At 40.1% G+C, this 144,179-nt stretch overlaps 2 protein-coding genes across 2 annotated transcripts in view; one reads left to right on the top strand and one right to left on the bottom strand.

Annotated features, from left to right (window-relative positions):
• The first annotated feature begins 50,026 nt into the window (after positions 1 to 50,026).
• runx3 (RUNX family transcription factor 3) lies at positions 50,027 to 116,023 on the top strand. The gene is made up of 8 exons (XM_087779300.1): positions 50,027 to 50,288; positions 50,377 to 50,599; positions 83,767 to 84,008; positions 84,302 to 84,458; positions 85,473 to 85,577; positions 100,026 to 100,166; positions 107,375 to 107,452; positions 112,907 to 116,023. The coding sequence occupies exons 2-8, from the start codon at positions 50,542 to 50,544 to the stop codon at positions 113,386 to 113,388; spliced, it is 1,263 nt and encodes a 420-aa protein (XP_087635426.1). The 5' UTR covers positions 50,027 to 50,288; positions 50,377 to 50,541; the 3' UTR covers positions 113,389 to 116,023.
• Positions 116,024 to 141,722: 25,699 nt separating this feature from the next.
• The window catches only part of clic4 (CLIC family member 4), a 25,273-nt gene continuing 22,816 nt past the window's right edge, over positions 141,723 to 144,179 (bottom strand). The window contains exons 5-6 of the mRNA XM_087779745.1: positions 142,770 to 142,951; positions 141,723 to 142,694 (exon numbers count right to left, since the gene is read on the bottom strand). Of these exons, the coding sequence (XP_087635871.1) occupies positions 142,530 to 142,694; positions 142,770 to 142,951 (347 nt within the window). The 3' untranslated portion in view covers positions 141,723 to 142,529. The remainder of the gene's footprint in view (positions 142,695 to 142,769; positions 142,952 to 144,179) is intronic.

Genomic DNA, 144,179 nt, shown 5'->3' with positions numbered 1-144,179 from the left:
GGGTGAGGGGCTCGCCCCGCGAGACAGAAGCAGGAAGCCGAAGCGGACCGGGTCAGCGAGTCTATATAACGGTTTCCTAGAGTGAGTGAAGTTTAACTGAAACCGTGAGCCCCCCGCTTGTAATCCTCCTGCGGTTTCCTTCCTCAGTCTCTGCCCTCCAAACCGTCATCTCACCCCCCCACCCCCCACAACCACTCCCACCCCTCACCCCTTCAATTTCTTTTTCTTTTGTGGTCAAAAATAGACGATGCTTATTCAGGTCTGACTGCGGCTCTGGCTCTGCTTCATGGGAGGAGATGTGGTTTTTTCCAGCTGCTGTGAACGCAGCAACGGAGGTCAGTAAACGCTGGAAGAGCTAGAATTTGCGTGGTTGAGGGTAAGAAACACTCCTATCAAAGTCTCACTCCGTCTTCCCTCCACGTCCACCTCCTCCACAAACTAAATATTAATGCTCATGCACCGGCTCCAGGCGAACCCCTTGAAAGTGCCTGAGGATGAAACAATACTCCACACGCTGAGGCTACCTCCTCTCATGTGGGGAACACCAGGACACAGACCTCAAAAACCAAAGCGTCCGACACTTGGTGTGATGGTACTTAACCTTCCAAAAGTTGGTCTGCCACGTTTTCCCGTATAAATAACCGTGCGCGACTAAACCAGGAACTCAACTCTAGCCACGGATCACAATTTAAAACACTCTGGGATCCAAATCATACTTATGACACCATTTGGACCTAAGGATGTCACATGTTCTGAAGTTGTTCATAAAAGTCCGGTCAGTCTTTGCACAGACTCGAGGGTTACCTCTCCAGTCTCCTAGTCTGGTCTCCTGGTGAAATCTTAAAAACCAAAAACATGACAATATTTGCATTTGTATCACCATCCTACCTCTGACACCAGTTGTCTACATATTGAAGAGGTTCTAGGTTCTCTCACGGGTGCTACATGGGTCCTACAGAGATCTTCTTCGGCTCAAAATGACCTTCATGAACTGCTCTGTTTCTGGATTAAGATCGATTTTTCAGGCCGAAAATAGTCGGGTGCTAACTTCTCATTATTATTAGAGCTATACTAGTGTGAATAGGCAAGAGTTCTGTAGCTCAAATATATACAACGTTGCAAATAAAGTTACATTTAGGTTTTTTGGCCTTCATTTAGCACCTTCATTTTTTTTCGGAATCATGTCCCGATCGGCTGAAAAATTACGCCAACAACCTTTTAAGTCCATGCAAGCATTTTAAAGGGACAATAAAACATTTAAAACCATTTTTTTCATTTTAAATATTTTTGACGGTTTTATATCTTGTTAAAATACCTGTGTAACAGCTAGTTAAAGTTATAGGTATCATCTACAAAACAAGACGCAATAAATCATAAATTATTAGTTAAGTAAGTTATCTCTTTTTTATATGCACTATTTCAAAGGGCAACTAATGTGAAAACCCAACTCTTCTGACTGACATGTTTCAAATGTTGAATCTTCCTCTCCAAGATGCAGTAAGTCCCTCATCATGACCACGTTTTGAACTTATTACTTTATAAAGTTCTCCCCCGCCTAAAATATGGGCGAACAAAAGGTTACGAGAGCAGAGTCCATTATGACGTAATAATTGTCTTCGCTCCTCTTCCAGCCAGCTTTGTTTATACAACGAGTCGCTTGTAGCAAGAGACATCCAGGATTGATGACATGCGGTGACAAACCTCGATGATTGACCAATCACAGCAGAGTGGGTGTGGTTATGATAAATCAAATTTCCTCTCCGGAGAAACATAGTATTTTCAGTGGGCGGAGTTTAAACACATTTTCTAAAGTCAATGAAAAGAGAGTTTTGTACAAACAGACACTGACGATACAATAGAAGTCGAAGATCTTTAAGACTCACTTAAATCAACACATTAGTTGAACTTTTCAAACATCCAGGTAAATATTGACACACACATGTGGTTCTTAACCTCACCTGAGAGTCACTGCCGTGCACTCCTTGCATGTTCCTCCATAAACAATGAAAAAGCAGCTTGAAAGCCTCGGCTAAATATTATGAGGGACTTTTCTTATTAGCATTTAGATGTAACAAGCCTTGTTTTTCTTCTCCCGACTCTTGGCTCCGGCCTCCTGAGAGGTTTTTTTTCCCTGAGAGCTCTGCACACCAAAGCTTTAATTTAGCGATCCGCTCCAGTAAATCACTCAAACAGATCAAGCGCGGCCCGATTAGCGGGGAATAAAAAACGGCAGACAAATGGCGCTCTTTCATTGGAGCTGCCACGTCCAGATATAAGTCTAATTTACATCCACCCCCCCCCCCCCCCTCTCGCTAAACACTGCCTACTGTGCTGATCAAAACATTGCATAAGACGAGAGCGGCGGTGGAAAGGAAGTCTGGCCGCGGTCCAGTGGCTTTCTGCGGTTCTGGCTTCTCTCTGTACATTAGCCAGGATATTAAAGGAAATGCAGGCCCGCCACAGGCTCCGCTGCTGCGGTTTTGCCATCAAGCCGGAGCAAATCTGTGTGTTCCAGTGGCAACACTCCCCGCCCGGGTCCGCCACGGAACCGAGGGGGGCTGGCGTAAGGGGGGGGGGCGGCGACTGCGTGACCACCGTATTCCCCTCTACGTGTGGGCTGTCAGCAGCCGGTCACTATAGTAATACTCGCTCATTACCCATAATAGTCTGGTTGACGAAGCGGCGGGCGAAGGGTAAACACACACACGAGCGCCCGTTTTCACGGACAATTAGCTCGGCGGGCGTTTGCGCTAATAGGCTGTGGCGGCGTGTTACGAGGGCGGGGGGGGCGGGGGGGCAGGTAATATTTAATCACGCCGTTGCCGAGAGCGTCTGGTTACCAAGCAAAACACGGAACAGTGGGAGGATTGGAAGTGGAAGACGACGGAGGAATATTTTCCTGTGGAGTCTGAACATCCAGACCACATCCTGACACTGGTGTCTGTCAGTCCAGGAACTGGCTTCTATAAAGAGGCTGTTTTTTTGGGTTTAAAGCGTTTGGACTCGTCATCCCCAGTGCCACGAACATCTATTGAACCAGGTGTCCCGGGTGTGAGTTTCAATATTCATGTGGAGATTCTCTAATGCTGACTCAAGACCAGAAGAAGAACCAGCAGCAAAGTTACATCAGATGGTTTGCGGTAGAGGAGAGACGAATGGAGGGAGCAGGTCAAAAGGAGGAACCAATGAGGTTCATGGATGGCGTTCAAGAGGAGGACAGGTGCGACCAGAGGGAGGATGGGAGCTAGAAGAAGAACAAAAAAAGTAGAAGAAGAGGTGGATGAGATATGATGAGGAGATGGAGGAGAAGTAGATAGATATATAGGAAGTGATGAGGGGAGGAAGAGAAGTAGATAAGGAGGTGCGAAGAAGAACATGTGGTGGAGGTTGATGATGGGAGGAAGCAAAAGGGAAGTTGAGAAGAATGGGGGGAAAGGAGGTGGGAGGAGGAGAAGAATAAGAGGAGGAGAAGAAGAAAAATAAGAAAAGGGGGAGGAGCAGGAGGAGAAGAAGAATAAGAGTATGAGGGAAATAAAATTAAGAAGAGGGGGAGTAGGAGATAAGAATGAAAGAGGAAAAGAAAGTTATGAAAGGGGGGAAGGAGGAGGAGGAAAAGAAATGAAGACACGGTGTAATAAGTGGGAGAAGAATAAGAGGAGAAGGAAAGAGAAAGGAAGAAGAGGAGGAGTGGGAGAAGAAGTAGAAGAATGAGATGAGGAAATAAAATTAAGAAGAGGGGGAGTAGGAGATGTACAAGATGAATAAGAGGAAGAGGAAAATAAAATTAAGAAAGGAGGAGGAGGAGAATAGGAGGAGGGGGAAAGAAAATGAAGACACGTGGAAGAAGGGAAATGGGAGAAGAATAAGAGGAGAAGGAAAGAAAAAATGAAGAAGAGGAGGAGTGGGATAAGAAGTAGAAGAATGAGATGAGGAAAAAATAATGAGGATGGGGGAATGAAGGAGAAGAAAATATAAAAGAGAGGGAGGAGAAGAAAATGGGGCGCAAGGTGAGGTGAAGCAAAAGAAGTCAAGGCAGGGTGTGGAGGAGGTAGAGGTGAAGTTAAGAGAAAGATGAGGCACAGGTAGAGGATAGAGGGATGAAGAGGAAGGAGTAGAAGAGAGGAGAGGATAAACGTAGAGAACAGATGATGATGACGTGACCCTGTGACACGTTCATCAGAGCCAGAGATGAAGGACCAGAGGGACTTTATCTTCTCCACTGCTTTCATCTTCTCCATTAGTCGCTCACAAGAACATCCTGACCTCGCGACGCTCAGAAGGATCGATAACATGCCCACAAATGTTTGACCGTCCACTGCTGCGCTCAGAGGTCAAGGTCAACCTCCTAGAGTGACTCAACCACCAGAGTTTCAACGTTGACCTCCTTCGCTGACCGTTCAGTAAAGTTCAGTTTTATTTTAAATAAAAGCTTTCGAAGAGACGTTTGTGGCGTGTGATGTCATCAAGTAGGAAGGCCGGACCGAAATGGTACTTAGATCGCGGTTGATTTTAGTGATTGCGTGATCTTGTGCTACCTCTCGAAGGACTGGATCGTCTCCAGGATTCCCCAAAAAAACATAATCCATAATCTTGAATGGCAAGGGTTCAGTCCTCCGATAATGGAAAAGTACCTTCTGCGAGAGATAAGTCTACGATCCTCTCTTCACTTCCTTTTTTAAGAAAAGTCAGGCCTGTATGTATGGAGCAATAATCCACGCATGAATCTTGTTTTTTACTCCCCGGATTAGCAGGTGTTGTTACAAAATGTTCTTCGTTTTGTGGCTTTACCGCACGATAATGCGTGAATCCGACATAGTTATACAACAAACGATGGGCATTGACGGGCCGCGGCACCAAACTGAAAGGGCACCAGATCAGACAGCCACAGCAAAAGAATAAAAACAACATCGATTATAGAATTTTAACAGGTATCGAATATAAAAGTTTGACTATACGTCGGAGCTGTAACTATCTATACATTGGGTTTCTCGTCTCTGCTCGTGAACTCCACAATCTTTGATCGCGAGCGGCGGCTTCAATCCGGCTTCTCTTCTACTCGTGCCAAGTATTTCCTCCTATAGTTCCTTCAACCTCAGGAGCCACTGAGGCAGATGATGGGATGAGCACTTGTCCCGGGGCCGCCAGCGCGCTGTCTGCCTGTTTGAGCGGCGGCTGACGGTGCGGCAGCTGGTTCCTCTTTGGTCCTAATCACTCCCAGAGAGCTGACAGTGGCTTGATTTGGTATTTTACAGCCCGGCCTTATTTTTCACATCAGTAATCCGAATGCCTTCATGTTTGATCAAATTCGCACCATATGCCTTCAGGAAGGGGGCCCGGGGGGGTTGCGAAGCGACTGGCAGGCGTGCTTCTCCTTCGACTCCCCGGTGCTGCTGGTTTGATCCGACCCCAGCCGTGATGGGAGCACAAATCCTAGGACAGTATTAAGTTCCCAAAATTGCCGGAGTGAAGATAATGAAAGCCTACGATTCTTTTTTTTTTTTTACTCCAGCATCCAGAGAGAAGGAGGAGACGGACTTCGCGCTCACTAGACCGTTTCTACCAAAATCAAGTTCCACGGGTAGACGTGGACAGATAGCAGCATCAAAAGGCAAAGGTAATGAGTCCAATCACCTCCGCTTACCCCGATTCTCGCTCACATCCGCAGCCAATACGGTTTAAGGAGTTTTATTTCACCTTGAATTACCACTGTATGCAACAAACAGTGTAATCCATATTGAAAGACTTCTGGGAAGAGTTTGTCCAAATGAGGAAAGGAAGCCGGGAGGATGGGGCTGATTGCTGAAATGAATGCCAACTTGCCCCCGTATCTGTGTCCCAATGAAATCCTTCCCCTCGTGGAGAAGGAAAAGCCAATCAATGCCCTTATCAACTGTCTCATCAGGGCCAAATTAGTCTCTGGCAAATGGCGGAGTGACGCATCGTTTGTGTAATCAAGGGGGAAATCAACATCTAAGAGGCAAGAATATCCAGTGGAAACACAGCGGAGTCCAGCGGTTCGGGGATGAATGACCAGCGACAGACGGAGATCAATATCAGAAGAAAAAAAAACGAGGCTGGAGATCAAAGTGTTGCGTGAACACAGGTTACACGAACAAGCATCTTTGAAGAGGATACTGATATTAAAATGATGAATCCGGAAACTCTTCTTGGAAATGTTTTAGGTTTGAACGACTTGAACTGCTAATCTATTCCTGATAGAATTATTGAAAATGTCAAAATCCAAATTTATCAGGCTAAAGGTTATTCTGGTTTAAGTGAAACTAGTGTAAAAAAAGACTATCTCCGTTTTTTTGTTGTTTTTTTTGCCAGTGATCCGGTATTGTTAGCATCTCCCAGCTACGATTTTAAGGCATCACTAGTCAAATATGAGTTTGAGAATTGGATTGGAGCTCTGAATTTATGCTGGCTGGAAAAAGTATGTTTGGCCCAGTGCCGCCTTGGCAAAAACTCCGACCTGTCCTACCAGAATCTTATCTGGGACATGGCACTGTACTTAAAAAAAAAAAACGGTTCTGGGACTGAACAGGCCCAATTATAGCAGCGTTCAGTTTTAAAGAACTAACAATAGTAATTTTGTTTTTTGGGTTTTTATTTGTAGGCATTTACTATAATCCCTTTTTATGTCACTTATAAGGAAACCCAAGAATGCCAGATTAAGGTATTAAGCGGAACTGGACGAACCTGTGGTAAAAATGAGTTAATTCTTATGTTCAATAGTTGTGCTGATGAAGATTCATTCATTCATTCATTTTCTACCGCTTTATCCCTTACCGGGGCCGTAGAGCCTATCCCAGTATCATAGGGCAAGAGGAAGGGGACACACTGGACAGGACACGCCAGTCTGTCGCAGTTCACACGAAGACAGTATGGCAGAGGTAGGCAATTATAATTCTTCAAGGGCCACATTAAATTATGTGAATGTTGTTCGGGGCCGTCAAGCAAAAAGAAAGACGATCCTTAAAAAAAAAAGGACATTTGTCATTAAGCCGTGACTTTTATTAAGCTAAATAAGATGCTATATTTTCTTGTATATATCAGTTTTTTTTTAAAAACATTTCTTCAACTCACTTATAAAAAAATGTTTTGATGGATTAACATATAGTCGAAAATTATATAATACATTTGTTAATGCATTAGAACCATTTATACATGATCATATCCCTTACCAGGGTCGCGGAGCCTATCCCAGTATCATAGGGCGAGAGGAAGGGGACACCCTGGACAGGACACGCCAGTCTGTCGCAGGGCACACAAAGACAGACAACCATTCACACACACTCTCATACCTAAGGACAATTTCCCAAAGTTCTCAATCAACCTATTTATTGTTTTTGGACTGTGGGAGGAAACCGGAGTACCCGGAGTAAACCCTATCTAAACAAATGCTTCTTAACAGCAACTCAGTTTTCCTCCACCGACACAAGAGTACGACTACTAAGTTAAGAGTGAGTGTCCTTAAGGGACAATCAAGTAGTGAAACTATTCAACGGTGAATTATGCTAGCTATCAATAGTTGGCATAATGAGTCTATTAGGAAGCAGTCAAAGTGCAGGTGAGCCTCACTACGGTGAAGCTGGGACTCATTAGCCGGCGGTAATGAACGCTGAAGCGAAAACAAAAGCAACCGTGTGTTTGTGTGTGTTTGTGTGTGTTTGTGTGTGTTTGTGCAGAGAGAAGCATCTCCCACGTGCAGCACGGCCGACAAGCCAGGCCATCTCTATTGATTTATTAATGCTAGAGAATGCTGCTGCGCTAATTGAATTGAGATCCAGGAAGTCAGTTAATGTAGCTGACAGCGATACAGGAATTTAATCTCCCCAGTGCACAGAATTATGACTCTTCCCTATCTGTGCTGTCAGAGGGATAAATAGTAAATCAATCTCCTCCACGACGGGCTCCACTCAAGAGCTCAGGCCGGGGCTGGATCGTCGCATCAACTCTTTGACAAAATATATCAATGATTCCTGGTGACTTATGAGTGGAAACATGGGTGGAACTGCACTTGAAACCTCATGATACAAACCCAAACTCCCTGAGAAGTTACTGGATAACAAGTGTCCAATAAAAGATTCACTGTAAGCCTCCGGACTTTTATTCGAAAAGGGCCTATTGGATGACGTGAAAAGCGAGAGGGGGATTTGGAAGAGACGTCTTCTAAAGAAATAAAACAGCCAAAGGTAATTTGGTCGGAAATTTTTGATTCTGTTTTATGTCGAGTGAGGGGTAGTAAAAAAAAAGGAGGATTCATCCGATAGCCTGAAACTTGGATTCAAGAGCGGCAGTTTGGGTTTTGTCTTGGTCCTGAAAGAGTCGGCCAACTCTCCTCAAATTGCAAGACTTTTGAAGGTTCAAAGAAGTTTGATCAACCAATTGACTTGGTCCTGGAGGCGGAATTCGACCCTGTAAACCTTATACTTTGGAGTATGGCAGAGGTGGGCACTAATAATTCTTCAAGGGCCACATTAAATTATGTGAATGTTGTTAGTGGCCGTCAAGAAAAATGAAAGACGAAAAATAATCCTTAAAAATAAAGGAGGTTCGTCAATAGGCTGTGACTTCTATTAAGCTAAATAAGCTGCAATTTGTTCTTGTATATATGAGTTTTTTTCAAAACATTTCTTCAACTCATTTAGAAAAAATGTTTTGATGGATTAATATATAGTCGAAAATTATATAATACATTTGCTAATGCATAAGAACCAGGTCTGGAGTATGGGGTATTACTCCCGATAACACGAACCATTTGGCCCCTGTATTGGCCCTTTTCCACCAGCTGGTCCTAGCCCTACTACACCCGACTCAACCGGGTTGCGTTTGCACCAGTACGGTACATCGATGCTAATTTAAGCACCTGCTTCGCTCAGGTAACAAGTCTGCCAAGTCGACACTAAAAAGGTTGACGTTGACTTACTGCCGGCCACTTATTGTACAGAGAAGAAGAAACAAACCCACCATTTTCAAAAAGAAAACACTAAAAAAAAAGGAGTATTTAGTTGGTCGGAAAAGTACATCTATGGACGAGGTCCAGACCTTTCTCTGTCTGGTGGCCAATGAACACATCAAGAAGGAGTTGGACAGATTTGTTTCGTGGCACATTTGTGATCATGGCCCTGCCCACTGGAGTCCAGTAGGACCGGAAATGCATCGTGAAAAAAGCATCACATGAACGGGATCAGAGTCAGGTACACATTAGGGATCGGACTCCACTGGTTCGGCCCTTTCATCACCGGTTCTATTCACAGTTTTTATGGACAAAATCTGTCAGTGTAAACAGGGCGGTAAGTGGCGGCGAAAGAATGTCATCAGTTGTTTGTCGATGGTGTGGTTCTGCTTTGTCCCACAAGACGGGAACTAACAGTCCTCCCTGGGTAGATGTGAAAAGACTGGGATGAGAACAGCGGCTCTAAATATATAATAATGGCCCTTTGTATAAAAAAGGGTGTAATGTCCAGAAAGAGATCCTCCTTGGTCTGCAACTGCCGCAATTTGTAGGGTAAAGTGTAGTTGGGTTCGTTTTTTTGCTCTTTCCGAGCAGGACAATTCAAGGGATGACCTGAATTCAAGGAATTCCGAGTAAACCACAGATGACAAAACTGTCGACAAGTCGGCGAAACCCTAGACGCACCATCACTTCTGAACCTCTTACTTGATGTCGTGGTCTTCTCTCAAAAAAGGGCAGAAATTCCCCCAAATCAAGAACCTGTTCCCTAATCTTTTTCGAATCACCTTCTTGAAAAGTCATCAGCCACGTCTGTTTTCCCGCCTTTAAGAACTCATCAGCGCCATACGTCTTAAGAGCAGACCCACCACCGCTACAACGACCACTACAACCTTTTAGGATATCTCAGCCGCCACCGCAGAGAGGCTCCAACATAAAGTCGCTAATACGAGCCGGGGTTTAATGTATATGTGTTTTTACAGCTGCTCGCTCGCTTCCGTCCGAGACTACAGAATCGCTGCATCGCCAGATCTCTGACAGCACCGCGAGACCAGTCGTCCAGAGGACAGCGCAAAGTCAGGCAGGCGAGCCAGACGGGGGCCCGGGGCCAAACCACTACAGTGTGCTCACCGGCATCACCACCCACCCGGCCAAGGTGTGTGGGCCCTCTGGTCGGGATCGGATGACTCCCTACGTGTGGACTCGCATTAACCAAACGTAGACCTGAGTGCGTCTGCGTACATGCCTCACTAAAATTCATAACTCAGAAAGGACGCATATAGCGTCCCCGAGAGACGGAAGGCGGAAAAGCATAAACAGAAGAGAGATGTGAAAGAATACATTAAACATGTACCACTGGTCAGGCGGGGGCTGAAAAAGAAAACAACCTTTTTTTCTGTTTCTCTTCTTAGCGGTTAATGGACACATGAGTTATACACAGTTCTTATTTTGGGCTCTTTAATCATGAGCTTTTATCGCATGTTCTGCCAAACCCTTCCACCAGCGACTGCCGCCGTCTGCCAAGAGAAATGAATGAAAATGTGGGGGGAACCAAATACTGTGGCGCTCCGGCTCAGAAGTCCAAACCCATCTCTCGTTTGAAGAGCCGAGCTGTAAAAGAAACACCTCATCGTCAGCGAGCAGGTATTGTATTCGAGGCGGTTCGGGCCCAGAGGCGTTGTTGAGGTTGTGCGTGGCTAAGTCAGACAGAAAAGCAGAAAAAAAAGAAAGATTTAAATGATGTGGCCGAGAGGCAGAGAAAATATCATTAATCATCTGGCGACGTTCTTGATAGACGCGAAGTGTGTTAGTCACTTTGAATGAGGAAGAAGCCAGTGAGGGTAGTGCAGAATAAGCACAAGGATGAGGAGGCAGTGCACGTGAGATGGATTTAAGGTGGAAACTGCTCGTTTGCTGTAGCAACAGACAAGGTTAAGTTAAAGTACGTCCAAGGATGATATTGTATGCAGATGATATAGTGTTTTTTATAGGTTTTTTTTATGTAATTTAAGTACCTACTTCGCTTGGCACTTAAAAAGGTGACGTTGACTGAATGTCGACCACTTATTCAACAGAGTAAGTCATCAGCGCGACTTAAAACACAAGAAACAAACTCACCATTTTTGAAGAAACACTGAAAAAAGTATAACTTTGAGGGTGCCCATGAGGCAGAGTAGTTTCCCAATTCTCCGTTGGACGAAGGGGGAGGGGTAAAACGAAGGGCCAAAGTAGCCCTTGCAACGAAGTGAAGTCGGAGGCACACTTTATTCGGAGGGAATAATGGATTTCCCAAGCAGCAATGCGTCATTGCGAAGAAAATGGCAAGCAGAGGCAACATCGCAGGACACAAGTATGAGTATTTACCGACTTTAAAATTGTTTGTAATATAGCAAAACACTGAATGCTAATCGTTAGCTTCAACACTAGTGTCTGTTCATAAAACTCAGGCGAAAGCATTTGTTTTTGCTGATATTCCATGCTTAAAAAATATATAAACACACGGTGAAGATGCTAAGTGTTAGCCTTTAAAGCTAGTTACGGTTTGTAAACTTGTGTGAAAGCATTATTTTTTCCAATATGCCATGCTGATAAAATATATAAACACACGGTAAAGATGCTAAGTGTTAGCCTTTAAAGCTAGTTACAGTTCGTAAACTTGTGTGAAAGCATTATTTTTGCCGATATTCCATGCTGATAAAATATATAAACATACGGTAAAGATGCTAAGTGCTAGCCTTTAAGGCTTGTGACTGTCCGTAAACTTGTGTGAAAGCATTATTTTTGCCCATATTCCATGCTGATAAAATATATAAACACACGGTGGAGATGCTAACCGTTGAAAGAGGAAGAAGCCAGTGAGGGTAGTGCAGAAAAGCACAAGGACGGGGGGCGGTGTGCGGCAAGATGGATGTAGGAGTACCTCAAAGGATGATGTTGTATGTGGATGATATAGTGTTTTTTTGGGGAGAAAAAAGTGAGTAGAAGTAGGAGAGTCATGGATCAGAGAAGGTAAAAAAAAAAGAGTGTGGTTCAGGGTGGAAGAGGTGTAGATAGAGCGTGAAATATATCAGTTATTGTTATCGTATTAATAATGGTTGACTGTCCAGCTCGTGCTGTGTATCTCAAATGGATGCTGAGGTTGGCCCGGCAGATGCATTATGGGTCGAGCCGGCCGAGGCTGCAGGAGCTCTCAGGCCCCGGAAAGCAACACTTAATGCCTGGGCGGGGGAGTGGAAGACCTTCCTGCCCACAACGTCCTACCTCGTGCCCCCTGCGAAACCACAGCCGACCAAAAGGGCACTGGGAAATGAAACCGAGGAAACCACCGTCCAGCCGAGAGCAGCACTACAGTCGGAAAAAAAAACAAAACAAAGAGTCCAGTCTTGTGGTGGTCAGCGCTGATGGAGGTATTAAGATATTAATTGCTTTTTGACATGATTTTGTTAAGCGTGGAGGGCAGGCCTGCGGGTTCTCGCGCGATGGTCGGCGATGCCGGGGAAAGCCTGATGAGGCCGACGGAGCAAAGAAGAAGATAAAGTATATTTATTTTTATCTTTGTTGAAAAATCGTTAAATAAAGGATTAATACCAACTCGAAAACAAACCATATTAATGCATATTTAAGTGTCCATTGATCTGAAATACATAGATATTTAAAATCTTTTCTATCCATCGGTTTAAAGTATTAAACAAAAACTATTTTCAAATTCAGGTCAAATTTATTTTCAAAAATAAATGTAAGTCTTCCAAAAAATATTTAAATTAAGAAAACATTTATTAAAAATGATGATTATTAAAATATGTATTGATTCCCTTCAAGAAAAAAAGAGAGAATCCCTTAGAAAAAATGGGGAAAATGAGATGAAATAAAGTGAAAGAAAATATTTTTATGAAACTTTATTTCCATGTGGAAAAAAAGAACAAACAAAAATGAAATAAAAGCTTTTATTTTATAGAATATAACATAATATAAAATAATATTATAGAATATATGTATCGTTTCCAGCAAAAAAAATAGAGAGAATCACTGAGAAAAATCGGTAAATAATGTTTTTTTATTTTTATTTTTACTTTATGGAACTAGGAAGGCACTCTGAGAAAGCATACATCTGCCAAGGTGCTGCAACTTAACTATGCATTTTCATTTAACATTATATTGTTTTTCTTTAAGCTTTATACATTAAATAAGTGTTGAAGCGAAATTATTCGGACTAAATTGCTTGGATCTGTTTTTCCTTAATCAACTATAGTCTTACTTCAACTGTATAGTGTCTTGAGATAACGTTGTTATGATAAGACACTTTAAATAAAATTGAATTAGAGAAGAGACACGTAATCATCCTACTCAACATAGCAGCTTTTTCCCTTTTATTTTCATTCTACAAAACATTTTTAAATCATTAGATAAATAAATAAATAAATAAGAAAACGCGGTACTTTTTTTTAAAAACAAATACATTCTGGCAAATATGCTAAAAAGGTCCAACCGCACGTCTGCAAAAATTCCAAGAAGCTGCTGATACTCGGGGTTAGTGCTCGTGCGTCAGCCTAGCGTACACGACAGCAGAAATACCACCAGAACAAATGCCCTGACGTGAGTCTCTCTCAAACACGCGGCACAAGTGAATCACCAAACCCCAGTGATTCAGGACACAAACATATACTTATGTCCGCCCGTGAAACTCAACGCCGGCGTGCGTGTCTGCGCTCAGGGAAGCGTACGAGCGCCGGCAGCCGAGCATTAGCATCAGCATCTCTGCGGATCAGGGGGAAGTCGAGCGGTAATCCAGGCCTCTCTTCGGGCTCCAACCAGCTGCAATTAACAATAATCCCTTCGCTCCGCCCTCGCATCAGATGCTTCTGTGGGGCTTTGGCGTCAATTAGCCTTTGACATCACTCGCTCGCTCTCTCGCCGATGAAAGATGCAACAGGATGTGGACGTATGACCTTCATTAGTGACCCTTAAAAGCCGAGATGAACTTCAGGTCAGACACCCATGAGAGACTAGGGGTAGAACTGCTATGTTGTCACGGTTTGGGTTTCAGTTACATTTGGAGCAATAAAAACTTGCTTGAATATTGAAAGAATACAAATTAAAATTAAAGATACATCACAATTACACATCAACACTGGCTCTCTCTTCTGCTGCAACATGAGATGCTTCAGGTTTTGATTAACCTTCTGAAAACTGGTTTCAATCACACTTGAAATTTTACTCTGATGAAAACCGAGCTGTTTGAAAGTCCCGGAAAAATGAAGCGATCCAGACCAAAGTGGAAGGACAAGACTTCTCTAGGAAAATATGAGGTGTAGCACGGGTGGGATATTTTGCCCGAGGCAACAACGTAACCAATGACATCATCGGCGAGACTCAATATCGTAAAAAACACATTTCCATGATTTGTCTAATTGACATTTTCTTCTTTTTTTTTAAATACTAAGGTTGTGCATTGTTTAGGTTTCATAACAATACCAAATCGATACATACGAAAAACTAAACATTGTCTAAAAACGTAAAAATGTATTAAATTTCAGTAAAACACAATTAAACGTTTTTCAAATGTATCCAAACTCAAACCAAGTGTATGCGTTTGGTTTCTTCAGAATTATTTTGGAGCGTAATTTTGTGTAGTGTAGTACGTTACCCGCTACTTTTCCCATGTAGGCCCGGATGGTTCTGGTAAAAATCTATTTTTACATATTTAGAAAAAATACTAAAACCAAAACAAAGCAAATTACCGACCGTTTGTATCAAAACTTATGTTAGTGATCCCTAAAATACTTACAAAATATACATCATAAGTATGATATTTTCATTGATTGACGCTGAAAATTCTGCACATACTGCCCCCATCGGGAGGGAGGGCGTATTACAGAAATGACAGTGAACGATAAAAACTGATTTCTTGACCTGAACTACGTCTTTCACTCGACCTTGGATTTCAGGGAAGTTCTGAAGAGAAGGATCGAGTAAGAAAAGGATTGTTTGTTTTTCCAACATGAGGTCACCTCTTGATCTCTCTCTGTACAGTTTACAACGAAAGCTAATTCGGGTCAACACAGAAAAGATAGCTTTCGTCACAAACCCGTCTTTGTGTCCGAAGGTTGCATAAGTCTCTTCGCCACCTTCACAGAATCCTTCGTTTCCAGCCTCTGCAGGCCCAGCCAAAGTGAATTTGGCCGGTGAAAGTGAATTAGCGTCTGATAAATGATACTTAAACTGCTGAGACCAGCTGAACGACTAATGCGATTTGTCAAAGAGTTTATAAGCTGTAAGTGCTGCGATGAAATGAGCGGCATCTCTGGAAGACGTAAACACGGAGCAGCGACGCTGACCTGCAGCTTCATCCACAGCCGAGGAAAAACTATTACTTTCTAATATCATCAAATATATGAATCAACATTCATTTATCACAAGAAATATATTATTAAAAATTAATAATCAAGAGAAGATTGCTATACGTTTTTATTGAAAATATAGATACACATTTCCTGCTAATTTTATATTATATATATTCAAATGAATCAACTTAATTATGGGAGGAAAATACTTAATATAATTTTTTTAAATTAAGAAAATGACGAGGTATATTTTATCAACCCGAGGTAAAATCATCTTTGACTCTTTGGTATCAAAGACCTTTTCAAAACAAAAACAACAATATTTAAATGTTGTTAATAATAAGAAATGTCAAAATAAAATGAACGTTATAGACATTTTTAATATAGAATTTTAAATAAATATAAATAATTAAATTACATTTTATTTATCTGTGTGTATTAAAAAAATAATACAGAAAATAATTTATTATCAAAATAATAATAAGATATACAAACTGTAGTTTCTGTTTAAAACTAAAAATATATACATTATTTCTTAAAAGAACAATCGTATTTACATGAATACACATATTAAAGTGAAGAAAAGTATCGTGGTGATTCAAAAATAAAGTTTTTATAACATAAAAGTGAAAGAATTACACTACAAAGTATATATAAAATAAAATGCTAATTTATATTGAAGTATAAGTAACAATAATGAAAAAAAAGAAAAAAAGAAAATATATTAAAATGGTTATTTTTGACATATAACCGAGAAATATTGATAGAAAATATGATCAAAATACAAACAAACTTTAAAATAAACAATAAATTAATAAAATATATCCAACAATATACGTATATATGTTTATACAAATGGAGTTAGAACACAAAAATGAAATGTTTTATAGTATAAAATGTGAACTGTATAAATAGAAAAGGAGAATGATAGATATTTAATATATATAGTAAAGATAAGTGAGTATTCTAGTGTAAGAGGAAGCACGAATGAATACACAAACTCACTAAGAAAAGCACTTTCTTAATAAAATATCTTCACTCCCTGACGTCCTCTTTGGCTACTTTTGCGGAGCAGGAACATCCGAAGATCAACACCGCGGATGTATGGACTTATTATTAATGCATATTTTCTGCTTCTGCCTCTTCGTTTCCATACGGGAGGTCTGAGGGAAATCAGGTCTAAAAATATCTGGACCGGCAGACCTACATGGTGGGACACTCGCTCCCTGCTATCACTGTGGCTGGGCCGGTCCTGCTGTGGGAGGCTGAAGTGGCCTTTGTGGGCAGAGGCGCATATCTGCGTCCACTCTGGCACATCCTCAGAGCGCCTGTTGCTGCTGCCGTCGCCCCGGGCATAAGCTGCCAGTCAGCCTGCAGACCAACCTCCCTGAACCCCTGCCAAGCTCCTGACGCCACCCTGGGTGGTCCCCACGCCCCCCCACGCCCCCGGTTCATGCAGCTCTGGCAGGGCACCGTTGAAAATGCACCCCCACCCTCTCTCTGGAGCCCCCTCACCGCCACCAGCCACAAACAACCTCAGCGTGTTTTCAAGGAAGAGCTCCAGTGAGATTCGCAGTTTTTATTTTTATCAGAAGGGCGGATGTGGATGTTCTTTATTTTGGAGGTTTCTTGAGTGTTGAGTGGGAAAGAATTTGGGCGCATAGGGGGTGTTTATACGAGGGCCCTGAATGAAAACCGGCGCCACGTAGTGCAGAAATATACAATGAAAAACGTTGTATGTGCATTTCGGATGCCAAGTCCAGATAGCATCGGCTAACGTTTAGAATGAAAGATCCAAGCTGAAAATTTCCTACAAAACCTGTGATCTTTCACTGACCCTTTACAATCTGTAGTTACAGCAGAACTTCTTCATCTACACGTCTTACCCTTAGGATGTCTTTCATCTGATCCCAGGCAACTGACCTCGTCTTCCAGGGGTCTATGTGGACGAATTGTGGCGCACATTTTGCAACTTTGTCTATTTCATCTGATCTGGGACACAGTACAGGGACAATTATACGATATATCGTGATACTGTAGTAACAAGTATATAGTTGTAGTATTGTCAAGTACTTGACTCTGGTGTTGCAGAATTTACAGACTACATGACTCTTGACGAAGTCGTAACTGATTTCATTTGTTTTTAAACCAAAATATGTCCAAACATCAGCTTTGAAAGCTGCTGGAGTCTATTGTATCCTCTCGTCCTCAGCCATCACTGGGATTTCATGGTTACTCTAGCTGCAAAGGGCGTAATGACGATGCCATATAGCGGCCAGAAGTATAATTGCAGTTTTTGGCTATAAATTTAGCATTAAAGATCCAAGGTAAACAACAATATTTTACAGATCGATTCCAATCCGCAGTATCAACAGAACTTCTTCATCTGCCCACAGTTTTCGTCAACATCTTCGTCCATTTCCCCTGATCTGGTTGTTGTTTTGAAACCAAAATATGTCGAAACATCATCTTTAAAAGCTGCTGGAGGCCAGTGTATCCTCTTGTCCTCAGTCAATGCAGGGTGTCGCATGCTTTCATAACTCCTTTAGAAGTTAAGGAGGGGAAGTTTTATTGCAACAGAAAAATGAACCTGGTGAATTTTTGTTTTTGGCTATAACTTTTGCACCTTAAGGTCCAAGCTCAAGGTATTTTTCCGACAACAATACTTTACCGATCAATTCAAATCACCACAATCACCCAAACTCTTTCCTCTGCACGCAGGATGTCTTTCATCGGATCCCTGGCGACCGACCTCGTCTTCCTTGTCTATTTGTCCGAATTGTGGCGCAATTTCGGACAGCTTCTCCGTCTTTTTTCTCCCGATCCGCTCGCTAGAAAAGGGAGGTTCAAAGGCCCTAAGATTTTAAGTACTTTTATTCCAGGTTCTACCGACGGGTACTTTCCTGCCTACGGTAACCGTGACATCTCACGCAACCAGCTTTTGAGCCGGCGTCTACTTTGGTAGACACTAAAAGTGGTTCCTGCATTAGATCCGTGCGCAACATTTATGAAATCTTAGCTCACCTCAGATTTAAGTCGACCAGGAGCGACTGGGAATAATCGCGGCGAAGGTTGACGGACTGTTAAGTAAGTCTTTCTGTCAGAACAGATTACCCCGACAGACCTTCGATAGGTCGAGGGTCTCCGAGCCAAAACGAATTTTGCGTCCTATTCGCCCCCGTACGTCGAAAGTGTGGGGGTCCTGTTCTCAAGGGGGCTTCGGGGGGTGTAATTTTCGCCCAACACAGCCCGGCTGCAGCTCCGCTCGGCTGCCAAAGAAAACACTCTGTCTTGTCCCTGTCGTTCCTCCAGAGATTCACGACTCCCGGCCCTGATTGCCGGCGATTAAAATAGTTAGAGGTCGTTAGCAGGAGCCACTTACCGCTGAGCTCACTGCTACAGTTGGCGTCGGGATGAAAAAGGGCATTATAGGCGATAGAGTGTGAATGCGGGATGAAAAAAAAAAAAAAAGAAACCTCTCTTGACGATGAAAAGAAGCTTTTTAAACTATTGCTACTTACGAATTGGACCCAAATGACCGTCTATGGAGTCGGCGTCAGGAAAATCTGGAAAACATTCACATCAAATGAACATAAAAAATAGATTTTTTAAATTTTACTTTACAGATTGTCCTTTCGAAAGATTTTTCATTTACTATTTTATCCAGGCCTGCATGCCAAGAAATTGAAATTACATAAAAATAGAATTAAGAAAATTGACATCATTATTTATTTGTTGTCTTAACGGTTTTCAACCCAATATTTTTTCTTTGAATTAATTGACTGAAAATTGATTTAATTTACATTTCCGACATCTTTTCCACTGATGGGGATAGACTTCCATAGTTCTGCTGAGAAATTCAACTTGGGGTTGTTCAACTTTGAGACAGCATCAAATGTTACAGAACGGAGGGGAGCCCTGAACAGGACTGACATGTGATACAAGAAAAAAAAGGTTGTGCAAAACATATTTTTTAAATTAAAAAGGTATTTTTTAACAATAGTTTTCATTTTATAAGCAACATTATTTTTATTTTTATTGGGATTCGTTAGTTCTGCCATTCAACCCAGGAGTTCTTCGACTTTAAGACAGCAGAATATATTGGGGAACAAATATATACTGTTTTCTGCAGGTAAGAGTAAAATAAGTTTATATATTTTTTCATAATCGTTTGACTTTTAATTTTTATTTTATGAGCAACATTAGATTTCGTGTTTTTGGAGGAGGATTAAGCTTTCATAGTTTAACTTGTTCGATATAGTACTTCCTCACCTTCAAGACAGCAGAAAACGTTCGATTAAAAAAAATCCAACATTTCCAAAGATTGATATATTGTCTCCAATTTCTAAGTAAAATCAGCCGGTTAACTGTAGCAACAAAAAAAAGTTTTTTTAATTCAAATTTAATACAAACACTAAGGGTACGATACCCAACAACACAATATATTGCCATACTGTAGTAACAAGAATATATTTGTAGTATTGTCGAGTACTTGACTCTGGTGTTGCAGAATTTACAGACCACATGACTCTTGACGAAGTCGTAACTTCTTTCATTTGTTTTGAAACCAAAGTATGTAAGAAAAAAATCACATTTAAAAGCTGCTGAAGTCCACTGTAGCCTCTCGTCCTCAGCCATTGCCGGGATTTCATGGTTACTTAAGCTGCAAAGGACGTAATGACTACATATTTCGCCTGTTTCTCCCGATCTGGTATTTGCTTTGACACCAAAAAGATGTCCAAACAACAGCTTTGAAAACTGCTTGAGTCGACTGTATCCTCTCGTCCTCAGCCATCGCCGGGATTTCATGGTTACATTAGCTGCAAAGGTTGTAATTAATACATCTTCGCCCGTTTCTCCTGATCCGGTAGTTGTTTTGACACAAAAAACATGTCCAAACATCGGCTTTAAAAGCTGCTGAGAGTTGACTGTAGCCTCTCGTCCTGAGCCATCACCGGGATTTCATAGTTACTTACAGTAAGCTGCAAAGGACGTAATGACTACATATTTCGCCCGTTTCTCCTGGTAGTTGTTTTGACAACAAAAATATGTCAAAACATCATCTTTAAAAGCTGCTGGAATCGACTGTATCCTCTCGTCCTCAGTCAATGCCGGGATGTCGCACGATTTCATAACCCCTTTAGCTGTTAAGGAGGTGAAATATAATCGCAACAAGAAAATGAAGGTGCTGAATATTTTCCTGTTAATTGTAATAAATAAATAAATACCATTATATTAAATTGACATAAATTACTGTTGAATATACATATTTAATAGTCGATATTTCCTCACAAACATGTATTTCATTGACTCCATCTTCAGCTCCAGGAGTCTCGGCAGAACCAGCCGCTCCGATACCATCAGTGGAACCCTCGATGTGAGTATTAGCCGGTGTGCGATCGGAGGGGCCTGAGGGGGGGACCCTAATGGATTAGTACACTAACACACTGTCAACTCTGGGCCAAGCTGGCCCGCCGCCCTCACTCCGAAGCGCCGACATTGTCAGAGGACACAATCACGGCGCTATCAAAGCCCTAATTGTCTCTGCTGGATGTCAACACACTTGACTTCACAGCAGCCAAATGATTCATTGTCGTGCCAAATGTTTTGAGCCACTTGATTAGAGAAGGCAACAATATAAACAGCATATTTACATCAAATGATCTCGTCAGAAACTGTGTGCAAGCCTCTTATTTTGACGGCAGATTCGACACAGATGTGTTTATCCCAGTCAGATAAGTGGAGCCGGTTACCGACGACGACCGTGCTTTTTTTTTTTTTTTTATCGGAGACAACGTTGGACCGCGATTCCGTCTATCCGTCTGTCGACGTCTGCAGCGACCGGACAATCGCTCTCGCCCCGTGAGTGGCTGTAAAGCATGAATAATAGATGCTGTTTATGAGTATATGTTTTCCATCTGACCCCTGGGTCCCGCAGCACAACCGGAGGAACGGCCTCTTAAGGGGTTCCAGGGAGAAGCGGGGAAGCTGGAAAGAGGCGCGGTGACAGATGAAGCCCTCGCCGGGAGGTGATGGTTCAGGCGGCGTCCGGGGACCATCAGTGACATGAGCGATCATGACTTATACATGTCACATACGGAGTGAAGAGGCTCTTTTAATGAGAGGGCAGCAGGGACGCCACGTTTAAGTGAAAATGAATGCGACTGTGACAGTTTTTTGTCATTTAAAAATGTACAAATAAAGTTTCATCGTCTTTGTAGATTCTCTAAGATTCATTTTCAAATTACTTTTTGTGTATTTCTGTTGAAGTTATGTCGTGCTTTAAATCGCAGTAGAACATGTGGTTGCAGTATTATTACAGTTTGAATTTGCAACAAGTGAAGTTGCAACAATATTGTCATCATATTTCTATGCAGGGTTGTTATTGAATTGCATTTTTATTGCAGTTGCACTTGTGTTGTGCAGTTGTGTTGCCGTTATTGCAATTCAACTAAATGCATTAGCATAGCCGTTGAAGTTACCTTTAGAAGTTGCGTTGCTTTTGTGTTGCAACAGTATTGTTGAAGCTGCCTTGAAGGGTAGTAATCGTTTGGGTTGACTTTAATTGCAGCTGCACTTGTGTTGCCGTATAAGTTATGTTGCAGGGTTTAGCATTTTTGGATGCGTTCAGTTAAAGTTTCACCGCATTTAGCAAGGTTATCAATTGCATTGCTTTTGGGTTGCATTTAATTGCAGTTGCACTTGTGTTGCCGTATAAGTTATGTTGCAGGGTTGAATTGCAGTAGCATTTTTGGATGCATTTGGTTAAAGTTGCATTGAGTTTTGCAATAGTAATTTTGGTTGACGATGCCTTGTGAAGTTGCGCAGCGGTTGTGTTGCGGATGAAGTTGCTTTAAGGGTAAGTGATTGCATTTCTTTTGGGTTGCATTTAATCGTAGTTGCACTTGTGTTGCTGTATAAGTCTCGGTGCATGGTTGCCGTTAAATTGCAATAGCATTTTTGGATGCATTTGGTTATAGTTGCATCGCGTTTTGCAATAGTAATTCTGGTTGACGATGCCTTGTGAAGTAACGCAGCGGTTTTGTTGCGGATGAAGTTGCTTTAAGGGTTAGTAATTGCATTGCATGGGTTGCATTTCATTGCAGTTGCACTTGTGTTGCTGTACAAGTCATGGTGCATGGTTGCCTTTAAATTGCAGCAGCATTTTTGGATGCATTTGGTTAAAGTTGCATCGCTTTTTGCAATAATAATTTTGGTTGCCTGGTGAAATTGCGCAGCAGTTATGTTGCGGATGAAGTTGCTTTAAGGGTTATCAATTGCATTGCTTTTGGGTTGCATTTAATTACAGTTGCTCTTGTGTTGCTGTATAAGTTATGTTGCAGGTTCGCGGTTAAATTGCAGTAGCATGGATGCATTTGGAAAGTTGCATCGCGTTTTGCAATAATAATTTTGGTTGCCTGGTGAAATTGCGCAGCAGTTATGTTGCGGATGAAGTTGCTTTAAGGGTTAGCAATTGCATTGCTTTTGGGTTGCATTTAATTACAGTTGCTCTTGTGTTGCTGTATAAGTTATGTTGCAGGTTCGCGGTTAAATTGCAGTAGCATGGATGCATTTGGAAAGTTGCATCGCGTTTTGCAATAATTATTTTGGTTGAAGATGCGCAGCGGTTGTGTTGCGGATGAAGTTGCTTTAAGGGTAAGTAATAGAATTGCATTGCATGGGTTGCATTTCATTGCAACTGCACTTGCGTTGCCTTGCATTCCTGTGTGTTTCATTGCTGCTGTGGAGCTGACATGTTGCGGTTTAATTGATGTTGCACAGTTGCAGTAGTACATGTGGTTGCATTGCTCTGTGTTGCGAAAGAATAAGGTTGAAGTTGCGTTGTGATTGTATTGTGGCCTTGCATGGTTGTGATTGCATTGCAGTCACGTTGCGTTTTATTGCAGTTGCACATGTGTTGGATTGCTGTTATGTAGCTTTTTTGTAGTTATGTTGATAAGTTGTAGTTAAATTGCAGAAGCTTATAAGGCTGTGTTGCATTTTAAGTTGCATTGCACAGTTTTTCGATACTAAATGTGGTCATGTTCTGTTGCGACCCTATTGCCGTTAAAGTTGCGATGATCGGTAGTGATTGCATTGCACGGTTGTGTTTTTAATACGTTGCTGTTTAAGTTACATTGCATGGTTGTGGTTAAATTGCAGTAGCATATATGGCCGTGTTGCATTTGAAGTAAGCATCGCATAGTAAATGTGGTTATGAAGTTGCTTCGTGGAGTTGTGCTGCGTTTGTGTTGCGACCGTATCGCGGCTAAAGTTGCCTTTGTGGCTCGTGATTGCATCGCATTTGCTTTCGAATTGCGGTTCATTGCGGCCGGCGATTCTTATGTGTTGCTGTTAAAGTTGTGTTGCGTTTAAATCACAGTAGCATGTGTTGGTTGAAGTTGCGTAAGTTGCTTCGCCGTTGAAGTTACCTCGCGGCGTATTTATACTGTTACACTTTCGTTGTAGTTCAGTCGGGGGTTGCATTGCTTTTGTGAAGTAATTGCATTGCTTTTAAAGTAGCGTCGTGAAATTGCAGTTGCATTTTCTACGGCCCGTGATCAAGTAAATCCACAGAAAAATAACAAAAGTCAATAGTTCCTACTAAGACAAGTTGATGAACAAAGTACGACAACAGACAGTTGGCTCGTCCAGTTCCCTGGTCTACAGATATCCGAGTGTATATAAGGAACTAGACCTTTGACATAAACGGTGTACGATGAGCCGCGGAATCCGAGAGGATAAAACCCGCGCTCGTAATTCATCATTAAATCACCCTCTGTTACGTCGCAGGTCGTAAAGCACCAGATTACACATCGTAACCCTGCAATTACGCGCCGCCGTCGCCGCCGCCTTGCTCACTAACGAGGCGGGCGAATGCATCGAGAGAAGATCCGACCACTAGGGGGCGCGTGTGGTATTCGTCATCGGGTACAAAAAAGGCGACGAGACGCCGCATGTGTCCGACGATTTTTGCAAACTACGACTCGTCAACCTGCCGAGTCAGCGGAGTTTTTCCCAGGTCGAGGCGGGAGAAAAACCAGATGGCGACGTATGAAATCACTAAGAGGAGCGAGAGGTCAGCGATCATGTACAGCATGTGTGTGTGTGTGATATCTGTGTGTGTGTGTGTGATCACAGTTTCAACCCGCTGAATAATTCAGTGTCCCCTCAGCGCTAACATTAACAGAGGGGAGCCATTAAAGATCCATGAGGAGGTCATTACAGAACTCCCCCCCACCCCCGCCGCCCCCAAACCCGGGGGTCCCCGGGGCGACTCCCTCTCTAAACAGTGGGGCCTAACCCCTCCACATGAGCTCACTCTCTTGTACGCAGCTGTAAGAGGGGCTCGGGGTCAGAGGTTAGCCAAGCAAAGGCGTGACCCGCGCCGCTAATGCACTTGTAACACTTTAAAACACTTTGGAGAAAGTTAAACAGAACACGAGGGGAGGCAGGACCACACAGTCGGCCCCGTCGGCTACTACTGCTGCTTCTCTTCCCACCGCGGTTTTGGCTTCCTACCCCCCTTTTTTCTTTCTTTTTCTTCTTCTTCTTTTCTCCCTGAATGATTTGTTTTGTTTCCGGGGTGGAATAAAAAGACTTCTGTCTTCCTTCAGATCGATTATGGATCTCTAATCTGATGCGTCAAGGGTTCCCAATAACAGCATCAATTCGCTGCATTTCAACTTTTGCCTTTTTAAAAAAAAACAAAAAAACATTTTTCTGACTCTGTAAAGCAGGGGTCGGGAACCTATGGCTCGCGAGCCAGGTGTGGCTCTTTTGATGATTGCATCTGGCTCGCAGATTTCGGCTTTTCAGATAAAACATAAAATATTATCACTTGTTTCAGGGGTGGACAATACGTCGATCGCGATCGAAGCTGTTGCGAGTAGATCGCGTGATTTAATAAAATATGATATAAGAAAATAGTAAAGAGAGCTCTGATTGTCTGCTGTGCATATTAATCAAATGGTTATTGCGCCGATTGGTTGAAAATTTGATTGACATGCACAGCAGCCAATCAGAGCTCCCGCCTCTTCCACTGAACGCACGGAAAAGATCATATGAATCGAGAATAAAAAGAGCAAAACGTGCGACAGTCGCAATTCAGAAAAACGATATAGAATTATAAGCTTGTTTTTTTTAAATAATATATCGAACAAAATAATGCGCGTTTGATCGCTTCAGGTTCTTCTCTACGAGAGTCACAGAAACATGACGTCACTTCAATCAAAGTTAAGCTGCAGGTTTCAATGAAAGCGCAACAAATTCTTGTTTTCCTTTTATGATCGCGGTCCTTAAAACACACTTGCATTAATACACCATCACATGATGACTATTCGTAAATTACCTTTATCTCACGAATATAATAAGAATACGCAGAAACACAAACACGTTAAACAGGTGCAGGTGAGACACACATTCTAATGACGTCAGAGACGATCAGACAAAGCGATGATGATGTGAAGTTACTGATGAACAGTTTTATTCTCGTTAAACTTCATCTGAAATTTAATTAATCCACTTGTGTGGTTCATATCAGACATGTTTAAAATTAACAAATATAAACTGTTAGTTTGAATTCATGTTTTCATTTGTTTTTGTTTTTTCATGATCACAGAAATGGAGAAATTTTAGTCTTGTGCTTCATTTAAATATGATGGACATATTGAAATGGAGGCATGGAAAGGGATGAACCCGTCTGAATTTTTTGTTGATTTTGATGAACAAAGGAAAAGGGCTTGAATTCGTGTCAAGCACAGATTCTTACATCTGAATATTATTTATATGGCTCTCACTGAAATAAATTTCCAAATATTTTGCTTTCATGGCTCTCTGAGTCAAAAAGGTTCCCGACCCCTGCTGTAAAGGGTGGCCCGTGGGACACATGCGGCCCTTTGACTGTACTTATGCGGCCCGAGCTAAACGATAAAAAAATGTTCATTATCATTAAGTTTTAACATAAATATTTTTGAAGAAATGTCATTTAAACTTTAATATTTTATTGTTCCTTTAACATGCTTGAGTGGTCATTCTAGGCCGATCGCGAGACACAAATACTAGGGCCAAATACTTATATACTTATACAACACTTTAACTTGTTTAATATTTACGCTATAGAACTCTTATATAGTGTAAAACCTTCATTGGAATGAGACAAAGAATACGTATAAAGTATACTGTATATAGATAAATATATATATATAGATACATATCTATATAAAGTATACTGTATATATATATATATATATATATATATATATATATATATATATATACATTATACTTTGTCTCATTCCAATGAAGGTTTTACACTATATAAGAGTTATATATATATATATATATATATATATACATATATAAAAGACTATTACTTTAATTATATAAATAACTTTATAACGTTTATTTAAGTCTTTTAATTGTTTATCTCAAAATAAATTGATTAGAAAAATAAGTGCTTTTATTTGTGTTCCATATGTATATGTTTCGCGCATATAATTATTAATATTCAAATATAATGCATATCCAAATTAAAAAATATATACATTTTGAAAAGCACTATTACGTATTTAAATATTCTTTCTGAAGGAATAAAAAAGTTATTTTCTTGCGCTAATATTTCATCATATTAGGGTATTTTTCCCTTCTTTATTCTGGCTTGTGAGTTGATTTTATGATATTATAAGTAAACATTTCTCTACAAACCCAACAACATAAATAAACATATTTTCTGACACACGATAAAACAACACACAATATTAAAGACTTTTTATATTAAATAAATAAAATGAATTTGATTATGTTACTATAAAGATTAAGGCTGCAGAGTTTGGATAGTCATTTTGATAATATATAAAATACAAATTATAAAGAACTAATTAGACTAATTAGTTTTATAATTAATTATAAAAAAATATATATATATAAATGGAGAAACTTTAGGAGAAGAAGAACAATATATATTCATTTGTTTAAAAAATATATATAATTATATATTTTTTAAAGTGTATTTTTTCAAAGAGTGGTTTGTGTAGCTAAAATAATAAACTTAATTTGTGTTTTAATTACAAATATGATGCATAAAAACCCCTACATTTGCTTAGTGACAATTAAAATGACTATATTTTTTATCAAAATCCAGTAGAAAATGTTATTTAAACTTGAAAATCATCCAGTCTTTCCATTTAAAGTCAATATATTGTAGCATATGTGTTACTTTTTTTGTTTATTTTCCTCAGTAGTTTCCTGGATTCTATCTTCATTCTTTATATAATAAAACACTTTTATTTTGTCTATATTTAAAGAACGTATTGACCAACAAAAACCTTTTGTATTTCTCTTAGTTTTTGCACTTTTCCTAAAAGATCATGTGACCCTGATGTCAAAGTAATATCTGCTCAAACATCATGAAAACAAGAGATTCCCTAAAAAAAAAAAAAGAAACACAAGATGTTTACGACACGTTTGACGTCGAGGAAACTTCCAGGATGACCTCATTAGTCCGAGTCCGTTACCCCCTCCCTGACCCCCTGCACTAAATTCCACCATCGTAAAAGTGACCTTTTAAGCGGGTCGTTGTCCGAGGTCAAAGGTTCATCCCCGGCACCAGAGAGGCCGTTGACCATCACCTGACGACCGTTCGTGGTTATATACCGGCGGGCTCCGGGAGAGTGGTCCGGACCCCGAGTCACCACAGAGCTCTCAGGGCGGGCTCATAGTGGGCACCCTCGTTTGTTAAGTGCCCCCTTTTGCCTCTGGTCAGGAACACTTAACACGGCCTGTGGTCGGCAAATGCTGCCGGACAGCGTTAGTAAAGGTAAAATATTCATCGTCGTGAAGTGGTGGTTTTTTCTGTGGCAACAGCCCTAAAAGCCTCGGTTTTTCCTTAACCAGGGGCCCTAAAAACAAGCCTGTGCCCAGACCTTTTTAAAGGACTTAATGTAAATCAGGGGGGGTCGGTGGTGGTGACCCTAACTCGGTGGAAGCGTGGATTCTGAGTCACCTGTTGCTGCCGGTGCAGCAGGGGGGGGGGGATTTCCCAGAAGCCCCTCACGTGACATTTTTAAAGTGTGTCGAAACGTTTTGTGTCGTCTTCAGCCGCCGTCGTCGCACAGTAGTGGAGCAGGAAGTGCGTTTAATGGGGTCACAGAGAGCAGCTCCCACCTGTGGCGAGGCTGACATTTAGCAGCCCATAAACTTCTTCTTTTTTTTTTTTTCTTTCGTTCTCTCCCTCAGACTCATTCACTTCTAAATCAGGGGCTTGTTAGCCTCCAGTTTCTGGGTTCTGGTCTCGCGGGCCATTTCATTTGTGTCTTTCGGTCTCGGCACCACAGAACCCGAGTTAGAGGCCGGGGTGGTTTTTTTTTTCTCTCCTCCACGTTCAAAAACCTCAGGACCTCAAGGTTCTCCTCCGTGGAGGTTCTGGCGGCGTACAGTGGGGAGACCTCTCCCCCATACTCGGTCAACCCAGAAGAGACTTGAGGCGGAGCAGAAGCCTCAGCTGTGGCAGGTGTGGCTGTGGGATCGCAGAGGAAGCCGCCGCCAGCGCCGCGACTGAGAAGATGCTTCTCTGAGAACCAGAGTCGCAGCAGAACAACAACAACAACATCCACCGACTTCTACTGAATACTGTCTTTTCATAGAGTCGATGATTTCATCTTCACCGCAACAGACGATAGTAAAAAATAAAAAAGTTATGGCAGTATATTAACCTTAGAGTTGTTGATGCTAGCACTGCTATCAACAAGCTAACACGCTAGCAAGGCTAACATCGAGTTCTAATCTTTCTAAAAAAATAAAGAAAAGAAAAAAAAAGGTTTTATTCTTCTGTGTTATAGTAAAGTCAAGCTTCATCAGATCCTATTAAAATACCAAATACTTCTTATCAAATTGTGTGTTAGGTTTAAGACCTTGGCTCCTGCAAGGGGTTTAAGTGATTGTTATATACTGTGATGTCACTAATAATGGCCATATTACATACACGTAAGAAATGGTAATATATATATATATATATTTTTTGATTTAAATTATAGTTTTGAATGAATATTAAAATATTCTTGGTAAAGATAAAAACAATTATATTTACTTGGAACATGTGAGTGAGTGCGAAGGTATAAGTTAAACAAAAATATTGAATTACTTATTTTATGCAAGATATTAACTTTTTATTTTGCACCAATAATATCTTTTGAAATATGGCTTACGATTAAAAAATATGGTTCTAAAATTGTAGCTTTGAATAGATATGATCAATTTTCTTGTTTAATTATGACCAAAATAAATTGACACTTGTGGGACTAATAAAGGAAAATCTACACAAAAACTCATAGCATGTGTTTTAGGGTGGTATGTAAAACTTAGGGCAAGAATATAAACATATTTTTATGCAAGATAATGTACTAATTTGTTTATAAATGCTAATGTAATGACATAATAATAAATAATAAAATGTATATGTCAATCTATTGGTTAAAATTGAGCAAAGAAATGTAACAAAGGGGTGGTAGGTAAAGCTACCATAAGCATAGAAAAAATTAAATTGGTCAGAATTTAGATTTAGAATAATAGTTTTAAATTTTAAATATTTTTCAATATACTTTGACTTGGTACAAGAATATTAAATTATTTCACGCAAGATATTTTACTTTTATTTTATTTTTAATAAAAACAACTAAAACTATTTACTGGAGCATCAACTGTAATTTTTTTCAAGGAAATAATATGATACAAAAGTTGGTTCTAAAACTATAGTTTTGAATAAATATGTCAATGTTCTTGGTAAAAAATCCAAAAGAAATAATAATAATAAAAAAAAATAATCCTAGAAATATATTTAATTGTTTTAGGGTGTTATGTAAAATTATAATATTTTGCAAGATATTTTACTTTCAATTTGAATTTGAAAAAAAACAATACGTATAAATTAATCCATCTTGTATGTGATAGAATAAAATGCAAATTTGGTTTAAAAATTACAGTTTGCAGTCAAACTTTTTGCCAAAACTAAAATTTAAAAAATATATGCGACACAATAGTTTTTCTGGGTGGTATGTGAATTTTTTATTTCTTGAAAATGTATATTTTTTCATTTAAAATATACATTTTTAATAATTATATTTCTCTTTCCAGGAAAAAGAAAGATATTTTGACAAATTTCGAAGTTTAATGTTAACATCTTATAAAAGTTGGAGCAATAATATGTCAAAAACAACACGTAGAAAAGGTATTTAAAGTGTAAAAAAGTGGTTTAACAACAGGTCGAGAAATCAGACCCTGATAAAAATAAAGCGACAAGAGCAGCAGGAAAAAAAAACACGTTTCCTGTTCAGAGAAGCTTCTTGATTTTAACGACAGGAAATGTCGAGCAGCTCGAAGTCTTCAGAGAAAAATGTCTGCTCAGGTTTTTAATGACGCTCTGAGATGGATCTGATGATTCTGGCGCGACGCTTGATTGAGCTCAAGGACTCGACTTCACTATCACAATAAAGCTGCAACATTCGAAACCTCGCGACGCTCCTTCTGGACGCTCGGACGGCGTGTAAATCACCGACAGAAGGAGTCGGCGAAGGAACGGGTGCTGGATTTACGTTCAATAAGTCGACAGAAATGGATATAAAACTCTTTTATATCCGAGTCAAAAGATGAAACTTCATCCGTGCAGCGAGACACTCTGTCCTGGAGACGCTCGAGGCCAGACGACCACGAGTACAACAACGACGGCCGCAGAATGACTTTGCAGTTACGCCGAGCTCGAGCGGTAATTGGCGCCGATCGCTCATGAAGAAGAAGAAGAAGAAGAAGACAGAAGTCGTTAAACTGAGACAGAATCAATGCGACTCCACTCAACCGCCTCACAAGTTAGCAGACGATACCGTGAAAAATCCCCCCCTTTGGTTTCCACCCACGAATACAAAGCGCTAGCGTGAGATGACGCCACGGTTTCAGATCAGGTGCGGTCGCCGTGGTTGTCCAGGTGAGAGACACTGTTTCCATGACGACGTACACGGACGCCGTGACAAAGAAGAGCCTGTGGTCGTGACAGAGAATTACAAAGGAAGTTTCTAGAGAATCACACAATACCGACCAGTTTAGAAAAAAGTAGCAAAGTTGATGCTTTAAAGCGTAAAAAAAACCAAAGTCATTTTTTTTTAAAGCGGCCTTCGCGGAATCAAACTTTATCAACGTTTATGTTGGTGAACTATGAAGATGGTGGTGTTAAAATAGAGATCGTCCATGTCTAAGTTATACAGAGGCGTCCAGTAAAACTGACGGACTCACACTTCCTGTTACAGTTTAGTAAACGTCCATTTTGTTTGGATCTTTCAATGTTAAAAGATTTCATGTGATGCCAAACCTAGCATGATATGGATTTGACTTGAAAAAAGACTGTAAGGACTGTTGTGTACATTTTTTGGCTACACTTGTCTCAGCTTCCGATTTTTCTAAATTGTCACACAAGATGGTTCTTGTTCACACAAGTGTAGATTTACACAAGTGTAGTGTTCATTCCGAAGACAAAAAACTGTTGGAGAACTTCGAAAAAGGCAGTAAAAATGTTGACAGAATACCAAAAAAGAGTAGATAGATAGTCTTTATAATTGCAATTTGTTCTTTTGTTTTCACTTAATTATTTTATTTGCACTTTGTTCTTTTATTTGCATTGTTCTTGCATATTTTTTTTTTTAATCCATCCCTCCATCTATTTATCTACCCGGAAGAACTTTCACACTTTTTTCCCAGGTCTTAGGCTTCAGACTAAAAGTGATTAAAATTACAGTTTTCACCTATTTTTTTTTAAACTCACCATATCAATGAAGGGTTGGGATTATTTCCAGAGTAATCCATGTATTTTTGGAGTTACAGGTATAAATGTCGTCCTCGAGAGAGTGTTTCCAGTGTGTGTAGCATGTTAGCATCTTAGCTTTGGCTACAAAATATCTCAAAATTTTAAAAACTGGTTTAGTTTGGGAATCAATATAAGACGGGATTTACAGACGAGCAGCACGGAGGAATTTGGATGTATTTAACTGTCTATTTTTTACATATACTCAACTAAAAACACATCTGTTAAAAACTGCTTATTCCATTTGATGCTATTCCTCTACCCTTGTCTGCTACTTTTTATTTATATATATTTTATTGTTGTGTTTTAAAATGTTTTATGTATGTAACCTACGTATGGTGTCCTTGAGTGTCAAGAAAGGAGCCTTTAAATAAAATGTATTATTATTATTATTATATATTTTTGCCTATAACTCTAAAAAGAACTGACTACTCTAAAAAATAATCCCAACCCTTAGTAGACATGAGGGTGAGTAGAAAATGTGTGAAATTAATTTTTCTTGTCAGTCTCGAGAGGTGGATTTTGTCCTAGACTTGCTTGGCAGAAGCTGGGGTGTGATATTTTGCCCTGGGGGAAACGACTGAGGAGCAGGAGCAGGACGACCAGACCGAGATGGAAAACCGAGACTCATCGTGATGAAGTCTGTGCAGTTTTTTTGTTGTTTTTTTATTCACATCACACGAGGGGACAGTGAAGTTAAATTACTTCGAGTCGACACATCAACTACTGTGTACGAATCAATCATAATCTCCGAGAGACGTTATTTCACAACGCTGTTGCAGCAGACCTTGTGTTTTGCAAAGACAGACGTCGCGACCGCAGACTTCGTCTGTAACGCTCGATTCCCACGAAGCCCTGACCGTCTGCAGCGTCACGTTCCGTCTCATGAAACCTTCCGCAGTGGCTATCGACAAAACCCAATAACTTCCTCAGTGTCAGCTCGCTTCCGCCTTCTGTGTGTGTGGGACCTGCCGTCGCCATGGTTACCCGGCGGGTGTTTGCGTGCGAAGCGGTCCTCGGCAGCCGTCTGGGTTTTCGAGCGTTCAACATAACAGGAAGATGCTCGACGTGCTTCTCAACCGTCTCTCACTTCTGCCTTCTAGATATGGGAGCCGAGTACGTCGGTCGTGACCCCCCCCACACACACACACACACACACACACACACACACACACACACCGTCTCTGACAATGTCTGTACACGACTCGTACGTATTGCTGATACAGAGCGTTGTGTAACTGATGATTCATTCAATAGAAAGTTAAAAAAAAAAGAAAAACCCTGTAGATGCAACAAAAAGCCAGACTTTGCTCACAAGAAAACACTTTTTCAAAAACGTGATTTCCAAACCGTTGTTATGGATTCACTCACCGACACATTTTGAAACATCAATGGAACTTTGATGATTCATACGGGGGGACTGGGGGGGGGTTGTTTCTAAATCACTTTTGAAAACCAGGTGGAAAGATTTAATAAAGTCCACCAAAACTTTTCTGCAACTTCTTCGGTCATTTTTTACCTCAAACTTTGGCCCCTGGTGGCTTTTGAAATTAAAGTAATATTGAAAGAATGACTGTGTTGTTTAATAGCTTTGTGGTGTGACGGCGCGATGTGGGCGTAGCTGATCTTTTACATGTATAAATATATACATATTTCCTGCTCAATGAAGGCAACAAACTCAGTTCTGTGGAGTATTACTGCCTGAAAGGTGTTAACCACCAGATTTCTTTCTTAAATAACAAAAGAAAGTGACTCTTGACTCGTCAAAACGAGTAAAACACAAACTCTTAAGATACAAAACTTCAGATTCAGACTCTTGATTCCACATCGTTAATGCTTAAACACAAACGTGTAAGAAAATGTCGATATAACGATATATCGTGATATTTTTATTCCTTATACTGTATCGAATTTTTTTTAAATTAATTTATCTTTTACTTTTGATTTTAATTTTTTTGATTTTATTTTATGGTTTATATTCTAATACTGTGTGTATAAAAGACAATCATTCCATGTTCTATTTTACAACTAACACTCAAATATTCATGGCGTTTATTCATTTGTGTGCTCCAATTAAACCTCCGACCACCAGTTGGCGACATTCTGCATTATCTCCGTGCCAGAGGAACAGAGTCCAGAAGATTAGGTTCAAAGATTAAAAACACTGACAGATACTGGATATTGATTGTTGCTCCAGGTTGTTTGCTCATTGTTAATATAAGTTTACATTTGTTTCACATTTGACTAGAGAAAGTATTTGCTCATTTCTTTGTTGTAAAAGCCAGTAAAAGTGTTTTTTCTTTAAAAAAAACAATATATTGTTGTTACTACAGTATCGCAATATATCGCAATATATCATATCGTCACACATGTATCGTGATACGTATCGTATCGCTAGATTATTGCCAAAACACAAACCTTATGCACACATTGTCACAAAGTCTCTAAAAGCTAAGAAACAGATACAGAACACCATCGTCAACATACAATCAAATATACACAATATACATGCACATTGCAAAGGAGGGATTATAAACTATATTTTACCAAAGGATTTAAAATACACAACATTTTAATTGTTAAAAAACTTTTTATGACTAGAAAACAAAGACAACAATATGAAGTATTTATGTTATTTCTACAAACTGAAAACGTTTTCCTTGTCAATCCACGACAAAAATCTTTTCTTTTTTAATGTTTAACTGCATGAAGATGTAGACGCTTCATATGTTTGAACTTCTGAAAGAGATAACTCTTGGAAAAATGTCAAGATTTTTGTTTTCACTGCATCACGACATTTGGCCTTCTCTTAAGAAGGTTATGGGTTCAGACCCTATCAGCTTATCAACTTCTTCGTCTTCTATAGGGAAAAGTTTCAAGGTCCAGGTCTCTCAATGGGAATTCTTCTCAAAACTAGGCACATTTTCATCAAGATACGATGGACCACCAGACCTTCAGTCTAAGTGATGCCAAAGTTTACTTTATGATCATATGATTATATTGCCTATAGTTCAGGAAATGCCTTTTGATGTCAAAGTTCCCAACATTGGTTCAAAAGGCCTTATGACCGAGTGAGTCAACGAGTAAGTGAACTCAACGTTGACTCACTGAATGAGTCATACATTCAGAGGCAACTGTTGCTGCCCGACCGGGTTCTGGGTCCCCCCCCCCCTCCTGGGTCACGGGATGTGAACCCTGAACTTTTCAAATCTGAGCAGAAGAGAGGCAGAGAAAAGATGCTAAGCTAAAGCTGCTGGAGTGGCCTGTGGGAAAGTGAACAGCGAGTGCGTCACATGCCGAAGTATATCTCGGCGTCGTCGGCCACAGAGTCACAAAACGACACCGTAAAATCAAACCGGAACCCGTCTGCGGCCTGAGCGAAGCCAAAGGCGCTCAGTTCTCTGCCAACCTGTTCGACTTCACTCAAGCGTACGGCTTCCTGAACCCGAAAACAAAAGGGACTGCAGAGATAAAAAAAAAAAGTGTGGTTACATCGCAAACAAAACTGTTTATGCAGACATAAAGCAGGAGCATTCTGCACGTAAACTGCACAATTATTTGAGTTAAAAACTCAAAATAACATGATTAGCATTTTTTAGATACATTAGCACAAGCTAGCTAGGTTGATCTTTCTTTTTTAGGAATCTAGTCGTACAAATCCAGTAGGTCCTCAAAATTTGTTAGGGATTCGTTCAGAGGTTCCGACATTGGAAGTGGGAAAGATTTCAACGCAATATCGTATAGGTTTCATGCTAAACCCAGTGTCAAACCGGTACTTCGGTAGCGGTGCTAATGCTTCAACGTTGCTAATAGTGGTGCTTGAGAATAGAAAAAATTTCAAAATGATTATCAAAGTTTCTAAAACATTGATTTTTTTTTCGACTATTCTATCACTCGGTAAAGTTTAAGTAAAAAAAAAAGCACAATTATTTTATTTAAAAACTCAAAATAACATGATTAGCATTTTTTAGATACATTAGCATAAGCTAGCTAGGTTGATCTTTCTTTTTTAGGAATCTAGTCATACAAATCCAGTAGGTCCTCAAAGTTTGTTAGGGATTCGTTCAGAGGTTCCGACATTGGAAGTGGGAAAGATTTCAACGCAATATCGTATAGGTTTCATACTAAACTCCAGTGTCAAACCGGTACTTCGGTAGCGGTGCTAATGCTTCAACGTTGCTAATAGTGGTACTTGAGAATAGAAAAACTTTCAAAATTATTGTCAAAGTTTCTAAAACATTGATTTTTTTTTCGACTATTCTATCAGTCGGTAAAGTTTAAGTAAAAAAAACTGCACAATTATTTATTTAAAAACTCAAAATAACATGATTAGCATTTTTTAGATACATTATCACAAGCTAGCTAGGTTGATCTTTCTTTTTTAGGAATCTAGTCATACAAATCCAGTAGGTCCTCAAAGTTTGTTAGGGATTCGTTCAGAGGTTCCGACATTAGAAGTGGGAAAGATTTCAACGTAATATCGTATAGGTTTCATGCTAAACCCAGTGTCAAACCGGTACTTCAGTAGCGGTGCTAATGCTTCAACGTTGCTAATAGTGGTGCTAGAGAATAGAAAAACTTTCAAAATTATTATCAAAGTTTCTAAAACATTGATTTTTTTTTCGACTATTCTATCACTCGGTAAAGTTTAAGTAAAAAAAAAGCACAATTATTTTATTTTAAAACTCAAAATAACATGATTAGCATTTTTTAGATACATTATCACAAGCTAGCTAGGTTGATCTTTCTTTTTTAGGAATCTAGTCATACAAATCCAGTAGGTCTTCAATGTTTGTTAGGTATTCGTTCAGAGGTTCCGACATTGGAAGTGGGAAAGATTTCAACGCAATATCGTATAGGTTTCATACTAAACTCCAGTGTCAAACCGGTACTTCAGTAGCGGTGCTAATGCTTCAACGTTGCTAATAGTGGTGCTAGAGAATAGAAAAACTTTTAAAATGATCATCAAAGTTTCTAAAACGTTGATTTTTTTCCGACTATTCTCTCAGTCCGTAAAGTTTTAGTAAAAAAAACCTTACATATAAATATAAATATGTATTTCTAAGCAAAAAAAAAGAACATAACAAACATTTTAAATCCAAAAGAAAAGAAAATTTCAATATAATAATTAATTCCTATGTTAAATGACATTGAATAACTGATTCAAAAATAAAACAAAACTGTTTTTCTAAAGCATAAATCATCCAGTGCACCCAGTGTTTGGGTGTTTAGAATTACTGTGTTTGTCTTATGTGTCTTAGCCTTTTAAAGTATATATTTTAACCGTGTATTGTGTTCGATTGTTAAAGCGCTTTGTGACCCTTATCTAGAAAGGCCCTTTACAAATGACTATTACTTACTGATATGACAATATAATCATCTATATAAAGAAAGTATTTAAACTTGTGTTCCTCTCTCTAGCGGCGACTGCTTGTGTCTGAGCTAGCGCCATTATGCTAGCAGGTATCGAAGCTATCTTTAGATTCGTTTCGTCGTCGGCTAACCACGTCTTTCTTGGAATACACAGGAAGAAGCGTACTTCAAGTAGGACGAGTATCCGACCCGTCCTTTTTTTCTCACAGCTATACCTGCTGCGTGGATTCTTGTGAAGCTGCTCAGAGAACGAAGCGGTTTGTGAGTGGGTGAAGAGGAAGCTTTAGAGAAAAGCCTTGAAATGACTCAAACTTAGCAGAAGCTAGCCAAGAATTCTGGGTAGGGAGGTTTGGCTAACCAACACCGTGTTCTTGTGGCCTGCGCATGTCCTGTTCTGCGGCAGCGACGCTCTTGCTAAGAGTGTGGAAAAAAAGAGTGAGACAGATGTATTTTTAATATAATAATATCATGTTTGTCAGAGCTGTCTGGAATTAACTTTGTCATTTAATTACATAATTTTTATTCCAACATGGTCCCAGAATATTTTAAGGTCTCCTAAAAATATTTTTTGGAGTCCACGATACGATATGTATCGCAGGCCACAACACGATATATTGCGATACTTTAGGACAAAATATATTCTTGTAGTATTGTCGAGTACTTGCAGAAATTACAGACCACATGACTCTTGACGTAGTCGTAACTGCTTTCATTTGTTTTGAAACAAAAATATGTCCAAACATCAACTTTAAAAGCAGCTGGTGTTGAATGTATCCTCTCGTCCTCAGTCATCGCCAAGGTTTTATTGTTCCTTGAGGTGCGGAGGGTGTAATGACTGCTGCCATCTAGTGGCCAGAGGTTTTATTAAAACACAAGAATGAACAATTGCTGTGAATATTTTCACGTTAATTTTTAAATAAATAAAAAATATATACATTTATTTTATACACACTTTATGGCAAATATAAACAACTAACGAACTATGATAAAAAATGTTAACATTTTTTTGTTTGTTTTAAAAGCCAAAAATAAACAAATATATTTTAAAAAGGAAACAAATAATATTTCAAATCGATATTTTGAATGTATTATTATAGAATTTGAAAAAGAAATACGGCATTTTTTAAGTGTGTTGATCTTTCGTAAGACCCCTAATTAGCACTTTGTTACGCTAAACCGTTTTAGCTCGGAGAAAAGCTTCTACATAACGTTTTGGAACAAGAATAGAAATGGAGAAGACATGGAGACGGTTCCTGCTCGGTCGACTGCATCGACCACAACCACATCGTCTCAGTATGTCAGCAAACACCTGGGCGGACGCGAGTGTACGCCCAGGTGTTTGCTTGGGAAGACGACAGCTACACAATACAACAAATCTCTTTCCTGGGACCAAAGTGTTCCAAAACAACCAAGAAAACTGGTTAACCTTTGAAAAAACATATGTTGTAACCCTTGAGTTGTCTCTGTGTCAAAGTGAACGACTTCCTTGATTTCTATAAATACATATGCAGTGGTGGAGGTCGTTCACCTTGACCCAGAGGCAACACAAGGGATAACCCATTTGTTTTCAGGCCTTTGGGTCACCTTGACCCAGAGACTTCACAAGGGATAACCCATTTGTTTTTAGGCCTTCGGGTCACCTTGACCCAGAGACTTCACAAGGGATAACCCATTTGTTTTCGGGCCTTTGGGTCACCTTGACCCAAAGATAACACAAAGGATACCACATTTGTTTTCAGGCCTTTGGGTCACCTTGGCAAAGATACTTTACAAGGGATAACACATTTGTTTTTAGGCCTTCGGTTCACCTTGACCCAGAGACTTGACAAGGGATAACCCATTTGTTTTCGGGCCTTTGGGTCACCTTGACCCAAAGATAACACAAAGGATACCACATTTGTTTTCAGGCCTTTGGGTCACCTTGGCAAAGATACTTTACAAGGGATAACACATTTGTTTTTAGGCCTTCGGTTCACCTTGACCCAGAGACTTCACAAGGGATAACCCATTTGTTTTCGGGTCTTCGGGTCACCTTGACCCAGAGACTTCACAAGGGATACCACAAAACCCATTTGTTTTTGGGGCTTTGGGTCACCTTGGCAAAGATACTTTACAAGGGATAACACATTTGTTTTCAGGCCTTTGGGTCACCTTGACCCAGAGACTACACAAGACTAACACGTTTATTTCCAGGCAAGGGATACAACAAAAAGCATTTGTTTCCAGGCTTTCGGGCCAACTTGAGCCAGAGACTACACAAGAAATAAGACGTTTGTTTCCAGGCGTTCGGGTCACCCTGACCCTGAGATAACACAAGGTTTTTGAATGAAGGGGGTCGTTCCAGTTTAGCTAACCGACCAGAAACAGTCTTTGGATAGCATTAGCTTCATGGTAGGGCGACCTTTGGTCCTCTTTTGAGGGGGTGTCCTGAACAATTTTGTGAGTACTTTTCAGCATCTCCATGAACTCCTGGATAAGCATCTTGTTGGGGATTAAAAAAAATGTGTTTATCTAAGTAGAATACCTCGACCCGACCCCCCCAAAAAACACTTTCAAATGTTGAGACAACTTGTGGTGAGTGGTGTCCTTAAGGATTCAGGGTACGATCACCCTACTTTGTGGTATGATATCCCAGAGTTAACTACCCAGTAATACCCCGTTAGCTCACTTTTCTACTCCAGTCACCCGCTAGCCGGGGTAGCTCGGGGGGGTCCTGGGATGCATTAGAGGCCGAGGGGAGCGCCGGCCCTCGGTGGCCTTCATCAGGGGCAGCGCTGGACCTCCAACCTTCCCACCCAGGGACGCACACACTCCGCTCTCCCACAAAGGAAACACTGTACGTCAGGATAAAAGCCAGCCGTGGATCATAGATCAGACATGTGTAGCGGCTCTCGTCTGGTCCTCCAGTGATGAGGGCTTAGAGGATTAAGCCACACACGGGAAAACCAGACCCGAGCAAACGGGCCCTCAATGACAAAGACCAATGAGGTCTGATATTAAAGAGGATGAGACTTCACTTGTGTGTTTGTGATGGTGGGGTCGGGTTGGGGGGCTGGGGGGGGGGGCGGGGTCAGAAGTGCCCCCTTGTCACCGCCACCTCATCAAGCATCCTAATGGACGGCGGTCCGATTTGTCGGGGCGAGTGACGAACGAGGGACAGGGGAGGAGGGCGAGAACAGAATGGTGTGTGCGATTGTGTTACCTGCTCTTAGAAGACCATGAAAGGCTCACGCACATGTGTGGACAGTTATGGCCGTCGTGGACACACACACACACACACACACACACACACAAACAGGCGCAGTGTCTTTTTGTGCGTCGCTCGATCGCCTCGAACCCACACAAACAAGATCATGGCTACACAACAGACAAAGTCTTGTATAATGAGTTTTAATGATGGTTTGCTGGTTTATGATGAGGCCTGACAGCGAGAAGGTTGGGGGTTCAAATCCAGTTTGGGGGAAACTAGATTTGAGTGGGGAACTCTAGTTTCCTCCCAACACTACATTTTTTTTTTAAATGAATTTAAAATGTTTTTTTTTTAATCATCAAGTGTTGCTGCCTCACAACAAGAAGGTTGTGGGTTCAAATCTTGATTTGTGTGGGTTTTTTTCTGGGAACTCCAGTTTCCTCCCAAAAGTTCAAAAACAGTTAGTAGATAAATTGTCAATAAATGTCTCTGAAACAAATACATATATATATACTGTATATATATATATATATATATATATATATATATATATATATATATATATATATACTGTATATATATATATGTATATTTGTGTGTTTACTGGTGACATGTGAACTGTAAACATGTTGACAAATTAAAATGGAATTATTCATATATTTAAAATTAATATTTTAATTTCATTTTAAGCCTCACTTTATTCATTTTTTTTTTTTCAATGATATTTTTTTAAATCAACAAAGGAGAAGTGACAGCAAGACGGTTGGTGGTTTCAATTATTTTTCTGAAACAAATAAAAGTTGTATATTGGTAAAAGAAATACAAAAATAAATCTATATACTGAATATTTATATTGTTCTTTTATGTAAACTGCAAACATGTTAACAAATTAAAATGCAATTATTAATATATGTAAAATGAATTATTCTTTTTTCATTTTCTTACATTCAAGCCTCAATTGAAATACATTTTTTTAATGTTATTTTTAAGCCCCACAGCAAGAAGGTCGTTGGTTTAAATCCTTTTTATGAAACAAATAAAAGTTATAAATTGATTAAAAAAGATTAAGATTCTATATACTGTATATATATTTAATTTTTATTTTTCGTTTACTAGTGACATGTTCACTGCAAACATGTTAATGAGTTAAAACATAAATATTAATATATAAAAAAAATATTGTTAATTAAATTTTCTCATATTTAGAATCTTGAAAAGATTTTTTAATTTTTAAATGTTTGCTTGAAAAATATAAAATATGACTTGATGACCCAATTACAATAAATCAAGCTAAAATGATATTTTTATATCATGAAAATAAATGAGGAAGTAGAATTTAAAGTAATACAAACTGATTCAAAATGCAAAATTATATTCGTTTATACATATAATTATATATATTTTAATATTTTCAATGTGTCGAATATATATTCCAGATCATGTTGGAGAAACCGATAAATTATGAAATAAATGGAGAAATAAAACAAAATGTTCCCAATTGAGCAACACTTCAAAAACCTGAAATATTATGTTTACGACACAACTTCCCGTCAGCAGCATGTACTCGACCAGAAGGGTTTATTTTGGAAATGTTTGTTTTTTGTTGTCCAACGAATGAACAAAACGACACACAAAGTATTGCAGCGAGAAAAATCATGTTCAGTGTGAGTCTGTCACATGGAAAACCATGTCTGCACCACAGGAAACGCACAACCTCGTATACGTGAAGCAAGCGTGCAAACTGCAGCGCTGCAGTCTCACGCGCTGCAGTCCTGCAGCAGGAAGACAGAGTTTTTAAAGATGAAAAACCTGATCAGGAGGTTCCTGGTCTCACCGGTGTGTGTGTGTGTGTGTGTGTGTGTGTGTGTGTGTGTGTGTGTGTGTGTGTGTGTGTGTGTGTGTGTGTGTGTGTGTGTGTGTGTGTGTGTGTGTGTGTGTGTGTGTGTGTGTCGATAGTGGGGCATTCGGGGTAACTGGGGTTTACGTTGGGCTTTTATTTTAATGTGAGGCTGCACCGCCGTGATGTGGTGCCTTGTGTTCCACCTCAGAGTCAACTCTGGTGAACACGCTCGCACAACACGCTCGCACAACACACGTCACGATCCGACGGATTCAAGGATTATAGGAACTTCCCGCTCAGTTTCTGTCGCAATTTCTTTTCTGTATATTTTTAACGATGGCAAAAAGCAACGTCTGTGTGTGTATGTGTCTTTGTGTGTGTGTGTCTTTGTGTAGGTGTGTCTTTGTGTATGTGTGTCTTTGTGTGTGTTGTTTGCATGTGTGTCTCTGTGTGTGTGTGTCTTTGTGTGTGTTGTTTGCATGTGTGTCTCTGTGTGTGTGTGTCTTTGTGTGTGTGTGTCTTTGTGTGTGTCTTTGTGTATGTGTGCCTTTGTGTGTGTTGTTTGCATGTGTGTCTCTGTGTGTGTGTGTGTGTGTCTTTGTGTGTGTTGTTTGCATTTGTGTCTCTGTGTGTGTGTGTCTTTGTGTGTGTTGTTTGCATGTGTGTCTTTGTGTGTGTTGTTTGCATGTGTGTCTTTGTGTGTGTTGTTCGCATGTGTGTCTTTGTGTGTTTTGTTTGCATGTGTGTCTTTGTGTGTGTGTGTCTTTGTGTGTGTTGTTTGCATGTGTGTGTCTTTGTGTGTGTTGTTTGCATGTGTGTCTTTGTGTGTGTTGTTTGCATGTATGTCTTTGTGTGTGTCCTTGTGTGTGTTGTTTGCATGTGTGTCTTTGTGTGTGTTGTTTGCGTGTGTGTCTTTGTGTGTGTGTGTGTCTTTGTGTGTGTTGTTTGCATGTGTGTGTGTCTGGACACCCCCTCCTCTCCTCTCTATGTGTGTTTGTGTCTTTGTTTGTGTTGTTTGCATGTATGTGTTTCTCTGTGTGTGTGTGTCTGTGTGTGTGTGTGTCTTTGTGTTTGTTGTTTGCATGTGTGTCTTTGTGTGTGTTGTTTGCATGTGTGTCTTTGTGTGTGTGTGTGTGTCTTTGTGTGTGTTGTTTGCATGTGTGTTTTCGTGTGTGTGTCTCTTTGTGTGTGTGTGTGTGTCTGGACACCCCCTCCTCTCCTCTCTGTGTGTTTGTGTCTTTGTGTGTGTTGTTTGCATGTGTGTCTCTGTGTGTGTGTCTTTGAGTGTGTTGTTTGCATGTGTGTCTTCGTGTGTTTTGTTTGCATGTGTGTCTTTGTGTGTGTTATTTGCATGTGTGTCTTTGTGTGTGTGTGTGTCTTTGTGTGTGTTGTTTGCATGTGTGTCTTTGTGTGTGTTGTTTGCATGTATGTCTTTATGTGTGTGTGTTGTTTGCATGTTTGTCTTTGTGTGTGTTATTTGCGTGTGTGTCTTTGTGTGTGTGTGTATTTGTGTGTGTTGTTTGCATGTGTGTGTGTCTGGACACCCCCTCCTCTCCTCTCTGTGTGTGTTTGTGTCTGTTGTTTGCATGTGTGTCTGTGTGTGTGTGTGTGTGTGTCTTTGTGTTTGTTGTTTGCATGTGTGTCTTTGTGTGTGTGTGTGTGTCTTTGTGTGTGTTGTTTGCATGTGTGTTTTCGCGTGTGTGTCTCTGTGTGTGTGTGTCTGTCTGGACACCCCCTCCTCTCCTCTCTGTGTGTTTGTGTCTTTGTGTGTGTTGTTTGCATGTGTGTGTGTGTGTGTGTGTGTGTGTGTGTGTGTGTGTGTGTGTGTGTGTGTGTGTGTGTGTGTGTGTGTGTGTGTGTGTGTGTGTGTGTGTGTGTGTGCGTGTGTGTGTGTCTGGACACCCCCTCCTCTCCTCTCTGTGTGGTGACCACAGTCTCCACGACGGCTGAAGCCAATAAATAAATAATAGGCGCAGTGATGACTTCCAAGTGTGATGCTGCATGTTGGAAACACAACATTTTGATGTGCGGGAGACACACACACACACACACACACACACACACACACACACACACACGCATGGAAGTTTTGAAAGACCAATCCTGAGATGTACCGCTTTAAAACGAGACCCCCAAGATACTCCTCCATGAGCTAAAGGTCACTAAAGAGGGAGGTTTTGAATCCGGTTTTAGACGACTATTTTTTCGGTCTTTTTGTGTGTTTGTTCTTCCTCAGCCAAAATATTATTTTTAGGTCGGGGTGTTTGCATTCTCCTTTAAAGTAATGGATCCATGAGAGACTCAAAATGCAGCAAGGTGGAGGCCCCCGGGGTTCAAAAACGTGTAGGTACGAGTCAAAGTCTGGCCGTCTTTGCATCGACCGCTGCCCCTGCGACCCGATATCGTAACAAAAAAATCTGTTTTTTTTTATTATTTTGAAATAAGAGATGAAATGATGATGAATATATGTTTTATTTTGGTGTTTATTATTGTTAAAAATATCAGCATTAAGTCCTTTTTGTATGTATTTTGAAACTATTTATTTTAGTTTGTATGGAGGTAGTACCATTGGAATATTCAGTGGTTGAATTGGATTTTTTTCAAATAGTGAGACTTTGATTTATTTATTTTTTAATATTGTTATTTTTCATTATTGAATGGTTATTTGTAAATAATAAAATGGAATACTTTATATATAGAAATGTTGTTTTAAAAACATTTTTTTCAATCATTTAAGGTTAAAAATCAAATTTTTTCAATTTTTTCTTTTTTTTTACACAGAAAGTATATATATATATATATATATATATATATATTTAATTCTGATTATTTAAAAATAATTCTAGAGCCTTTTAATCGAACTTTCAGCCAATTATGGTGGCAGTTTATTATACCAACAATTTCATATTGAATTTAAAAGGATACCAATTAAAAATATTGGGTTATCCCTTGTGTTATCTCTGGGTCAAGGTGACCCAAAGGCCTGAAAACAAATGGATTATCCCATGTGTTGTCTCTGGGTCAAGGTGACCCAAAGGCCCAAAAAAAAAGGGTTATCCCTTGTGTTATCTCTGGGTCAAGGTGACCCAAAGGCCTGAAAACAAATGTGGTATCCCTTGTGTTATCTCTGGGTCAAGGTGACCCAAAGGCCCAAAAAAACAAATGGGTTATCCCTTGTGTTATCTCTGGGTCAAGATGACCCAAAGGCCTGAAAACAAATGTGGTATCCCTTGTGCTGCCTCTGGGTCAAGGTGACCCAAAGGCCCAAAAAAACAAATGGGTTATCCCTTGTGTTATCTCTGGGTCAAGGTGACCCAAAGGCCCAAAAAACAAATGGGTAATCCCTTGTGTTATCTCTGCGTCAAGGTGACCCAAAGGCCCAAAAAAACAAATGGGTTATCCCTTGTGTTATATCTGGGTCAAGGTGACCCAAAGGCCCAAAAAAACAAATGGGTTATCCCTTGTGTTATCTCTGGGTCAAGGTGACCCAAAGGCCTGAAAACAAATGTGGTATCCCTTGTATTATCTCTGGGTCAAGGTGACCCGAAGGCCGGAAAACAAATGTGGTATCCCTTGTGTTGCCTCTGGGTCAAGGTGAACGACCTCCACCACTGCATATGTATTTATAGAAATCAAGGAAGTCGTTCACTTTCACCCAGAGACGACACAAGGGATACAAAATATAAATTTCAATTAAAACAATAAAATAAAAGTTGTAATATTCTGTTGCCACTGATAAGCTTCCATAGTTTGTAAACAGGAATAAAAGGTTTGCAAGGTTCGTCGTAAAAGGTTTGCGACGTAACAGTCGGTGTTTATCGAACCACAAGCTCTCGAGCGCATCAGACGAGCAGCATAAAGTCAACACGTCGTGAACTCTTCCCGAAGGCGCAGAATTAGACCTTTAACGACGCTCGGTGCTGCCACATCGATTCAGGGGCCAGGAACCAGGAGACCAGTATGAGGTGTGAATAAGCAGTTGGGGCGCCCGGGGCCCCCGGTGTTTGCAGCCTAAAAATGGTGCTCTGGCGGCGGATCCTCCGGGTTGCAGGAAAGGACCGCTTGGTGTTTGATGCAACGACGGCCACTTCATTATAAAAGCCTCCTCAAGTCCCACGCCGCATTCCACGTTTATGGGGAACATATGGGGAAGCCTGCAATTTTTCAGACCACAAAATAAGCCCCTTTGCAGCTGGACGCACGACCGCACCGGGTCCTTTTTGCCTCCCGAGCCACACCCGAGAGGCGTAGGACCACTGACAGTGATTAAACCGCCAGAGTTTTCTCAGCAAAACAGGAGTTATATTAAGCTTAAATACAGGGGCTTGATAAACAAGGGGGGGGAAGAAAAAAAAAAAAGGGATTTGACGGCCGCAACCACCTTCAGACTGTTTTCCCCTCACGGTCATGGACAGTGCAGAGCAATGAGATACATTTCAAAACATGAAGCAGATGTTTACCTAGACTGGAGAGGGGAAAAAACAGTGGACTGTGAAGGCCTCGACTCCAGACTTGTGCCTGGATGTTGTTGAAGCAGCGGAGGAAGCGATGGACACGGTGCAGGGATTGAAATAATAATCATGAAACACATAAAAGATGCAGTCGTAAGTAAGTCCTCCCCTGTGGCACAAAGTGATCGCCTTTTAAGTAAATTAATTTCAGGAAATATCGCTTTTAAACTCAGGTTTGAATTGATGGAGAAGCATTTTCAATGATGAAATGAGATTTAGTTTGACCTTCAAGGCCACCGTACTTCGGATTCGTCAGATGTTCTCCAGTATTTACGATATATTTGAAAAGAAGAAGAAGAAACTACCCCCAAAAACAAAAATAAACAAACAAAAGTAACTAATAATATATTTTAATATACATGTTAATAATAGTTTTTGCTCTTTTAATTAAACTTGGGGGTTCAAATAGTGGATAACTACATTTGTGTGGGAACTCCGGTTTCCTCTCAAACAGCGAAAGCGTCAATAAAGGAAGAAATAAAAAGATATATATATGTTAAAACACGTTGTTTACTAGCGACATGTGAACTGCAAATATGTTAAAGCACTATTAATAAGTTTATATATGCATTAAAAAGCAATGATTAATTTTATTTTATCTTTAATTTGTCCAATTAAGTGTGTGTTGACTAATAAATAAAATTTAAATATGATTTTAAAACTCTCTCTTATGCATGTTGCTTAAGATTTACCTCAAAATTTCGGAGTCATCTTAAAAAACTTGTGGTAAATTGGAAAAAATATTAAAAATTATGGTTGAATTCTTTTTGAATTTAAGTTTCAAAGTTTGGCTTTTAAACCTTTTTTGGTTTTGAGGTACCACTTCATCATTCATTTGATTTATACTATAGTATATTTTGGTACAAATAACAGTATATAGTACAGATAATCCGTCCTTCCCAGTCTGAGGTCAAAACTTCCAGTCGTATCGGAGATATTAAGATGTATAATCGTTGCTTACATTCGTAAAGAATAAACACACGACCTGGGGAAGAAATCTGTGTCACAGATGTCAGAGCGTGTTTCCTGGACGAGTGGCACCGGTGGGATCAACGCTTTATAAAAGCTCCCGTTATTTTTTTCTCTCTTTTCCTACCACAAAACAATAAGCCAACGAGGTGGAACGGTCTCTCTTCCGAGCGGACGAGTAGAAAACAACTCCAGTTGAATTAGGTCCAGCGGCATGACCGGGGCTCCTCACTTGCACACGTGCATGATGAATGATTATAAACTCAGGCGACCACAAGCCCCCCCCCCCCCGCCGCCCTGTAAAACCCACGTTCCAGCCGACGCACTCCGAAGCTTCCCCCTCATAAACAAGCCCAGATGAAACCTACGGAATCCTTAACTTCGCTAATCCTAGAGGGAAGCAGTATCAGATGTTTCTTGGGAGTCTCGCAAGTGTTTTCTCTCTCTCTGTGGCACGACTTGCCCGGAGGTTTCTTGACCCTAAACTCGCCCGACCGGGACCAAAGGTGTCAGAAGAGGAAAAGCGTGAGGTTAGGTCGGAGGCCCCGGCCGTGGCCCTGTGGACGGACTGATAAAAGCCTCTGGGGCCGCAGGCTGTGGCCTGAGCGTTCGGCCACACTTTGCCGGCGCTGTGTCATTTAGCCTCGCGCTGCCGCCGAACTCGATGGCAACTGCTCATTTACAGGGCAGTGCGGCCTACCAGGAGGACACACACACCGAAACACACACACACACACACACACACACACACACTGAACATGGTACTGTACGACAGGACTCTATGGTCAATTAGCGTAGCGAGGCGTCGGTTAGCACCTTAGCACGGCGGGAAAACCAGGTCACATGTAGGGGCTTGTATTGGCAGGAATCTGACGATACGTATCACGATACGGGGTCAACGATACGATATATCGTGATACTGTAGTAACCAGGATTTATACGTGTAGTATTGTCGAGTACTTGACTCTTGTGTTGCGGAATTTACAGACCACATGACTTTTGAGGAAGTCGTAACTGCTTTCATTTAAAAAAAAATATGTCCAAAAAGCAGCTTTAATGTATCCTCTCATCCTCAGTTATCTCGCAGGGATTTGACAGCTGCGGAGGTCGTAATGACGGCGGCCCGTCTAGCGACCGGACGTTTAATCGCAACACAAAAATGTGCAAACGTTGTAAATATTTGAATGTTATTCCTAAAAAAAATGGTTTAATTGAAACGTAAACCATAAAATATTTATCAAAAACTGGATTTGAAAGCCATTCAATATATCGATACGGTGCCGTCGATTATAAAACACATAATCGTGGAGAAATATTCTAAGTGGCATTTATTGTTTTCACAACCCAAGTCACAAGAGTGACCAGACAGTGGTTTTGGTCGACCCATCGCCACACATGCGTCATGACACATCGACAGAAAGATGAGAGGAAGTGTCGATACCGCATGGCGGGCGGAAGTTACAAACATTATGCTTCTTTTTTTTCTTCCATGTAAAAAAAACGCGCAAAAACAAAAATGGCCGAAAAATGTCAGCGAAAGACTCCCACAGCGGCTCACGATTGACAAATTGAAAAACAAAAGCGATAACATCATCAAAACTCAGATAAAAGAGACCAGTCATTGTATTTACGGTGTCGATACTATCAAGTGGTGAGCGGGGGCGGAGGTTGTTTTTATTTTTCAACCGGCAAAGCCGCCGATGGTTTTTTCTTACAGCGATGGAATAGGACCGAGGACGTCACGTGTGAATTTTTGTTTTTTGCCTTCACGTTTTGCGATGAATCGTTAAAAAAAAAAACCCTCAGCGAGTCACCGTGGTTTGTGGAGGTTTTTAAGAGAGAAAATATTGTGGGTTTTTTTTAAAAGATAGTCGGAGAAAACATGGACGGGTTACAAAATAAAGAGGAATCGCAAAGAGGAGGCAAGAAAGGGAGGGAAGAGGCCCGGTGACCTCACGTGACATGTGACGTGGTTCCACCACTCAGTGAGGGGAGTGAGTGTGTGTGGTGGATGGCGAGGAGGATGCAGATACACTGTGGCTTTTAGCTTTTTACTAGCACTAGCGCTGCCGTCCGACTGACACCATTGTGGAAGAGAAAGAGTCTTAAAGAACTTTTGCTATCTCGCCAGTTTTCAAAAACCTCAGACCTCGAACCCGCCGTGTGACAGCAGGACCACAAACCCAGAACTTCACGCCGAATCCAGGTCCTCCCTGCCTAGCCCGCCCCCCCAACCAACCCCCGACTCTAACACCAACTCTGGTAAGTGTTTTCCAAAACTTCTTTCTCTCCACTTAAAAAAAAAACTCTTCTTCACTGCTTCATGATCCCGCGCTCTCTCTTTTCGCAGACTTGTGGCTTGGGATTCCTGCGGTAGGTGAAAAACCTCTGGATTCTTTGTTGCAAAACAAAGTTCCACGAGTCTCTTCTGAACCCACCCCGGTTTGCATATCGTCTGCCGCCGATCGCAAGGTGGACCCGAAGGCTTCCCTCACCTGGTCAGCATCTCATCGTCATGGCTTCCAACAGCATCTTTGACGCCTTCTCCAGCTACAGCAGCAGTCTGCTCAGAGGTCAGTGCTTCTTCTTTTGGTCTCCCGTCCATCCTTTCTATACAACCTCTCTTTTTATTTAAAACAATATAAAACAATCAACTCGTTCTCGATATTGACTGAATCCTTTAAGGATCTTGGAAACTGGACTTATTTTCTTCCCTCAAACACGCTTGATAGCAACTTAACAGCAACAAACCGAAATAAAAGAGCCACATTTAATTGTTAAAATCTATTTAATTCTACTTTTTATTTATTTAGTTTCTATTTTAATTCATTATATTGTGCCGGCACATCACGATCTTGTCATGTACCACTATTCAGAGCTAAGATACTGTATATATAGATATATAAATCCATATTATTCTTTTACATTTCATGTATATATGGCGATTCCTAAATAGAAAATCTGTGTCGTGCTTCATCTGATTATGAACTTTTCTATATATAGAAACAAAAGTTTATTTGTTAGTACTGCAAAAGTTATCACAGGAGGAAGGCTTGTTTTGCCTTTTTATAAATATAACTAAATCATTTTGGACTCCAAATGACTGCTATAATGCTAGCAAAAAAAAAAAGTTTGTTTTTCAATGTATTTATTGCTATGAATTCACTGCTTGTCATCTTGTGTGTGGTATAAATGTCAAAACCTTCACTTAAGTATTTAAATACGCCGTTTTAGGGTTGCTAATACAGTTAGCATATATTGTTAGCTTAAAACGGTAATTGTTGGCTTCGATAAGTGAGACGCACTTTTAACATATTATGGTTTTCTTAGCATCATGAGTCATTCCCATTCCGGATTACACTCATTTTCATCACAACCATTCTCGATACCAGCTGTATATACTGTATATAGGATAGTTGGGTCACGATCTTTCAAGAACCACCTCATTCCACTTATTCGTGCTCCGCCCCGAGTCTCCGACGGTCGCCGGAGCTTCCTCTCGCTTAATCAACAGTTTGTGTTGGTATTTAATAAGACGGATTAATCGTTCTGTCGACCCGATGCTTCTCGTTTCACGCCACCGTGGGGACGACAAAATCCCAAAAAAACCCAAATTGCTCCAGATCACTTTGCTTCAGGTGTTTTTGGACGGCGTGTCTCTCTCTAAAGGGCCGCCTCGCTCCGGGCTCCTGTGTTCTCCGTTGATGGAGTCGCACCATAATGGGATTCTCACCACAGACATTCATTATCAAGCAAAAAACTCTCAGCCAGAGTACGACTGAGCTCTTTACTGGAACACAGCGATACAATAAAAGAGCGACGAGAGAAAGAGTGAGAGAGAGAGAGAGAGGGAAATAACAACAACAACGTGAACATATTAAACTCACTCGGCTTTACTTCCAAGAGGTACTTTTGGTCTGTGTGGTGAGATGAGTGCAGCGCACATTCTACCCAGGAGCCATTTGTTTCCATGGCGATTCCAATCAGAACTTTTTCGAAAAGCAAAAAGCTCTTGACTGAAGTCCAGGACTGTTGTTTTGAAGATGCAAAAACACTAAATATTTGATGAATACTTCAGGCTTCGGTGAAACATATTGTTTGAAATCATCGGATAAGTCGAGATGGTTCGAAGGCAGGGGTTTAACGTGATTGTTTCGAATGTAGCCATTAGCGCAATCTTACTTAATGAAGCTGCTACCTGGTATTTCGTGGGCCTGCATGGATTCACACACCAATTCAATAATAGTTAAAGGTTTAACCAAAAACTAGAACCCCTACACCCCTTTTTCAAAAAGCTACAAGATTCATAAAGTCATCCACTCATCAGGAAACTGCAATAAGAAGGGAATGGAAGTTTGAAGAAGTGTCTCGAGGTACAATTTTCGGTAACTTGTTTTTATGTTTTAAGCCTCAGGAAGTACAATTTTTTAATCAATTAGTGGCTTTATTAGCATCTAATATGTCCTTTAAGTTTTGGCCATTTCGATGATTACGTTTTACAACCTTAAATAAAGTGCAATCTTACGATAGATTCTGCTTTTTCTTAATCATTTTTGTTTCTTGTCAAGTTTGTTTTTATTAGTTTGCCCTGTTTTCCAAACTCCTTATAGACACAAACTAAAATATGTAATGGTAACAAAAACATCGGACATAAGTGTTCATTCATTAATTTTCTTAACCGCATAATACCTTATGGGGGTCACAAGGGGGGGAGGCGGGGGACACCCTGGACAGGACGCCACAAAGACATAAAATCATTCAAACACACACTCATACCTACGGACAATATCCCCAAGTTCTTAATCAACCTCTGTATGTTTTTGGACTTTGGAAGTAAACCGGAGTACCCGGAGCTAACCCACGCCACACGGGGAGAACATACAAACTCCACACGGAAAGGTCACACCGTACCAAGTATCTTGTTCACTTGTTTGGGGACAACACAATCATAGAGTTGAACAATGGCTTTTTCGTAATTAAACAAGATTCCTTGATACATACATCTGTGGTCCTGTGGTCCATGCTATCAATGCTAATTTCCGGTCCTGTACAATCAATAAAGTTTGGCTTTTTTTCAAATAAAAATGAGCCTTGATAGCAATTTTCTGGCTTTTTTAACCAATTAAAGAACGACACATTTCTTATACAGACAGAAGCTGACATTATATAATATAACAAGTATTTTCAATTGATAACCAGAGATAGTAATGAATAAACTAATTTAGCTACTTGCTAATTGCTTTACACTCATGAAATTTAACTATAACGTACATTTATAATTTATAAAGATGGACATTTAAATGGAAAGATGAATTCAAATCTAACAGAAGTTTAGTATAATCAATGCTAATGCTATCAATGCTAATTTGGTCCCTGTACAAGAGTTGAACAATGGCTTTTTTCGTAATCAAACGAGATTCCTTGATACATAAATCTGTGGTCCTGTGTACTAGGGAAAGACATCTCTACTGATCTGCCTTTTTCAACAAGGCCCAAAGATCTTGACACTGCCTGAACCTATGCCACGCCGCCAACTCCAAGGTAGCCATCCCACTTCTGACGCCATTTGTAGCACAGAGTGACGTCGGACCCTTTATAGAACATTGTCTGACAGCTGTCTGTCTCACCTTAAAGTCTCTGATAGATACCGGAAGCCCCAAAATAAGAACAGCAGCTAAAGTGGTCGAGGCAGAAGTGCGACGTTCCGAAAATGATGGGGAAAAAAAAAGCTGTTTACAAACGTCAGGAATGGAAACTGAGAATTTTTTATGTTCCTCTTCTAACGACGACGGCCCGACTCGAAAAACCGAGATTTATTTCCCAATTAAGGGCTTGTTGCCGCGTTAATTAAAGACAGTCGCGGGGAGGAGAAGAAAACCTTGTAATTGTTCGCACACGGTCACGTAAAAAAAAGACGACATCTGCGGCTCACGTGGGTTTCGCTCTTCCGAAAAAGACGCCGTGATCTTGAAGCTAACATCCTGACAGGGTCTTTTTTTTTTTTTTTCCCCTTTATCATCTCGCCGTGACTTCAGGTTTCATACCCTGTCCTGCAACCTGAGCCGGTTGGTCTGATGTGCCTTTTCGGGGGTGCCTGATTTGGATTTGGAGGCTGCGACCGGGGGTGGGGGGGGCGATTACTCGGGCGGCGTTTTTTTTTAAAGCTGTAATCACCATTGGAAATCATTAGTGAATATGCAATATCCTTTTACAATTCATCCCGTCAGGAGAGAACTGTGAGAGAACAAAAGCCAAGACTCGTTAAATCCTCCAGTTCAATCTCAAAGGGCTTTTCGGAATCGGGACTACCTCATGTAAGCAAAATACCCCCGCGGTTAGTTTAACAACTTGCATTACACAGGCAAAGCAATTCGGCAAAAGCCCCCCCCCCCCCAATACCCCCCTTTTTCTTTTTTAAAGACTCAAATCAAACTGAAATTAAGAGGAACGCTTAAATGTCTGGCTTCCCCGAGAGCTGACTTTAATACCTCCTGACATGGAAATATTGTTTTCATCTACAGCGACGTCTGGGAATCGTGTCACGAGAACGACATGTTTATTTCAGAGGCAACAAGAAAAAAACTGGAATATTCATTTTGATATTATTTATAAAAAGTGGTGGAAAAAATTATAGTTTTCTTTGGTGTGTGTTTGGCGCCTGGAAAAGGGGGAGTTGGGAACTTAAAAAAACGAATGAGTCTAGTTGGGAAGCGAACTTCAGACCAGGCACCATTTTGGGCAGTAGTTTTCGACAATGAATAAAAGATACAAATCAAGGATGTAACTGTGAACTAACCATCTTAGAAAGTTTAATGTAGCTGCTTATAATATAATGTGACATCTAGTACCACCTCTAAAGAAACATCGCATTACTCCTCAACTTTTTGGCCGTTTTTGGAACTACGTTTCTTTGTTTATTTCATATTTTATCAAAACTATACGGGTAAATAATAAGGTCAACTTGATTCAAGCAGAATGAAATTTCCAAATTCTCAGATAAGCATTTAAGAGTTTTTATTTTGTATCAGCCAAACAGAATTCTGTAAAAGTAGCATGAATGGATGACACTGAAACACAAGATTGTTATGCTAAAAGGCTAAATTTGCTAATTGCTAACGCCATTGATGCTACATTACATAAGAACAACTAGTAAACACAAATAATTCTGTGCTAAACTATAATAGCTGCTCAGTAATGTGGAAAATATCGAGGATCTGAGTAGCAGTCTTTAACAAATGCTAAATTTGCTAATTGCTAATTACTTGCAACACACTCTTACACTCATCAAATTCAACTGTAAGGTATATTTATAATTTATAAAGATGAAAATTGAAATGTAAAGAGGAATGTTAAACATAACAGAAGGTTAATATAATCAATGCTAATGCTATCAATGCTCATTATTATTGATACAGACAGAAGTTGACATTAAATATTATAACAAGTATTTTCACTTGATAAACAGAACTAGTAATGAATACACTAAACTTGCTTATTGCTAACGCTATTAAGGCTACATAAGGACAACTAGTACACAAAAAGTACTTATGTGCTTAACTATGATTGTAGCTCAAAAATGTAGAAAATATTTAGTAGTCTTCTGAGTAGCAAATGCTAATTACTTTAAACTCATCAAATTTAACTTTAATGTACATTTATAATATCAAAAAATGAAAATTTAAACGGAAAGACAATGTTAAATGTTACAGAAGTTTAGTATAATCAATGCTAATGCTACCAATGCTAATTTGGTCCCTTTAAAAAATTAGCAATAATAGCAAGTATGGCTTTTTTAACCAAATAAAAGAACAACACATTTCTTGGTCTATTATCATTGATACAGACAGAAGTTGACATTATATAATATAACAAGTATTTCCACTTGATAACCAGAGATAGTAATGAATAAACTAAATTAGCTAATAGATAATTGCTTTACGCTCATGAAATTCAACTATAATGTACATTTATAAATTATAAAGTTAAAAATGTAAATGGAAAGACGATCTCAATTGTTACAGAAGTTTAGTATAATCAATGCTAATGCTATCAATGCAAATTTGGTCACTGTACAATATTAGCATTGATAGCAAGTTTGGCTTTTTTAACCAAATAAAAAAACAACACATTTCTTGGTCTATTATCATTGATACAGACAGAAGTTGACATTACATAATATAACAGAGATAGTAATTACTAAACTAAATTAGGTAATTGCTAATTGCTTTACTAAACTAAATTAGCTAATTGCTAATTGCTTTACACTCGCCAAATTCAACTTTAATGTACATTTATAAGTTATAAGGATGAAAATTAAAACGGAAAGACGATGTTAAATGATACAGAAGGTTAATATAATAAAAAGCTAATGCTAATTTTGTACAGGGACAAAATTAGCATTGATAGCAAGTTTGCCCTTTTTAACGACACATTTCTTGGTCTATTATCGTTAAAACAGACAGAAGTTGACGTTACATAATATTAAAAGTATTTCCAACTTGATAACCAGAGCTAGTAACTAAACGAGCTAATGGCTAATGCTAATAACGCACGTTTCACTATAACTTCTGTAGCCGACAGCTTCGTTATCGCCAACGACGACCGTCGTCGCGACGATAACACAACTGCATCACGACCATGATAGGCAGCATCAGTGTGAGGCGGTGACGTTAAAAAACCTTCGCACATGTCAGTCGCGCCAACAGACAGAGAAACACATCTGAGCGAACGATGTGCACAAATCAGATGGTCTTCGCGTGAGAAGCGTGAGAAGGCCTCACCTCAGAAACCTCAGCATGTACACATCACACACACACATATATACACAAATACACACCGGGCCAGGAAGAGAGCAGCTGTCGCTCCCCTGCTGCCGAACTTCGGAAACGACGACAAAAGTGTGCGAGAACGTAGCGATCGAGAGCTTTGCACCAGCGAGGCGCTAATCTAATGCAGGCGGCGACCACAACGAGGCGACACCTGCTCGCTCAGATGACCACAATTAGTTTTATCACGATATTAATAAAGATACTTTTTATTACTCTCAGACGAATACATTTTGAAGAATTGATGTCGGATTTAAAGTGAAAATATGATATATGAGCAATTTTATAACTTTTATTTTCTCACTTTTGCTTGGAGTTGTGATTTAAAAATGAAATGTAAAGAGGTGTTGTTAAACATAAATGAAGGTTAAAAGAATCAATGCTAATGCTATCAATGCTAATTTCTGGTTCTGTACAATCAATGAAGTTTGGCTTTTTTTTTACATATGTAAAGAGCGACACATTTCTAGGTCTATTATTATTGATACAGACAACAGTTGACATTAAATATTATAAGTATTATAAGTATTTTCACTTGATAAACAGTGCTAGTAATGAATACACTAACTTTGCTAATTGCTAACAGTTTTAAAGTGAATATATGATATATGAGCAATTTTATAACTTTCATTTTCTCACTTTTGCTTGGTGTTTGATTTAAAAATGAAATGTAAAGAGGAATGTTAAACATAAATGAAGGTTAAAAGAATCAATGCTAATGCCATCAATGCTAATTTCTGGTTCTGTACAATCAATAAAGTTTGGCTTTTTTTTTACATATGTAAAGAGCGACACATTTCTAGGTCTATTATTATTGATACAGACAACAGTTGACATTGAATATTATAAGTATTATAAGTATTTTCACTTGATAAACAGAGCTAGTAATGAATACACTAACTTTGCTAATTGCTAACGATTTTAAAGTGAATATATGATATATGAGCAATTTTATAACTTTTATTTTCTCACTTTTGCTTGGTGTTTGATTTAAAAATGAAATGTAAAGAGGAATGTTAAACATAAATGAAGGTTAAAATAATCAATGCTAATGCTATCAATGCTAATTTCTGGTCCTGTACAATCAATAAAGTTTGGCTTTTTTTTTACAAATTTAAAGAACCACACATTTCTAGGTCTATTATTATTGATACAGACAACAGTTGACATTGAATATTATAAGTATTATAAGTATTTTCACTTGATAAACAGAGCTAGTAATGAATACACTAACTTTGCTAATTGCTAACGGTTTTAAAGTGAATATATGATATATGAGCAATTTTATAACTTTTATTTTCTCACTTTTGCTTGGTGTTTGATTTAAAAAGGAAATGTAAAGAGGAATGTTAAACATAAATGAAGGTTAAAATAATCAATGCTAATGCTATCAATGCTAATTTCTGGTCCTGTACAATCAATAAAGTTTGGCTTTTTTTTTTACAAATTTAAAGAGCGACACATTTCTAGGTCTATTATTATTGATACAGACAACAGTTGACATTAAATATTATAAGTATTATAAGTATTTTCACTTGATAAACAGAGCTAGTAATGAATACACTAACTTTGCTAATTGCTAAAGGTTTTAAAGTGAATATATGATATATGAGCAATTTTATAACTTTTATTTTCTCACTTTTGCTTGGTGTTTGATTTAAAAATGAAATGTAAAGAGGAATGTTAAACATAAATGAAGGTTAAAATAATCAATGCTAATGCTATCAATGCTAATTTCTGGTCCTGTACAATCAATAAAGTTTGGCTTTTTTTTTACAAATTTAAAGAACCACACATTTCTAGGTCTATTATTATTGATACAGACAACAGTTGACATTGAATATTATAAGTATTATAAGTATTTTCACTTGATAAACAGAGCTAGTAATGAATACACTAACTTTGCTAATTGCTAACGGTTTTAAAGTGAATATATGATATATGAGCAATTTTATAACTTTTATTTTCTCACTTTTGCTTGGTGTTTGATTTAAAAAGGAAATGTAAAGAGGAATGTTAAACATAAATGAAGGTTAAAATAATCAATGCTAATGCTATCAATGCTAATTTCTGGTCCTGTACAATCAATAAAGTTTGGCTTTTTTTTTTACAAATTTAAAGAGCGACACATTTCTAGGTCTATTATTATTGATACAGACAACAGTTGACATTAAATATTATAAGTATTATAAGTATTTTCACTTGATAAACAGAGCTAGTAATGAATACACTAACTTTGCTAATTGCTAAAGGTTTTAAAGTGAATATATGATATATGAGCAATTTTATAACTTTTATTTTCTCACTTTTGCTTGGTGTTTGATTTAAAAATGAAATGTAAAGAGGAATGTTAAACATAAATGAAGGTTAAAATAATCAATGCTAATGCTATCAATGCTAATTTCTGGTTCTGTACAATCAATAAAGTTTGGCTTTTTTTTTTACAAATTTAAAGAACGACACATTTCTAGGTCTATTATTATTGATACAGACAACAGTTGACATTAAATATTATAAGTATTATAAGTATTTTCACTTGATAAACAGAGCTAGTAATGAATACACTAACTTTTCTAATTGCTAACGGTTTTAAAGTGAATATATGATATGTGAGCAATTTTATAACTTTTATTTTCTCACTTTTGCTTGGTGTTTGATTTAAAAATCGAATTTCTCTCACAAAAAACATTGTTTTTATAATTTAAAGTTTACTCACTACACATGGATGATTCTTCAGTTTAAATTGAAATTAAAAAATAAAGATATATTGATAGATTTTTTATAAGATAAGCCTCCTCTACAAGCATTCTTTTTTTTTTTTTGTATTCAATTATTTTTTATTTTTTATACAAATAATAGTTCTTATGAAGAATGTTGATTAAAACAAAAAAAATAGATGAATCATTTTCAGATATTTATAAAAACCTATGATGTTAGCGTATACAAAATATTACAAATATTGCTTTACAAATACTCTCTTACTTTATTTATTCAACAGTAGCCACAATCTTTTTTTTAAATGTATTTTTGGTTCACTTTTACATTTAAAGTGTCGATTTAGTATTTTTATTTTGTATGTTATTTAATTTATAGTAGAAAATACACATTTATCAGGATTAATACATGAAAAATAATTTAAAAATATATATAAAAATAATAAGTTTATTGTAAACAGATACAAATTTGAATATATGAAATATTTGTTAGTTATTAAAGATAAATGATTTAAAAACAAATCTTTACTTCAAACATTTAAATCATTATAAATGTTTGTATCACTTTGACAATAAATCTATATAAATAAATATTAATTTGGTATTAAAATAAATGATATTTCAATTATTAAATGAAGTTTTTTGATTTTTAAAAGTTACATGTGATACAAGTAAGTAAGTAAGTAATATTTATTTATATAACGCTTTTCCAGACCAGGGTCACAAAGCGCTTAAACAATCAAAACAATTTTCAATAAAGTATATATTTTAAAGATCAAGATAAAACTGATAACACAACAGGAGTTCCAGAAAATCAAGGAAAAGCCTGAACAAATAAAAACGTCTTAAGATGTTTCTTGAAAGTCAGTAGATCCATGAAGCGCAAATACTCTTTACTTTTTCTACTAGTACAAGTATACATGTAATACAAAAACTAAAGTAGTATACTTGAAGTATACTTTTAACATCCTTTAGCAAGATAACAGTACATTTAAAACATGTGCATAGCATACTTAGGTTGTTAGTTAAGCAGTAGTAAAGTAGTTTCCTTTTTACTTTTTTCTACTAGTACAAGTATACATTTAATACAAACACTGAATTAGTATACTTGAAGTATAGTTTTAAAATCCCTCAGCAAGATAACAGTACATTTAAAACATGTGAGTAGTGTACTTAAGTTAAGAATTAGTATTCAGTATTCATTGTCCACCAGTTCTAATTGGATTTTTTTGAACCCAGTTCTGTATATGATGTTAAATAACTTTATAAAAGTGATTATAAATGACTGAATTGTCAGAAGTAATAAAAAACTATTAACTCAGCACTAAAATAAAGAACTAATAAATGATATTTCAATTATTAAATTATATTTATTTTTATAAATAATGAGTAAATCCCTTAAAAAACACAATAAAACGTGGGATTTCCAGTAAAAAAAAAAGTAGTTATTTGTGTTATATTGGTGGTTTTAAAAAAAAGAGGGGATGGAGCAGAACATTTCGGTGGATGACGTGATGGTGACGTGTTCGGTGTATTTTTTAAGTTTTTAAGTGCAGTGCATTAGCAGATAAAAACAGCTACTACAGCTTGTGTCTGATTAGTTGGAAGCCTCCTCCTCCTCCTCCTCCTCCTCCTCCTCCTCCTCCTCCTCCTCCTCCTCTTCCTCCTCTTCCTCCTCCTCTTCCTCCTCCTCCTCTTCCTCCTCCTCCTCCTCCTCCTCGCTTTATTTCCCTCCTAACGGCCGCCAAACTCCTCGCAGGCGGATTCTTTTTTTTACGCGCGACTGTTGCTCTCTTGGGAGCCGGTACCCTTTTTGTGGCTCCCAAAAAAAAAAAAAGGCCCCAGTTTATTAGGGTGGGAATACTTTTTTTATACGTTTGGCTCATTGCGGAGTGAATGAATGGAAGTGAGGCCCTTGTGTGTGTGAGAGAAAAAAGGCCCCGCGGTTTCAAGCGAAAAAAGGTTATTTTCAAGGCGGTCTTGTTTTTTTTTTTGGTTCCTACAAGTCAGCTGAACGCCTGAGAGACACATGCTCAGTGTGAGAAACACTTGCGGATCTAAAATTAAGCCGACATCGCTGAGGGGATCAAAAACCCCGAGATGAATTTCAAAGCCGGCGAATAAAAGCAGGAGTCGTACAGAAGCAGTGGTGGGTCTCGGGGTGACGGAGCACATGTCCGGCCCTGCTGGCTGACTTTATTAACAACATGATTACAGGTTTCTGTCGTCGCTCTTAACGTTGTTGACTGGAGGAGCTTCAAGAAAGCCGAGGGCGAGGCCTTTCGCCGACGCCAGGGACCCCGGAGATTGGCAGACGAGAGCCGAAAATCTTGTAACCAGATATTAAGACTTTCAATATTCTTAAAGTGAAAGCAAATAATTGAAAACGCATGGCGGCTCCGCAGCGCCGAAATCCTGTCTCCAATTTAAGTAGAATATCCATTTGTAAAAAAAAAAAAACGCTGAAGGGATATTGGAGGGAAGGATCTGGACCCGAGTCGGAGCTCCAGGTCCATTTTCACCGTCTGTCGACTTGAATTATTGAAGCAGAGTTTTTTGGGGGATTTTTGTTTTTTTCTGGGTACCAGCTGTCCATTCGTACGTAATTGTTTTTTGGGGATAAACACGTCGTACAGTTTGACCCTTTTCTATTTACAAGCGTGTAATTATTGCATCTTAACAATCTGAAGACGAACTTAACGATGTTTTCTACTTTCTTAGCCGAAAATCAAACTTATATGCAGAGTCATTTACTATCAAATCTATCATTAAAGGTACGATCAAATTTACGATCAAATCTACTATCAAATTTACGTTCAAATTTACGATCAAAGCTACTATCAAATTTACTATCAAATCTACGATCAAATTTACTATCAAATCTACTATCAAAGCTACAATCAAATTTACGATCAAATATACTATCAAATTTACGATCAAATATACTATCAAATCTACAATCAAATTTACGATTAAATTTACGATCAAATCTTCTATCAAATTTACGTTCAAATTTACGATCAAAGCTACTATCAAATGTACGATCAAATGTACGATCAAATATACTATCAAATTTACTATCATATTTACGATCAAATATACGATCAATTCTACTATCAAATCTACAATCAAATTTACGATCAAATTTACGATCAAATCTTCTATCAAATTTACGATCAAAGCTACTATCAAATTTACGATCAAATATACTATCAAATTTACTATCATATTTACGATCAAATATATGATCAAATATACGATCAAATTTACTATCAAATCTTCAATCAAATTTACGATCAAATTTATGATTAAATTTACGATCATATCTTCTATCAAATTTATGTTCAAATTTTTGATCAAAGCTACTATCAAATTTACTATCATATTTACGATCAAATTTACGATCCAATTTACTATAAAATTTACGATCAAATTTAAAATCTAATTTAAAATCTAATTTACGATCAAATTTATGATCAAATTTACGATCAAACATACTATTAAATTTACAATCAAATTTAGGATTGTTTACTATCAAATGCAAGGCCTCAGGGACAATTGTGGAGTGAAAATAAGTTAGCTATCTAAGTCCCCTATGTTCTCAAACTGATTCTGAACAGTAGTTAGTGACCAAAAGACCAAGATCGCGGGTAAAAGTTTCCGAAATTAGTTTTACCGAAGGGTGGCTCATCTCTCGCTGAGGGACGCAAAGTCATCTGGGAGAGGCTCGGACGAGTTGAGAGCAGTCATTTGAGGTGTTCAGGGCATGTCCCACCAGTAGGAGACCACTGGGAAGGACACCAGGATACACTGGAGAGATAAATCTTTCAGTCACATTGTTCTTTTTCAACCCAATATTATTATTCGTCATCTTTCCAATTTCTAAGCTTTTATAGCATTTGTAGAACAATTAAAAGCATTGAGGTCAGTAACAGAATTTGTTGGCACAGCCCACAGTAGGCGAAGAAGAATTGTTAACCTCGGGAAATCCGGGTAACCATTATAGTGGAAAAAATTAAACAAACAAAATAGTTTATTGAACCGTCTATATCTTGCGGTCTTAACAGGAAGTCTTATCGTTATTTTATGCTTTATACATTGATATAATTAGTGCTTTGTTTTTTGTTAGCAAACATGCTATATCGGATGTTACCTTATAATTGCAGACTTTGTGTTTCTTATCGTAAACTACCTTTATAGGTCACAATATCAAGATGAACATTATCTGCATTGACCTCATTTTTCCTCTTACGCGCCTAAAAAATGTCTAGACAGGTTTATCGGATCGGGACGGGGACATGAGAAGATAAATTATCAAATTTCTGTTGCATTGATTATTACTTAAAGGTTATTTTTAGAAAAAGATAACAGACTGGATTTTCACCAAAATCATATTAGTATGTGACTCTTGACATGTCAAGATGCTACTTGGTTCAAGATTACTAAATGTAAAAAAGGGAAAGTACAAGAAAAACAAAACTGTCTATGAGGTCAAACCAGTCCGGTTAAGTATTTTAACGTATATACCATCTGGTTTTTGCAGGTGGTTCCTTTTCATTTCTTACTTTTTATTAATACTATTTTAATTCACAGTGCAAAAAAAAGGTAGGGGGCCCTTGATCTCGATGCTAGTTCAGAAAACTAGCAAAATTGTATCTCTATCTTGTCATATTTTTAAGATCTACACGAAAATGTATTCAAAACGGTTAATGTTTTGTTGACGAATGAATCCTAAATGATCGCAAAACCTCTTTAGTTGCGATAAAAATGAGAGATAGAAAAATGAACAAAAGAAAATAACAGCCAAAAATGTAAAATAAAGTAGTTCAACAATTCGGAGTCGTCGCTGATCAGGGTTGCATTTAAGGTCACGCATAAACGTCAAGAACCGTTTCAGCTAATACGATTTTCCGACGGTTGGCAAAGAGTATTTTTTTAAGTGGTCCAGACTTCACAGGCTGATAAGATTATATCCAAGTGCAAAGGTTCATCCGACTGTTTCTTAAAAGACTCACCCAATCCCTATCGATGTTATTTTGAAGGAGATACGAAGCGCTACGCTTCTGTAATTCAACCTGAAAGTAAACTGGAAGCGCTCGGTGACGGGTGAGGAGTTGTCGACCCCTGAACCGGGTTCACTGGAAGTTAGTCTCCGTGTTACGCTCGTTGTTGTGATTGTGTTTGGCAGCCATGAGGGGGCGTGCTCGTTCCCGATGTTCACTCGGATTTAAGATTAAAAAAACAGGTTTTTAGTAGCATTAGCCTGAGTGAAGAAACAGAACACGTCCTGTGAACCAAGAACCAGGTTTGCTCACTTTAAGTCCGTTGGGTTTTAATGAGCAGCTCTGACAGTTGTTTATTACTGTTCCCTTTCAAATTGTAGCAACATTTTTTTATTTATTTGGATGAGAACATGATTTCCCAGAATGAATCTGCACTTTCTCAAGTTGTATTTCTGCAGCAGTTTTTCAAGAAGTTTGCTTAAGCAGGAGATGAGGTTTCGATGCAGTCAAAACACTCAATTGATACATTTTCTGAATGTAAAGTCCTGTAGAGACCAAAGACCCTCGAGACCAAGACAAAATGAATCCTAAAGACCATTTAGACCAGACCATGTTCCATTGGGACCAAAGCCAGACCAAAACCGTTGAGAACAAAGACTATCAAGATGAAGCCTAAAGACAATTGAGATAAGACCATGTTCCATCAAGACCAAAGACTATCGAGACCAAGACAAAAGAAAGACTAAAGACCTTTGAAACCAAGACAATATGAAGCCCAAAGACCATTTAGACCAGACCATGTTCCATTGGGACCAAAGCCAGACCAAAACCGTTGAGACCAAGACCAAAGACTATCGAGACCAAGACAAGATGAAGCCCGAAGACCTTGGAGACAATACCATGTTCCATTGGGACCAAAGCCATACCAAGACCATTGAGACCACGACCAAAGACTATTGAGACCAAGGCAAAAGACTGTCGAGACCAAGACTAGATGAAGCTTAAAGCCAATTGAGATAAGACTACGTATTATCTAGACCAAAGACTATCGAGACCAAGACAAAAGACCACCAAGACCACAGAGACCAAGAAAATATACTGTCGAGACCAAGACAAGATTAAGACCAAGACTATCCAGATCAAGACCATAGATTGTCAGGACTAAGACCATAGACCATGTCCTGAAGAACTATGATATGCAGAGCAGTAGTTCTTCAGAAACTTCTTCTTTTTTTATATTTTAACCTTAAAACTCATCAGCATGTTTAGCACAGAGCAGCAAGTATTGTGTCACTTCCTGTTTGTCATACTCTTTCAGAAAAAAAAAGAAAAGAAAAAGAAGAAGCATTGGAAAGAGGCGATAATGAGCTTTAAATCTTGCGTATTAGGGCTTTTTAATTCCGGTGGAAAAGAGGAGGAGACGCGTCTAATCCTGGCCGTGAAAGGAGAAGGCATCAGAACCAAACAGTATTTTAACCCGGAGACTAAAAACGTAATGTCCGCACCGGATGGGACTCGCCTACTTCTGTTAGTCACCGCTTCACGCTTAATTACAATTTCATACGAGCCGATAATATTTCATCTAAGCGCGGCGTTTTAAACGACCCACATCGCTGCTATTATGGTCTTTTTTGTCGTGAACCCGACGCCCCTGAACCACAAACTAGCGCCGCAACTTAGCGCAACGGGATTGTCAGGACAATACAGCCGTTATTGTGCCAGGATCGCTAACATTTTCGTGAAAGGTGTTCATCCCACAGCGAGTGTGACCCGAAGGTTACTGACTCAGAAGGAGATTCAAAACCCCTCCCTGTGTTTCGTCGTCAACAACATCCTCTCGGCGGCGGGAGGAAACCAGCCCGTGACTAAGCACGACGTCCATTGCTGTGCACTTTTGTTTTTCACATTACAGTTGCGCTCGTAACCCACAAATTACTTTAATGGGCAGGCATGGTTCTGGTCGGCAGCACATAAAATGACTCAAACTTATGGAGATCCCACATGTTTCGGGGGGGTGGGGTTGGGGTGAACATATCAGCGACTTCTCTCTCCTCTTTTTTTTTTGTTTTATTTTATCATGTGCGAAAGTTTAGCGAAGATCTGAGGCCTCATTCTGTCACCATCAAAGGACCACAAGGAATGTTTTGCACAGACAAAAAAACTTCTTTTTTTTTTGCTCCAGACTGAATCTTCAGTTCATTATAAGGAACTTTAATCAGGCTCCAAACATCCGTATAGCTCTTTTCCCGAAAGCAATAAAGAAAAAAACGTAATTACGGCGACGGAAACGCAGATAATGATAGGACGTGAGAAGCTGTAGGCCCTGAAATGTTTTTTGATACTCTTTTTTTTTTTTTCTTTTAAACTTGTTTACATACAGTTAATGGGTGTTGCTTCAATAAAACATTTTCTTGTTCCCTGTGGCGTGAATTCAACCACAAGGAGTGGATTTATGTCGGGACACTTAAAATGGCCTCTTGGTTTTTTCTCTATTCATTGTGGGTTACAATAAAGAGATTGTGTCACTAAATGCATCTGTAATAAACTGTCAAGAAGCATTTCTCACCAGGAGGAGATTGAATTATAGGACTTTAATTTTGTCGCGACAGCACTGTACAGTTCCATGTACATGTTTTACCAGATACAAGTTCATACTTGTACAATATCTAAATTGATACTTTTGTAATCTGACCGTCTATGTGTATAGATTATCTTGTCAGTATTTTAACATTTATATAACTTTGATTGCATGGTTAATCCCTTGTGTTGTCCCTGGGTCAAGGTCAACGACCTCACCCACTGTAGGTATTTATGAAAGCCAGGGAGGTCAATCACCTTGACCCAGAGATAACACAAGGGATACTACAAACACATTCTTTTTCAGGCATTGGGGTCACCTTGACTCAGACATAACACAAGGGATACCACAAACGCGTTTGTTTCCGGGCCTTCGGAGCCTTTTGACCCTGAGATAACACAAGGGATACCACAAACGCATTTGTTTTCGAGCCTCCGGGTCACTTTGACCCTGGGATAACATAAATGATACCACAAACGCATTTGTTTTCGGGTCACCTTTACCCATAGATAAAAAAAAAAGGGTTACCACAAACGCATTTGTTTTCGGGTCACCTTTACCCAGAGACAACACAAGAGATACCACAAACGCATTTGTTTTCGAGCCTCTGGGTCACTTTGACCCTGGGATTACATAAATGATACCACAAACGCATTTGTTTTCGGGTCACCTTTACCCATAGATAAAAAAAAGGGTTACCACAAACGCATTTGTTTTCGGGTCAACTTTACCCAGAGACAACACAAGAGATACCACAAACACATTTGTTTTCGGGTCACCTTTACCCAGAGAGAACACAAGGGTTACCACAAACACATTTGTTTTCGGGTCAACTTTACCCAGAGACAACACAAGGGTTACCACAAACGCATTTGTTTTCAGGTCACCTTTACCCAGAGACAACACTAGGGATACCACAAACACATTTGTTTTTTGGCCTTCGGGACGTTTTACCCGAGGGTTAAGATGGAACCGATTGATTAAAAAAAAAAAAAAAACGTATAAAATGAGAAAATAAATGGGCCACAAATTCACAGCGAAACAAAAATCCTCAAAACAAGAGACAACAAAGTATAAATCTAATGTGAATAAAATAAAAAAATCCAAATAATTCACCCAGAACAGTTGGGAACAGTTGCAGATCATTAATGTGAATCAAATGCCTCCTAAAGAAACATCCAGTTACAGTCCTGAGCGACGCAACAACATCCCTGAACACGAGCGTCTAATGAAGCCGTACAAGGATCGTTTCCGCCTCAACTCTACCCTGGAATAAACCCTGGCGAGCTGCTCCAGCTGCTCACTTCTGTATTGGCTTCACTGGGCACCGCGGCAGGGATTCCCCGTCAGCTGCTCAGCAGAAGTGGCCCCTCAGTCTGTCTGCTGTGAGGTCACTGGCTGTCCATGCACGAGCCTCCCAGACACACACAAACACACACACACACACACACCGTCGTTATACTGTCTGGCGCTAACACACACCTACGTTACAGACGACACCTGATGCTTCGCTGAGTCAGACGTGTCGACACCATGACTGCGACGCTCACAGCAACATTTCTAAACGCTGCCTCACCTCGAGGTAATGGATGCTGTGGACGGACTTCCTTTGTCAGGATGGACGATAGCAAGGCAAGCTAATCGTGTTAGCGATGTCACTACGTCCTTAGCGACTGTTAGCAACGACTTCAAGTCATTATGTGCTAAATTATTACGTAATAATTAGTTTAAAAAAAAAAAAAACATCATTTGTTTTCCAGCCTTCAGGTCACTTTGAACCTTCGGGTCACTTTGAACCTGATACCTCAAACGCATTTTTTTCGCACCGTCGGGTCACCTCGACCCAGAGACAACACAAGGGATACCACAAACGCATTTGTTTTCGAGTCACCTTTACCCAGAGACGACTCAAGGAATACCACAAACGCATTTGTTTTCGGGTCACCTTTACCCAGAGACAACTCAAGGAATACCACAAACGCATTTGTTTTCGAGTCACCTTTACCCAGAGACAACTCAAGGAATACCACAAACGCATTTGTTTTCGGGTCACCTTTACCCAGAGACAACACAAGGGATACCACAAACGCATTTGTTTTCGAGTCACCTTTACCCAGAGACAACTCAAGGAATACCACAAACACATTTGTTTTCGGGTCACCTTTACCCAGAGACAACACAAGGGATACCACAAACGCATTTGTTTTCGAGTCACCTTTACCCAGAGACAACACAAGGGATACCACAAACGCATTTGTTTTTGGGTCACCTTTACCCAGCGACAACACAAGGGATACCACAAATGCATTTGTTTTCAGGTCCCCTTTCCCCAGAGACAACACAAGGGATACCACAAACGCATTTGTTTTCAGGCCTTGGGGTCACCTTGACCCAGAGATAACACAAGGGATAACGCAAACGTATTTGTTTTTTTAGGCATTAGGGTCACCTCGACTCTGAGACAACACAAGGGATACCTAAAACGTATTTTTTTTCGCGCCTTCGGGTCACCTTGACCCTGAGACAAATCGTGACAGTAACCTCTAATTAGAATCAGAAATTTCTATTGTTGTAATTACAACAAGGGATTCTCTTTGTGGTATCAGTACCGAATAAAAGATTAAAATAAGATAACACACAAAATAAGCAATAGAAAAACCAGAATTAATATATAATTAATAACCCTAGAAAAATAAAAATGTAGTTTAATTTGTTTATATATTAGTGACGTACGATACACACACAATGTTTTCAAAAACAGTATAAGGTAGAATCAAAACAAAAGATTGTAAAAGTGAAAAAAGCAACACATTTTAATAGGCTTGTGCGTTCCCTTCCCCTTTTTTCAAATTCCTACTAAAGTTACAGTTAATTTGGGGTGAGAATCTGGGGACACCCTGGAAAGCAGTATATTATTTTCATGTCAAGTCCATTGCCGTGTCCCATATTGTGCACTGCTTTACAGTACACTGTAAGACAGTGCACTTGCGCAGTGCGCAAATTTCGACAGGGTCGTTCGGTTGCTACACACAGGAAATGACTCGACAGCTTCTTCTTCTACTACTTTTTAACGCCGATTGCAACCAGTCTTTGGAACCCTATCAACACTTGTGTTTCATTGTGTTATTACTGATGTTTTGTGGTTAAACATTCTTTTTTTCGAGACATTTACGTCGGTATCTGCTCCGAAGACGCGTCGCCAATGACGTAGCTTCCGTTTAGCTTCATCTATCTATGTATCTATGTATCTATGTATCTATCTATGTATCTATGTATCTATGTATCTATCTATGTATCTATGTATCTATCTATGTATCTATCTATGTAGCTATCTATGTAGCTAGCTATCCATCCATCCATCTATGTATCTATGTATCTATCTATGTAGCTATCTATCATCCATCCATCCATCTATGTATCTATGTATCTATCTATGTAGCTATCTATCCATCCATCCATTCATCCATCCATCTATGTATCTGTGTATCTATCTATGTATCTATCTATGTAGCTATCTATCATCCATCCATCCATCCATCCATCTATGTATCTATGTATCTATCTATGTAGCTATCTATCCATCCATCCATCCATCCATCTATGTATCTGTGTATCTATCTATGTATCTATCTATGTAGCTATCTATCATCCATCCATCCATCTATGTATCTATGTATCTATCTTTCTATCTATGTAGCTATCCATCCATCCATCCATCTATCATCCATCCATCCATCCATCCATGTAGCTATCTATCCATCCATCCATCAATCATCTATCCATCCATCATCTATCCATCCATCCATCCATCCATCCATCCATCCATCTATCTATCTATCTATCTATCTATCTATCCATCCATCTACATCACTAAGATGACGGCCGTCAAGGGTGGAAAGTGTCCATTGATCCACACTCGCCGTTTGAGTGCACCAATTAAGTGCTCATTGCACACTGCATTTTCATCATTGGGACGCACTTGTGCGCTCAAAAGTGTAAGTGCAGAAGTGTGCGATTTCTGACACGGTTACACGGTTTGTTCACTCACCCATGGACATGTATTCTCCGTCACAAATGGTATCAGGCGTGAGAAACAGTAGCCTGTGGACGAGAAGAAGCCGAAAACTCACCAGTAATATTTCATTCAATTACGACCAGACACTTAGGTATTTGCCAACTCTCTGCCGACCACAGGCCGACACTCTTTCATCAGAGTGACGACATAATAGGCGTACGTTCGAGCCAGTCACCCGGTGACTCCATCTTTGATGAACCTAATCACCGGGCGGCCCGAGCGCCGGCACTTACAGATTGGATTTGCAAAAAAAAAAAAAAGAAGTAAAACGCCCCCTGTCATCGTCGTGTCATTAGCTCGTCGTTAGCGGTGGCGGCCGTGACGTGGAGCAGCGACGTGCCACGGCTAAACACTGCAATCAGGGGATTAGGCTGCAGTTACAGGCGAGCCTCGGTGGACGCCTCAGGCTCTGAGTCAGGCCCCCGAGACTACCTCCACGTGGCGCAAAAAATAGGGGGCGCTAACCGTTACGCCGCCGGGCGTGTGCCGCTCCGGATTAGCCACGGGTCCTGACGACAGGAAACGTTCCGTCGCCTTTAGAAAAAAGGCTGGAAAATGACATTTGTTGCGTTCAATCACGATCAATCCCAAGATCAATGAGGCTCGGGGGGGAAATTTAATCCCTCGGAGAGTTTTCCAAAAATCTCAACCTCCTCAAGGAAACGAGCGCCGGCGTTTCCTCGCCGGAGCGTTTTCCGTCTCATCGGGGGAAAAGGGAAATAAATGCAAACTCAATATTCCGGGTGTTTGAAGTCTCTGCCTGGACCTTTTTTTTTTTTTTTTATGAAAGAAAAAGAGACTTTTTTTTTTTTTATCCTTTTGTGTTCAAGTTAGTCACACGAGAATCTTCCCCGAGTGTTGTTTTACGAATTTGCCGAGTTGGCGAATTTTTCTGCTCGTGCGTCTCCAACGGTTCAAGCGAGCGCGAGCTCCATCCTTAAGAAAAAAAAGGGGGCGAGAGAAAGAAAAAAAATCATAACATGTGGGTTTTGTTGCAGCGAGGAATGAACAACAGCATTCCGAGGCGCAGCCACATCAAAGTTGCCCCCCTCACCATGGGGGCTAAATGAGGGCAAGCTTGTCCCGGCCCCCCCGGCCCCCCCGCCCCCTGACAGTAATTAACCCCCGAGACGTAAAACTAACACTCGTCTTTATTTAGGCTCACAATTTTCGACAACACGACACGCACAGAGGGTCATTGTCTTCTGGCGGTTTTTTACAGGCCGTGCTGGCGGTCGCACTTCCTAATACTCGCCTCACATGCGATTTCATTTTTGTGTAAAGAAGCCACGGGGACGCCGCCGCCGCCGAGCTCGCTCTCCGACAGGCCGCCTCCTCGTCTCGCCCTCCCTCTCGATGCTATGTTCGTGTGGGATCCGGGGGTTGCCACTCAAATGTGTTCGGGCTGTCAGGAGCTGAATTGCTTCCAGCCCCCCGTCCCCCCCCCCGACGTTTGATCGGCGAGGTCGACTGGCTTGAATTGAAGACGTGTGCGTGAACGCGCCGCACAATTAGATGTGCTCTTTTGTTTTGGGGGAGCGTGCGCCCACTTATTTCTTTAAGGGGAAGTATCTTGGATCGAGAAAGTTCATGAACTGAGACGTACCTGGTGGTCTCGTTTCACCTCGTCCAGGGGGGAAGCCACCATCCTCCGGTACCCGGGTCCATGAGGAATCTCTTACCTGGAGACACAGAAATACAATGTATTTAATTCACAGTTGCGTTGTGTATAATAGTCTGAAAAGCAGTCTCTGAAGCAACATTAGCTCCAGAAATATAGCCGAAAATAAGTGAAAACAAACCATATATGGAACCATCAAAAGCAGCCAAGAGTTACCGCTGAGTCAGCGTTACGGTGAGATTAATATTACCGTAGTTTTAGTTATTTTCTGGTCTATAGATGAATAAAGCTGAACTTAAACCTGTTTTTGGTGGGAAAAAGTCGAGGTAAATTGAGATGAAAGTTGATTTGATTAGATCCTGTGTGGGACGCAAGGTCATCCGTGGTTAGAAGCCGATACAAGGGAATAATAAATGTCGTTAAATTCTATTTCTTTAAGTTATTTCGCTAACGGACCATTTTTATAACAGTTTTTAACCATTAAATAACCGATTTATTTTGGCCGAGCAATAGACACCATCTTTTTACAATAAAAGATGGTTAAAGTTGTAGATAAAATAACAGCAACCGTTATCATTTTGATTTAGATTTCATTATAGAGTGAAAATGGAACATTTTCGGAAAAAATAAACATTAGAATTGACCCCAAAATAGGGTCAAAATACACATTGAATCCATACACAAAATAAAATAAAAAAAAACACAGTTTAAGTAAGTAGTAGTTATTTGTAAAGCGCCTTTTTAGACCAGGGTCACAAAGCACTTGAACAATCAAAAGCAAAACACAGTTAGAAACATCTATACAAAAACAATAAAAGGTCAGGATAACATAAGACAAACACAGGAGTCCCAGAAAATTTGGGAAAAACCTACAAAAACAAAAATATCTTAAGATGTTTCTTAAAGGAGTCAGTAGATCATCAAACACAGAGAGAGAGGAAGATCGTTCCAAAGCTTAGGAGCAACAGCCTGAAAAGATTTCTCTCCTTTGGTCCTGAACCGTGTTCAGGAACCATCAGTAGATTCTGATCCACAGACCTCAGAGCCCGAGCTGGGGTGTAAGGCTGGATCAGATCACTGATGGAAGGAGGAGCCTGACCATGAATAGATCTGAAAGTAAGAACCAGAAGTGAAGAGTTTTGAGGATCGGAAAAATGTGAGTTCTTCTACTAGAGCGGGTCAGAATTCTTCCTGCAGAGTTTTGTATCAACTGCAGGCGAGACAGATCCTTCTTGTTAAGACATGAAAATAAACTTCTACAATAGTCTAAACAAGAAGACACAAACACATGGATTATAAGATCCGGATCATGTTTTGACATCAATGCCCCAAGTTTAGAGATTTTTCTCAGTTGAAGGAAACAGTTTCTGGTCAGTTTTGTTCACTGTTGAACTAGAGACATGTCTTTATCAAATACAACACCCAGGTTTCTCAGGCTCAGTTTGACAGACGGGCCTTAGTCTTTCTATATCAACAAAATATTTCCAAATTTCCCCCATAGTTGGTTGTCAAAATCAGGGGTTTCCGGGCCTGTTACCCCAGGTAGCTGGTATCAACTCCAGCCTCATCAGGGACCGAATGGAAGGAAATAAGGAGCGACAAAGATTCCTTCAATCGCTATGAACTTGAAAAAAAAAAAAGATCTTCAGAAAGTCGACACCTCTGCAGGGTGAAAGTGCTGAAGCAGTGCTTGCTCAAGGGCGTCCACCTTTGATCCCACGGTGACCTCATAACCACCGTCCAAAATCACAGACCTCAGCACTGACTGCTGAAGATTCACGATCCGAGCCGCGAATCGGTCGCCGAGATCTAAAGTGGCTTTAGAAGATGCTGCAGGTGTTTACAGGTGTGAAGGGTCGTGTCCGTAGAGTGGGTGTCTGTGTGTGTGTCTGTGTGTGTGTGTGTGTCGGTGGGATGGGGGGGGGGGGGGGGGGGGGGGGGGGGGGGGTTGCTGTCACTTTGGCAACACAAGTGCACATATTGCAGCGATTACCACAGCGGAAAAATGTTTTTCTGCAACATGCAATTACTACAGATTACAGATTGCCGTCCTTGCATCAGAAGCTCTCGCCAGAAGAAAAAGGAGAAACGTTGTGTGTCGAGTGTGTGTGAGTGTGTGTGTGACAACACAGATAGAAATAGACAGACAGAGACAAAGAAAGATGAGAAATGATTGCAGCTCAGACTTAAAACCACAAAAAAACGGGGGTTGGTTTATTTATAGTCGGATTTGAAAATGTAACGCCGACTTCCTGGGGTGAACGAAAACAAGTTCTGGGAAATTCATTTTTTTAAACTGGTGAATTCACCTCCAACGCCATCTCAGGTTTGGATCAGAAAGGGGCGGAGCTTCATAGATCAAAACTGCTCCTGTTATAGCGCCGGGTCTTTTTTTTTTGGGTGAGCTCACCATACAACGCGGCTCTTAGTGGGTTCCTCCGAAGAATAAACAGGCCCGGAGAACCACATCACAGGGCGCTGACTGTCACTTTTGGGGCGAGTGTACCCGACAGATGACGTGAGGGTGGAGTGGCTGTGACACCGAGGGGGTTTGACGGCAAAGAGTGTCTGCGCCGCCGAGAGGATCATGATCGATCGTGAAGAGTTGGAAACCGTTTGCGCAACTATCTTGTCAGACTTTACTCACTAGACAGATGTTGGAGTTAAAACAGACTAGGTGACAAACGTTCACTCTCTTTTTTTATAAACTTAACAGGGTCACACAAGGTTGTAGTATAGACCAAAAAAAACACACAAAAAATAGAAAAGAAATATTATTATGCCATGAAATTTACAACAAAACTAAATTAGCTACACTTGTTAATTTATATATTACACCGATAACTGCACCAGAAAAGAACCAACTGGGACTTTTGTAAATACTGTAAATTGTGTATTTACTGTATATTTGTCTATAAGCAAGTCTTTGAATTTAGAATTATATTTGTATTGTATCATATTCAAAGTATTTTGTGTTTTTTTTGTTGTTGTGAGCTTATTGTATGTTTTCCCCTGATGCTGCTGTAAACTAAACTTTCACCTTGTGGGACTAATAAAGGTAATCTAATCTAATCTCATCTATTATTTACATTTAATGTGAACGGCATTTTTTATTTCTTTAAATAAATATATTTCTTTAGTTCAATTTTAAAATTATTTTGAGGAGACAAAGAGTCACAAAAGGGGAAAATACATGTAATTATGCCATGAAATGTTTTTGTGTTTTCTCCCCGTGTTGCGTGGGTTTAATTCGTAATATCTTTTTAAAGATGTGCATTTTATACAGTGTAAATGACAAACCCAAAATATTTAAAGGAAAAAAAGCTATCCATTAATTATTTTTTACCATGAAAATGTTCATTGACATCGACAAAGTATCGCTAACTTCTTGGGCCACAAATAATCGGCAAGACAGTTTAAGTATTTACAAAAAAAAAAAAAAAATGCCAAAATCCGTAGTAGTAAATTCTACTTAGACTTTAATTTATATGTTTTTTTTGTCTTGAACTGTGATCTTGACATGATTTACACTCAAAATTTCTGGCGATTTTATATCATTTATTAGGTTGTTAATTTGTTTATGGTCTGTGGGAGGAAACCCTTGGAACTGCGGGGAGAATATAAAAACTTCGACAACCATAGAAGCATTACCATGAGGCTTCAAAACTAGACCACCAAAGTAGGCTTAGGGCCTCAAAGGAATCGTGTTTTTGAATATTAGCTCTTTACATAAAATACACAAGAATGATAGCCTCGTGTTACGCTCTGTATCTGCACACCGTGCATTGTGTATTGAGTTCCAACTGAAAATCTGGGTTTCCCCGCTTCCTGAAGCAAGTGCTAACAGCTAACACCGGCTACTGCAAGTACTCGTAGAACTAGAAGTAGGTCATAAAGATAACTCAGGTTGTTGTAAGTAAGTAAGTCGCGGTTATTTGTAAAGCGCCTTTCTAGACCAGGGTCACAAAGCACTTGAACAATCAAAGCAAGGAATCGGGGAAATGCGAGTCCTCCTACTATAGCAGCTCAGAATTCTTATTAGTTCTAGTTGGCGAAATACTTGTTGCAAAAAGGGGTGTTTGCAATGGTGACATGACAAAGGGGGGAAATAAATTCCAACCAGACAAAGAAGGAAAAAATAGATTAGCTATATTTAACATAACTAGCTTAACGTGATGAAAATATGTCCCTTGAAATATAGAATTGTAGTTTCCCAGAACACGTTTTTAATTGGGTCAGAATTCCATTTTTATGTGCTAAAAAAGTTAAGAAGATATAGTTTTAGGGTAATTGTTTTGGACGCACGATATTTGAATGAATCAAAGAAACGGCATCAACCCCCAGCTCCCCGAGAAACTCATCTCTTTAATCCAGCCTCCCGTAAAATAAAGTGTCGAAACGCAGATGGACGTATCAAAAACAAATGAGCCCATTTAGAGTCTTCGCGAGTGAAATAAAAACACAGTTTGTCTCGTTCCCCCAACAGCCATTATTGGGCTCAATTGATTCTGAGAGCTTTAATAAGCCCTGGGCTCCACTCTGCACCTTTCATAAAACGTAAACAGACGATAAAAAATGCATGAGATGAATGTGCCGTCGTCGTCTCTGATGACTCCCCACTCATCGCGCTCGCAGCTTCTGGATCACTTTTCCAGCATCCAGATGAAGCTTTGAGAGCCGCCGCCGATCCAAAGTTCACACAAAGAACCCCCCCCCCCCCCCCCCCGCCCTAACCCCACCACCATCCTCTTGTTTTAAAACTTTAAAACAAAGTTTGCTTACAAATGCATTCCAGTCATCATTAAAACTAACACAGACGGCCCGAGTGGAGAAAAGAACTAACGTGAAAATTTATACAGTTTAACTTGTTCAATATGGTTCCTATTTTCTTGTCTGAACATCAAAATGCACAAAAATGACCACCGATTGTGATGTGCTGACACATTCTATAATCAAAAGAGAGCGAGAGTCAGCCATCAGAGCGGCGCGAGCCCCGAAAACCCAAACAGCCCCGTACCCACTCGCTGTTGTTTACAAGTTCTTCCACATAAACACTCCGACGCTCCAACGTGATTTTGGCTTTGAGGGGGGACTGGCACCAATGGCTTTTGGTGGCTTACATCACTCTTGGAAGTCAAATCACAGAAACGTCTTTTTCATATCAGACCCGAAGAAGTTGTTTTTTCAAGACCCAAAAAAAAAGGGGGAAGGTAAACAAGCGCGACGTTCCACAGACGCCACATAATTTATCATTCGGCTCAAAAAAATGGAGTTAATAAAATCCACAAAAAAAAAAGAAGGAATAAAACTTCCATTTCATAGAGCTGGTCCATTCAGAACCGCTCATATTTCCAATGAGCAGAAACCCCCGGCTGAAACTGGAGCAGTTGCTTTTGGGAAGGAATGCGTTCGGTGGGTTGAGGGCCAAAGCTCGCCCTGTAATTTGTGAATGTACAGAAATGTGCGACGGCCACAGCCTCACTAAAGATAGAAACCTTTTTTTTCTTATGTCATCACCAAACCTCAAGCTATTTCTAATTGAACCCACACCCCCACCCACCCCCCCCCCCTCTCTACTTTTCTTCTTTTTCTTTTTTGCAAATGAATAGCTAGTTTGAAAATAGTCACAAAGGCTAATAGATTGAAGTTTGATGAGACGTCAACTTTCCTCAGACCGTCTTCAAAGTGACTTTTAAGTGGGCACCGGCAGCGGCGTGGGTGGCGTGTCGAGGCAGGTATACGTTTACACGCCCTCCAGGCTTCACGCTCTCTGGGCTAATGGGGATCATACTCATATTAGCCTTTACAGTCTGACTCATTACCCATGAAACCCTCAGTCAGTGGGCTTTTCCTCTGGTTTTCTGACACACATGAGAGGAAATGTTGCGATGTGGGGAAAGAGTGATTACATTCACACACTTCCTGGTGGAGTTTAAAAAAAGTATGTGTGGAGGGAATATCTTTAAAACCTTAGGAAAGCTAGTTTTTTACTAGCTTTGCCAGGCTAAACCAGACAAAAGTACTGCTGAGATGACAACATAATACCGTAGCTAGCTTTAGTATCGCGCGAAAACCACTGATTGGAATCTCAAAACGCAGCGAGATACCCCAATAATACAGCCCAAATACATGCCCTGTACTTCTTCTGCAAATTTTCTTCTTCTATCATCTGCATCTTACACCAGTCGCTGGTATTTGGTGCAAAACTTAAGACATTTTTATTTGTTTAGTCTTTCCTTGATTTCCTGGAACTCCTTTGTTTTTCTCAGTTTTATCTTGACCTTTAAAGTATATATTTTAGAGTATTGTTTTGATTGTTTAAGCGCTTTGTGACCCTGGTCTGGAAAAGCGCTATATAAATATAAATGACTTACTTACTTACAACTTCTTGGGCAGGCCAAGCATCCTACCTTTGCCATGTTAAGGTAACAGCGGTATCTGCATTGCCATGTGAAATTACAAGAAGTAGCTAACTGGTGACGTAGGTTATTGTCAACTCAAAATACATACATATATAAAGTATCCTTTCAAATTTTGGATAGGTAGTACTGTCTCAAAAAAAAAAACACTGACGCTACAAACTTACCGGAAATGACCCGACAGCTTCTTCTTCTACTACTTTTTAACGCTGATTGCAACCAGCCGTTGGAACCATATCGTCGACACCTGACAGAGCTTTTCACCAATCTAAATAAGTTATTAAGTTGTGTATCATTTTGTTATTACTGTTTGTGGTAAAATTAGTGTTTTCTCGAGACATTTACGACGTGTCGTCAGTGACGTAGCTTCCGTTTAGCGTCATCTACGTCACTAAGATTGCGGCTGTTAAGGGTCGTTCCACACTCAATTTTATGGCCATTTGAGTGCGCAAATTGAGTTCTCATTGCAAACTACATTTTTGCACACTACTAATTTGGACACACTTGTGCACTCCAACTACTAGTGTAAGTGCAGAAGTGTGCGATATGGGACACGGCAGTAGTACCATAGCTAGCTTTAGTATCGTGTGAAAACCACTGATCGGAATCTAAAAACCCAACAAGATAACTCATATAATGTAGCATGTTTATACGCCCCGTTCTGCCTCAAGCAAATATTCTTCTTCTATCGTCCGCATCTCACACAAGTCCCTGATATCTGGTGCCCAACTTCATGGGCTGGCCGAAACCGCCAACCCTTGCCAGGTCATGATAATTATGGTATCTCCATTGACATCGGTTAGTGTCAACTCAAAATACATAAAAATAAAGTCTCCTTCCCGTTTCTGCAGTTTACGATTCATAGCTACACGACTCTAGCCCAGGTGTCCACCAACCTTTATGCAAACTACTCCAATGGGCAGCATGTGACCTGAAGGGCTACCATCGGTTTAGTACTTGTGAAATAACTCAATGTATGTTACTGTGGCTAAAAGATGATTTTCTTTATAACACTAATTCTTAAAAAAATTACCACTGATTTTCTGGAACTCCTGTGTTGTTCTCAGTGTTATCTTGCCCTTTAAAGTATATACTTTATTGAATATTGTTTTGATTGTTTAAGCGCTTTGTGACCCTGGTCTGATAAAGCGCTATATAAATACAAATAATTTACTTACTTACAAGAAAGGAAACACAAATTCAAAGATAATAAGATGGTTATTGCACGAAAAATAGTCATTTTTACAGGCCCAGGGTCTACTCCTTTGGTGTCTGAAAGTTGGTGACCCCTTAATCTAAGTTGATTCCGAGACAACCTTCTGATGGGCCACGTAAAATGAGTTGGGGGACCCGATTGGGACTGGCCATGAGTTTGATGTGTGATCTAAAGCAAATGTAAAAGTAAAGTAAATGAAAAACATCTTTATCTTCCCCATATATTTCCGGTGTTTAGAAACTGTACTAGCTCATCTTGTTATAAAAAAGCTCATTAGAATGTTGTGTATTTTAAATCCTCTAGTTGACGAAAGAGACCACGGACCGCATAAGAACCACTCAATGGACTCAAATGGCCCCCAGGCCGCATTTCTGAGTTGCGCGATATAAAGAAATATTTTCCATCCATCACTTCTCCGAACAATCTAGTCTCATTCTCGACCACCATTTATGATTCTTTGTCTTCACTACGATTAATAAAAGTTTTTGTGTATAAAAACGACAACTTCTCACAGATGGTAGGATCTTAGAAAGCAAGAGTAACAACTTCTTCTGTCTCCACATGGGGACTGAGATGTTGTGTTGTTGTTGTGTTCTCCAGTTTGGCCGAAAAACTGTGTGAGAATTCTTCTTCTTTGTTTGTCTATTTTATTTTTCCGATCAATTCGTGGCACATTTGTAAAAAAGACAAAAGTCTCTTGTTTGTGTTCACTCACTTACTCAGCCATGGCTACGATGAAAACTATGTTTTCGGGTCAAAAACTCTCACCAGATTGAAAAACATTTGTCGGTTAGTCTCCCCGAGAGGAGAACCTTTTTTCTCCAAGGAGATCGCTACCATAAGGAGCCATTATCTTTTAATCCCTGAACGGTACAAATGGTCTACGCTCAGGCGCATTTTGAGGTGAGCTTGTGGTCTCGCGTATCCTTCAGGATATTCTGTCTTGATTTCAAAACCCACCCGGATCATTAAAAAGCGTTCAGGGGTACGACGGAGTCCGGGCCCTGGAAGCCAGCGCGGCTGAAACCGTAGAAACTGAATGTTGAAATGCAAAAGGTCTAGATGTGACAGGCGCCTGGGGCGGGGTCTTCGGCCCGGGGGGGGGGTGTGGTCACATGTCGGTGATGAAGTGCAGCGAGAGGACGACTTGAGATTCGATCATTTCTATTTTAAAAAACAATGACGCCGATATCTCCAAAGATGAAGGTGTGGAAAATGAATAGCTTTCAGTCGAACAAGTGAAGCTTCTCTGTGTGAGTAAGAATCATAATTTGGGGCTTGCCGTCGCTCCACACTTTGGGTTGAAGAGCCTCCTTGTTTTGAGGCGACAAGGCTCGTCATTGTCGACAGAAACATTCGAACAGAACATTTTCTTTGTAGCGTCCACAAGTTAAAACATCCGTGTTTAATGAGTTTAACCTCAAAAATCACACATTCTCTGAAAACATTTCAGTTCTGATAGATTCCGGTGTTTATACATCCAGAAAAATATAATAATAAAATAATTTATATTGTTTTAAAAGTCAAAAACTACACAAGAAATCATAAATATGCTTCACTGTACTGAAAGATGATGATGATGATGTTATTGTTATTACAAATGTTTAGCCAGTCTGCTCTAAAACCTTTTAATTATAATTACTTTTACAATTGTTGCATTTTATTGTGTCGTCTTTACAGTTCATCCCTTTGTTTACCACATGGTTCGAATACCGATTAAAAGACACTTCAAATCTAAGCTCATAATTTCCTAAAATGACCAATAATCTTTATGTATTGATAGTTTGCTTATAAACAAATAAGAGTTATTGTTAAAGTAATACGTTTTTAAATTGCAAAGAAAATCGCTTTGTTTATTTACAGATTTAAATTTAACAAATATTAGATTTAAATGTATTTGGATTAAAAATAAAAATGATCGATAATTGAGATAATAAAATAACATTAAACCTAAAATAATTATTTTTGTCGACAACATTAAGCCATTATATTAAGAGGATTAAAAAAGTTACATCTTAAAAGAATTGTAAGGTTTCTGAAGTTAAAGTTTACGGGGGTATTATAACCGTATAAATCACGGACACAATAAATAAGAAAATAATTGAGTTTCTTGAACAATATTTTGTTTAAAATGCGCTTATATGTGCCATACGTCTACATCTGAAATAATAAAAGCATGATCATAAATTGAATTTTCTGTGTCTGTGGAAGTGATGAAATGAAGAGTTTCTCCTTTTTACTGTCTCAACTGGAAACGATTGAAAAGTAAAATACGCCAACAAGCGGCAGAGAGCGGTATGACAGGCGAAATAAAAAGTGTGAATCAGTTTTAGCTTCTATCCATTTATTACGACTTTAATAAGACCGTTATTACAGTGGAAAATATATATTATTATTTATATTATCTATGTTTAATTAGTGTTTGTTTTTATTTTTTAAATAAATAAATAGAGGCGATTAAATCGTTAAAACAAAATGACTTCCATGTTTGTTTGTGGACTCCAAACACAAAAGTATTTATCTCCTGCGAATGTCTGCCACTTATCAATAACACTCATCGGAAATAAATCAAAATAATTGATCTGCTGAGTGATAGAGAAGTGATGAGGCTGCAGCGCTGCGCTCTGATTGGCCAGCGGGGAGGGAAGCCCAGCCCTGCGCGCTGATTGGCTGAGAGCTCCACCACACTCCCAAACACCAAACACTAAAATGACTCGTGTAAAATTATATCTCGACACTCGGCTGCTCCGATCAACCTCTCTGCTGCTCCCTGGCTTTTTTTTATTTAAAAAAAAAAAAGAAGAAAGAAATCCTGGATAACTTTTAAAGCAGATCCGGACGGGATCTCTGCGTGGGTGCTTCAGGGTCAGAGGCGCGTGGATAAAAAAGTTTTTGGCGAAGTTTTTACGCACGAGGAGGAGACCCGGTGTCTGGACTGACTTAGATATTTTTAGTTTGTTGACAATGTGAAGAAGATTTGCTAAACAAAGATCAGCTGGATTTGTTTTTTTCTGCCCCCACGCGTGGACCTCTTTTTTTTTTTTGTGGGTCGGGACTTATTTCGTTTGGATTCTGCTTGTAAGATAAAAAAAAAAGAAAAAGTTGGTGAGACTTGACAGCTTCCTCGTGTTTTCTCACCTTCCCCTCTTCCTCAATCGACGGTGGACTTCTGAGAACCCAAAAAAAAAAAAACACAAAAATAAACACGCGTCCGGGTGATTCGCGCCCCGCACCAGAACCCACCTCAGGTGTCACTGAACCGAAGCTGTTGTGATGCATATTCCCGTAGAGCCGCCCACGACCAGACGGTTCACGCCGCCCTCCACGTCCTTCCCCTGCAGCAAGATCGGAGACGGTAACGGAGCCATGGCCAACCCGGGGCCCCTGAGGCCACGGCCGGATACGAGGGATGTGGTCGACGTCTTGGCGGACCACGCGGGCGAGCTGGTCCGGACCGACAGCCCCAACTTCCTCTGCTCGGTGCTGCCATCCCACTGGAGGTGCAACAAGACGCTGCCGGTGGCTTTCAAGGCAAGAATTCCATCACAAAGTGATGTCAAAAACAAAAAAAAAAGGATAATTCTGAATTGTATTATCGTTAGAAGGATTTATCTGTTCCTAAAAAATATAAAAAATAAACAGTTTCAATTTAATACTAACTTAATATATATATATTTTAAATTTAAATAAAAATGTATTGAATTTGTGAATATATATTAAACGATAATGGTGGTGCGTTTAAGGCACACCCGGAATTAAAAACTAAATCAATTATGATTTATTTTTTTAAGTTTATAATTGACCATAAATAAACGCTTCGACAGGTCGTGGCTCTTGGAGATATACCGGACGGGACGCTGGTCACCGTGATGGCCGGGAACGACGAGAACTACTCGGCCGAGCTGAGGAACGCCTCCGCGGTGATGAAGAACCAGGTGGCCCGGTTCAATGACCTGCGCTTCGTCGGGAGGAGCGGACGAGGTGACCCGGAACACACACACACACACACATTATAAAATATATAATATATATATATATATATAAAATGTTAACATGAGTTTATCTCCTGTTTAATGGCATCTTTTTTTTAAATTGATCCATGCAATATAATGCACGTTAATACTTGTGTTCCACCGAAATAAATACGCAATTTCAGATTAATTTAGATTAACAAAGCGAATAAATACATCCGATTTAACACCGCATTGAGACCGGATGATAAACGCGGATGAAAAGCCATCAAACAAAAACATTGTGTCAATTATCTGCCTTTTTTTTTCTTTTTTTTTATGATCCATAAATCCCATTTATCAGGGGTATTGTGTGTAATTGCAGCACTATGGGATGCTGCCCTAATGTGCCTCCTTGTAATGTCGGCTCCGTCAGAGTCATTTCCGAGATATTGACCGAATCAAAAACGAGTTAACTTTAAAGACGTTAATTGACTTATTAAGCAGGCGCCATTTTTTTTTTTTTTACTGCTGTCAGAATGTTCTTTAAAAATTTTTTAAACTATTTAAAATAGTGATAACAGTGGGCTTTTTTGGGGTGTGTTTTTAAAACAGTTATTAAAATAGAAGTTTAATTTCAAGGAGGTTCATCAGTTCATCATCCGAGGATGAGCGGCGGGCCCGCGGCCTGACTCCTGCCCCCCCCCCACCACACACACACCCACCCACCCTGCGCTTACTTTGATGCAAATGCGATCAAGATTCTTTCTTGTTAAACAATAAAATATCTCTGTAAGCCTTTTCTTTTTTTAAAAAGGGTCTGGACCGCATTTCCCTCGATAATCAGAATCATGCATCACGGTCGGAGTCACTGCTCGCAGGTTCAGAAAGCTTTAGAATAAAAAACACGTGGTTTCTGTTCCAGATAAATAAATAAAGCACCGTTTTGAATTAATCGTATTAAAAAATGCAAAGTAGATATTTTTGCTGCCTCTTTTTAAAAATAAAAATAAAATAACGCCTGACTTTGTGTTTTCCTCGAAAGGGAAAAGCTTCACTCTGACCATCACCGTGTTCACCGGGCCTCCTCAAGTGGCCACTTACCATCGAGCCATCAAAGTCACCGTGGATGGACCACGAGAACCACGCAGTGAGTACACACCCACGCACACGCACACGCACGAGCGCTTGCACAAGGGGCTGGGATTGTGTTTGCAATTGTGGATGAATTTTGTGATCAGATAAAGGAAGATCAACTAAACTATTTCAATAACATTTGTTTTTAAATCAATTAAATAAGATTGTAGATATCCTCAAGTGTTATTTTAGGTCGTCAAGAAAATAGTTTGAAGCGTTTATCCTGCTTTAAACAAAGATGTGTCTAGCATGGACTTTAAAAACTTGATTTTTGTGTCAACGTTTTTTGATGGAAAAAACTGCTGACGGTGTTTAGCCTTAAACAGGAAATCCAGACTATGAACCGGAGTGAGATCCATTCCTATACCTGTCTGACCGCTAAAGTGGATTGTCAACCCTAGGCAGGCTTCGGTCAGCCACAGCTCATTGTCATGTGGTTACACGTTGCCAGGGCTGCGTGAAAAGGTTCTTGAATTGTGGGATGCGCTTTTTTTTTTTGTGGTCGAATAGCTGACGTTTGCGCTAATGTCTACGGAATAATCATGAGACAGAGACTGATCCAAACAGATCGGAGAAGGGGTACCAAGTTGCTTGGCAGAGAAGCAGGGGGTACGGGGGTGGGGTACTGGGGTGGCATCCCACCCCCTCTCTGGGCAGACCTGGTACTATTTCCAGAGGCATAAAACAATACGTCGACTCCAGAGATAATCCCACGCATGGGGTGTTCACGAGGATGGTTTCAATTTGATCATCAAAAAGAAGAGTTAAATACATTCTGATCCGCCGGTGTCTCAAGCTAGAAATAACTGGTTTTAAAAGTACGTCTCCCGTCTGTCTGTCAACAAGTCACGGCTCCGAGCCGAGGCGTCAGAGTGGCCGCGCTACTTTTATACCGGCTCTGGGTGCTATAAGGTGACAGCGTTTAATATAGGGCGGCTCCGTTCCACTCTCTCTCTCCTCCTCATGCCCGGGTAGAGATTCTAAAAAACAAAAGACAATTTTTTTGCAGTTCAAACCAGTCGTGCGGATTGTATTTGCACGACTGTCAAGACGTGGCCCGAGTCAGACGTTATTAAAGGGATGTTAAACTAATCAGATTATTTTTCAAAAACCACAAGGCACCACATGGCTAGGAATGAAACCGACGATATTTCAGCTACGCTTGTCCTCGGGGATTGTTGCAGGATCCAAATCACAAATTTTGTTTTTATTCACTTGATTAGGGCCACAGTAGTTGTGGGGTTTAGGAAAATATCAATGCAGTTAAATATCAAGATGATTATATTCACAGTATCGTAGATTTAAAAGTAAATTTTAACTTGGTTTTTCTTGTGAAATAAAAGTATAGATCATCCATTTTCTACTTGTCCTTATGTCGACTAATTGTTTATTTTTCAGAGTAATCTGTTCCTTTTTAGAGTTAAAGACAAAAATGTATGTTCATTTTAATGTAGCGACTGGAGCTCATCCACCAAAAACAAACTTAAAAACATATTATTTTCAGTGTAATCCGTTCCTTTTTGACCAATGTGCGTCAATGCTAACGTATCGACTGGAGCTAACTTGTCTTCGTCTTCATCTGCTTCCAAAAAAAAACAAACTTAAAAACGTATTATTTTCAGTGTAATCAGTGCCTTTTTGACCAATGTGTGTCGATGCTAACGTAGCGACTGGAGCTCACTTGTCTTCGTCTTCATCTTTGTCCAAAAAAAACAAACTTAAAAACTTATTATTTTCAGTGTTATCCGTTCCTTTTTGACCATTGTGTGTCGATGCTAACGTAGCGACTGGAACTAACTTGTGTCCGTCTTCATCTTTGTCCAAAAAAACAAACTTAAAAACGTATTATTTTCAGTGTAATCCGTGCCTTTTTGACCAATGTGTGTCGATGCTAACGTAGCGACTGGAACTAACTTGTGTCCGTCTTCATCTTTGTCCAAAAAAACAAACTTAAAAACGTATTATTTTCAGTGTAATCCGTTCCTTTTTGACCAAATGTGCGTCGATGCTAACATAGCGACTGGAGCTAACTTGTCTTTGTCTTCATCTTCGTCCAAAAAAAACAAACTTAAAAACGTATTATTTTCAGTGTTATCCGTTCCTTTTTGACCATTGTGTGTTGATGCTAATGTAGCGACTGCAGCTCACTTGTCTTCATCTTCATCTTAGTCCAAAAAAACAAACTTAAAAACGTATTATTTTCAGTGTAATCCGTGCCTTTTTGACCAATGTGTGTCGATGCTAACGTAGCGACTGGAACTAACTTGTCTTCGTCTTCATCTTTGTCCAAAAAAACAAACTTAAAAACGTATTATTTTCAGTGTAATCCGTTCCTTTTTGACCAAATGTGCGTCGATGCTAACGTAGCGACTGGAGCTAACTTGTCTTTGTCTTCATCTTCATCCAAAAAAAACAAACTTAAAAACGTATTATTTTCAGTGTTATCCGTTCCTTTTTGACCATTGTGTGTTGATGCTAATGTAGCGACTGCAGCTCGCTTGTCTTCATCTTCATCTTTGTCCAAAAAAACAAACTTAAAAACGTATTATTTTCACTGTAATCCATCCCTTTTTGACCAATGTGTGTCGATGCTAACGTAGCGACTGGAGCTCACTTGTCTTCATCTTCATCTTTGTCCAAAAAAACAAACTTAAAAACGTATTATTTTCAGTGTAATCCATCCCTTTTTGACCAATGTGTGTCGATGCTAACGTAGCGACTGGAGCTCACTTGTCTTCGTCTTCATCTTTGTCCAAAAAAAACAAACTTAAAAACTTATTATTTTCAGTGTTATCCGTTCCTTTTTGACCATTGTGTGTCGATGCTAACGTAGCGACTGCAGCTCGCTTGTCTTCATCTTCATCTTTGTCCAAAAAACAAACTTAATAACATCCAAATACCTTCATACTGCTCGTCTGTAACGTCCATCTTGTATTGAACCCTTGACATTAGAAACTGTTTAGAATTTTTTTTTTAATAAGTTTGATTTTTTGCAGAAGATCCAAAGCCAACAGTGTATTAATACTCAACGACACTTGCATTGGGTTTCAATCCAGAGTCAAAGCTAGAGCTAAAAACATGCTTAAAATACTTATATTTAGAGATATTGAAGTTCAATACAAGATGGACGTTTCAGACGAGCAAGTATGGAGGTATTTGGACGTTTTTTTAAGTGTCTTTTTGGACGAAGATGAAGACTTAAGACAAGTTAGCTCCAGACGCTACGTTAGCATCGACACACATTGGTCAAAAAGGAAGGGATTACACTGAAAATAATCTCAACCTTTAGTTCAATTTTCTACTCACTAATCACTTTAACCATACTATGACAGTTTTCCTGCGATAACCAAATGTACCCATGTTCCTACAACATCGCATTATAATCTTAATATAGGGTATCGTTGACCCCCGTATCGTGATCCTTGTCGATACATAAACCTAATGACTCCGCGTTCACCTGTTTCGCCGCCTGGCTTTACAGGCTGTTTTTTGGGCCGACCTGCATTTGCATTGCTGCCAGCCGAGTCAGGACTTGGCACGGGGCTGGAGGATTATACATGTTTACTGATCCAGTCGGGAGAACCAGACGAGCGAGGACTGCCGCGGCGTCTAGCCTCCAGCGTCGTATCAAAGAACGTCATGCCTTCTGTAAAAAAAAAAAAAACACCAGCGTCGTTCGGCTAAAAAGCTCACGTCAACACACACGTAAGAAGAGCCACACATGACTCTTCGACGCAAAATGTTTCTAAGTTTAGTTGTTTTTTTTTTAGTCGCCCTGGCTGTCGATTTCCTCATCACGCATCCGGTAATCGTCATCACACGCCCCCCCCCCCTTCGTGTGTCATACTTATCAAACTTCTGCTGAAGGCAAACTGGAAGCACAACTGTTGCAACAAAAGTTCCTCCTCTTGTTTTAGGTCAGAGAGGCTTCAAAAAAAACACACAACGGAGACGCTTCGCTATGATCAGGAGCTCAGCAATCCACTATCAACCCTGTGACTATTATATCTCACCAGCATATGCATCTATTTAAAACAAGAAAATGTTTTTTCATGAGCTAAAATGAATGAGAACCAACATTAACAGCAGGCTTTTTGTCTTTGAAAGTGGATTTTGAAAACATTTTAATTTGTTAAAAGTAGTCAAGAAGATACATATATATATTTTCAAGTCTATTTAAAAACACAATATATTCAAAAGTTCAATTAAAAAAGATTTAAGTAAGTAAGTAAGTAAGTAAGTAATATTTATTTATATAGCGCTTTTCGAGACCAGGGTCACAAAGCGCTTAAACAATCAAAACAATACTCAAAAAAGTATATACTTTAAAGATCAAGATAATACTGAGAACAACACAGGAGTTCGAGAAATTTAAGGAAAAGCCTGAACAAATAGATTTAACAAATATAATTGAATCTATATTATAGCATTTAACAGACTTTAAAATTGAACTATCCTAAAAAAGAATAAGCGTCAAACGTGCCAGAGGTGAGACAGTATTTGAAAAGCATTATTTGAAGAATATATATATATATATATATATATATATATGGGATGTACCTCAAGTTCCATCCCACCCATGACCATGTTTTGTCTTTGTGGATGAAAAGTTGTCTGAAGCTAAGAAGCAAGACAATATCACAACTCATTATATTGTTTCGTTTTTTTTAATGTATTTTTTGGTATATATTTATTGGTAAAATAAGTCTAATGATAACAGGGTGGTTAGCTCCCTGGGTAGCACCAATAGCCACCTGGGAAGTTGCTGGTTAGAATTCCAGTAACCAGTGTTGACCCTCTTGTAAATTGGCTTGGATAAAAGTTCATGCCAGTTGCTACAGAAAAAGGAAAGTTCTCTTTGGGGGAAAAAAGGAAATAAATAACCAAAAGCTTGGCGTTTTACAGGAAAAAGTATGTTGTTTTTTTCCCTTCTTTTAAGCATAATCTCCAGGCTTGAAATAACTTTATAATATCCTGTTTGCCTTCCTTGGGATCCTTAACTGTCTCATAACCAGTAGTTTAAGTTAAAAAGTATTAATATCATACAGAAAAACCTGGAAAGGTCGACCAGATGTGAACAATATGTGGTGAAAGGTTATAACCTGACACACATCCACACACTTTCACGCACCCATCGAGCCCTTGTGTTGTGTTTTGTTGGTCATATTGACTTGGCAGGGTGTGTTTCGCTCGGCTCGGATGGGTATATGGGGGGGGGGTGGCCGGGCCAGGGCGGAGGGTCATGTTGGCGGGTTGATCTTATTTGCATTTGGCACAGCGACTGTACAAAGTATGCAAATAGACAAACAATGACATTTGCTGTGTTATTTTCCCTGCAATATTGCAGCCTCAGTAAAGTAAACAGCGTGTTTGTCATGTGTGTGTGTGTGTGTGAGGACATCACGCACCTGCCAGGTGTGTCCATCGCGGGGCCACGCCCATGCCCCACAAATCACATGAAAGACTCGGGCCTCGGTGCGAATCGCTCTCTCTCAAAGGCTAACTTTGATGTCTGAAAATGGAGATCTTTGAAAGACAAGAGGTGCCTCTGGGTGTTTCAGTGCCAGGGGAGGGGAGACGGTGGCACGTCTGCAGCTCATGGGTTCGACTCCTAAAAAGTTGAATCCCTTCCTAAAAGACGTAGTCGCCCTTTTTGCCTTTGCCTTGTCTGCGTGCTCAAACTCATGACCGTCGAATTCACTAGACGGATGGGTTCGAAAATACCACTCGCAAAGCCGTGACGGTGAAAAAAGATAACGTGGAGATTTTATGTCTGCTTCGGAGAAATGACACACTGGCGTCTGAATTGAAAGGAGGCCAGTGACTGTGGTCGTTCCTCTCCCGCCGCAGGCGATGCCAGATGCGTCATCCTCGGCATCGGCGATTGAGAGGTTCGAGCAAATATTACACGACTGATAAATTCAACAGAATATTTACAACAGACAGGATGAAACATTGCTCAACGTGATAAATGTTTGTAACCGAAAATGAGCTTTTATTTCCTCTCCTGGTTACAGTAAATGTTCCTCTCACATGATGAAGTTCCCAGCATTAGAGGAGATGATTCGAGAGGTTTTCCGAGACCGCATACAGGTTTTTTATTGCTGTTATGGTCTTATTATGCAGAGTTTTGTGAGTGTTTACCGAAGATTTTACATCTAAAATTGGGACTATTTTCATCAGATTTATCTGCATAACCCGGTGGTCTGAATCCCCCGAAAACTTGTGACTTCATTTGATGACACGCACAGGCATGAAAAACGCACAGCTGGATATTGTCTCTAATGTGCCGTAAATACCTGGACTAAGTGGAGATATAAAGAAAACATGCTCATTAGTCTGCTACCTCTCCTTCTCGCCCTCTTGGCTGCTTCCGTTTTTTCTCGTCTGCGCACACACTCGGAGAAAGAAGGGCTTCTCAAATTCAAGAAAATGATCTTTTGTTTCGACTGTAGCCCTCGGGGTAAATTGCCCTCTTCTTTTTTTCTTTTTTTTTTCCACCCAGACAACAACTGCCTACATTTGCTGACGCCAGATTAAACTGATTTACTCACACGATGATTCAAGTTGGGGAAACAAGAACCATTATCGCTGAATTAATGAGAAGCATTTACTCGCTTTTTCTTTTTTCATTCTGCAACCCAACCTACGTTCAGAGTATTTCCTGTTTACTCACCTTATGAGGGGAAGTAAAATGCTCACTCTGTGTATGGGCCTGCTTTATTGACACTGACCCCTACACGAGTGCGCCATTACAACCTTTCAGCCATAATTCAATAACTTCACTTGCACATTTTTGAGGGGAAGATAAACAGTTCATGAGTGGAGGATTATATTTAGCGTGGCAGTTATATGACAATATTCAGCAATACGTTGATTAAGGAGCGATAAATCCTCGATACGTGAGGTATTTATGTATCTAGACTTTCTTGCCTGTTTGAATTAATAAATATATATTAATAAATCCTACGTATTTAAGCCAAAATTAAGAGTGACACGGGCTAAAACATTTCACATGTGTTTGCAATGATCTTGTGATTCTGTGACCGATTTCTTTTTTTTTTTTTTTCAAGGGGGGCTTTAGATGCAGAATATTATGTGTGAGCTAGTATGCACTGAGGTGTGAACCTAAAGCCGTTTGACACATCTGCTGGTGTTGCATTGATGTATGTGACAGCGGCAGCTCGCTTTCCTTTCCCACAGTCTTGAGAGGCCCCACCTCCCCACCTCAGCACCTTTTTGCCACTTCGAAAACGTACAACTTCCACCCACGAAAACAAAACCAAACAGGGTCACGTTAACACAAACACGTCAATTCATCCGACGTGCGAATCAAATGACAGGTTATTTTTGAAACCAGTTTCTAATAAAACATAAGGAGATGCTACTTCATTAAGACTTTCCGATTGATATTAAAAAGTAAACATGCAACGCCTAAAAAAAAGCGAAGCGGCTTCATATCAATGTCCTCCACAAAGTACCAAAGAGAAGACAGTGGCTCAAATGTTCACAGACAGAATAGAAAACCCGGACAAAAGAGGGCTGATTGCTCTCAAACGTGCTGCGGGCTTTGTTGCATTGTTCGTCAATCCGGGTACATTTGGCCTTTTGGCACCCCCTTCGCTCTTTTTTTTCCTGCCCAAACCTGCTCTGCTCAGGGATGTCCCTGTGTGGCAACGCTTCTGTTCCACATATTAACAGCAGAAAAAAACCCAGCTTCATCCCCTTATCTATAAAGGAAGACTAAGCCCTAACAGTCTCGTGTGGCAACTTCCGCTTTGAGCGGCTTGTTTTTTAAGGCCTTTTTTCGAGGGGGGTGGGGGGGGGTTTCACACTGATGATATCCCCAGAGAGAGACGGTTGCATCTGTTTAAAAAAAAAAAAAGCACCTCACAGTTCCCCAAAATGGAGGGGATGGCAGACAGAAGATAAAGATTCCAGAGCTTCATCTCGATCCATCATATTTTGTTTTTTACTCAAACGGATGAAAGTAGTCCAGAGAAGTAAAAATAGACAGTTGGTCAAACTCTCCGACTCAGGGAGGGCATTGTTACTTTAATGATAATGAGCTCCACATTTTGTAATGTCTGTGTGTGGCTAGCTTGGTCTCTTTCAGGCCTAGACAAGACAGCCACAATCATCGGCTTAGAATGAAAACCACATCCTTCAGGGTCAGCCTCAAAACAGGAACATTGATTTGCGCTACTACGAGGACTCCAAACGCTCGCGAGCATTGGCAAAACAAAACTAAAAGACTGTCGTCGTCGTCGGAGGCTATTGTTGATTCACAGAAAAATAGTGTTGCTCCGGGAGGGGAGGAAGAAGGGTTCGAAGAAGAAGAAGAACATGGGGGGGGTTCTTGATCACGTGGCGGGAGGAAGAGAAACACAGGTGCACGCCGCTTTGCTCAACAGATGTTGAAACTTTCTAAATGTCTGTTAAGGTCGAACGGAAGTTGCGAGCAGGAAAGTAGGCCTCTCTCTGCAACTGTAGCCCGTTCGAAAGCGCTCGCGTTTAAAGATCCTGCGCCGACTTCGGATTGTGAAGCAAAAAAAAAAAAAAAAGTTCCTCATAACAAATTCCAGAAGGCTGAATTACCTCACGTGTTTCTTTACACTTTTTAAAGTCGTAACCCTTTGTTATATTTACCGTGGCCTCCCTGGTATCACCGGGCGTAAGTGTAAGGTATGACATATGAACTGAAAATCAATTCCTGTCTGCTATCTGGTGCCTATCAAGTCCATTTATACTGTGAATACAAATATTTACACTTCAGATATATTCGCTGCAGACTTGGTCGCCAGCCAAGGCACGTATTGCCCTTTGCCGTGCAGATAGAGTTTCAGTATGCCCCTTAAAAACGCCGCCCAGCCCTTTACTAAAAAGAGCTTGTGTTTAATGTGTCTCCCATTGGACGGGAACATATGTTTCTTTCTTTCAATGGAGAGGGCGAAAAAAACGGAGACAGAAACGAGAGTGGAAAGGTGGAGGATAAGGGAAGGAAACAGGTCGTATCAGGTGATCACTGAGGTATGGCTGACAAGGTTTCAGACCTGGCTGTCAACTCGGTGAGCAAACAGTGTTTCTGTGTTGACCTGATAGGAGCTTTGTTGAAGGGAGGCTCTGGCTTTTTTTTCTGCAGAGCTACAGCTTGTTCAACTAAATGTATTTTTTCATCACTAAGTTCTGGATTAAAACAAGTCAACAAATACACACATCTACACACACACGCATGATCGCGGACCTCGACACACCCATCGCATCAAAACAAAGCCGATGCTTTTCAGCCGGTCGTTAATACCAGACGGTTTTATATCAACATGTGATGTGACCGCTACTTTGAGAGGAGGCTAGTAAATCTACATGCATCCATTTCAAGCTCTGGGTGCATTTTAGAAGCCGTTGGTGTTCAGGCCTCATGTGTGCTTTGGACTCCCATCTCTATCTTGTGGTTATGATATCATAGCCAGAAAGAAAAAAAAAAACATGGCATTCTCTCCTAAGTGCACCCTGACCCATTAAATATTCATCCCACCACAAAAACCCCTCTGAAAAAGGTTGGAAGCTTCTGAGCCCCCTCTTGCCCCCTCGCCCTTGTAGTAGAGTAGAAGTCAAACGCTGGCCACCGTTCACACCTGGAACGAGTGCGGCTACTCGGGGGTCAACTGACCAACTGGCTATCGGTTTGTTACGGTAGATCCATCATTCGCAGCGAGGAAGGAAGATCCTTCCAAAGCTTAGGAGCAACAGTCTGGAAGAACTTCTCCTCTGGTCCGGAAGCGTGTTCAGGAACCATCAGTAGATTCTGATCCACAGACCTCAGAGCCCGAGCTGGGGTGTAAGTCTGGATCAGATCAGTGATGGAAGGTCTGACCATGAATAGATCTGAAAGTAAGAACCAGAATTTTAAAGTTGATCCTGAAAGAAACTGGCAGCCAGTGAAGAGTTTTAAGGATCGGAGAAATGTGAGTTCTTCTACTAGAGCGGGTCAGAATTCTCGCTGCAGAGTTTTGTATTAACTGCAGGCGAGACAGATCCTTCTCGTTTAGACACGAAAATAAACTGTTACAATAGTCTAAACGAAAAGACACAAACAATGGAGACAAAGAAGAAACCATCAGGATCGTATGAACATATTTAAGCATATTATTCTCTCTAAATGTCCAAAAACAGGTGAATATTTTTCTGGTTTAGCGCCGTTGTCCGCCATGTTTACTGCAACCAGGGGCCTTTCTTTAATGAGCTGCAGGCCTCCCTCTAATAAACCACAGCTCCCGCCAAAAAAACTACTGTCCCGCAAGCCACTAAAACCCCCAACTGGAGACATTAGATAACTGCCAGTTGGAACTGGACCGCGGGAACCCCAACCCGGCTCGAGTGTGTATTTGTGGGCAGCCCGAATGATCACTTTCATCCCCGAAGAGCCTGCCAATTCATCTTATACCACCGTTGGCCACAGAGAGACTGACCAATTATCTTTTCTTTTTCCTGCCTCATTTTTTTTTTTTTCTTCCAAACCAGCAAGTGGTGGATGTATCGTTTCCCCGACCTCAACCGTTTGAGGTGGTGTAAATCTCTTAATAAGTACACATGGACACATATAGGGGCTATATTTGGAGAGCTGCTTCCCCTGACCGCCCCTGCAGCGACCTAGACAGACAGTCCTCAGTGTGTGTGTGTGTGTGTGTGTGTAGCCTTCATTCCTTCCATCACGGTTAGAGGAGAAGACAGGCCATGTGTTAACATGAATAAGAAGATATTTCTGTGTGTGTTTGTGCGCTCAGAACTTGTTCCTCAGTAACAGCACGGAGCAGACTGTCGGGCCGGTGGGCGGAAAACACACTCATGGAAGCTCACACACATGCCCACACACTGTCTTTGGCAACGTCGTATGTGTGAAAACAAACAGCTGCTCAGACAGATTAGTCATAACTGAGTGTTTCTCACACAAGCTCACACATGAAAAGTGTGCTGATGAGATAGAAAGTCATCAGAAAAAAAGGACTCGAGCACTTCCGTTTTTTTTCTCCCTTCCTAGGACATTCATGAGTCGGTGTTGTTCTGCCGTGTTCGATGCTTGTTCGATGGGTCGGTGAACATTTTAGGTGGAGGAATGTTAGAATCAAACGCAGATTGATGGTTTGTCTACAATGCTTCCCACAGCAGTTCTGGTTTTGGACTCTTTTATTATTTAAAAAACATGCTCCAGGTTTTAAGCCTTCAATTCATTACCAACACCTTCCTTTTTACCTCCATCTAATCCTGTTTCTTAGACAGATGTTTTATCCACTTCATTTTGTTAAATCTATCTATTTATTCCACGGTCTGTACTCTATTTATGCGTCTTTATCTCTAGTTCAGGGTCGCTAGTGCACTTGGAAATCGGACAATTTGCGTAAACCTGTCCAAGACTTGCACTTTTAGTTTTTGAAATTTCAATTAAAGTTGATTTATTGTCTCTTGACCGACTCATCTATTCCCGTTTCTCTCCAAAGGTTAGATAGATGGTTTTATTTGACTTCATTTTGTTCAATCTATCTATTTATTCTACGGTTTGTACTCTATTCATGCGTCTTAATCTCTAGTTCAGGGTCGCTAGTGTACTTGGAAATTGGACGATTTGCCTAAACCCGTCCGAGAATTGCACTTTTAGTCATTGAAATATCAATTAAAGTTGATTTATTGTCTCTTGATCGACTCATCTATTCCAATTTCTCTCCAAAGGTTAGACAGATGGTTTTATTTGACTTCATTTTGTTAAATATATCTATTTATTCTACGGTTTGTACTCTATTCATGCGTCTTAATCTCTAGTTCAGGGTCACTAGTGCACTTGGAAATCGGACAATTTGCGCAAACCTGTCCAAGACTTGCACTTTTAGTTTTTGAAATTTCAATTAAAGTTGATTTATTGTCTCTCGATCGACTCATCTATTCCGTTTTCTCTCCAAAGGTTGAATAGATGGTTTTATTTGACTTCATTTTGTTCAATCTATCTATTTATTCTACGGTTTGTACTCTATTCATGCGTCTTAATCTCTAGTTCAGGGTCGCTAGTGCACTTGGAAGTTGGACAATTTGCCTAAACCCGTCCAAGACTTGCACTTTTAGTTTTTGAAATTACAATTAAAAATGATTTATTGTCTATTGATCGACTCATCTATTCCGGTTTATCTCCAAAGGTTAGATAGATGGTTTTATTTGACTTCATTTTGTTAAATCCATCTATTTATTCTATGGTCTGTACTCTATTCATGCGTCTTAATCTCTAGTTCAGGCTCGCTAGTGCACTTGGAAATTGGACAATTTGCCCGTCCGAGACTTTCATTTTAGTCATTGAAATATCAATTAAAGTTGATTTATCGTCTCTCGAAAAAATGAAGCGCTGCAAGAATTGAATCACTTAAGCGTCCATCGCTCCGTCATGTCCCGCCTGGTCGGTGTCCGACATCTTGAGTTTCTATATAATTCGTACGGAGAGAGGATGTAAGGGAGGTAGTGGGCACAAACAAATGGACATAGCGGTAAAAGAGAGGAAACTTTACCCATGGGTCAGCCTCCAAGAGAAGATATATTGCCCATGGGTCAGTGGAGAGAAAGGACGGGCAAAATCCATATTGGTCGGTCTGCTTGCCCCCTTTATATAGTGATAAAATATTCAAATCCAGCCATTACTTCACATTAGGCTACTCTGTAGAGATGCCAGGGAGAAAACCACAGAATGTATACATGCAGGTTCGCGCACAGTTTTGGTGCATTGATAGTTGCATTAAAATCTCTCCCGGCCATTAGAGGAATAGCCCTCATCCGGACTTTGACATTTAAGATGTGTCCACATGTAAGCCGGGGCTGATTGATGCATGTGTGTTACATGTATCGTAGCATCTAATTGAAGGGGACATCAGAGCGATAAGTGTGTGGGTTAGCTTCTTTTTTTTTTTTTTCCCGGACCTCGATAAAAGATATGTTCACTTAGTGGCGTCTGGCCCTCGGCACACACTCAGGCCTATTCCGCCCTTTTTGTTTTTATCACTTCTGGTCAGGAAATCTCACTTTGTAATCACAAATACACATGCGATACTTTAGTCGAATGAATAGGAACTCCATTACTCTTGCACGCTCATGCTAACAGTAGACGTTACGATGACGTTTGCTACTTTGACCATAGAGTAGGAAAATGACTGATTCTTGACAAGTGTGTTTTGTTAATTTATGAATTACACACAAAGGGCCAAAAAAGTCCCCGGGCAGGACAAAATGTCTATTTATTAAAAAATCTGTAACTGACATCCTGTGCCAGAGATAAAGGTCTAAAAGTGAATGTGATATCAGTCTTTGTTTTAATACTTGGTCACTCATTTTACCACATTTCTGTGGTTTACCAGCGACTCCACACGAGGCCCCTCCGGTTCGCACCATGACAAGAGATTTCCGATTGAATTTCCGTCCATTTCTTCACAAATCTTTCTGCCGTTTTGAAAATGTTTTTCCACCCACTACAAGACATACTACATCTTTGCACTTTAAATTACATTTCATTTCATTATGAGTCATTGCAGGCCATGTACAATCACACGGAAGACGACATTTGTCCTTGAGTTTAAGACATCTCTTCATGTACTTATCTGGTGTTTTATACTCGGAAAAGAAACATTTATTCACGTAGATCAAATCAACATTCAGTGGTGACATTCTTGACACGAGTTTGTTGCACTTCCTGCTTTCGATTTTGAAGTTTTGCATTTATTCTGAGGTCCACTTACTATAAGGAGAATTCTTACACGTTTTTTCTAAAATTAAAAAGTATGGTAAAAGTTCTCTATCTTATAAAATAACTTGTAAATTAAATGATTTCTTGTCGGTCGGTTCGTGTCCATCTGAACGTTCTGTCCAAGACAATGTGGCGACAGATGCAGATGAAATCTCTCAGACTTGATAAAAGTCTCTTATGCTGACGACTGTTTTTCTTGACTCATACCTAAATGATAAGCACTTGATGAGTGGCTGAACGGATACGACGTTCAACAGTTTTGCAAGTTTTGAAATGACTACGGGATGTGTCACCGATTCTCAGATGTATTTTTCTTAAAATACATTTTATCTGCCGCAGGTGCAGATGGATTCATGTTGACTGTCTGGCTGATGTATTTCAAGGTCCGCTAGCATTTCTAATAATATTGTTGTCTTCCGAGCCTGGCGACAGTGTTGTGCGGTTGCGTCAGCGCGTTGCAGATATCAATGAAGTCCATCGTCTGAATCCGTAGATTTACGACTCGACTTGAGACGGTCTGGCTGGGGGGGAAATTTGTTGAAAAACTTTTTAGGCGCCGTTTGAAATTAAGCTGGAACAAAGTGAGCGTTTGACTCCTTCTGTTTTTTAACCTTTCGGTTTAAATTCCGTGTCATTTTTTTTTTTTTTTAGTAGCGACTAACAGAAGTTATGTCTCTATCCTTGTTCCAGGGCACAGAGTGAAGATAGAAGACCCTCAGAAGATGCAGTTCTCGGACAGACTCTCAGAGATCGAGCGGTACCGGTCTATGCGGATAGGACCGGTGAACAATAATCGGCCCATTCACCAGAGCCACCTCAGCACCTCACAAGGTGAGGACCCCGGGTTTCGACCACACAGCGGCGGCAGAAAAAAAAAAAACTCCTCGCAATCGCTAACACAACATGCTACTGGATACATTAACGGCTACGAAGCAATTAGCTCCCGGAGAAAGAGCAACATTTATTTAATTTCACCATATTTATTTATGGGGTATAAGTGAGCAGAAATATAAATCTGCTACGAATCAACACGGATCACGGTGCGAATCAAAGCGAGCCAAGAACCCATCATGTGTGCTTCCTCTGAGGTTTTTTAGCTTTAGTTCCCCCCCCCTTAATTTACGAGCTGGCCCCGTCGGCCCCGTCCCCCCAGACAGGGCTACCTCGGTGGGTCCCGGACCCCACAGCGCGAGCGCGAGGGGGTCGACCCTGCAGCCAGGTGGCATCGGCGGATGCTGGCAACCAGAGGGCTTGGCTCAGGTGCTGAGGCGGGGGCCTCACGCTGCAGCCTCAGGAATGTAGCAGCTGCCCGCTACCTTGGCAGTCACGTCACTCTCAGACCGGGCGAAAGGGGGTGAGGAAGGGCAGGGTGGTGTGATAGAGGGGAGGGGGGGGTCCGCGTCAGCCTTGTGTGCACTGTGAACAGCTGCGTGGGTGAAGATGAGTGTTCGCCCTCTGTCATATGTCAGAGCCTCTTTAACAGGATGCCATGTCTCGGAGGCACGCAGACTAAACACACACCAGCATATGCCCTCCAACGCTCGCCCACTCCCAAGTTCTCATGCTAGCTAATGAACTTCGTTACCTTTGTATCGGCAGGGTTTTTTTGTTCGCCGCTTGTGCCGGACCCATGCGTGGGCGAATTTATCAGTGTTTATCGAAACTCGCGCACCAACGTTCGGCCTTGTGTTTCGGCGCTGACTCACCGACAGCTGACCGCGGATAAGACGGGTGCTTTCTTTTCGAAGAAAAACAAGGTGGACGGCAACACGTGACTGCGATTGAGTCGTGTATTTTCATGTATTTCTGCCTTTAAAAGTAGTATTAACTTGGATTTAACCGAAAAAAATCTAATTTATTTCTGATAAAAATATGTTTTTCAATCACGTTATACCTGCTAAAACACGCCAAGTCATTTTATGTGGCCCTTTAACTTCCAAAACTGATAGTACTGATAGTTACTGATAGTAAAACTGATGGCGAAAGGGAATCATTTTCATGGGAGAACAAAGACAAAGATAACAGTATAACAATCAGACCTTAAAGTTGCTTTTAAAATATTGATTCAGCCTGTAAACATACACTAAAATGAACATTTCGACTCCTTTTGATATCGAGTTTTACAATATAATGATTATAAAATTATTATTTTTAATTAAAAATTAGATGACAGACGTGGCCGGGGACAAGACAGTGAGTGGTAGGAAGTGAGAAATCTGGATTGATATTCATATCTTTATCCATATCTGCACTACACAAGGAAGCACTGTAACCGATTTTAAAATCTATTCCTGCTTTTGTACTTTCATCAGAGTGTTCGTCCTTTTATTCTCTGGAGAAAACATGCCAGTCTGTTGAGAAATACGAGCAGATCCGCCTGAAAACAAACAAGGGGATGCGACACAATACAGCCACTGTGATGATAATTTACTGATGGTTAAAGAGTTTGGCACGGGCCCCCGTCGGTCGTCGGCCAATAAAAAAGCCCGCCCCCCCCCCCTCAGCAGCTAAGCTTATACAGGGGGCGCTTTGAGTTTCTGAGGGTTGTTCGCGGAGGGATCGAGGGGGCGACTTCTGGGCAGACATTGTCGAGACAGCAGATAAGAAGCAGCTCTTTGCTCTGCCTCGCGCGGGATTAGAGGCTGGAATTAAAGCGTCACCGACTTGTCAGGCTTCAAAAAAAAAAAAAAAATAGGGCTGTGATGTCGCAACTCACACATGTACAGTATATACACCGTAGCAGACACAAAACATTACCTCCGAGTCGGATCTGTCAGAGACCGGGGAGGCCTTGAAGGGGGTCATGTTACACCCAACTGGAGGCCGTCTCCAAACAAACAAAAAAAAAGGTGTCTGCGCCCGGGATCCAGAGAAGGGGAAGGGCTGAAAGACGAAAAAACCGCACACCTTAATCTGTGGTATTACCGTCATGACGGCAACACCGCAGGGCAAGAGTGCTAAAATAATTAAATAACAGCGGCGGCGCCCCCCCTGCCCGCCCCCCTCTATCAGAAGATGTGTCATGCACAGACAGCGCAGCGGTATTTTCGAAGGCAAACAGAAATAGGTTCTGTTGTAATACATCCCATTAAAAGACACAGAGGTGTTTACGTATAAACAGTACACACGGCTCTGCTTTTTGGCTACGAAACGCCAGTCCTGTCCCCCCCCCACCACCACCACCCCCTGAACATTTTAATCCCGGCGGCCTGTTTTCGTTTGAGAATCAACATCAACAAGTTATTATTAAATAGTGTCCGGCGGCTACAATGGACGAGTATATATCCGTCATCGGGCAGCTGCCTCTTCCCTTTGGCTCGGGCGAGAAAAACGTAGCGTTGTTGACTCGCAGAGATTGCAGTACGAAAAAAAAAAAAAGAAGTATTGCGAGTGTTGGCGGCCCAGACAGACGGGGTAATTAAGAGCTCATTACAGTGCGTGCAGTGACAGGATCCCTGCGCTCTGGCAGACGACGCGTTTCGCTGCTTGTTTTTGTTCTGTGGCCACAGGTAAGCCTGCCAGACATGTAGAAAGATTCTCGGCAAGGGCGGAGGGCACGGACGTGTGTGCAGAAGAAGAAGAAGAAGAAAAAAAGAAAAAAGAAGTGCGTGTGGTTCGACTTGTGCAGTCGAGCGAATCCGACACCCTCACAATCAAGGGCTAAATTGTTATTCTTTTTTTTTTTTCCAAACCTCAAATGTTATAGAAGTGGATAATGTACAGACTCAGGACGGGGGGGGGGGGGGGTTGTGTTTACCTTCAGGTACATATGTGGGTCACACGGAGTCTAATTTGATCACCTCAGGGTTTTTGAAGGAGGACCTGTAAGTGTACCTATTAAAGATATTATAAGTATCCTTTTGAGCGCCTCATAGTGCCCAAAATGTAGCTTAAATAACATTTTTCAAAGCTATATTTTCACAGTATAACAAAGTGTGCTCTGTCAGTATTAATTTGGGGTTGAATTTTTGTATTGGTACCCATCACTAACACCAAAGGTGGTCTGTTTGTTACTACTTACTAACTACTAACTACTGTAACTACTTGAAGAGTTCTGAACATATCGTTTATGAATGAAAAGTGAATTTCGGTGTAGTTTCGTACTAATTTAGAAATATTTAAAAGACTTGTATGACGTATAACCATCTGTAAAATAGATCAAAATGTGCTGCTATTGTTAATTCAATAGATTTTTCAAAGACTTAAATGACCTTGGAACGCATAAGCTGTCACCGGTGACGCACTAGTTAAGACTCTATAGCCTTTAGCAATACAATAATTTGTTGTATTGATTTATGACAAATCATCTTCTTGGCAGATGTATACCCTGTCCCAGTGCTTTTATAGTAAAATGTAATTTTAAGGCTTTTGTTATTTACCTCTTCACTTCGAAATCTAAAATTAAAATCTGACGTGACTCATAACTCATCCAAAAGTGTTGAACAAAATCCAATGTTCTCATTTTTTTTTAAAACACTGACAAAACCCAACAAGCCGCTGGCACCGGCCTCTGAAAAAAAAAAAAGGCTGCCCGGGACAAAAGCAGCGCTTTCAACTTAAATGTGCTTGAACAGTTAAAGGGTGGGGGGTGTGGTCGCGGCAGCAATTTAATCATCCCCCAAAAAAAAGTCCTGGCACTTTTGAGGCAGTATCGTTTGACATGTTATTTATCCCACCACCTGTGTGATCCTTCTGAAGATGAATATCAGATACTATCATCTCGCTCCGGTCCGTCCCCCCGTCCCCCCGGGCTTTGATGTGCAACTGTCTTTGAACGCCGTCTGACTCTGTGATGTTATGAACAGCTGAATTAGTTTTACTGTTTTCTCTGTAAAAGGTTTCATCTCGACTCGCACGTTTCCGAACTCGCCGGCACGTCCGCGGTGTTTCCTCTGGAACGCCACTTTATTTGAGCAGAGTTCCTTTTTTTCAACGGAGAAGGAGCGCCACTCCTCGATCCGCCACAGTGACCACACTGTTTGCCCCGCATAAACATGTGGGCCGGACCCCCCGGGTTTTCGAGGGTAGCTGCTTTTTCGCTGCCATCGTCCACAAGATCCTCGGGACTAATTCACACGTCCCGGACGACGTGATAGGTCGATTAAGAAGCGAGAGCGCGGCGGGGGGGAAATTATCAGCATCAGAAGGGCTTGCGGTGTGGAACCGGTACTGTAGCCTTCATTGGATTTGTGTCCCGCGCCCGACGTCTGCCAAACCCAAGACAGGAAGTTGATCTTCTTGGGCCAAATACAACCAAATGCGAGCAGGAAACTGGACCGGGCCCCCTTTAGACACGTTGTTTAACTTGTGCACCCCACTATTTACACAATATGTCAATGGCCATCGAGGAGTTTATTTGTTACGGTGCCTGAAAGCTTCACTTGTGGTTTCTTCTTCTTGTGACCTACAGATGAATAACTCAAACTCAAAAAAAAAAATGTTTCTGTTATTGAACAAGAAGAAAAGCTCTTTTTGAAGTTTTCCCCTTTTTCTTGGTTTTGAAGTTTAAAAAAAATGAGTTGCTCATTTACCAGACTCAAATGTTTGGGTAAGTTATAATTTCACATCAGAATCAGAGTTTTACATTTCAGCAAATTACACAAAACTACATGTGAGCCATGAACAGAGTCTATTGAGTTTGAGGGAGGGGCGGTGGGCGCTCAAAGAGAACCAGGATTTTTTTTTTCTGCCCCAGTGTTTGTTTTTGCTCATGTTATAAGTGAGGGCTCAAAAGACGTATCAAATGTCCCACATAGCTGAGCCAAGGCCATGTTTCTTCCCTCTCTCTCTAACACGCTCTCTTTCTCTCTCACCGCCGCTTGGCGTCTTTAATTCTCTCGCTCGCTCGACGCCTCGGGCTCGAGTGCAACAGGAAGCCGGCACAAGGACCGGCATTCACTGTGTCTCAATGACACGCTTCATTACAGCAGTCGCATTACATCTCTCAAGGCCTTCGCTGAATACCCAAAAACTTTTTTTTTAAATCACGGGGTGATGGACGCCATTTTGAGGCCCAAGCATCTTCTTCCTCGAACTCTTTATCGACTGGAGAATTTCAATGTTTATTTGTGTTCTCTTTAAAAGTCATCGGATTCCCCACTTGGTCCACTCCCTTCCCCGCCCCCTTTGACTCCACCCAGGGCCTGGCCCACTTATTAACAGGGGTAATCTGTGACTCTGGTATTGACACTGTCCGCCGGCCAATCAAAATATTTGAAGGAAATGTTTATTTTCTCGAGCGAATCACACCAGCTGCTTTCAAGCCTCCCTGAATACGTCCATTTATGTGTAAGAATTTGCCATTGTGAGCAATCGTGCACCTCTCTCAGAGTGCTGATTTAGGTTCTTTTTTGCAGAGGAAGTGGAGGAGCTTTTGGGGGAAGTACAGATCTCACACGCTGAGTCCACAGTAGCTATAGGTGAACACAAAGTGCCGCCCCCCCCCCACCACCCCTTATCCGAACCTGGCATCCTTCTACATCCTAATTGGCACCGCGGGAGGTTAGCAGTTTACTATATTGCGGTATCTCAAAAGCGGAAAAGGAGAGGCATAGCGTTACCACATGTTTGACTAGACCTGGGAAATCTGTGGTTGTATAAAGTCGAATTTCAACGGCGGCCGCTCAACTCTTGTTGCCTGGAACGACCACGTCCTAGCGTTAATACGGTTGGATTTTTGTAAACAATGATTATTGCTAGTTGTGACACCCTTCTGGAGACTGCTAGCAACTCAACGTTAAAGCGTTCAAGCAGATTTCAGGAGATATGTTGCGAACGTCGGTGTAGTCCAGGTCCTGGGAGCTGTTAGATTAAAATGATTATACAATATACGTATAAGCCACACTTAAATTAATGCTAAAAGATAATCAAAATATAAAGTATAAATAACTCGCTTCATCTAAGACCTTAAACATTTGAGTACACCAATCAACATTTCACTCCAGACTGATTACAGTTTCAAGACAAGCTTGAAACAGAGTTAGAGATACGACACCATGTATATAAAACATCCGTTTATCTGCCTTTTCACACCTTAAATCGTAGATTAAAGAACGAAGCAAGACATATCCGGGAAAGGGGGGCTAAAAGACGGCAACCCCCACCTGACAACATTTGAATGATTAGATGCCAGGAAGACAAATTAGGAAGTTCTCTCTACGGGGGATCGGGACACAGGGAACTTGAAAGAACCATTTGGCCGGAAAGGACGACCCCCTGGGCGGGAAATTTGCCTTAAATATAGCGATGTTTCTACAGATCGGGACCTTTTCTGCCCGGGGCTATTGACCTGTACAGTCGCCGGGAGAAAGTGTGTCCGATTAATCGTGAAGCTTGTATTTTGTTTGACTTGAAGCAGCGAATAAACGACCAGTGACACACTTTGATTGTCCATCTTTCTCCACAAAGCGAAGGGTAAGAACCGGAACGGGTAGTGACGTCGTGTTGGAGCGACGGGACGGACTACGTGTTTTGATCGTTTGATTTCTACAGCCCTTCCGTCCCGGGCGTCTTGTAACCACTGCACCAGCTCTGACACAAACAAGGCCTATTTACCCCCCGAGTCAGTCTTCTTGCGGTGTCACCGGGTGGTGTGAAGCAGGGTCCCACGCGCTGGGCCAGCAGGTCTTTTGACCTCCCCTCGCCTCCTGTCAGCTTCGCCGGACAGTCTACCGAGTGTTCAGCATTTCGCAGGCCTCTGTTGCCCCTTTTCCGACGTCTCACCTTAAAGCCCCCCGAAAAAATATCTTCCACCCCCGCCCGTCGGACATGTTTTTCCAAGGCCGTGGTCTCACCACGGTGAGAAAAGCTGCCCCTTCCCGGTCGTCACGTCTAAGGGGTCAGGAGAGGCCAAGGTGTGACAGGAAGACACATCTCCCAGCATGCCAGCTGCCAAGGCGGTTTTGACAAGTCTGCCACAGTCCGGGAGCGTTACAGTGTGTGCCGTTCCTCGGTTACCCTTCACAGCGACGCGTCAATCATGTTCCCTACACTATTTCTTACATCAGTGCTAATCCCAGTCTTTGCATCTGTGTTCGCAGCGGCTCTATGGCAGGAGCAGATGGACACTCCGAATCTGAAGACTTGCAAAGTGGAGGAAGACTTGAGGACTTGGCCAGGTGAGACACTTCTTCATCTTCTACCGACAAGGTCTGAAACAACTTAAATGTACCCAATGTGGGAAAAATAAAAGGTATATAAATTAATCAATACCAAATCCAGACTTCTAAAGAATAAACCTCAAACCCATAGACCACAAGTGTAGGACCGACACCACCTGTGAATAACCTTACTCTTAAATAAATAGTGAAGTTAAATAATAGTTTCTGAAAACAGAAAGAACCTCCTATGTGCTTGCATAACGATGTCAAATAAATGGCTAGAAATGACAATGAGTTCACCGAGAGGGAGTGAGACCCGGGAAAGCGGTTTTGTTCTGGAGTTGTACATTGTCAATTGTCTCGTAAGATTATTCAGAAAATGATGATTTTTTTTCATTAGATGGCTGGTTTGGGATTGTGGTTTCATGTTGACTCTCCACTCGAAACTATGCCGCGGCAGTTAGTGAAAGAGTGAGACCACCCAGCTGTACCTCACATGCTGGAAAACACCTAGAAATTCTAAACATCAGTTCGCCAAAGATGAGGGGGGGGATATCCAGAATATAATGGATAAAATATTCGTATATGAAAATTAATTTGCCATTTTTTTCTCCATTTAAACCATTAATGACGTAAAAAGGAATCTGAGTTATGTTGAATATTTAAAAAACAGCGCACCTTTTTTTGACAACAATATAATAATAACCAAAGGGTTTAATCATCTTTGGAAATGTTTCAAAACCATTGTTTTCTTTATAGTTGTTCTTGTTTTAAAAGGTAGCTCATTCACATCAAGGTGCTAATGTGACACTTCAAAGATTTATAGCGTGAGGTTAATCAGGTTATGCCATTAAATAAATCCCTCACTTGAATAAAAGTAATTGAGGCTCATTTAAATATAAATGGAATAAGTTGGCGACGGCGAAAGAAATTATATTAGGTGTCACATAACAAAGTGGCAAAGCTGGAAAGGTGGCCTCAAAAATAAAGGCGTGTCATTCTCTGTGACGCATTTCTGTCCAAAAAACACAGTAAAAACATCAAACCCTTCACTTTATCTTTTCTCTAACTTGAAAAGTATCGAACAAAATTTGCTTAATCATCTCTGTAAATAATGATGACAGCGCAGGTTCGGAATGAAGTAGTGCTGGCGTCGCCCCGGGCCTAATAAATAAAACATGCCACAAAGCCTGAAGCGAAAACTTGTTTACACACACACACACACACACACACACTGCAGTGTACGACACAGAGTCAATCCTGAGGTTCTTTAAGATATGATTTATATTAAGCCATCTTGAAATGAAGGGGTTTCTAGTGGAAGAAACGGACAAGAACCGTAACTCTATCGTCATCGTTAACTCCAGGAAAATACACATGAATCTTCTTGAACAACCTTTTCAAAATCATCCAAGTGCAACAAAAGCCAGAGGCAAATACTCGTCAAACTTAGGGCGACTTTGATGAAGACCGACGCGGCGTTATATCACTTCCTTCGCCAGATAAAACTGGAGAACCGACGGTGACCTCCTCGCCCTCGTGGAAAATCACTTCATTTACAAACAAACGTATCAATCACTTGTTTCGTTTACGCATTAGGAAAATCAGAAGCTTTTTTTTTTTTTTTAACGATCACAAATTTTCTTACGTCTTGCTTGTACTGCATGTGACAAGTTGGACACATGCAAAAATCCAATCGCGCTCGCATGACGCGGCCGCTCTATGTGGATGAGGCTTTTGGGGGCTGGTGACCGCGGTGCCACATTACAGAGGTGATTACTATTTGCATCCGACACGATGCGCCGGTCGCCGATTCCTCGGCACTTAAATAAACAACTGGACATCATTTGTGTTCATTTGGATCTCCTATTCTTTTTGGCCGGCGTCATGTTGCCATCGTCACATGTGCAGTAACGGCTCTCGCTTGTTCATCAACCCGTCAACGGCGTCGTAAATCCCAGAGAGTCGAGTCCAGTCGCTGACAGAAGTAGAGTGTGGGTGACGTAAGGGTGAGGATAAACATTAGTACTGCGACACGAGCACTGAAGCCTCACCATAGTGATGAAGGAGTGTGTATCAAAGTCAACGTTATCGTTCTTTTTGTGTCTAAAGTTTCCCTTTTGGGGTCAAATGCCAAAAGGAAATGTATTGGCCGTATCTAAGTACTTCATCTAATCCAAATGTCCCTGATTTAATTATGCAGAATCTTTTAAGAGTACTCTGTCTCCGGGCAAATCTGGAAACACACCTTTAGGTTCGTGGCCCTCGCTTCTCCTCTCGTCCTTCTCCTCATTTGCCTGAGACACCATTCCCGGGCTGTTTGCCGTCACAGTTTGCATCAAACCCGAGTAAACATTTCACAGGTGAGCGCCGGGGATTTGCATCCCCCACATTTGCAGCCACAGCGTGTGTGTGCAGACGTACAGATCTAACCCTGCAGACGCCTCGTCTCCAACCCCTTATGTTAACAAGCAAAATCAGTTTCCCTCGTAAGCAAATGAAGCAAACACCCGGGGTTACACGCTTGAGTGTGGACTAGTGGACTCTTTAAGTTGAGCAGAAAGACAGCGGTGGGAGTCGGAATCCGGGATTGAAATGGAGAGCAACCCTCCAAAGATAGAGGAGCGCTGGCGCTGGAACACTCTGTTCTCTATAAAAGCTTGCTTCTCTTCTGGAGTGGGGAACATCACAGACCATAGACTGTTCCAGCTTGCCCTCTGGGGTCCATACCCTCTCCTGTCCCTGCAATTTAGTCAACACATTTCAGACGAGCCTAATGGAGATCATGTGTGGTTTTTCGGGCCGGAGAGGTTTCGGCAGCTTGGCAAAGGCAGACGTACGCTGCAGAGATAAACGACTGTAGCCATAGCCACAACATTGGCTTGGGGGTTGGGGGGGCAAACAGGTATGCAGCCTGTTTAAAAGTCCTGTAAAGGGCCCACTGCAAATGTTTCCAAATCTCCAAATGTTCCACGTCTCCTCCAGAGGGAGCTGCTGGATTGCAGAGGGGGGCTTCGGCCTGGACCGGAGCCAAGCGCTTGATGCTGCACAAGCCCATTAAGGTGTTGTGATAAGTGTCCGGTCCAGTTTCCCCTGACGAAACACAGTAGTCGATCCCACAGTGCAGTTTAACCAACACGTTTCCACCGGCTCCGATTTAACTGAGATCATGAATGGGGTGGGCAGCAGCCGGAGACATCGAGTCACCCACACCACAGGTCCCCTCCCCGATTTTTTTTTTTTTTTACCAACAAAGCTAAATATAGGGCAGACACAGGGAGATGAAGGGATGGAGCGAGTGCCAGCGAGAGAAAGTGAGCACAGGCAGTTTGGGAGCCCGGTAGGAATTAGTGGGCCGGCTCCACTTCACCCGAATCAACAGCAGCTGAAGACTTGAATTTTCCTTGTGTGAAATCAGATACGGAGCCTGGTAGACTCTGGAAAAAGAAACAACCCCACTCGCCCCCTTCTCCACGACCAACACCACCATCTTCCTCATCCCGAATATACGAGGAAATTCATGTGAAGAAAGGAGAAAAGTAGAAGTCGGGGAAATTGGAAACTGATTTTTTTTTTCTATGTGTGTGTAACTGAAAATGGACACAGACCTCCAGACATAAGGGAAAGACATTTTTAACAAGACTGTGGCACGCAAAGTTTGGCATTCTCCCCCCTCAGGGCTGTGACGAGCAAATGCTTGCTATTTCTCAAGTACAGGCTTTCTTTTCTCTGCCATCCAAATCCACATTTTACACTTGCGAGTCATGTGGACACATAAGGGCCCATGGAAGCCACAAACAAATAACCCTGCGCAACAAGCGTCAGGTGTGGGGGTGGTTACCCACGCTCTCGACCGTCAGGTACGAGGATCTCGAACGAGGCCCTCCATCTGACACAGAACTTGTGGCAAACATGTTCAACTTCACCTGAACTTCTTCCTGTCGTGGCCACATCTTTAAGCATTCCAAGTCTCAGGCTAAAACAATGTATATTTCTCTAACAAGAGGTTGGAGTCTGGTTTTGATATTGTCTTTTTATTTTTCGAGGCTAAATCTATCTTTATTTTCTCTTTCTGTTTGTGTTTGTGTTTGTTAACCAAACCTTTAATCAGTTTTACTCTTACATATAACATCCATCGTCTTAATAGATTCAAGATTCAAAGCGTTTATTGTCATATGTACTACGTACCATGAAATTCTTCCTTTGTACCCCCAACAAAAGTGCACAGTATAAACATATACATACATATATATACATTTGAAAGAATAAAATCTAAAAACAATTCAACAAAAGTACAAGTAGTGCATGAGGTAGATGTGGTTTAAATGTTGAGGAGTGTGATGGCGGTCAGAAAGAAATAATAGGTCACCGTAAACATTTATCCACTTTGATTTAGAGAAATTAAAAGTTTGACACCAATAAGGTGTGTGAGTAGTTACCGCATTCATTTCCACACGTGTAAAAAACACACAATTGTATTCAGCTTACTTACAGTACTTTCATGTATGTAGCTTTTGGTACAACAACTAACTCGATAGCAGTTTCCTACCTCAAGTCTTTCTTCCCTTTTTCCAGTGTCGTTCAATCAAGTAGTAGTAGTAGTAGACCCTGCAAAAAAAAAAGATTGAGGATCATTGATTTAAATATATTATAAACATCAGTCAATCACGTATGTTGAAACACGCCATATGTCATATGAAAAACCCCCCACAGCGCTTCTTGTGTTGCTCTGTCAAAGATAAATCTTCACTGCTTTCATAAAGAAATGTTACGAGGTTTAACCCAAGGGGACGTTTTCATTGCACTCGTCTTGTGCTCCAGTTTGTCCGAGGCTTTTAACTTATATCACGTGAAAACATCTCTCATTACGTACATTTTCCAATGTACTTATCTCTGAAGTCAGTTTGGATCCCTTTAACCAACGCTACTGATGTTACTGAATCACATGGAAGCAAAAAAATACCTGAAATAGTTTTTGAAGTTGATAAAACAGTGATATTTTTGAAAGTTTGCAACACACCCAAAGTAGTATCTCCGAACTGCCCTAAAGGTTTTTGAGGGAATGGCATATAGTGAGGACATATTTGGGCCCTTGGGTGCCCTTTGGTCTGGAATAAAAGAGTCGCATTCTATGTCAAACCCTGTTAAGAGAGCATGAGCCGTTTGTAAACCAAGACATTGTTCCCGTCTACTAACGTGCCAACGATCCAAAAACTTGTCGCCCTGAAATGAACTTGTGACCTCAACCAACCCCGGAGCTCAGAAAAAAACCTGCTGGGTAACATTGCGTGAAGTCTACAACGTAGAGGTGTCAAACTCAACCACAGACAAGCAATTATCAAGTGTCAGACAAGTGTAAAGATAACATATATTATAGTTCTATATAGAAGCCTTGACACTTTAAAGTAGGAACTTGTTGTACGTGTTGTGGCAGAACAAAAGTTTCTAACTCGCCGTTTTTTTCCTCCACAGGAACGACAGATATCTTCCAGCAGAGGTCGGCCTTCCCATCTCTGTCGCCGCTGACGGACCCTCGCTTCTCAGACCCCCGCATGCACTACCCGGGGGCCTTCCCTTACTCGGCCAACACTTCCAGCACCGGCATCAGCGGCCTCAGCATGTCGGCCTCGTCGAGATACCACACCTACCTGCCCCCTCCCTACACAAACAACCAGACCCAAAACTTCCAGTCCAACTCCTACCTGTACTATGGCACAGGTTCCGGGTCCTACCAGTTTTCCATGGTAGCTCCAGGAAACACCGGGGGTGAACGCTCCCCTACCCGCTTGCTATCCTGCTCGGGGGCTGGCGGCACCGGAGGGACCAACAGTCTGATGAACACGGGCCTGAACAGCCAGAGCGAAGGCGTGGAGGCCGACGGCAGCCACAGCAATTCCCCCACAACCATGAGTGCCTCGGGCCGCCTGGATGAATCCGTCTGGAGGCCTTACTGAGCTCGACCATCGAAGGGGCAACGATGGGGGGTCGGGACACGAGAGACGAACAAAACAAGTTGAACACTGAAAGAAAGAGATGACGCATGTTCTGCTCACTGAAGACTCCATCGACTCTCCTACATTTTGAGTGAACTCTTGCACTGTTACGAATTCATGAAGATCAGCTGAACGGGGGAAAAGCCATAGAACATTTCAGGACGCGGATCAAAGAGTCGCAAGAACATTCGTAGACTCTTCTTCACTCTGTTTTTCCCAGTGACTCAAACCAAAGCCCGCTCAATCCGAGCTTTCCCCCCGAAAACACTCCATCGTGGGGGAAACATCTCAAGTCTTCTCAACAACTATGCAGTACATTATTGCCTAACTTATGATCCAAGCCATCTGAGGAACAGTGACAATCCATGGAAGGCGGAGCATTTTGGGCGACACCACTCACATGCTGCACCGTTTCTGGTTTTCCAAAACTCAGGCGTCACACCTTGTTGTGCCTACTCGCTATTCAACCTGTCACCGGAAAAAAAAACTCCCATCTTGTATTTAAAAAACTGGATAATGACGGTTTACTTTTTTGATATTTATTTGAGCCAAATTCTGAGGAAATGTGCGCATACACCCGACATCCTTAAAGCATTTCCCTCAACTTTTCCTTTTTTATATACATATATATTTACGGTATATATACACAAGTGTTCGCGTAAACCTTTGGAATTTCTGTAATATATTGATACTAAATTATGAAAAAAAAAGCCTTTCTTGTAATTATTATTTCCAATGTAGCTTTGATGCACTAAAAACTTTGATTCCGAATGAACCACGCCCAACGCTTTCGAAAGCCTTTTTCCAAACTGCCTATCTATGCTGAGTACGCTTAAGTTTTTGCACTAAGTTTTCCTCTTTTTTCCATTTGTTGTCCGGCGAAAGAAAGATGTTGATGTACATATTTGACAAACCCTGCTCGAAAGGTCAGCGGACGTCTGCTTTAATAATGTCTGTGGATGTTTCGGGATTGATGGCGTATTTATTTCTCTCCGATCCGGTCGTCGTGTTGTCTGTTCGCTTCTATCACCAAAGACTTGTCGAAATACTTCAAAGCTTTAACTGCAACTGGTGGACAAATCCTATGCTAGCATGTTAGCGGTACTGGTTCCAGGAGCTCATCAAAGTAGAACCCTGCACAGAGTAACATTTTTTTTCGAAATGTTTTTTTTTTTTAAGCCATCTTTCAAACCAATTTCTTAGCGACTCAAAAAACAAAAATGCTAATGCTAAAATGCTAATTCGTATTATCTTCAATACAATTTGTAAAGTAGCCTCCCTTGTGACGTAAGCGAAAGTTTCTTTTAAAAACAAATTTAAAACCAGGATTTATTTTTAGGTACTGTTAACTTGAACTTAAACCTAAAAAGTTACTAACTGCCAGTCAATAGATTATTACAATTTGAAAATATATGTAATTAGAGAGAAATAAAATACAAATAAATAGATAATTGATTGCGAAAAAGTGCCACAAGAAGGAAAACAAAACAATAAAAATAACCAAATAAATGGAAGATGAGACTAATATTATCAGGGGTCTTTATAGGGGCCATGGTTATTGTAAGAATGGCCACATATGGCCCACAGGACACACTTTTCCAGATTCAAAAGATGCATATTTCCAGTCCCTACAGTGTGTCGGTAGCATTAGCACGTCCTCGTAGCAGCTCATACGAACACTTGATATACTATAGATACTATCATTTAAAATCTAGACAGAAAAAGTATCCGAAAAGAAGCATCAAAGGTGTGCGTCGATGCTAGTCTGGAGGTGAACCCTGGAGGTGTGCAAGGGTGGAGCTCGCCGCCATGAGTGGTATCTTCTTACCAACATGAAGGCAATTATGCAAAGGAAGAAAAGAAGAAAAAAAAAAAAAACTTGTGTTGTTGTGCAAACGACCCTTTTGTTCTGTGAAGTCAGAACCTTCTTTGAAGTCCCAAATCTGTCTCTTTCTCTTTTTTTTGGTCTCATTAACCGATGCCCGAAGCTCCGACCTCTGCCAACGTTTCACACGGCTGCTCTTGAGCCAAGCTTTTCTATCTGATGTCTACTGAGGAAAACAAACCAGGAGCAGATTAGTTCTAGTAATTTGCTTTTAAGCTGCTCAGGTCGTAACTTATGCAACTTTTTTTTTAATGGACCCTGTAGCTTGTTTTATCATTCCTGTCGCTTTTTTGATGAAGAAGAAAAGCATGTTCTTCCTCCCGGAGTCGTTCCTCATGCAGCTAGAGACGCCGTACGTCCGTGAGCGACGGTTCCTTCCAAAGAAAAAAAAAAAACAAAAAACCAAAGACTTCCCGACTGCCTGCACCGAATGATCTCTGCTACCAGGAAGCTTTAAGAGAAAAAAAAATGTACATTTGTTGTTGTTATTGGATCAAAGAGCACAATGTTACTTCTGTTGTTCTTTTTAAAAGAAATCCCTCTTCCTTTTCTCCTCGATCTCTCCATTTCTTATTATGCTCAAAGCATGTACGTCTGACTATGTTAATTTAAAGAAAACTCTTGTATGTAATTACATCATCGATGCTTCTGTATTGAGTGCTTGTAAAGTTTGCTGATAATGTAGTTTTTAATTCTTTTAATTAAAAAATACACAAGTCAAAAGCCTTTCCGTCATTGAGTGTTGATTGTGATCGGGAGAAAAGCGTAAGTCAACTTCCTAGCAGGACAGATACTACAAAAAGTTGGATGCCATTCTGCCATTTTTGGAGGTGAAAAAAGAGCTGAGCCAAAAGGGAAAACCTGCAATTTACCACTTGATCTAAGCCGACAACTCTAGTAACTAAAACCGGTAAAAAAAAAAGTAAGCTTGAGTATCGAGAATCGATTGGACTTGCGTTCAGATTCTCCCAGAATTGTTCAAAAGATTACATTTTGATTTGTAGTTTTGATTAAAAAACAATTTGATGAATAGAAATGTGGATTGTTAAAAGATAATAATCCACATTTAAAACATAAATTGTGGGAAATGTGGTTCATGAGGTTGTTAAATGTATTTAAAAATCAATCATATTCGTTCATAGATGTTTTATTCATATTGTAGTTTAAAAATCAGTAGTAAAAAAAACTCATAGAATTTAAATTGATTTATAATTTCAGACTATATCACTCAGAAAAGAATATACACAACTTTATTTGACCCTATTTCTTTAAAGAATCATAATCTAGAATAGTTGGGAACTGTAATCGAAATAAACAGAATTGGAGGAAAATGTTTTTTTCTTCTATAAACAGGTTGTTCATCCGGGAGAGACCAGGAGTCGGTAAACCGCTACTACCCAACATCTAAAGAAGCCAGTTTCTTGAGTATCTTATCAGGATTTTTCAGGAGTTTTGGGCATGTCCATCTTGGCTGCTGCCCCCACGACCCTATACAGGTGTGGGATATGGAGGGTTGGATGCATAGTTTATTTTAAATTGATTGGTTTAGTAGAGTTTTTAGGAATTCATGTCAACAAAATATTTATGGTGTCAATTTATTTATTAAGTCTTTTGACAAAAAGATTCTTATTACACAAGAAGTTTTCAACTGACATTGGAAGTATTACTGCTGAAAAAAATAAGAAAATATTTCATTTATACGTTGTTTTCTATTTGTAATTTGTAGTAGATATTTTTTTCCTGATTCAAAAACTGTTTCCATCTTAAAAAATATTCTCGAAATCTGCCCAAACTGCTTTCGTAAGAGTCTTTGAAACAGAATCTACCAACGTTCATCTGTGACTAAATTTAATTTTCGGGAGAGACGTTGCAAATTGCGACACTGGCGCCGACTGTCATTGTCGCGTTACATTATTGCCTCAGTCATTTGTTCTGATTTATGTCGTGCCTTTAATCTATAATTCCGAGAAGGGCGCAATGTCCCGAAGTGATAGTTAGCTTCTCTGCCGCGTGTACTCTGAAGGAAATCAAATCATCAAACAGTCGATTGACATTTTTTCGCAATTCCGGAGACAGCGGTTGGTTTGTGACCTCCGTATTACAAACACAAGCACGTCCAAAAGTAGATCAAAGGACACTAGCTCAAAAATAAATCTATTACAGTGTGTCATGGCTACCAAAAGAAACTGAAATTCAAAACAAATGGAGTCATGTGATCTGGATTCCAAAAATTAAATCAATGGTAAAAGGAATTTGCCAAATGTTTGTATTTTAGAATAAAATTCAGTTGAGTTTAAGAGCCTCATGATGCTCTAAATATGTGAACTCTCTGAGACAATAAGAGTATTGTCGAGTAAACCTGATACGAGTCAGTAATGTCAGTCAGCAATAATCAAAACCAGTTTCTTTAAGCTTTTTTTTTTACGACTTTCACAAAATGCATTCCGAGAGCAGCAAGCTATTCCCATTATTGATTCACTATCAAAACAAGATTTTGGCTGCCAAGTCTTTGCGAGTTTGAAACTCGATGCTTCAAAGTCTGGAGAGTGTTTCTGTTCAAACACAGACGTGTTGAAAGTCGAGAGAGAATTAAGGCGACGCGGAGGCAGATTTCATTGTCCATCATAAACCCAGACACCAGTCAGCTTCCTGAGAAAAGATTCTGGCCCGACTTCCATTCCAAACATTTCACAACCCCGACGTCGGTAGCTCCGTCCTGATTTAATACTTATCCCGGTCTGTCCCATTACTGTGACGTGGGTGTGCAATTACACACACTTCTCAGGGGATTGGAAATGTCTAGGCTGTCAACACGGCGCTACCCAGAGCGTAAATAAAGCATAGCTCAGGAATCCAACGCCGCCCTGGCAGCCGCCGTGTTCGCACATGTCTATCAGTTGTTCAAAAACAATACGTACGCACGGGAATCCTTGTTGTCTTGCGGTTAATTTGCTCCGAAACATATTTATGCTTCGTAATATCGAGCAGCTGAGATGCTACCAAGTGCTGTGTTTACCTGAAACTCAACACCCGCCGTGTACTTTAAACGAAAACCACCTGTTGAATCACCGAGGGGTCGGCTCGCTTTCTTCTTTCCTTTTATCCAGACTATTGTTTGCTTCTCTATCGTCGCGACCGAATCGTTCCCCAGACGTCCTTTATTTTAATGGGTTCCTTAGTGTCTATGAATTGCCAGAAGATTCTCTTTGTCCAGTTAACCCGATTAGCGGCTAGCTTAGCTACGTTTAAGGATGTTATGGCCGTGTGGAAAGTTTAAGAATCCGATTCCGACAATTTAACAGTCACACATAAAGTCTCCACTTTGTGATAGATTTCTAGATAGGCCTGTCTTGAGGACGGCCAAAGGCACATACAAGAAGGGGTGGATAATGATTGGTATCAGAAGAACATCTCGGCCACTTCACTAGGCGCCATCCAGTTAAAGGTTGCGGTCTAAAAAAAGATGGTAAACTCACTGTCAGCCACAGATTTTTGTCCCAGACACATCAACCACCCTAAGGGTACGATCAGGAGTCGGAACGATATCATTTAAGCTTAAGCCACGCCCCCTTCATCACCGGCACTCACCAACTTCACTTCTTTCAAAGTCATAGTTTGCCTTAACCTTTATCAGACAATTGTCCGGGTGACCACCAGAGGTAAACTCTGGGAGGTTAGCGATGAGGTCTGTAACTTGGGGTCGTCACAAGAACCGATACTTCAGTACCAACGCACAAAAAAATACAACGATACCAGCTTGTTTCGGTACCTTAGGTTCTTGGCAGAACCGACGGGCGCAGTCGCGTTTTGACACATCGTCTTATTGATAAAAAAAAGGCAAGATTTACATTTGGAAATACAGTATCTTATGAACTTTTAAAAAGAGTTTGGAAACTAACAGAGGAAACACATGGAACCAACAAACACTTGAAAGGCATGCTGGCTTGTTTAAAGAGTTTAGTACAATACACTGTAAGCTATGTCACGTTAAACTGGACAGTATTATGTAGACTGACTGCATCTTTGTTGAGGACTACAGATGGAAATTAGCATTGTGCTAAATCTTCTGCAGCCATCATTTTGATGTAAGTGCACTTTGTCCTTTTAAATAAACTGAAACTGAAACTTACAACCAACAAACATTTGTTAATTTGAGATGGATAAACACTTCACTACAGACGTCCGTTCATAACACTTTACATAACATTAGCGCAATGTGACGATATAAAATTTTGTAATGTGACATAATGTGATGCTTTCTGAGTGTTGCTGAACTCATAGATATGTGATTTGAAATACATTTTAATTTTTCCTTTACGGTATCAGTCAGGATGCTCATCGGCACCGTTTGAATGTATAACATTTGTGGATTTTCTTAGTTATTTGCACATTTTAAAGACAAATGCTTCGGTCTGTTATTATACTCGAAGGCTGTTCAACACTGTCTGATTGTGAAATGATTGATTGTTGTTTTCTTTATTTAATAAGGTTGTGTTTCTCAAAGTAAAGGCTGCTTTTTTTAACCATGGTATCGAAGAAATGTACTTGTATTTATATCGTGACAACCCTTCTTGTAACTTTGCAATATGCACAACAAATTAAGTGCCACAGAAACAACAAGTACAAGACCCCCCCGGCCAGAATCTAAGCTTAAACTTTCAGAGTTGAACCGAAGAACTGATGAAACAGTGGACCATATTTCACTGCAATGGATTGATGAGGGTATATCCTATCTCACACCCTAGGTAGCTGGGACACAACCCACCAATAATACACATTTTAAACCATATGTAAGGCCACCTAGTGGCGTGTGTACCTGAAACACAACACCAACAGTTCATGACTCCCAAACAAAAACCACCTGTAGAACCCACTCTAAAAGCTCCGTCACTCCTCTTTCTTCTATTTACACACTCTCATATCTACACTCTTTATTCTTCCAACCTTTCTTCTTCAGCCATTCAGCATTCTCTTCTCTTTTTTTTTTCTCTCTCCCCATGCCATGTGTGTGTCGGGAGTTTCTATGGGGGCAAAGTTGGCAACACAACAAAGCTCCAGGATGTGCACACACAGCCATGATACACACTGTATTCAATTAGCGCGGCACACTCAAAGTGTCTCCACTTACACACAGACAAACACACACAATCCACCCGCTGACAGATCGCACACTACCCTCCGCCCAGTCGTCCGGAGGTTGCGAGTGTGCGACAGATCTGCACCTTCTTAAACTGCTTTCTGCCGGTGTCATCGCGCCGCCGCCGCTCGCCTCAGCCCATGAACGGGCAGCGCAGAGAAAAGACGATAAGCTTTCAATTAGAACGCCAGCTCGGGGGGGAATTTTCCAGCTGTCTTCACGCACTCTGTGAGGCTCCATCTCCCCGCTACATGTGGGGAGCAGAGGAACCCCCATCTGGCTCGGTCAAGGATGTACATGAGTCAGGCTATTTTTTTTTTTTCCATCTTCCCTCTAATGTTCTACTGTTGTCATCTGAGTTCTGAGAAATCCACAAACCTTAGCAATACACTCGAGAATACAAACTAGTGAACTGTAACACAAATTAAACTATAATAGGAACTCCATTGGGATGAGAAAGACTAACAAACTGTATAATTATATCCAAAAATTAGATGAAATTCCCAGCGTTGTCCTGATACAGAAGAAGATTTCAAGGGCAAATAATCCCCAAAAAACTAAGATGAAGAGAAGGTTCAGGTGCTTTTATAGTTGTTCTAAATTCTAAATGAGGGAATTCCAGCTCCTTTTGGGAATTGTAACACATCTTTTTTTCATTGAAATGTCATTAAAATTGGACATTTCATGAGTTTGTCTGCCGCCTTGTGCCCCCTTTTCTTGACATGATAGGGTAACCTTTCCCTCTACGACCTTCACTGACAAGATCATTTAAAAGCAACATAGTCTTCATCAAAATTTCAATTTTAAGGGGGTCTTTTCTGCTGCCTTTTCCGCCCCCTTGTGATTAACAAATGGAGCTGAAATACTGGGAAAAGTCCCTTGTTCAGTACGCAATATATACGATTAGAATTTTATCGAAATTGGAATTCCAATGGTGTTAAAGCAGGTATAATAATTGTTGAGTTTGGTTAAATATATGATTTTGAAAATAGAACAGCTTGTAGTAACAAATATATGAAACAAAAGAACTGGGAACTAGTTCATTCTTGGAGCGAGGAACTTTAGTTCATAGTACAAAATTCAAAATTTCTAAACATGAACTAAACTTTAAACTACTTGACGTGGAAAGTAAACTTTCCCAAGACTGGCCCTCGCCTTCACTTAGAGGTCCATCATCTATTAACATGATCATTTAAAGCAATTTTGTCACATGTCCAGGGACCATTTGTGGCCCTTGGGCAGATTCTATGTGGCCAAAATTACTTTACATTCATTACAAACTCTACAACTCAACCAGAGACATGTAATAATAAAAACTAAAAATATGTTAAAATAAGTCAAATGGAGAAAAACAAAGTAAAGCAATGCTAATTGTTAACGCTAATTCCTAAAAAGAAAATTTCTGTCAATAAAAAAGTTTGAAATTTTCTATATATACATCTATAAAACGAAAGGGAGCCGTTTTAAATAAATAAGCAAAATAAAGAGCGACGTCAACACCAAGAGAAGATTGAGCGAGTGTTTGTGTTTTGGAAAAAGCACAAAAGTCTTTCTCATGAGCAGAATATTCCGTCGTCGCTCAGTGGCACCTGCATACGAAACCCATTAGGACCCCTTCTGCTACTGACCCTTCCTCCCCCCCGGGGGGAAAAGCATCTGACTCCGATCGGCTTGATTCGGGCGCCTGGTAAGCAACTATAAATCTATTTTCTAAACAGACTTGCTGCTGGGAACAGATGTTACAGTCCAAAAATCAGACTTCCCACAGATTGACCAAGAAAACTCTGGGGCCAGGGGCTACGAAAACCACGAGATCAGTGATGCAACCGTTCTCACACTGACGAATGGAACCGCCAGAAATGATGCAGGCTGGAGAGAGAGAGGAACAGGGCTCTCCCGGTTCAGAGGGATCCCAGCGAAGGTAGTTTCTCATCCATGCAGGGCCTTCAGAGACCCTGCACCACAAGAGACCACCACCACCACCAGCAGCACGGTTTTCATTAACAGGTCAATGTGAAAATTCTTAGGAAAACATTTTCATGGAAGATCTTTTCAAATTACCAATACAATACAATTTCTGCCCGTTTAGCCTGTTAGTCTGAGCCTTGCCTGACTAACGCCTTGTCCACAAGAAAGGCAAATGGTTGTCCTTGATGATACTATTGAAATGACGTTGTCCAGTTTGATTTGACCCATTTCTTTTTTAATGTGAGCAACAATAAACTTGTTTGTGACAAGATCCACTGCGTATTTTGCTCATATTAATGAATAAATAGGTACTAGTGGTCCCTTGCTGTTCTGAACCCTTGTGTCATCTCCGGGTCAAAGTGACCCCGTGGCCCGAAAACAAACGTGTTTGTGGTATCCCTTGTCGAGGTGAACGACCTCCATGGTGTCAGAAATACATAGTGACAGAGGTTGTTCCCCTTGACACAGGGCAACACAAGGGATACCTCAAACGCATTCGTTTTTTTTTTTAAAGCCTTTGGGTCACCTTGACCCAGAGATAACACATTACAGTTCTGCTGTACAGAATCAATGTTTTTCCAAATCCATCCACTCTAGGATATGATATGCCGTTCTACTGATTGTCAAGGCCAGGTCTTTGGTGTAGAATGTTTGTTGATATACTTGGAGCATCAACCAACCTCAGTATCAAAGGCATCTCGGGGTCATTCCACCTGTGACACCAAAACTGACGGCGGACCATGACCTTCTAAACCCAGCATTGAAACTGGAGGGTTCTTGGAATGGCAACCATGTGACACAACTCATTGATAGGTAAACACTGCTCAAACTATCCTACAAAGAGTTGACAATTCTTGACTTTGGCAGGTCAGATAAGCCCTTGTATAGATCTGTGATCCTCTATCCATTCATTCATTCATTCCGAGGGAGGGGGGTCTGGAGCCTATTCCAGTTTCATCGGGCGAGAGGAAGGGGACACCCTTGACAGGACGCCAGTCTGTTGCAGAACCCACAAAGACATAGTCACATTCGGACAATTTCCCCAAGTTCTCAATCGACCCCTGTTTTTGGACCGTGGGAGGAAACCGTAGTGCCCGGAGTAAACCCACGCAACATGGGAAGAACATACAAACTCCACAGGACCTGGAAGAGAACCGGCAACCTTCTTGTCGAGAGGGCGATCGCGCCACCACGTGCCCGTGATCCTGGTACCAAACAGAAACTATTTCTAAAGTAGGTTTTTCCCCCGAAAACTGCTGTCTCAAGACGACACCACAGAAACTAATAGACACATGACGGAATGAAAACCAGAAGGCCAACCATCAACCCGGCGTTGGTTTTGCAACAACCACAGCGGTCAAGTTTTATAACGGAATTGTAATCATTTGTTTTTATTTCTTTTACAGCCAGAAGACCGCAGGCGCGTGTACGACAAAGATGAGCCGTAAAGTTAATCCGCGGGATTTGAGTTAAAATAATGGATTCATGGTTACACACTCTTGTCGTAGAGACTGAGAACCTAATGTTGTGTCTTCTGAACGAGCCATTGGATTCCCAGAAAACATTGTTTGTCCAGAAAAACCTTGTTTGTCTTTTCCCATAGATTCATGAGAATTGACAAGTTGTCTACATCTTTTTCTCACACACACACTAAAAAAAACAAAAAAAAAACTACAATCACGATCACTTCATGTGAACACCGCTTCCTCTATAAAAGAGGAAATAAGCACACACACAGACGCACAAACCCACACAGTCCAGACTCCCCGCACGATTTCAGCTCTCTGCCCGGGCCCGGTTTGGGGGGGATCGTCCCACCATCGGGTTCTGAGTGGGGGGCAGCAAAAGGCGGGGAAGGGGGGGAAACAGTGATCCCTCCGGACCAGGTCTCTTCCTGTTTAAGCCGGGGGAACACACTAAATTGCAGTTCACACACAGACACACACTCTCTCTCTCTCCATCGTTCAATCTCGTGCAGTTGCGTAAAAGTATGAATTGCTCAAGTCTGTTTTAGATCACGTGGGAATGACCATTAAAAGGTTTTTATTATTCCGCCGGTTTAGTTCCCACTCCGACCCAAGGCAGGAGGATTGATGTGCTTTAAACAGTTACTTTCAGAAAGTCTTATTCGATACCAAGACGCACTTTGGATTCGTGTTTCCGTGCAGTTTAACATTCCGTATGTAAAATAATGAAGTATAAATACAGCTTTACTATCAGAGTCTAAACTCTTAAAATAAATGCGACACTCACCCTCATGTCGACTAAGGGTTTGGATTATTTTCAGTCATCAGTTCCTTTTTAGAGTTATACAGAAAAAATGTTTGTTCATTTTAATGTAGCGACTAGAGTTTATGTGTTGCCGTCTTCATCTTCGTCCATAAAAACACATGTTAAAATATCCAAATACGTCCAGACTGCTCGGAATTGTTCCAGAAATATTGAAAAAAAACAAAAACATATTTTACGCTTGTTTGTAGTAGAAGTTGAAGTGCAACAAGCGATAAAGACGAGAAGTACTTTGGGTAAATATCACAATTGCATCCGGAGCACAGACAGTCTATTACGAAAGGACTCACGATATTCTGTAAACTTCTGCTCCAAAACGAGCTAAAAATATAAACTTGTATTTGTTTTTTCTGAACAGTTAACCTTTTTGAGGTTTCAGTACAAGATGGACGTTACAGACGAGCAGTATGGAGGTATTTGGATGTTTTTTAAGTTTGTCTTTTTGGACAAAAATGAAGACGAAGACACCCGAGCTCTAGTCGCTACATTAAAATGAACAAGAATTTTTGTCTTTAACTCTAAAAACAAACAGATTACTTTGGAAATAATCCCAACCTTTAGTCGAGTGTGAGTAGAAAATGAGTGAAGTTTAAGGAAAACTAACCCCTTAAGAAAAAGGCTAAACAGCTTACACATTTTTTAAGAAATAAATAGAAAAACCAGCGTGGGAAGACCTCTGCCAAACAGCTCATTTTGATCCTATGTAATCGCTTGCAAAAACCCAGTAGAAAACGTGCAAGAAAAGTCATCAGAATTAACATTAAAGTCGAGTAAAGATTGAATCTACAGAATTTGTCATAAGCAAACGGATCCAAGTGACGCTGCAGAGACAGGAACTGAAAACACACTCAGACTCGGAAGTTTTAAAATAAATACGCTCATTTTTGGGGAAAAAAGAAGAAGTAACTCGAAGAGCACTGACACATTACATACCTCTGCCTAGGGTCTCATTTTACATGTCTGTAAAGATCGCACAAATTAAAATAAGTACAAACATTTAAATGAAGAATGTTGTGTTTTATAAAGTCAAGCTTTCTGGTTTTCAGCAGCAGCGCGTGGAGGCCATACAAGTGAAAATAAATCCAAATTAAACAGATTCAAATGATCTCTTTCTTATCGCATGACGAATGTTTCCCAAAAATGACTCATTTCACTTAAGATAAAGGACGTCAAAAAGATATAATCCTTGGCGAAGGCGATAAAGGAAGTACCGTATTTTCCGGACTATAAGTCGAAAACTATTTCATTTTCTAAAAAAAAGAAAGTTGTTTTATATACGCCAACATTTGAATAAGCGGCATCAGATGGTGTTCTTTTTTTTAATGTGTTACACCTCAGCAAAGTCATTGCATCATTTGCTTAAAACGCCTTATAATCCAGTGCGCCTTATAGTACGAACAATACGGTACTAGGTACTTTTAAAAAAAAAAGCTTCTGCAATTATCTTCCATCACATTATTTTTGTCGTTTCCAGTACTTTTGAACTCCCAGATAAATCACATGTTGCCAGACACTTAATAAATTATCAGGCATTGTTGTCATCGGACACACAATCGTCTGGACGGAGGGCGGCCCGCGGGCCCCCGGCTAACCAGTTCCCATGATTCCACGGTTCCACTGCAGCGACTTCCTCGGGGGGGACACCTCCCACGCACTGGTTTGTTTTCATCCTTAATGCCGGATCGTCTTACGCTCTCTTTGGTGAGCGCGTGTGAAGTAAACAGTTCGAGGACGATCGAGCACCTGCACCAACTTCATGAAAGAAGACGGACGTTTTTCGGGGCCTTCAGACACCAGACACCTTCGCCTCGGCGCCGTTTGTTGTCGCCCCGCGAGGGCAAAAAGGATGAAGATGAAGGTAGGAAAAATAGTCTGGAGGCGTCTGTGATGGGAGCGTTCATATTCGGAGAATAATTGCTTTTAAGTGCCGAGATATAACAGCCAAATGGGCCGAGGAACAAAGAGGAGTTGTCGGGGATGGAAAACGGAGCGTAGATATTTGAGGATTGGTAATGAGGGGGTTTTCCTGAGAGATGACAGCGAGGAGGAGGATCAGAGGGTGAAACCAAGTGAATACATGAGATCAGGAGGTGGCTGATCCCAAGAACCGGCCTGTGAAGTTCTGTCTCGGGCCAAGCATTTGTTTTATATATTTCGGGGCGAGACCTGGTGCTGACAGGGCGGGGTGAGCCAAAGTAGGATTTGGGAAAAGGTTTTTTTTTTTGGGGCAGATTCTGGTGTGTAATGAAGTGAGACACCTTGGCGGCGAAGTCGTCAGCGACGCCGAAGAAGACCTGAACACGAACCCGGTCGGGATGTAAAGAGCGTTCGTCAAACTGGTCTACATGGAAGCTGGAAGACGGGAGATAAAGACGCATCACTTTAGACCATAAATGCGGTATCAGCTGCTGGTCAATGTTTGCATTGGCAGATCCAAAAAGACGTGGCTGAAGGAAATTTTGAAAATCGAGAAGCTCTCTGGTGTATTTTAGAGCCATTTCTGAGCAAATAACAAACAAACTAACACTGATTTTTTACAGTATATTTATTTGCCCGTCCGTACATTTTACGGCTTAGAAAATAAAAATTACGAAAAGATGACTTTTACAGTTTTACACTTAACATTAAAATAGTGAATCATCATGTTCTGAAGATCGAAAACTCAATTTTAATCAACATTCTCTGAATAAGTTATTTATTGCATGTTCTACATTAAGAGTACACTACCCAGTATGTTATATTCTCATATACAGTAGTTTTAAATCTACCTCTAGCGTAAACTACTACAGGATACTGTAGACCAATTTTTACTATTCACATGTTATCACATTCTAGTAGTGTAGGTAAGTAAGTAAGTAAGTAATATTTATTTATATAGCGCTTTTCGAGACCAGGGTCACAAAGTGCTTAAACAATCAAAACAATACTCAAAAAAGTACATACTTTAAAGATCAAGATAATACTGATAACACAACATGAGTTCCAGAAAATCAAGGAAAAGCCTGAACAAATAGAAACGTCTTAAGATGTTTCTTAAAGGAGTCAGTAGATCCATCAAGCGCAAGTAGGGCTGGAGAGACGGAGTGAAATTACTAATTTCAAGGTTTAAAATTTGGATTGTTTACACGTACCCCAGCCCTGTACTACAATAATCCGCAATACGTGTCTCGCCCTCAGTCATTGGATATATCGGGATCACAATGTTCCTCTAGGTAAGGAGAACGTAATGATTGCTTGATTATTTTATTTTATACACACTTTGAACTATACACCATAAGAGAACCATGGTAACACATGAATTATGATTTGCCAAAAATAAAAACTGATACATTGTTGTTGAATATCAATACAGGTATCGTGGAAAAGGATATTGCAATATATCGTCATATCGATATTTATTAACAGATCTAAAGTCCAACGACACTTATCTATATATCTATATCTATATATTATCTATACGACTACAGATTTAGGGTCAACTGAAAGAGTTATGACTACAATGACACATTCGGGTGCAGCCCAGCCATTACAGATACAGACATAATGAATCGCCCAGTCATCCAGGAGAGGGTCCAAGAAAAACTGCCAGAAAATCCTGACCAAATCCCTCCTGGACGCCCAACTAGTGAGTCTTTCTCCGCTAATGTCCGCATCTAAGGAGGCCCCGGATCAGATCCAGAAGTCAATTTAGAGATTGACCAAGTTGGAACTGAGAATTGGGTGCGTTTATATAAAAAATATATAAATAAAAAGTCAGTTGCTGTTGCTCACATCGACCACAACGTCCCCAAAAACAAACAGAAGATCTCACCGTGGGAATTAAACGACGCATCACAAGGTTTGAATACTAATCCGAGATGACACCCTTGAACATGACTTTATAACTACTGCCAACAACGGTCATAAATATTAAATTCTATTTGAATAAAACCTCCATTCATGTCGACCACAGTAAAAGTAGTTTTTTAAATGATCACCTGAAACTAATCAAACAAAATGTTAAAAAACATTTCCTTGTGATGCTCATTTTTATGTTGATTTAAAAGAATATTCATGACTTGCACCTGAAGGTTTAAAAAAGAAAAAAGTACTTTCTTTTGCTTTTCTAAAGATATTAATGACTTTAACTGCGAAACGTCAAACTACACGTTCATATGTATTTTCGGGGAGTGTGTGTGTTTTCTGCCAAATTGTGGCTCGGCAGTTTTCGTTTTGTGGTTTTTGGAAATGCCCCCCACTTTTCCGGCCTCGCTCCAATTTTCTTTAAATACAACCGTAATTGGTTTGATTTCCGACCTCCGGGGCCGGCGGGCGGGAGGGAGGGCGACGAGGGCCGAGGGTTTTGAGGGGACGCAGTCGACAGCCGGCGATCCGCACGCCTGGGTGGCAAAACAGTTTAGACTCCAGAGCCAGAGCTTCCATTTCCCCTTTAAAACCCTGTTTATGTGCCGAACCTGGAAGGCCGTTAATGGGCCAGTCGTTTTTTTTTTTTTTTTGGTGGGGTTGAAGTTGAACATGCTGCCAAAAAAGTGGCAGTTTTATTGTTTATAATAAGCTATGATTTAATTTAGATTTCTTCAGATGGAGCCCACACAATTTTGAACCTTTTAAACTGCGATGTGGCCGTAAATTATTGAAACCACCAGAGAAAATGTGACTTTTTTTTTCTTACATTAATAGTGGTGAAGAAGTGAATGCATTACAGTGGTACATAGAGTCGTCGTCGGGTCCCCAAAAGTGGGGAGTGAACAGGGGGTTCACTAGATTTGCTAAAAAGTTAAAATAATATTAATATTAACTTTACCTGTAAAACTGTGACCCTATTTTTAGGATAATAACCTTTTTTTTCAAGACACTTAGCTTTACCTTTCGATAACTACGTTTTATTCTATTTTGCTTCATACTTCTTGTTTTCTATTTCGATATATTATCTCTATTTGACCGAATCCATTAACGGTCGTGAAAAAATAAACATAAATACATACTTTATGATTGTAGGTTGTCTGCTGGTGGTTCGGGTCCCAAAAGTGGGCCGCAAAGACGTCAACAGAAGGTCACTAGATTAGCAAAAAAGTATCTTGTCTCGTCTTCTTCCGCTTGTCCGGGTTGACGTAAAAATAATAATAATAATAATAAGTTTACCTGTAAAGTTGTGACCATACTTTTAGGATAATAAAGTTTATTTTCAAGAGACTAAGCTTTATCTTTTGGGGTCGAGTCCCAAAAGTTGGTCAGTGTCATTATAATTGCAAAATAAATTCAAAATATACTGTATATTATAGGAAGTTTACCTGTAACACTGTGACCACATTTTTAATATAATAAACTTAATTTTCTTTATTTTCAAGACACCAAGCTTTACTTTTCGATACATTTCTTAAGTTATATGCTATTATGCCTTCAAACTTGACGTTTACTCTTTCAATATATAATGTATATTATATATATATTTGACTGAATACATTCTTAGGTTGTTCAGAATAACTGCATTAATAAAATGTAGGTCTTATATAAATGAGAGGGACGTAAATTATCATCACATTATTCAAACCACCATTAAACTCGACTCAAAACAACAACAAAAATGATATTCTCGTCCGCGCCGAAGGTGTTTCCTGACAAACCATCAACACTAAAATCGATGAAACGAGTCTGCAGCGACAGAAATCTTCTGCCATCCCTCACATCTAAAGAGCAGGCGGCGGTTGGTGTGTTGCTTCCATGGCGGCGGCGAGTAATCAAAAGGGAACACGACGTAGCGTCTGGGAGACGCCGCCGATGCCTCCACTGATCTGCAGCCAGCTCCGCTCTGACCTTCCATTGTTTTCGCCGTGTGGTTCGGTGAAGTGTGGCAGCTTGGATCGTTATTGTCTCGGGGAATCCGAATCAAATACTTTTGACGGGGGCTCACGTCGGTGGGAGGGGGGGGGGAACTTCCCCGATAATATGTACAACTTCTGTCCCAAGTTAAGAGCCGTCACTCGTCTCCCGAGCACATCAGAGAAACGGGATCCGCTCGCTGAAAAGTTCTAGAGTCTCGAGAAGGTGTTGACTGGTTCTGAAGGGGACCACAGAGAAGCGCTGCCACGCTAGACCGAGTCCAGAGACGCCTTCTAATGAAGAACAGGGAGAGAGAGGGAGAGACGGCGGTAGTTTTTTTGTCGTCGACGTACAGTCTGGAAAAACAAAACAGATGCTCGTCCGACCAGAGCAGGATTCCGGGGGATGTTGCGGTCGAAGCCGCAAGGAGGAGCTGGACCCGGCAGGCTTCCGTACTTTCGCTGCAGATTGAACACAGCGACATTTTTTTTTTCCAAAAAATGGCACGCACGCTCGTTCCAAATGGCGTGCCGCCTTCCCCGACGTGCGACAGCCGTCGCTGTGGAAAAGCTCGGTAAGTGATGCATTACAGCTCTGGACTTTGATGAATTGCAGGGGCACATGGGTATTATAGGCTCGCGGAGAGGAAGGAAACGTTCTTTTTTTCCTCTTTTTTTTTTCTATAAAAGCAGAGGAGTTGGGCAACATGGATCCGTGACGACGCTGACGCCCAACAAGCACATCAACACCAGAAAGTCAAGCATATACTTCAAGATGCTCTCGAATAAAGCCTAGATTTAGACCATTTCTGTACTCGCACTCATGTCGACCAAGGGTTGGGATTATTTTCAAAGTAATTTGTTCCTTTTTAGCGTTTTAGACAAAAATGTTTGTTCATTTTAATGTAGCGACTTAAGTCTTAGTCTTCATCTTCGTCCAAAAAGACACTTAAAAACATCCAAATACCTTCATACTGCTCGTCCATAACGTCCATCTTGTATTGAAGCATTTATATTAGGATTTGTTCCCAAAAAAGTTGAATTAGTTAATAAGTACTCGGGTAAATATCGCAAGCACTTCCAGTGTAGACAGCTCTGGAAGTGCTGGCGATATTTACCCAGAGTACTTCCTGTTTGCATCACTTGTTATTCTTTAAACTTTCGCTACAAACGACCTTAAAATATAAACTTGTTTTAGTTTTTCCGGAACAATAGTGAAAGCTTCAGTACAAGATGGACGTGACGTCTTTTTTGGACGAAGATGAAGACGGAGACCATTTAGCATCAGTCGCAACATTAAAATGAACAAACATTTTTGCCTAAAACTTTGAAAAGGAACAGATTAAATAATCCCAACCCTTGGTCAACAAGGGGGGGATTCAAAAATGAGTGAGTTTTAAGCACTTAATCACTTAAAGCTTCTAAACTATCAAGCTGAACACTTCCTACCTAGACTTCCTCTATTAACGAAAAGGTTTTACCCAACGGTTTGTTTATTTTGGTGATGTCCCAGCAGAGCGACCAGAGTGAACATACAAACGAAAAACGAGAACTGACCAAAAAAAAGCTTGTCAAGGTCGTGCTATAGTTCTCAGTTTAACCACCGACATAAAAACTTTACAAAGCAGACACCAGCGACCGACACAAGCTTTGATTGGTCGAACCTCATGCTGCGTTTGTCTTTTAAACTTTTTGGCCATCGAGTCAAATAACAAGGGATGCAAGTAAACATTAAAACACTTAAACATTTCAAATATTTTTTATTTATAACACTGTATCTATATTTAACAGAACAAAGTCAGTTTAGGAATTAACAATAAACATGTGTTCACAAAACCATTCAACGTTTCAAAAGTCAACTTATTGTTTTTTATTTCATTTTTTAATCCCTCCAAAAAATCCAGAAAAAAAGATACTCAAAAATCAATGTTTCTACAGTATATTAAGCCCCTGTATTGAGATGAGTATTGTATTGGTAGATTCTTGCCAATACACACAAATAAATCACGAGATTCATTTTTTCGTTGACGGCCACTAGATGACATTACATCCTTAACATTTAAAAGAACAATGAGATCCAGGAGATTACTGAGAATGAGAGGATACAGTAGACTCCGCTGATGTTTGGACGTATTTTGGTTTCAAAAAAATGAAAATAGTTACGACTTCGTCAAGAGTCATGTGGTCTGTAAACACCAGAGTCAAGTACTCTGACAATACTACAACTATATACTTGTTACTACAGTATCACAATACATCGCAGCATATCAAAGAACCTCAATATATCAGAGTTCAGACAGTATTACGATTTTTCTGATGCATCGCAATAAATCGTATCGGCGACCTTGTACAGAGATGCGTATCGTGTTGGTAGATTCTTGTCATTACATACAAATGAACAAATGTTGAGAAAAGGGTTTCATCCAGAACTATTACTATATTAAAATCCTGCATGTTTTTAAAAAGGTAGCAATTGGAACTATGATGCTAAACATATAAGAAACTTGAATGAATTTTATTCAAATGTATTTCATTTTGTTGGTTATTTATTTGTATTTATTATCTTGAAATGTCCTAATTAATTAAGTCTTTAATTGTTTGAAGTGTTTAATGTCTTGTCTAATGTTTTGCATCGTGGGTCAGAGAGAACGACAATTTCATTTAGGATGTATGTCTTAATACATGCATATTTGACAACAAAAGAACTTGACTTGACTTGAATGGTTTCTTCAGAGCAAAGCCGTGTTGATGTACATCCTTGTAGTAACTAAACAAATAAACAAGTCTCATCCGTTTGTGAAGACGACCTTCCTAACATGTCGGAGGTGTAACTCCGACAGTCTTTTTAAAAGCTTTAAGTATTCAGACGGAGCTTTTTGCGTTACTTAAACCGTGCTGACTCCAAACATCTAATGGACGTCTAAGAGCCATTAGGCTAAAGCGTTTAGCTAACGCAGCCGGGGCTATAAGGGGCGCAACAAGGGCGATCAATAGCCTTTCTCTCTCTTTATCTCCCTTCTTACTGTTAAACCCGGGTCAGAACCACTGCTGCTGCTGTGTTAAAAGACGTGTTGCTGAGAAAAATACGATTTTTATCATCAAGCACTGGTCACTGGTCACCGATGGCTAAAAGAGCAACAGATAGTATTCCTGTTATCTGAGTGCGTCACAATAATAAAGATGCAGCAGATATCTCTGAAGTTCAGTCTGTTCCCGAGAACTTTAAGTTGCTCTGACTTCGGGAAAATAATAGTTTCTGCTAACGAAATGGAATCAAAACTGCAGACACAAGGCGTTCCTTTACTGGAACTATTGCTCTAGATTGTTGCTAAAATCCACCAAGGTTTATTTTCTTCGCAGGGATTCTGCAGGTAGAATGGAAGCCGCCCCCCCCCCCCCCCCCCCCCCCATCAACAGAAGCAAGTGTCGATGACCTTTGTCAGGATGACCTCTGGACACGTCCCTCGTAAGGCGTTGTCTGACACGTTACGCTAGGTTATATCCGTTAAATCTTTAATCATTTTTACGAATAGCGGCTAATTTAGCCCAAGCAAGGATGTGAGGAAACATCGATACACTTCAATAAAAAACGCAATTCTATTGGCTTTTATACCGTATTTTAAATTTTTGATCATAGTTCTTGTGTTTTTTATTAAGATAAAGGGTTTATAAAACTTAATAAATACTTTTTTTTAAATCTAATTAACATGCAAATATTCACAGCGAAAAATTAGAACTTGGTGATGACTGTGGACAAGAGGATACAGTCAACTTCAACTGTTTTATAGCTGATGTTTGGACATATTTCGCTCTCTAAACCAATAAAGGCAGTTACGACTTTGTCATTGTGGTCTGTTAATTCTGTAACACCAGAGTAAAGTACTCGGACGATACTACGAATATATCGCAATATATATGGTCCTATTTGCCATGTATCGTGATGCGTACTGTATCGCAAGGTTCCTTCCAATACACACCCCTTACTAAAAAGAAGAAACATGTTTTCTTTATTCCTTAAAACTCCACAGCTAAAGGAAAAGGGAGATCTTGGTAATGACTGAGGACAAGAGGATACAGTCAACTTCAACTGTTTTATAGCTGATGTCTGGACATATTTTGCTTCCTTAACTAATAAAGGCAGTTACAACTTTGTCTTTGTGGTCTGTAAATTCTGTACTACCAGACTCAAGTACTCGGACAATACTACAAATATATCGCAATATATATCGTACTATTTGCCCTGTATCATGATGCGTATTATATCGCCAGGTTCCTTCCAGTACACACCCCTTACTTAAAAGAAGAAACATGTTTCCTTTATTCCTTAAAACTCCACAGCTAAAGGAAAAAGGATATCTTCGTGATCACTGAGGACAAGAGGATACAGTCAACTTAAACTGTTTTATAGCTAATGTTCGGACATATTTTTCTTTCTAAACCAATAAAGGCAGTTACGACTTTGCAAATGTACACACACCTTACTTAAAAGAAGAAGAAAATGTTTCCTTTTCCCTTCAAACTCCACAGCTAAAGTAAAAGTGAGATCTTGGTGATGACTGAGGACAAGAGGAAACAGTGAACTTGTTCATATTTTCCTTAACTAATAAAGGCAGTTACGACTTTGTCAATGTGGTCTGTTAATTCTGTACCACCAGAGTCAAGTACTCGGACGATACTACGAATAATTTGCAATATATATATCGTATTATTTGCCCTGCATCGTGATGTGTATTGTATCGCCAGATTCCTTCCAATACACACCCCATTATAATGACTTATTCTTTACTTAAAGTACTTGAAATTCACTCATGTTCTACTCACCATCATGTCGACTAAGAGTTGGGATTATCTTCAGAGTCCACGTCCTTGTAGCGACAGGTGCTCGCTTGTCTTCATCTTTGTCCGAAAAGAAAAACTTAAAAAACATCCAAATATACGCCATACTGCTCGTCCATCTTGTATTGAGGCCTCGACACGAAAGATTTTCTGAAAATAAAATACAATTTCAGGTGAGCCATCCCTTTAAATCTTCTTCACGCTAACCTTATCTAGGTTAGGTTAGGTTAGGTAGAACTTTATTGATTTTGAAATTGGTTTTTTTCCAAATTATCCACAGCAAATACAGCAATCTTTCATAAAAAATAATCAAAATAAAATAAGAACAGAGAAATAAAGAGAAAGAACAAGATGATACACTCCAAGTCTAAAGATAAAGATAAAGAACATCTAGGAATACAAGTTCAAACATGGAAGGATTGATTCAAAAGTTGATGTACATTGATATTTTTCGACTACATAAAAGTAGCATCAAACACAAACATGAAAGCAGTAAACAAGTAAAAAGATCAAAGCGTGTTCAGTTTGTACGTATAAATCATCAGTATTTGTCAACACAGGCGACACACTTGTAAATCATCTTCTCCGGCATCTTTATGTAATAATAATAAAAAAATGTAGAACAAGCATATAATCCTGAGTATTGTCTGACTCCAGCTGAGTCACACACACACACACACACACACACACACACACACACACACACTTGCACATAATTCTCCACATACCAGACAGATACTGGCCACAGGCTCGACACTGTGAAGTAACATAAACTGTGAGGTAAATCTCTCTCTGTGAGGAGGGGCCGCTGACAAGGGCTTTTATGTCTAATAGTTTTGTCACAGACAAAATAAAACAGGCCTCCATTGTCGTCTTCTCAGACTAAACACAACAGCGACAAAAGGCGGCTGCAGGCGTCGCATACCTGTCGTCTCACAAGTGCACAGCTGACTCAAGAGATCATGAAGTGTTTTTTTTCCTCCATAAAAAAACACGTCTTCTCTCCTTTTTTCTTTTTTTTTTGCGTCAAAAAAATAGCGCAAGGAAAACTTCACTTAAGGCGAGATGCTGATTCCGCGTCGAAGACTGCCCTCCAGTGGCAAGGAGGTGGTACTGACTCTCCAATCTCCAACCGCAGCTCTGCCACAGGGTGCGACTTCAGGGGTGAGCGAGAGAGAAGAAGGGTTTTTTTGTGGGTCGCCCAAGGGGGGTCCGCCGCAGACCCCTTATCTCATCACCACAGTAGCCGCCGAAGGCCCGGCGGAGGAAAAAAAAAAAAGCCACCCCACCACACTTTTAATGGGGGTTAGAATAAACAAGGCGAACAAGCAAAAAAAACCACCCCGACGGGGTGAGTGGAGGCTCTGGGGCGAGCAGATGAACTGGGATGTTGCTCTGCGGTGAAGAGAGTCGATGCCACACTCCACGAAAATCATCTCCCGAACTTTGACATTGCCGCTGTTAAATTGGCAGCCATCTTTTTTTTTGTGTTTTGGTAGGTCCACTTGTCCTTCCTTCTAAAATGCTGTCGTTTGATTAAGAACTAAAAAGGTCGTCAGACTTGTTGTTGTTCCCGAAACCACTTTATCAACTTTAGTTCTATAAGTGGAACTTCTTTTGAATAATTAACTTAATCAAATAAAGTTTTTAATTGAACTCGTAATAAATAAAAATAAGTAGTTCAAAAGCACTTTTTTTTAAGCTATAAGACACAAGTTCGCTTTGACCTCATGAGGGCCCCGGTAATACAGTCAAAGGGCCCCCGAGCCGCACTCAAGGTCAAAGATCATGTAGAAACTAGCTTTTTTTATTTCTATTATTGGTTACTAGTCTCAAAATATGGCCCTCGTAATGTCAAAGTATGATCCTACATAAATGGTTCTAATACATTAACGAATGTATTTTGTATTTATTATTCATTTAAATTTCAACATAACACTTGTTTACTTTTTGTGTGTAATTTTTCGAATATATATTAATCCCTCAAAACATTGTTTTAGTGAGTTTAGTTAGTTGAAGAAATGATTTGAAAAAAAACTCATATATACAATTTAATTAAACAGCTTATTTATCTTAATAAAAGTCACAGCCTAATGACGAATGTCCTTTTTCGGGGGGGGGGGTTTTTTCATCTTTCTTTTTGCTTGACGGCCCCTAACAACATTCGCATAATTTAATGTGGACCCTTGAAGAATTATAATTGCCCACCCCTGCTATAGGGTGTTTTAGAACATTTGTCCCTCAATGTCTTAATTTTTGTGATTTAGGTAAATATACAAGCTTTTATATCAGATTAACAATAAATTAAACGTCATAAAAAATACAATAAAATTTTGCAAACCTTTTTTTTTTTTTAGCATTTTAAACTTTTGGCACTTTTGTTTTTGCTCGATGGTCCCTCGCAACAATGTGGCCCCTGAGGAAATTGAATCGCCAACCACTGATCTACTTCTCTGTGTTAGTATTGCTCAATATGTGCGAGTAGCTTTGGTAGCGCTACTGCCACCTGCTGCTCTGGCTTTCAATTACATTTCAAATGCTAAATAAAGTGCTAGAGCATCAAATCATATCGATGAAAATAAATGAGTGGCAGAAAAATTCAATTTTTCAAACAATTGTGGATGGAAAAGAGCTGCTTGGAGGAAGTCTGCGCTCTGTTTTGCTAATCATGCAGCTAATCAAAAGTAGCTCTCATATTTCCTCCCACTTAGAACACCGTAAAACTTAATAAAGAGCTGCTTGGAGGAGGTCTGCGCTCTGGTGGCAATCTCAAAAGTACTGTAAATAAACACTCGTATTTCCTCCCTCTTCGAACACAGAAAAACTTAGAATCGAGCTGCTTGGAGGAGGTCTGCACTTCGTTGGCGATCTCAAAAGTACTGTAAATAGACACTCGTATTTCCTCCCTCTTAGGACACATAAAAACTGGGTAAAGAGCTGCTTGGAGGAGGTCTGCGCTCTATTGGAAACCTCAAAAGTAGCGTAAATAAAAACTCGTATTTCCTCCCTCCTAGAACACAGAAAAACTCAATAAAGAGCTGCTTGGAGGAGGTCTGCGCTCTTTTGGCAATCTCAAAAGTACTGTAAATAAACAGCCGTATTTCCTCCCTCTTTAAAGACAGAAAAACTCAGAAAGGAGCTGCTTGGAGGAGGTCTGCGCTTCGTTGGCGATCTCAAAAGTACTGTAAATAGACACTTGTATTTCCTCCCTCTTAGGACACATAAAAAATGGGAAAAGAGCTGCTTGGAGGAGGTCTGCGCTTCATTGGCAATCTCAAAAGTACTGTAAATAGACACTCGTATTTCCTCCCTCTTGGAAAACAGAAAAACTCAGAAAAGAGCTGCTTGGAGGAGGTCTGCTCCCTGTTGGCAACCCACGTATTGTATTAGCAGCTAGCTTAAAAGCGTAGATACCAATATCGTGGAGGTGTCAGTCTGGATTTTCTCCAACACCCTGAGGGTCAGCGTGAGTGACAAGTTACAGTTGAACTCAGTGACACCCAGTGACTAATAATCACGCACGTGGACCTTTAATTTGGTTCATTTTGGCAGGACACCTCGGGAACAAAAACAACAATTACCGCCATCACTTGTCCTTCCAGTAATTATCATTAGCTGGCGAGGCTGACACCCTCCTACGCTGCGCCTCGACTGGATTGTTTTCCTTGGAGCGGTTTGATGAAAAAAAAAAACGCCACGGTCCCCCTTATGGTAACGCCCTCCAGCTTTTTAATTTAAAGAAAAATTGTTGGCATTTATTCAGAAAAAAAGAATCTGCTGGAATCAGCAGGTTTTAAAATAAACTCATCATCTGTGACTGGTTAGTGCGGAGCCAGAACCATGTTGATCCTCCTACAAGGTGTTTTTCTTGCCAAACTGCTTAACATCGCACAGGCTGTCATTGAGTCGTCATTCTTCATGTCTTTTTTGGCCGCGGCAGCCTTTTTTTTTTTTTTTTTTATGTCTGGTGGGCATTTAAATAGACGTCTCGCTGTACGGGGCGACACGTCAGCGTGATGCAGAGTGGCACGCTGCAGGAAAGAGTGAAATTTAAGAATCTTCCGATATATTACGCCGTGTTTAAAAAGGTTTCAAAGGTTGTTAATGTCGATGTTTCGGCGATGTGTGGTGTCACGCCTGGAACAAAGTTCTATTATTAGATGTTCACCTCGTCTATCACTTCTTATTTGTAGTCTTTTTGAAATGCTGAAGTGCCAAAAAACATTAAAAATAACTATTCTTGTTTTTTTTTTAAGGTGAAACACAGGTTTTAGGAATATAGCATAGCATTTCCTGCTAACACGATTGTTTGTATTTACATTTTTAGATTGCTATTCTCAAAAAACACAAGTTATTTTGGCAATAACTACTTCTTTAATGTACTACATATAAATCAAGACAAATAAACAAGCTGATATAACCAACTGCCAACTTATATTTTAGAATATTGTATTTGCTCCTTTGGTAGATTTTCTTTCAATTCTGTAGCAGCATTAGCATTTAGCTTAGCATTTCCTGCTAACAAGACTATTTGTATTTATATTTTTAAAATGCTATTCTCAAAAAACACAAGTTATTTTGTCAATAACTACTTCTTTAAAGTATTAAATATAAATCAAGACAAATAAACAAGATGATATTATCAACTGCCAACTTATAATTTAGAATATTGTATTTGCTCCTTTGGTAGATTTTCTTTCAATTCTGTAGCAGCATTAGCATGTTTATTTTGACTTTGAATAATATAATAATAATATAATACAATAACATAACAATAATATAATAACTTTATGTTTCTTAGAGTAACTCATATACACCAGGAAAAATAAGCAGATATTATCACATATAATCTAGATTCTGATGATCTAACAGAAGAGCAAATACAAAAGCATTAGCATTTAGCTTAGCATTTTCTGTAAACAAGCAAATTTGTATTTAAAATGTGTTTTCTAGTGAATACACTCACATGTATTAATTGATATACTTAAAAACATTAAAAATAACTTTAAAAAAATGAAATACAAGTTTAAGATGAAACATGAAATGTTTTTAATACATTCAAAAGTATGGATTTGTAGCAATAGTATTTTAGCTTAGCATGTTCTGCTAACAAAAATTTCGACAATTACTGCCAAAAATAAGTACCACAAATATACAGTGAATCAGGACCAATGAAATGAAATCAATTAAAGATGAAACTCGTGTTTTTAAAAGCGAACGTGTGTTTATTCTTATCACATTAAATCACAAAGAATATTTAAAAAATGAAAATAAACATGTTCTTGATTATTCCAGCGATATTTCTTGATAAATTTAGCATTTCAATTGTTTGAAAAGAAGCATTAGCATCAACGCAGCTAAAAGTAATCAACCACAGTGTTAAAGTAGCAGAAAAGCTTGTGAGTTTTAGGAGAAAACTTGTGTTTGTGCTTTTTATTAACACGTAAAATCAATTGTAAAGAATATTAAAAATAGAAATATTCATTAATTCAACGAAACCTCCCGATAAATTCACTTTTTAGAATGTTTTAATAGAAGCATTAGCATCAATGCAGCTAAAAGCACAGTGCAAAAGTAGTAGAAAAACTTGTGAGTTTTATGAGAAACATTATTTAAAAAATGGAAATATTAATTGATTCAACGATATCTTCGGATAAATACATTTTTAAGAAGCATTAGCATCAAGGAAGCTAATAGCAGCATGCTAATCAACCCCAAAAATGCTAAAGTAGCAGAAAAGCTAATGAGTTTTGAGGAGAAATGTGCGTTTGTACTAATTCTTAGTACATAAAAACACCCTCAAAGGATATTTACTCGGAAATATTGACTCATCATCTTAGTAGAGATCTTCAACTCCTACACTGACCCGGTTAACAGTTTAAAAAAAGGTTGTTTTTTTTTAAAACAACTGCTCTTTTTAACACAGAAAAGTTGGTTATGAGATTTCATGGCAGCCGCACTCACACTAGGAAACCACTTATATTTTCAAGGAGGCTTCAGGCTTTTGTCACCAAACACTTGATTTCAGAGAAAAATCAAAACTAAGTAAAGCAAAAAAAACAACAAAAAAAACAGGTCAAATAAACTGATATAATCATCGAACTAAAGCAAAAAACAGGTCAAATAAACTGATATTATCATCGAACTAAAGCAAAAAACAGGTCAAATAAACTGATATAATCATCGAACTAATCATTTGTAATATTGTGTGAGATCTTTTAATACTGGAGTAACATTAGCTTTTTAGCTTAGCATTAGCAACGGGCTTATTTGTCCACCATACACTTCATTACGAGCAGAAAGTTGAGAACTTTTTTCATTAACTAAATGATCATCTATTCAAGAAAAAAAACACACTGTGCCAAATACATGGTTTTATTTTGATTTGGTTGCTGAAAAACAAAAAAGCCATGACAACACTCACAACAGGGTGAATAATGAAATAATTTTTGTCGGAGAAAGAGAGAAAAAAAACAAACAAAAAAAAACAACAACTAGTAATAGTAAGGCAATGAGGAAAACCGCTCGGTCGATAATAACCCGGTGTGATTCCACACGTTCCCTCTAATCAAATGTATATAACATTTACACAATGGAAAATGAGAAATCAAATATTTACAATTCCTTTATTGTGGTTTTTTTTTTATATACGATGACATGAAACGCAGTTGTGGAGGAATATTCATGAGGGGGGGCTACTGTATTATTATTAAATACATCCACTACTTTAGAGATTCGAAGCGTTGATTCTTGTTTTAAATATGTTGTCAGAGGAATAAACTCGGCGATCGTTGGCTTTGGTCTGGGAGCTACATGAAGGAAACGCTACTCTCGATATGAACGACAAAATAAAGACTTTACGATACAAAGCGACGAGGTGGTGTCGGCGGAAGGCGGACTTGTATCGAAACAAGCGATCGAGGAGCTCTTATTCCACACAGGTCATCGGTGAAGGCCACGGATCAGGGATCAACGTATCGATTAGGAATAAAATCGGTTAATAATAATAATAATAAAGATGGAGATATAGTCGTGGGGGAATGGAAAGAAAAGATGTCCAGAGTTTTTCTTTCGACGTGAGGGAGCACTTCAGTCCTGGTGCGATGATGATGATGATGATGATGATGAAGAGGAGGATGAGGAGGAGGGGGTTTGTTTGTTTGTTTGTTTATTTGACCAGCCTCTTGGCCACGTCGCCGTACGCGATCTCGATCTCCTTGTCGCTGGGGCAGGTGTTGGTGAACTCCTCTCGCGTGTAGGCGTAGTTCAGGTACTTCCAGATGGACGTCATCTCTCTGGGGATGTCGAAGCCTCTGTACTTCTTGGCCACGACCTGGTGAACCAATCAAATGTTAAAAAAAAAAAAAAACCTTAATTAAGTGACATTTTTTAAATTCCCGACCCCGACCTTGACGATGTGCAGCTTGGGCAGGAGGTTGCAGTCGGCCAGCGTCATCTCGTCGCCGTCCAGGAAGCGGCGGTTGGAGACCTTGACGTCCTCGATGCTGTTGTGGTCGATCTCGTCCGGCAGCGGCGAGCGGAGGTACTCGTCCAGCTTCTGTAGCGTCTTCAGCAGACCTCGCTCCAGAGCTGTGCACGAGAGGACATTTACTTACTTACTTATTTCATCAGGAGGTGCAGACACACTCGCCGACCACCAGAGGGCGCTAGATCACCGGGTATCGAGGGAGGTCGGGTACGATTTTGAACTGTTGGTCATTGACCCCAAAATAAACAATTTCCTAGTAGTCGTATCTCGTCGTTTTAAAAAAAAAGAATACGTTTTTTACATTATATTTATATCAAGTATTTCATTAATATATTTTCCAACACATTCTGTTTCTTTAAATAATTTTCTTTCCTTAAAACATCTGCAATATATCGATTTTAAACTGAAAACATCTTTTATAAACTACTTATTCATCTAGACATGACAGTCAACATAAATACACATAATTACAGATTATATTAACGTTTATTTTTTAACCTTCATAATGTAACACAAGTCAAATGTATTAAAAATAATTAAGAATAACTCTTAGTACATGCGTCATACACTTTCCCCCTTCAGTGGAAGAAAGAAAAATCCTAAGAAATATAAATAATACACTTAATTGTTTATTGTCTTTATCGTTTAAAAACTGCAATACTTTTAAAATATTTTAAATTAAGATTAATATATTTGGAAGAATTAAGATATGTTGCCTTTTTATACACTTTTTATCATTTAAAAACCACAATCCTTTTAATATTTTACATTTAGATCTTTATTTTTGAAGAATTAATAGATTTTGCCTCATACACTTTTTGTCATTTAAACTGCAATACTTTTGTGATATCTACATTTAGATCAATATTTTTGGAAGAATTAAGAGATGTTGCCTTATTATACCCTTTTTTTATCATTTAAAAACAGCAATACTTTTTTGATATTTAGATATACAGTATATATTTGGAAGAATTAGGAGATGTTGCCCAATTATACACTTTTTATTATTTAAAAACTGCAATATTTTTGTGACATTTTACATTTAGATTAATATTTTTAGAATATTAAATAGATATTAGCCCCATTATACATATTTTTTATCATTTATAACTGCAATACTTTTGTGATATTTTACATTTAGATAAATATTTTTGGAAGAATTAAGCTATGTTGCCTTATTATACACTTTTTTATCATTTAAAAACTGCAATACTTTTATGATAGCTTACATTTAGATTCATATTTCTAGAATAATAAAGAGATCTTTGTCTCATTATACACGACAAACGTACAAAATACATCTTAGTTTCGATCATGTGACCTTATATT

Source organism: Callionymus lyra, chromosome 18 (genome assembly GCF_982586985.1).
Source record: "Callionymus lyra chromosome 18, fCalLyr1.hap1.1, whole genome shotgun sequence".
NCBI classification, from domain to species: Eukaryota; Metazoa; Chordata; class Actinopteri; order Syngnathiformes; family Callionymidae; genus Callionymus; species Callionymus lyra.
This window is presented reverse-complemented; position numbering and strand designations above follow the sequence as displayed.

What these genes read in the sequence shown, in the direction of transcription:
- runx3 (XM_087779300.1), top strand. Translation starts at nt 50,542, where the DNA reads ATGGCTTCCAACAGCATCTTTGACGCCTTCTCCAGCTACAGCAGCAGT. An exon ending in CGTCGGGAGGAGCGGACGAG is followed by an intron (nt 84,459 to 85,472) that starts GTGACCCGGAAC and finishes TTTCCTCGAAAG; the next exon opens with GGAAAAGCTTCACTCTGACC. An exon ending in CCACCTCAGCACCTCACAAG is followed by an intron (nt 100,167 to 107,374) that starts GTGAGGACCCCG and finishes CTGTGTTCGCAG; the next exon opens with CGGCTCTATGGCAGGAGCAG.